Raw genomic sequence first — 144179 nt, 5'->3', positions numbered from 1 at the left:
ATGAGCACGTCATGGAAACTTGTCTCCTCTCTATGGACTCTGTCTATTCTTTGCACTACCTCAGAAAAGCATGGTAACCTGCCTCAATAACTATCATCCAGTAGAATTTGCATCCATGGTGATGGAATGCTTCGAGATGTTGGTCATGAAGCATATCAACTCCTGCTGCACCTGCTCCAATTTGCCTACTAGCACAAAAGGTCAGGGGTAGATGCTATTTCATTGGGTCTTCACTCAGATCAGGAACACCTGGACAGTGAAGATGCAGACGTCAGGATGCTCTTTATTGACCACGGCTCAGGATTCAACACTATCATCCCCTCAAAGCTCACTAATAATCTCCAAGATCTAGGCCTTAGTATCTTCCTTTGCAACAGGATTCTTGATTTCCCCACTGGTAGCCCAGTTACTGGCAACAAGACCTCACACTTGCCATCAGCACAGATACATCACAAGAGTGCACGCTTAGTCCCCTGCCCCACTCACTTTATGTTTATACACTCACTTTTACAGCTCCAACACCATATTTAAGTTTGCTGATAACACCACTATTGTTGGTCGAATCAAATCAGGTAATGAATCAGAGTATAGGAGGGACATTGAAAATCTAATTAAGTGGTGCTACAACATCAGCAAAAACAAAGGGCTGGTTACAGGAGGAAGAATCTGGAGGCCCATGAGTCAGTCCTCATCAGGGGGTTGGAGATGGAGAGGGTCAGTAACTTTAATTCAACATATCAGAGGATCTGTCCTGGAACCACCACATACATGTCATCACAGAGAAGGCATGACTAGGCCTCTGTAATCATAGAAGTTTGGGTAGATTCAGCATGTCCACAAAATCTTCTATCGATGCACGATGCATCGCAGCCTGGGTATGGAAACACGAATGCCCAGGAATGGGAAAGTGTACAGAAGGCGGTGGATACAGCCCAGTCCATCACAGGCAAAGCACTTCCCACCAATGAGAATATTTATATAGAGCACTGTCAAAAGAAAACAGTATCTATCATCAGACCCCACCATCCAGGCCAGGCCTCTTCTCACTACTACCAGGAGGAAGAAGGTACAGAAACTTTAGGTCCCACATCACCATGTTCATGAACAGTTAATACTTGACAACCATCACGTGGGTAACCATCTACCACTATTCTGAGTAACCTTCACGAAATCTTTCGTCATACTCTTATTATTATTTTTATTTGTATAGATCAAACACTGACAAACACCAATTTTGTACATGTTTTTTTGTAAAATTCTAAATTATGCCTTTTTATTCCTGTAAGAAAATTGATCTCAAGGTATTATATGGTAACAAATATGTACTTAGATAATATATTTACTTTGAACTTTGAAATCTGAGAATAATCAAAGACCCTTCCCATTCCAGACCTTTTCCCTTCTCCACCCTCCCATTGGGCAGAAGATACAAGAGTCTGCAGGATAGGATGTATCATCAGGCTGCAGGTTAGCTTCTACTCTACTGTTATAAGACTATTGAATGGTTCCACAGTGCAATACAATGGATTCTTTGGATACCCAATCTACTGCACTATGACCTTGCATCTTATAGCCTACTTGTATTGACTTTCTTTATAGGAGTTGCCTGTTATTCTGCAGCCTGTTATTACTTACACCTGCCTCAATGCACAATTCAACCTGAGTGAACAGTAAGGCAAGAAAAGCTTTTCACCATACCTCAGCACATGTGACAATCGTAAACTAATTTTAATTCCAACAATTCAATAAAATACCTATTTCCAAGCATTCAATAATAAAAGCATCCAGGATCCTTGCAAGGGTACAGGCAAAATACAGGCAGCATTTAACAACAGCTTGAATGCTTCAAGTGGAACCCAAGAAGGAGGACAAATAGTTCTGGGCTTCCAGCCAAGCCCCTTAGCTCTTCCATTGTCACTATGGTGATGGACACTGAAACAACTTTCTGGGAAGTAAGCAAGTGATTCTGCTTTGCCTTAAGTTTAAAAGAAATCTTCCCCTTTTCTTTGATTGGGGCAAGCTTGACTGCTGCATAAAGTTGAGGCAACTAGTCTATCGGTTCCAAGGCATGAGAATAGCACACAATTTTAAACCACATTGTCTTATTCCTTCTGCTGCAATTTATTCATATTGCAAAGTTGCCGTTTGGAATTGAAGGCCGTGTGCTTGAGTCGGTTCTATCAGTTGACTGAGTGGCAGGGTGATCACATCAGACAGCCATTGCTACTGTGTTATGGGAACCTGCACCCAGTAAAGTTTAGTACAGTACCCCCACCCACCCTAATCCCTGCTGAAGATGACTCCTTAGTTGATAGGCTATTGAATTCCTCAATACGTGCAATGTTGCTTTTAGTTATGTTCTTTCAAGTAAAAATTGTCTTTAATTTATCTTTAACGTGTGCTTTCCTTGTCTAATGTTGCTTATATGATGCTATATGCAGGCGACGTTGCTGCAGTAAGCTTTTCATTGCACCGTGCATACATGTACTTGTGCATATGAAATTAAATCAGATTTTTTGAAATTTTTAACCGTGACATCATCTGTTCATTGGGTTGGGAAGCATCCTCGTTTGCAATCTATTCAATTCCTCTTTCGGTAAATAATCAGTTCCTTCAGTTTCTTTCATTATTGACTTAACCTGTCTTTCGTGAATCAAGCACCAGGACTCCCAGATCCCTCTGCATCTCTGAGCTCTGTAGTTCCCAAACACTTGGATAAAATGATTCCTTTTTTAAAATTTTTCCTACCACAATGACCACTTTCCCATATTTGCATAAGCCTTCTCTGTTTCAACTTGGCTGTCACATTTCCTCCAGCCAGTCAGCATAACTGGCATTTTTAAGGGTTAGTCATGTATTACTGACATTATAAGACCACAAGACATAGGAGCAGAATTAGGCCATTTGGCCCATTGAGTCTGCTCTGCCATTCAATCATAGCTGACCCTTCTTTTCCCCTTCTCAGCCCCACTCCCCGGCCGTAACCTTTGATGCTGTGTCCAATCAAGAACCTAAAATTTCTGTCTTAAATACACCCAATGACCTGGCCTCCACAACTGCCAATGGAAACAAATTCCACAAATTCACCGCCCTTTGGCTAAAGAAATTTCTCTACATTTCTGTTTTAAATGGCTGCCCCTCTATACTGAGGCTGTGCCCTCTTGTCCTAGACCATCCCTTCCCACCCATGGGAAACATCCTTTCCACATCTACTCTGTCTAGGCCTTTCAGCACTCAAAAGGTTTCAATGAGATCCCACAAGAATGGGGGTGTCTTGGCATTTTCTTAAGAAGTGGCCAATATTTCTGTGGGTTCTGATTCCCAAATGCATTGCATTCCACAATAAAACTCCATTTTTCTAATTGTCAATGTTCCTGATACAGTACTGGCAGTGCAGCTGGGTTAGCTCTGCTGAGTGAAAGTAAAATCTTGTTGCACTCACAATAGAGTAGGGTAGGTCATCAGTTTTATGACATGTGGAGTGATAGGTATTGAAATGTGTAGTTAGTATGTAGTATGGACTGCACTAGACATAGAGTCATAGATTCATACAGCATTGCCATAGGTACTTTGGCTCAACCAGTCCATGCTGACCAATATTCTCATCTAAGCTTTTAAATGCTGTAAGTGTACTTGACGGGCTGTTAGCTCAGCACACACACAATGTTGGAGGAGCTCAATGGCTCAGGCAGCGTCTACGGAGGAAAATAAAAAGTCAACACTTCGGGCCAAGATCCTTCCTCAGGTCTGGGAAGGAAGAAGGGCAGAAGCCCGAATAAAAGATGTGAAGGGGAAGAACAGGAGCCGGCAGTGGATTGGTCAATCCGGGGCGGGGGGGGGGGGGGAATATAGGTAGGAGGGGAAGGGAGCAGGGAAAAGAGAGTTATGTAAGTTGCTGGAAGGCAAATGGCTGAAGAAGATGAAGAATCTGATGCTGAGAGAACAGTAGACCATGGAATAAAGGGAAGGAGAAAGGGAACCAGAGGGTGGAAGATGAAGTTGAGGGAATAATCATGATTGGGGTTGGGAGGGAGGTGGTGAAAATAGAAAGGGTAATGGGTCAGAAGGATTAGGAACAGGGGTGGTGTGGGTGGGCTGGGGTAACCCGATGTTAGCAAAATTGATTTTTATACTGTTATGAATCCCGTAACTGGAGAACTTACCAGCAAAGATAGAGAGGTCCGTTGAAGTCTGATGTCACTATTTTCAAACGTTTTATTCGTAAAGGGACACAAAAGTAGGGTTAATACATACATTCAGATAGTGCACATTGTCAACATTCAATCTAAAGCGCGGGTATAGTAATAATCATCATTAAGAAGTGAGCTCTGCTGATGTCTAGGGGTTAATAGATTGTACGTTGGAAATATAAAAGTCACTCTGAAAGTCTGCAGGCCTCAGCCCTTTGAAAATCGCTGGGTTTTGCGTGGGGCGACCGAGAGAGAGAGATTGGGGGAGAAGAGAAAGAACTTGCCAAGTCTTGATGAATCTTCCGTGAAATCGGGGGAGCGTTGGTTCTCTCTCCCCGATGTTAGTTAAAAGCGGTTTTCTGTGATTCCAGCCACAAATTCCAATCCCGGAATCTAACGCACGTGGCTTCCTTCAGAATGGCTTCCCGCTGCTGCGGGATCACTCTCTCGTGTCTTCTGGGTGCGTCTGATGGGCTGTCCCCCTGAGACTCTCCTTTATACTTCCTCACGGGGTCGCAGGTGTCAATCAGGTTGGGATGATGCAATCTCTCTCTCAACCATCCCACCTTGCCCGAGGGCTTTTCATGTGGTCTCCATGAGACAATAGTTGCTGGCATCTTATTCTGTATCCCTGGTGGGACGTGCAATTTTTCACGTTTCTCTCTCTCCCACTTTCTGGGTCTACTGACCCCCCCCCCCCTCAATGGGTGCTCTTGCGATTCTCACAAAGGAGGGGGCTGGGATCATAACAATACCAACAGATTGGAGATCACCAAGATGGAAGGACAAGGAGAACCAAAGAGACAATAAAGTCAGATGTATCAGTATTATAGTGGAGTAAAGGGAATTACAGGGGCATGAGAAGAGTTGGCCAAGACTGATTGGAAAATAACACTGGCTGGGATGACAGAAGAGCGGCAATGGCTGGAATTTCTGGAAGCAATTTGGAAGGCACAGGGTATATATGAAGCATTCTAAAGGCAAGATGACACAACCGTGGCTAACAACAAAAGTCAAAGCCAACATAAAAGCCAAAGAGTGGGCATATAATAGAGCAAACATTAGTGGGAAGTTAGAGGATTGGGAAGCTTTTAAAAAACAACAGAAAGCAACTAAAAAGCCATTACGAAGGGAAAGTTGGAAGAAGAAAGTAAGCTAGCCAATAATATTAAACAGGATACCTGAAGTTTCTCCAGATACACAAAGTGTAAAAGAGAGGTGAGTGTGGATATCAGACCTGCTGGAAAAAGGTGCTGGAGAGGTAGAAATGGGAGAAAAGGGAATAGTGGATGAACTGAATAAGTATTTTACATTAGTCTTCACCGTGGACGACATGAGCAGTATGGTGGAAGCTCAAGAGTGACAGGGGTCAGAAGTGAATTAAGTTGCCATTACTAGGGAGAAGGTTATTGGGAAACTGAAAGGTCTGAAGCTAGTTAAGTCACCTGGAGCAGATGGTGTACACCACAGGGTTCTGAAAGAGGTGGCTGAAGAGATTGTGGAGGCATTAGTAATGATCTTCAAGAATCACTAGATTCTGGAATGGTTCCAGAAGACTGGAAAATTGCAAATGTCACTCCACTCTTTAAGAAGAGAGAGAGGCAGAAGAAAGGAAATTATAGGCCAGTTAGTCTGACGTCAGTGCTTGGGAAGGTGTTGGAGTCAATTGTTAAGGATGTGGTTTTGGGATATTTGGAGGCACATGATAAATTAGGCCAAATCCAGCACGGTTTCCTCAAGGGAAAATCTTACCTGACATAACTGTTGGAATTCTTTGAGGAAATAACAAAGGAGATAAACAAAGGAGTATTGATGGATGTTGTGTATGTGGATTTTCAGAAGGCCTTAACAAGTAAAGAGCCCATGGTGTAACAGGAAAGATACTAGTAAGGTTAAAGCAGTGGTTTATTGGTAGGAGGCAAAAACTGGGAATAAAGGGAGCCTTTTCTGGCTGGCTGTCAGTGATTAATGCTGTTCCACAAGGGTCTGTACTGGGACCATTTCTTTTACACAATATATGTTAATGACTTGGATGGTTGAATTGATGGCTTTGTTGAAAAATTTGCAGAAGGTATGAAGATAGGTGGAGGGGCAGGTAGTTTTGAGGAAGTAGAGAGGCTACAGAAGGACTTGGATGGATTAGGAGAATGGCAAAGAAGTGGCAGATGGAGAACAGTACCAGGAAGTGTATGGTCATGCACGTCAGTAGAAGAAAGGAAAGGGTTGACTGTTTTCTAAATGGAGAGAAAATTTAAAAATCTGAGATGCACAGGGACTGTGGAGTCCTTGTACAGGATTCCCTACAGGTTTATTTGCAGATTGAGTTGGTGGTGAGGAAGGCAAATGCAATGTTAGCATTCATTTCAAGAGGACTAGAATATAAAAGCAAGGAGACTTTATAAAGCACTGGTGAGGGCTTACTTGAAGTATTGTGAGCAGTTTTGGGCCCCTTATCATAGAAAGGATGTGTTAACACTGGAGAGGGTTCATGGAAATGATTCCAGGATTGAATGGCCTTTCATATGAAGAGAGTTTGTTGATTCTCAGCCTGTATTCACTGGAATTCAGAAAAATGAGGGGTGACCTAATTGAAACCTATGGAATGTTGAAAGGCCTTGATAGACCGGATGTGGAGAGGATGTTCCCTGTGGTGGGAGAGTCTAGGACCAGAGGACACAACCTCAGAATAGAGATGAAAAGGAACTTCTTTAGCCAGAGAGTAGTGGATCTGTGGAATTCACTGCCAGAGGCATCGTTGGAGGCCAAGTTTTCACAAATATTTAAGAGTGATTAACAGATTCTTGATTGGTCAGGGCATGAAAGAATTTGGGGAGAAGGCAGGAGATTGGGGCTGAGAGGAAAAATTGATCAGCCATGATGAAATGGTGGAGCAGAATTGATGGTCCAAATGGCCTAATTCTGCTCCTATATCATATGGTCATGGTTTTATGGAATATGAGGTGTTGCTCCTCCAATCTGCATCTGGCCTCATCATAGCGGTGGAGGAGGCCATGGACAATTATGTTAGTGTCGGAATGAGAAGTGAAATTAAAATGATTGTCGGTTGGAGATCTTGATTGTTGCAGCAGATGGAGCAAAGGTGCTCGTCGGAGTCATCCCCCGCCCCCCCCCCATTATGTAAGGTCTCACTGATGTAGAGCAAATTGCACCAGGAGCAACAGATACAAGGATAAAGATAAATACACTGATAAATGACACTGATGGGTTTGCATGTGAAGAGCTGCCTCACCTGGATGGACTGACTAGGGCCCTAAATGGTGTGAGGGAGGAAGTGTAGGGGCAGCGGGGCAGGTGTACAGTTGCAGGGATAAGTGCTGGAGGGGGGGTGGAGGGTGGGGGAGATGTGCCTGATGGCAGGATCCTGTTGAACATTGCAGAGAATGACGTGCTAGTGGGATGGTAGGTGATTTTAGCTTAGTACCTTTGCATCCGATAGAATAGGGTATGCACCTCCTAGTTATAGAGTGAGACAGCACAGACGCAGGATCCTTAGCCCTCCAGGTCTGCATTTCAAAGAGCCTTCCATAATTTTTATAAAGCAAAATATATGGACAGCCTCACTGATGTGCGGTGCGGACTGTCTGTTTACCATTCAATGCCCGGCAGATGGTTATTGGACAACTTCACTAATCAAATTTTCCATCCACACAGACAAAATTCCTGGACAACACCTTGCAGTGTATAATTGTCAGTGTCAGACAAAGAGCTGCTGTCTGATATAAAGGGGCGTTCCTCCATCTCACTGAGCTGGGAAAAATCAAACAAAAAAGATCACAGACTCCTTATCAGCTGTGGGGCTCATGCTGCCGTTAATCATCTACAAACAGCACCCTATGGTCATGCACTTCACAGGGTTGTGTTTTGCAGTGGAAGTTGACAATGCACTCATGTTTACAGTTTGTGCAGAAGATCCAAATTACTTCTGCTGATTCATGAACCTTGAGTGTTCTAAATCATAGAAACGTCGAAAACCTACAACACAATTCAGGCCCTTCAGCCCACAAAGCTGTGTTGATCATGTCCCTACCTTAGAAATTACTAGGCTTACTATAGTCCTCTACTTTTCTGAGCTCCATGTACCTATCTAAAAGTCTCTTAAAAGACCCCATTGTATCTGCCTCCACTACAGTTGCTAGCAGCCCATTCCATGCACTCACCACTCTCTGAGTAAAATACCTACCCCTGACATCTCCTCTGTACCTACTCCCCAGCACCTTAAACCTGTGTTCTCTTGTGGCAACCATTTCAGCCCTGGGAAAAAGCCTCTGACTATCCACATGATCAATGCCTCTCATCATCTTAAACACCTCTGTCAGGTCACCTCTCATCCTCCGTCACTCCAAGGAGAAAAGATTGAGTTCACTCAACCTATTCTCATAAGACATGCTCCCCAATCCAGGCAACATCCTTGTTGAAACCTGGCACACATCCTCTCTTTTGTCCAGTACCAGGCAGAATGCTGTTCATTGTTACATGACTGAAGGCGATTTTTTTTGTCACAGTGCTGTTGAAAAGAATCTTTAGCGCCCCTTACGCCAAGCCGGTGTTAACTTGTGGTTGTAAACAGTCCCCTTCCAGGAGGTGAATATTGAGAAAAGAGAATCACCAGAGACTGATATTACTTTATATTTCCGTGCCCTTCAGGGAAAACTTAGTAGAGTCTCAGAGAAAGATATGTCACATGGATAACTCTTGTAGTGTTCTTGATACTGTGGAATTCAGAGAAAAGGAGTTCTGTAATGCAGTTTAGATCTTTTCTCCTAACATCCAGTCATCTGGATCTGTGGAAACCAGCCTTTGAGTGCAAAGACTGCTTATTTCTGGAGATCATACTGGAGACAGACTATATAACCATCAGTCTGGACACTTACTGAGTGAGGATTGTATTTTATGGCTGACAGATAAGATCTGTGATTTTGATGAATGTATAGCTGTACCATCAATAATTTCCTGGCAAAATTCTGATTGGGGTGGACAGTAAGTACCATGACTGAAAGCTGGTGCAACAATTTTCAAGAGACAACCAAAATCATGGTGGTATTCTCAGACATGTACTTTTTTATGTCTATGAGGCAGCACAATTAAATGTCTCTTTTCAATGATGGAAAACAATTCTGTTTTCCTGGATTCATAGCTCAGTGTTTTGACCATGAAGGTTACCTTGCTTTTGTGAGTACTGGCAGCGTAGTGAAAACTTTAGCAACCAACTGGTGTTTGAGAATATCTTCAAAACTCTCACTGCTGCGGCCAGCAGGCTTCAAAAAGGAAACAATCTTACTGGTGGCCAAGAAGAGCAGGTGAGCTGCCTCACTGACTATCGCCTGGTTTCACTGCAGTCTACTGTGATGTCATGCTTTGAGAGGTTGGTCATGGCTAGAATTAACTCTTAACTAAGCAAGGATCTTGCCTATTACCCCAGACTCAATTTCACTGGCTCCCCACTGCGCTTTGGACCAGCTGGACTTCGGCAGTACTTCCATAAGGCTGCTATTTATTAATTACAGCTCGGCATTCGACACCTTCATCCCCTCAGTACCAATCAACAAGCTTCAAAATTCGGCCTCTGTACCTTTGTCTGCAACTGGATTCTTGACTTCCTTATTGGGTGATCATAGCTAGTATAGCTTGGTGATAACATCTCCTCCTCGCCAACAATCAACACAGGTGTAACTCAATGATACATGCTTAGCCCACTGCTCTACGCTCTCTATACTCATGACAATGTGGCCAGACAGAGCTCAAGTACAAAATCACTGATGACACCACTGTTGTTGGCAGAATCTGAGATGGCAACAAGGGAGCATACAGAAGCGAAATAGATCAGCTAGTTGAGTGGTGTCACAGCAACGTCTTTGCACTCAGTGTCATCAAGGCCAAGGAACTGGCTGTGGATTTTGGGATGGGGAAGTCAGGAGAACACACTCCAATCCTCACTGAGGGGTCAGCAGTGGAAAGCTTGAGCAGTTTCAAGTTCATGGGCATCAGCATCTGGTCACTCTTGTCACCTTTGGATCTTATTGTCTAAGAATCTAGGCATGAAGATTTGTGCTCACTTAATGATCATGGAGACAGGATAGTGAGGGATGGAGCAGGAGGTAAACAATATATCTTTGTTTGATATTAACAACTGTGTGTATACTTTAGCAGTAAAGGATCATGTAAAAATGGTCTACGGATGAGAGGTCAGGGGAAGGAGATAATCAAACGCACCACTGACCTCGGACATTCTACTACGCAGAAGGTACGAAGGACTGAAGGCAGGCACCACCAGGCTCAAGCTCAGGCTATGTCCACACTAGACCGGATAAATCCGTAACTTTTTTTTCTTTGTTTTGATTCTCTGTCCACACTGAAATGGCGTTTTCCTCCCACTGAAAACGAGTTTTTCTAAAACGCTTTCCTGAGTGTTTAAATCTGAAAACGCTGATTGGCTGGTGTAGTGTGTACGGGGTAACTGGAGCATTTTAAAAACACTGTCATGACGTGTCAGAACAGATGGTGACAGCAGCGTGGAACTTCATTGTTTTCTTGAACGCAACCTCCAACACCACAACAACAATGGCGGACGGCTTCAGGAGACTGTCCCTGAGCAGAATGTTACTGCAGCTTTGCAGTATAACAAAGAAATTTCAACCCCCCACACAACCTAACAATTTCAGAACAGACGGCAACAAGACTGAAGCCAGAAGAGTTAGAAATGTACTCACCAAATACTTCGACCCATAACTTACTGAATAAATAAGTATATTCATTTTGCCCTGTTTTCTGTCCTTGCTCGTATGAAGGTGGTTTACCTATTTATGCAAGTACTTCTCTGACAATAGATGTGTAACAGCCTAATGTAACATTGTATGGAAATACAAGGTAACATTGATGCAGACATGTTTTATACAGTTAACAAGGTGCTTTATTAATGTATTGCTTGTGCAAACATTCAATAGATGCAATTGTCACTACTTCCGAAATGTCATTTTCAAGTAGTAGCTTATGTTTGGCATAGATGTGAAAGTGTTAAGGCCAAAAAAAGGAAAATTGTAAGTTTTGCCCAGTAATTTGTTTTATTGCACATGTTAAATACAGCAAAATAAAACAGAAAGACATTGCAAAAGTAAAGGCAAACAAATGAGGTAACAGCAATTTTCACTTTTGCCCAGTAACAAGCCTTATTTGCATTTAGTTGTAGCTGTCGTCCCTTTCATCGGTGAAGAGACTATGGCTGTAGGAAATATTTCCAATATTGCCCGTGAACTCCCTGTCGGTTGCCTCCATATGCTCCAGTTATTTTTAGTTTTAAGTCCTCCTGCATGAGAGCCAACAGCTGTCCATTGTTTGGCAATTTCCTTTTAAGTTTTTCTAGTCTGTAACTGGACAAACACACACCAAGTCTTTCATGGCGAGATTCGACTCCATATGTGTCGCTTGTTTTCTGTAGATGTGCCCAGTAGGAGGAGATTCACCCAAATACCCATTTTAATGTGGACGGAGGTATTGGTGTGGACGCCTATCATTTTTACGTGAAACCGGCATTTTCAAAATCATCCGGTCTAGTGTGGATGTAGCCTCGGTTTCTACCCCATTGTTATTAGACAATTAAATGGCTCCCTACTACAATAAGTTGAACTCTTGACCTCACAATCTACTTTGTTATGATCTTGTACCTGATTGGCTGCTTGCACTTATGATGACCGTGAAGTTCTAAACTCAAACTCCTTTTCCAGCCATTACATTAAAACTACAAAGAATTTTGATTTACGATGCACAGTGAAAGAAATTAGGAACTGCAAACTCAAAGCAGTGACAAAAATTGCAAAAATAATTCAAATTTATTTAAAGCTACAACAAATAAAATGATTTCTTTAATGATGGTAAAAATTATGTTTATCAACAATTTTAGAGCATACATTAGTAGTCCAAATATTCACACCTTGCTTTTTGACCTTTCAGTGAGATGGAAGGGATTGGTGCAGTGATATCAGCTTCTCAACATCAGGCCAAATGTTATTCGGAAGGAGTCTCAGATCCCCAAGTTCACAAATTTGCAGTCTGTTCTGTTGCTTTGAAAAATGTTGGGTGACTGCTCTGAAACTGTGCTCCACTAAATATGATATTGGAAAGGAAATACAGAACATTCCGACCTTTTTCCGCACTTCAGGATAGCATTCAGATATTTCTTTCTGTAACCAAAAGTCTTGATATTATTTTTTGAACCTCAGCTTCAGCTCAAAGTCATTTTGTAGTGAGATCATTTCTTCCTCCATCTTTCCTGTTAGTTCCTCATTACAAGGGTTCAGAAATGGATTTATTGCCCAATCTGGAATTTACATTGAGTGAAGATCCTGAAATTTCTCTGACATTTCTTTATGCAGCTCACCCAGGTGGGTACAGTACACTTGAAGATAATAATCTGGTGTTCTTTCTTTCTCTTCCAGCTCAGAGAGACTCAGAAATTGGAAAAGGTCACAATGACCAATGTTAAACTTGGAAAGAAATGTGGAGACAACTGAATTGATTACACATCATTTCCTTGCATTTGAAGATTGATTTCATTAAACATTGCAAATCATACTGAAGAAATGAGTAACGTCAAGCCTAATATTCTTGAGTTCATTACTGAATGAAACATCCAAATGTTCAAAAAATCTTATCACTGTTTCTAAAAGCACTTAGAAGTATCTCAGGCATTTTCCTTTAGAGAGCCGCCTGACTCTTGTGTGCAACAGCAAGCATTCAAACTATTCATCATTCTCAATACAAACCTCTCAAAATAGACAAGAATTGAGAGCATGACACTTGATTTTATTTACCTCTGATAACAAAATTGAATGATTTGTGCAACTGATCGCTTAGGTTTTTTTGTGTCAAGATGTTGCCTGTGAATTAGACAATGGTGTCCTTCATTGATGGTGTCCCATCTACTGCGCAAGCAAGAATGTTGGTGAGCGGAATATCCTACTGTTTGAAAAATTGGTCAAGAATCCAAAATATTGACTCCCCTTTCATATCTGTTTCTACTCCTCTTGCAAATAACAACTCTTGAACCATACTTTCATCTTTTATGAAGCAAACATAACCAAGAAGCAAAGATTTGTTACTAAGCGAAGCTGACTCATCCAACTGCAAAAAAAATTCCGTTGTCCTATGTATGTTGTACAATTTATCTTCCACACTTTCAGACATTTCATCTATTCGTCTTTGATCAGCGTCATCGCTGAGCAAAATTGCTTTATTAATTTGTTCTGGTGACTCATGCAAAAATTGTACTCAGAACCTTCCTTACTGCTGGCAGAATCAGTTCCACTCCAATTCTATAGCGCTTTCCAGATTTAACAATAAGCAATGAAATGCAAACCATTGCTGTTTTGTTGTGAAGTGCCGGCAAGCATGTTTTGAATTGTTTTCTGTTTCTGAAAGTTTTCGAAAAGTGACTGAATATAAACCAAGTTCTTGCTTACTTTATCAGAGTGTATTCTCTTCAAATGGATGGTTTCATTGTCACATTTGAAAAAAAAAAGCATTTTTACACAACAGACACATTGGCTGCTGTTGGTGCTGGTATAAATCCAGATTTCAGATACCCCTCACTATAGTTCTACTCTTTTTTTGTTTTGGCCTGCTTCTGCCAGTTTTGTTATGGATTAACAACCATAGTCCATTGCTTATTGTTTAAGTTCAACCTCAAGTGCTCTAATCAATAAAGAGGAGAGTTATGATATCATAATAATTCAGGCAAAATCTGACTCTCTGCCTGAAGGTACATAGAGTGGGGCAGTGATACCTCAGCTGGGTCATGGGTTAGAGAAATGCTGTCAAGTCTATTTGAAATGGTAGATTCTGAAGTTTACTCCATTGCTTGCTATACACTAATTCACAGGAATCGCATCACTACACGATTAGAGTACAGGAATCGTACTAGCTAACACTGAACTACAATAATAAATGGCAATAATGCATGGGCTGGGCCTAGGAAAAACAGGATTTCTTCAATCCATATTTCTCATGATATGCCAGATACAGATGTGTCACATTGCTTTTTTGCAAATGTAATGCATTTCGAGCCAACTCTAAGAGAAGGGTGGGTTAGCAAGAGATTGTGTGATTATGTGATTACATGATCATTGTAATCAATTGTGAGGCACTGAGGATCAAATGTTTACAATAAGTAATTCATTTCTTAAATTAAGTCCGTAATCCCTCAGGTGTCCCCCCCCCCACCCCCACCCCGATATTGAGCATTCTCCACCTCCCTCTTTATCTTTATCGCCCCTTAGAAATTCCCACCACCCCTGGGGGAGGGGGAAGAGGGGTGATACTGCTAACTTTGGGAACTACTGCTGTTATAGTGGAAGGGGTCTGCCCAAAGATAGTTACAAGTACCCTCACTAAAGGGAGGTTATATTGTTACTACCAAATTTTCAAAGACTAGTTCTGATGCACCATCAATAACTCACACTGAGACGTAAGGCGAGATATCGGCTTTTATTGACTGGAAGAAGGAACCAGGAGTGAGTGTCTATCATACAATGTCTTGGAGACTGAGGCCGAGCGTCAGGCCGCAGATCTCCTTTATACAGGGGCCTGTGGGAGGAGCCACAGGAGCAGTCAGCAGGGGCGTGTCCCGACAGGCACATAGTTCACCACAAGTTCACTTCCTTGTTTATCTGCCACAGTGAAGTTCACTGCCAGTACCTACTACTTGAGTGGTGGGTCCCTTGTCTCCACCAAGGAGGAGATACCTTCAGCTAATAAAGTAGTTTAAAATACAGTTCATTCATTTTTAGTTTAAATCCAAACAACATTCTGAAAACACACTTAAAACTCACAAAGGATTTCTATCTTATAAAAGGTTGCTAAATTACAAACAATGTCTAAGACATAAAGGTTTGCCAAAACTTAGGTATAATTTCTACAAGTTTAAAAGGTGTAACGACCTGGGAAAGGTTTCCCTGCTAATGTAATGGTTTCTCCGTAATGCAGTAGCTGAGTTACAACTTGAGATAATAGGGGCTTTGGAATGTGTGCTGGCCAATGAGGGAGATGCTTTTCTTTCTTGTGTGCCTGCCCATTTACAGTAGTCAGGCTGAAAGTGGTCTTGTTCTTTAATAAGATCCATTCTCTGGACACTGTGGACATCAAACAATGGTCTCGTGGCAAGCCAGAACCCTGGGCTGGAAGTTTTGGTCCTAAGGCTTTGCCTAGGAAGAAGAATGATTAAGTAGTCTTATTCATTGATGATGACTCCCCTCTTCCCCTTCTTTCTTTTTCCATTCCCCATACTGGTTCCCTTCTCACTCCTTCTGTCACCTCACCCAGCCACTTTTTCCATTGGTTCCTTTCCTTCCCTTTTTCTCTATGGTCCACTATCCTCTCCAATGTGATTCTTTTGTTTTGCCCTTTACCTTTTCTATCACCTTTCAGCTTCTTACTTCCCCCACCCATGCACGTTCCCTCTCACCTGGTGTCACCCATCACCTACCAGCTTGTACTCTTCCTCCCATTCCGCACCCCCTTCCCCCGCCATCTTCTTATTCTGGCTTCAATACCCTACTTTTCCAGTTATGATGAAGGGACTTGGTCTGAAACATTCATTTATTCCCCTCCACAGATGATGCCTGACTTGCTGAGTACCTCCAACAATTAAAAAAAGCATTTATCCTACTTGTGGCCTCAGAATGTAAAAGGCATTTCTTTTCCTGTTGACCATTTTTCCATGCTATTATTTAGTCCCTAGCCTATCATAGGTCTTTCATTTTTTTTTCATTTGCTGTACTATTTCCCCCCTTTCTCTGAATGTGCCAAAAATCTGTTGTGTCCATGATTGGAGACATGGGAGACTGCAGATGCTGGAACCTGGAGCAACACATAAAGTGCTGGAAGAACTCAACATGTCTGGCAGCATCAGCCAAGGGAAATGGACAGTCAGCATTTCAGGTTGAGACCTTGCACCTGGACTTTTTTGTTGCAGAGCGGTGTCAGGGTAGATCTGGATCCTGGACTGCTCTACTTAGCCAAAGAAAAGTTAGGCATAGTTGGGGTCCATGTGAGTGTCTATGGTTATACCTTTGATTTGGAGGGAGTAGGAGGAGCCAAAAGGGCAAGGTTGAGGGAAAACAGAAGCACTGCCAGATGGAGAAGGGATTTAGTGGAGGAGAACTGGTAGAACTGATTTTCCCAAAATAAATGAAAACCCTGGGGCCTTGCTATATCTTATTGTCTGGAAGTGGTGCCAAGTTTGGGTCTTATAAACCAGTCCAGATGAAGGATTTCACCCTAAAATTTCAACAGCCCATTTCCCTCCAATGATGCTGCCTGACCCACTGAGTTCCACCAGCACTTTGTGTTGCGTGTGTCATTTTGAAAGAATTGCATAAATCTGCAATGACAACTCTGCCAATTTGTGCAAAGCAGCCTGACCTGCTAAGAGTGCTCTGTTTGTATCTCAGCCTAAGTAAATTACTTTTCAAATAAGTTTCCCTGACGGTGTGATGCATAGCTCTACTACAAAGTGCTGCACTGAATTGGAAGGCCCTTCCTTGGCTTGAACTGCACTGAGTTAGTGAGTCCACTGTGAAAGTTCCCTATGATTATGTGAACATCAGAAGAACTGCACATAAGGTATAGGAGCAGAAGTAGGCCATTCAGCCCATCAAGTCTGCTCCACCATTCAATCACGGGCTGATCCAATTCTTCCAGTCATCCCCACTCCTCTGTCTTCTCCCTATACCCTTTGATGACCAGATACTTAGAAATATGAAATGAAAATAGTAAGTGTTGGAAACACTCAACAGCTCAGATAGGCTCTGTGGAAAGAGAGGCCTGGGCCCTTCTTCAGAATTGGTATCCAAACATTTAACTATTTCTCTTTCTACTATTGAGCGTTTCTAATTTTTTCTGTGTTTATCTTGGTAGCTGTGACCTGAGATATGGTGAACCAAGTGTCCAGTACTTGAATACCAACTGGTATCTTTGGGTAGGAACTGCTACAAGCACAGCTGCCACACTGGACTCTGCTGCAATGCCTTGAATGTTGCCGTATACACCTACTTACAAAATGAGGGAGATACTGGACTCTTGAGCAACAGATGGAGGAACTAGTGGGTCAGAGAGCATCACTGGACTGAAATGGACACTTAATGCACCACACACAAAATGCTGGAGGAACTCAGCAGATCAGCCAGCATCTATGGAAAGTTGACGTTTCAAGCCAAGACCCTTCAGCAAGACTGGAGATAAAAAAAGATGAGGATTTGGAGTTAGAAGGTAGGGGTAGGGGAGAGAGAAACACAGGGTGATAGGTGAAAGCGGGAGGGAGAGAGATGAAATAAAGAGCTGGGAAGTTGATTGGCGAAAGAGATACAGGGCTGGAGAAGGGGGAACCTAATAGAAGAGGACAGAAGGCCATTGGAGAAAGAAAAAGGGAGAGGAGCATCTGAGGGAGGCGAAGGACAGGCAAGGAGATAAGGTGAGGGAGGGAAAAGGGGACTGGAACAGAGAGGGTTGGGGGGATATTACTGGCAGTTTGAGAAATCGATGTTGATGCTATCAGGCTGGAGATTACCCAGATGTTGTACCTCCAACCTGGTGTGGCCTCATTGTGACAGTAGAGGAGGCCATGGGTGGAGGTGTTGGAATGATAATGGGAAGAGGAATTAAAATGGGTGGCCACTGGGAGATCCCGTTTTTTTCTGGTGTACAGGGCATTGGTGCTTGGTGAAGTGGTCTCCTGGTCTACACTGGGTCTCACTGATATGCAAGAGGCTGCACTGGGAGCACCGGATACAATAGATGACCCCAACAGACTCAGAGGTGACGTGTCGACTCACCTGGAAAGACTGTAAGGGGTGCTGAATGTCAGTGAAGGAGGAGGTGTAGGGACTGGTGTAACACTTGTTCAGCTTGCAAGGATAAGTGCCAGGAGGGTGATCAGTGGGGAGGGATGAAAGGGGTTCCAGGGGATCCCTATGGAAAGCAGAGAGTGGTGGGAGGGAAGGGAAGCATGTGGTGGTGGGATCCCGTTGGAGATGGCGGAAGTTACAGAGAACTATGTGCTGGGCCCGGGGGCTGATGTGGTGGTAGGTGAGGACAAGAGGAACCCTATCCCTGGTAGGGTGGTGGGAGGGTGGGGTGAGGGCAGGCATACTCGAACTGGAAGAGACGCGGTTGAGGGCAGCATTGACGGTGGAGGAAGCGAAGCCCCTTTCTTTGAAGAAGGAGGACAACTTCATTCTGGAATGCCCTTGGACAGTCAATGTTTCAGATTGAGATCCTTCACCCGATTCTAGTTCAGGCGAATGGTCTAAACCTGAAAGGTCAACTGTCCATTTCTCTCCATAGGTGCTGCCTGACAGGGAGTTCCATCTGCTTTTTGCTTGCTACATAAGGAATAACTAATTGGGCCCATAAAATCACAGCACACAGGAGGATCACGGAAGGAAAGCAATGCACAAAAATTGAAATCAGGAGATCAGACAGAACCATGGCTTCTATTGTGTTTTGAAATCATCCTGACTGGGATATACACCGCCAACTCCACATTGTCACTGGGTCTAAATCTCAGAACCTCTTCCCCAACAATCCTGTGGAAGCACCTTCATCGGAAAGGCGGCAGCAGTTCACCACCGGCTTCTCAAAAGTGGTTAGTGAAGAGCATTAAATGCTGGCCTTGCCTCCTTAAAACCAAATCAAGCACATATGTACAATATATCATATATGGCAAATCCTGCTGGAGACGGAAGAACTGAGATTTGCAACCACTGTGACAAATTAACCTGAGTTTAACTAAGAAATTACGAAGGTTAAAGCTGTGTTAATGACTCATTGTCAAGCCACAGAGCTCATCCTACGTCCTTCACTACGTACACAGAGGAACTGGAAATGAAACAAAGAATTGCGCATGGGGGAGGTTTCTTTTGAGAAAGGAAAATTCCACAGCTCTACAAAATGGAGCTTATTTCTCTTCACTGAAGTTAGCTGCTATAAACATAGTCCAACAAAGAATCTTATTATTGTGTTACTCTACTCTGCGTCAGCAGCTCATTTGAGTCTGTCCCACTCCAGGGCTGGATATATAACCCATGGAGAATGGGACACTGCTCTCTTTTGGATGAGATACTACACATCTCACAATTCAGGTAAAGCAGTCACTGGAAATATTCAGGGAAGTGAAGGGGAGATTCCCAGTATTCTACCCATCACCTCTCCCTCAATTTATGCCCCGTATAAACAGATGAACTCACTGGCAACTCTGTGTTATTCACAGGTTTAAAGACACAATCAAACTAAGAGTAGCTGGCAGAGGATCAGCCTGTAAGAGAACACATAAAGAGATAAGCATGAATTTTCACCTTCAAAGAGCTGTACTATGACAGGTATTGTGCCACAAGCCATACCTAATCCTTTCTTTCGAAAGCCTTCCACCAAGTTTCCATTGACTCTGAGGGACGATGTTATAGCAGTATCGACAATCACATTGGGTGTAGATGGGGTGAATGCACACAGCCTTTTTCCCAGGGTTGGGGAACCAAGAACCTGAGAACATGGGTTTAATGTAGAAAGATTTAATAGGAACCCGAGGGGCAACTGTTTCACAACAGGGATGCCATGTTCGAAATGAGCTGCTAGAAGAAATGGTTGAGGTAGGCTCATTAACAATACTTAAAAGGCATTTGGACTTGTAAGTGGATAGGAAAGGTTCAAAAGGATATGGGCCAAAGACAGCCTAGTCAGCATAGATCAGTTGGGCTGATGGGCCTGTTTCAGTGCTCTTTGACTCCACGAGACACAGATATACCTCCACAAATATAAAGAACTGACATCATCCATCACAGCCAATGCCTCTTGATATAAGGTCATGGGCGTAAAGTGAGGCATGCAAGGAGGCTTCCCTGGGGGACAAACACTGGCATAAGCCATTTGGACAGGCCTCCTTGTTCTCTGATGCAACTTGACAGAGCTGCTGAACATAGAAAAATATAACTACCAGTTTACATTCTATAAGGCCAGAAAATCTGCATTTCATCATAGAATCCCAGAGCGAGGAAACAGACCAGTTGGTTCTTCATGTCCATGCTAACCAATCCATATTAACCCCATCTCCCAGCATTTGGTCTATAGCCTTCTATGCCTTTGTGATTCAAATGCTCATCTAGACACTTCTTAAGTGCTGTCAGTGACTGCTTCTACCCATCTCTCTAGCAGCATAATTCATCTACTCACCACTCTTAATCTCTTAGCTCTTAGCCTAAATCTGTGTCCTCTAGTTTTAGTCATGACTGATAAGGGGAAACGTTTTCTTCAGTTTATCCACCTATACCCCTCAAAATTTTATAAACTGTGGTCATGTCCTCACTTGATTTCCTGTACTCTAGGGGAAACAGGTGCAGTGTCTCCTAACTGAAACACTCCCTTCCTTTCAGACACCATCCTGTTGAATCTTTTTTGCACCCTCTTTAGCACTTATACATCTTACGACAATATAGTGACCCGAACTGCATGTAGTACTTGTGGTGAACTACATATACCTGTCTGGACACGTGCCCCCCCCCCCACCCCGCTGACTGCTGCCGTGGCTCCTCCCACAGACCCCGGTATAAAGGCGATTGGGGCCTGAGCCCTGTCTCTCAGTCTCCAGGGTGTAGTATGGTGGTCAATTGCTGCTTGTTCTTTCTTCCAGTCAATAAAAGCCAATTTCTTGCCTCACGTCTCAGAGAGTTGTTGATGGTGCATCAGTACTCCAGTTAAGGTTGATGTTTTATAAATTTGGAACATAACCTCTCCACCCTTGTATTCAATGTTCTGACAGTGAATGTCAGTATCTCTCTCATAAGCCTTCTTAGCCACATTATCTAACTCTGCTACTTCCTTCAGGAATCTTTGGTCTTCCTCACCTTTTCTACAATGTCTCTGAGACTGTATCAACCACACTGTATGCCCTAACTTCACTGCATTATTAAGGACCTCCAGCACCAGGGTATGCCCTTTTCTCATTGTTACCATCAAGTAAGACATACAGAAGCCTGAAGGCACACACTCTGCAATTCAGGAACAGCTTCTACTCCTCTGCCATCCGATTCCTAAATGGACATTGTGCCTGTGAACACTTCCTCACTTTTAAAATATGTATTATTTCTGCTTTTTACACAATTTAAAATCTATTCAATATACACATACTGTAATTGATTTACTTATTTATTTAAATATTTTTTTTCCTTCTTCTGTATTACGTATTGCATTGAACTGCTGCTGCTAAGTTAACAAATTTCACTTACATGCTGGTGATAATAAACCTGATTCTGGTATACTCTCACATGTATCTGGATTAAATGCATTCTGTGAGCACTAGGCTTCACACTCTCAACAACTCCACCAGCCGTGTCAACACACACAAAACACTGGAGGAACTCAGCAAGTCAGGCAGCATCTATGGAAGTGAATAAATAGTCGGTGTTCCAGGCCGAGACCCTTCATTAGGACCGGAATGGAAGGGCCCAGAACCCAGAATAAGGAGCTGGGGGAGGGGGAAGGAGAACAAGCTGGCTGGTGATAGGTCAGATAGCAAAAGGGGAAGGTTGGTGGGTGGGGGGGGGGGGAAGATCGGGGCGGAAACATAAGAAGGTGGGAGGGGATAAGTGGAAGAGGTAAGGGGCTGAAGGAAGTCAATGGACCATGGAATAAAGGGAAGGAGGTGGGGAACCAGAGCAAAGCAATTGGCAGGCGAGGAGAAAAGGGTTGAGAGGGTAGCCAGAAGAGGGAATGAATAAGGAGAGAAGGAGGGAGGCGGGAGAAATTACTGGAAATTGGAGAAATTGTTGTTCATGCTGTCAGGTTGGAGGCTACCCAGACAGAATATGAAGTGTTGCTCCTTTAACCTGTGTTTGGTCTCGTTGTGGCAGTTGTGGAGGATGGACAGATATGCTGGTGTGGAAATGGCAAGAGGAATTGAAATGGCTAGTCACTGTGACATCCTGGCTTCTGTGGTGAATAGAGCAAAGGTCCTCAATGAAGTGGTCTCCCAGTCTGCATCAGGCCTCAGTGATAAAGAGGAGGCCACACTGGGAGCACCTGATACAATAGGTAAACCTTAGGGTCACAAGTGAAGTATTGCCTCACCTGGAAGGACTATTTGGGACCTTGACTGGTGGTGAAGGAGGAGTTGTATAAGGCAGATGCAACAGTTGTCTTGCTTACCAAGAGTAAGTGTCAAGAGGGAGATCAGTGGGGAGGGATGAGTTATGTGGAAAGTGATCCTATAGAGAGCAGAGATTGGGGAGATACTGATGACAGGTGATAGGATCCTGTTGGAGATGGCGGAAGTTACAGAGAATGTGCAGGATATGGAGGCTGAGCGGGTGGTAGGTAAGGTCAAGCAGAACTCTATCCTTGTTATGGCACGACGATAGGGTGAGGGCAGGTGTGTGGGAAATGGAGGAGATGCAGGCGATAGCAGTATTGATGGTGATGGAAGGAAACCCAGATTTTTGATAAAAAAGGGACATCTCAGATATTCTAGAGTGGAAAGCTTCATTCTAAGAACAGATACAGCAGAGACAGAAGGATTGAGGGAAGGCAATAGCATCTTAATAAGTGACAGGGTTAGAAGAGGTATATTACAAATAGCAAGGATCCTAGCAACAAGTTATGTGGAACATCACTAGTCACAGGCTTCTAATCACAAAAAGTGCCCTCTACCTTCACCTTCTGGCTTCTATTGCCAAACCAAATTTGAATCCAATTTGGCAACTGCTTCTCATGAGCCCTAACCTTTTGGATCAATCTCCCATGTGGGGTTTTGTTGAAGGCCTTGCAGAAATCCATGCAAAACACATCAACTGCATTACTGTCATCAAAACACTTCATTACCTCTTCAAAAGATTCCATCCAATTAGCCATTCAAGATTTGCTCCTGACACAGCCATGCCTGGCCAGCTTAAGTCAATTCCTGTCCCTCAGAATGTTTTCCAATAACTTCCCTGCCACTGGTGCTAGACTCACACACCCTTCTTGAAAGGGAGAAAACCACATTTTCTGTTCTCTGGTCTTCTCTCTATCTCTCTATTTACTTACTTAGTCCTATAGCAAGGAGTAGGCCCCTCTGACTCTTCAAGCCATTTCACTTCAGCAACCCCACATCCCTGATTAACCCTAACCTAATCACGGGATAATTTATAATGATCAGTTAATCTACCCGATATGTCTTTGGATTGTGGGAGGAAATCAGAGCAGCTGAGGAACACCTACGTTTCCATGGGGACGATATACAGAGACTCCTTACAGAACGGCAGCAGAATTGAACTCTAATCTCCGGAATGCCCCTAGCTGTAATAGTGTCACACTAACTGCTACGCTGCTGTGGCTCACTTGCAGCCAGTAAAGTTTAAAAAATCTCAGCCAGAAGCCCAAGAATCTCTTGCCTTGCCTCCCAGAACAACCTGATATAAATGTCATTTGGCCATAAGGATTTATTTATATTTAAACCTGTTACAGCATTGACTTTGTCTATGGTGATTAATACTTGGAATTTCACTTTGTCCTTTACTGAGTTCTACAACTACAAAGTCCTTGTCCTTTATGTAACACCCTGGTTAAGATTGAACTGCTCAAGTTGAAGGGTATTTCACTTAATGTTTTTCTGTAGACTCAGTGTGTTCTGCTGGTAGTGCTTGTGTTACCATTAAAGATAAGGGGTTGCAATGTTCAGCTTAGGAATGTTGTGTCATCCAATCAGGATACAGAATTAGCAGAAGGTTCTAGAGAACATTGGGCGGAGAGGTTCTTGTGATGGACACTGGGGTGGGTCAAGGTCTTTTCGATGGGAGACGGAGAGAGGAGAAACTTGAGAGAATCGACCATAGGATTCAATCCAACAGGAATGCGCAATTTGATAGAGTCCTAGAGGGGAAATTCTACTGGAGATCGGTGAATAGGAGTTGGTGCCATGAGTACATTGGATACAGCAGCTTTTGGAACCTTGTGCACATCTGACTGTTTTAATTATGATGGGCTCTTTAATTTTTTTTCTTTCTTCTTTAATAATGGCTTTGTTAAGTTAACATTCATAAATATACTTTCCTTATAATTGTATGCAGTATATGATCTGTTACTTCTTGCTGATGGCAAATTGCATGAGGCAGTAGTTACACAGTATTCACACAGATCAGAGTTTGGGTGGTCAAGACATTCCAACTTCTTGGTTTTGGTGGGACCCAAGACATACTGCCACTAGATATACAGAGTCTGAGTAAGGTGGTTTTCTCATCGCTGAGTCCAGTGGCTGTCAGTGAGGGATAAACGAGCTGCATCTCTAGAGATGCCCAGTAAAAAGAGGTTTCATTTATAACTATCGATGAAAAGTATTCACCTATATCTTCTGGCTCCATGCACAGATTGCCCATGTCCATATTGGGCCCTACTCCTTCCCGAGCTGTTCTTTTGTTCTTAATATACTTATCTTGTCTGTGAGTGGTTTTGTGACCTTTCTTTGTCTCCTTTAAGCATCTACCTACATTTTTTACAGTCTTTGCCCATCTTTAGTTCCTTTGACTTGCTATAAGCATCTATCATCTCTTTATTCATTATTTGACATACATCAAGATCAAGGCTTCCTGAAATTGTTACCTTGACTTTAACTCTTACAGGAACATATTGGCCTAGAACTCTTGCTATTACACCTTTGAACATTTACCTGCATGTGGATGCTCTGAGTTTACCTTTGCCAGGTCTTGCCTTACTGTAATGAAATTAGCCTTCCCTCAATTTAAGACCTTGATGGAAGCCCAACTTTTTCCTTAATCACTTTGAAATATGCAGGTATGGTGACTTTCTCCAAAATATTTCCCACTGAAACTCCCTCCGTCTGACTAGTAATATTCCAAATGCAAACTAGTCATAGAGCACTACAGTACAAAAACAGACCCTTTGACCCATCTGGTCTGTGCCTAGTCTCATCAACTTGCAACTGGACTGTAGCCCTCCATACTCCTCCCTTCCTTGTAATTATCCAAATTTCTCTTAAAGGTTGAAGTTGAATCTGTTTTCACTCTTCCACTGATAGTTCCATTCTCGCACCATCCTCTGAGTGATAAAGATCCCTCTCAGTTTCTCCTTAAATATTTCACCTTTCATCCTTTATCTGTGACATGTAGTTCTAGTCTCACACAACCTCAGTGAGAAGAGCCTGTTTGCATTTACCCTATCAACACCCCCTCATAATTTTGTAATCTATCAAATATCCCCTTATTCTCTTAAACTCCAGGGAATAAAGTCCTAATATTCAACCTTTCTCTATCCCTATCCTTGTAAAATTTCCCTGTATCCTTTCAATCTTATTGATATCTTTCCTGTAAGTAGGTGACCAGAACTGGACACAATAATCCAGATCAGGCATCACCAATATCATATATAACTTCAACATAACATCCCAACTCCTGTACTCTGATTTATGAAGGCCAATGTGCTAAAGGCTCTCCTTACAACCCTATCTACCCATTATGTCTCTTCCAAGGAATTATGGATTTGCATTCACTGATCCCTCTGTTCTACTCACTCCCCAGTATCCTACCATTCACTGTGTAAGCACTACTCTGGTTCGACCTCACAAAGTGCCCTGCCTCACATTTTTCTGCAATGAATTCCATCTGCCATTTTACAGTCAATTTTTCCTGGTCCTCCAGATACTGCTGCAAGCTTTGATAGATTTTCCCACTGTCCAATATGCCCCCAGTCTTGGTGACATCCACAAATTTATAGATCCACTTTACCACATTAGTTCATTGAATATAGATGACAAACAACAACAAGCCCAACACTGACCCTTGTGGCACACCACTTGTCATAGGCCTCCAGTCAGAGGAGCAAGCATCTCCTATGACCCTCTGGCTTCTTTTGCAAATCCAATGTTGAATCTAATTTACACCCTTATCCTGATTGCCAGGCAACAGGAAGTTTTTGACAGGGTTCCCCTGCAGGACCTTGTCAAAGACCTAGCAGAACATTCCATCATATTTCACATGGGTAAACTACAATGCCATCTGTCTGACCACTGAATTTTCCAGTTTCAGGTAACCCACATCAAACGTTCCCTCTAACTTGTAATTATTAGTGTACGCAAAAAACCTGTGCTGTGCATTTTTTTGTCCTGTGACAACAATGTGTGCACTGAACAATTCCTTCAATAAAAACAGTATGAATAAGCCAGTTCTACAATCTACAGACAAATCATTGCCAACTCCATGTTGTGAACACCATCCGTATTGGAAACCGGGAAAGGAAGTGTGATTGTGTACGATCAGAAAAATAAAGGGTTATGCGGTAGGGAAATTCTAGGCAGTTTCTAGAGTAGGTTACATGGTCGGCACAACATTTTGGGCCTGTAATGTGCTGTAGATTTCTATGATTGTGTAATATATTTAACAAGCCAATGAGTTACAGGTTGACAACCTTCTGTGTGCAGTTTAAATTCCTTTGTGCTCTAGTAGCAAAAGATGTGTGCACACAGATTGCTTAGAGTGAGCATTATCCACGCCTTTGATTTCCTTTCTGACCTCTAGCATTTCACCTAGGTTCTCTCTACCTTTACTCACCTTCTCCTTTCCCAGCATCACACGAACACCCTACCCATTACTTAAATCCATTACCATGTCCTGCTTGGCTCCATCTACCCACTATCCACAATCTCACCTAGTTGCACCATTTATCAGCCCCTGTCTCATTCCTCCCCCCTTCACTACTTTTTGCTGGCTACCTTTGCTTTATGATGTGGAAGCTTGACTTGAAATGTCAACTATCTCTTCGCTGAATTGACGATTTTCTAGCATCACTGGTGATTTGCCATGGTATGCATCCCTGGGTGCAACTATAGACTTGAGAATCCTTTATTATGCAGTTGCTTGGGTGAATTCCCACAGAGGCAGGGGATGGTCTCATCTTCACAACCGATGTCCTGATGACAGTAAGGGCTGGGAATGAGATTCTAACCAATCCTTCCTGTGAGGTTGGTCTTCGTGTACAATGAGATGTCCAGAAGGGAATGCTGCAGACTAGCACAGCCCTGGCTGCAGGAGGAGGTGCTGAGGCTCACGCCAAAGCTCTACGGGGCAAGAGTTTCATCTGCCATTGGGTATTGAGGGACTGATCCATGTGTAGAAACCACTGAGACAACTGGCAGTGTGTATCATCCCAGGATGTCATACTGCTAGCAATTGATGCTCTGTACTCAGAGTGCCTCTGTGGGCACGGACAGATGGTCCGAAGGGCCTGTTCCACGCTCCATGACTCTAGTGTGTTAACTACCAATGCACAGAGTCGATACACTGTGAATGTGCAGCCACTCAACCACCTCAGAGGCGTGCACGCGGTTACTTTTGTGTTTCTCGCTTAGGTTTTCGCGGAGAACATTGGTGGATTTTAAAAGTCCCAGTCGCTGCTGGGCTCAGCTGGGACAGTGGGACCACGCAGCGGCTGGCGGTTCGCTGCGATCTTTCGGTCGGCGAGGGATTTTGGGGGAAGCGGGGCCGGGAGATCTCACTCCGCCCCCGGAATGTGCGAGGAGGAGGCGGAAGTCGGAGCGAGTCGAGTGGGCACGGGCTGAGCGGCAGTACGGCCGCTGACAATGGACTGGCTCCTCGCCTTCTTCTGGAGCGTCACCCTGCCGGTGAGTGGGGGCGAGGGGCATCAGGGAAGGGGGGTGGGGTCGGAAGCTTTAAACTCGCCGTCCCGGTTCGATCCATCTCCCTCCCGCCACCCAGCCGTTGAAAGGGCCTCCGTTTACGGGAGGAGGAATCAAACTGATTTGGTGGGATTTGTCGGGAATTAGCCCGCTTTCACTTTCGATTCTCAGCCCCCCGCGTCCATTACCGTGAGCCACACAGCCGGCCACAGATCGCCAGCCGCCTTTCCCCGTGCCTCCCCACTTGACAACACCCCCCCGTAGACGTCCTGGCTGTTGTCCCGTTTACAATGTACAGTTCTACCGCTGTAAAAGTCGAATTTTCTTGGCATGTATACCTTGAGACAATAATCTTGAACTTCGGCCCCTGCTCAATTCAACCTATCACTCGTCATGTTGCGCTCCCCACTACCCTTTGCTGCCTTCTCCTCACCCCTCTACACTGGCTACCTCCCCTCAACACTTCCAATGCAGATGAGGGTCCTCGATTAAGATGTCCATAGATCCTGCCTAATCTGAGTCGCTTTGATTATTTGTTGCTTCCTCTGCCAGTATAGGTAGACTTTTATGTCTCCAGTCAGGGTGACAGGGGTCATCCGGTTGGAACCCATGCTCGTCCTCTCTAGGCCTTACTTGTCCTCCCAAGTATGTCCTGGGGCTATTTCAATGATACTTACTATCCATTAAATATCCTTCAATGAAAGGCTGGATATTTATTTATTGTAACTTCAAGTGATCTTAAAATGCCTTTCAAAACTGTTACAAAACCCACACATTTCACAACGTGAGAGTGATGATAAATTTCATTCTGGTATCTGATCATAAATATCCTTCAATCAGAATCAGGTTTTTTTAATCACTGATACACAGTATGTTCTGAAACGCGTTGTTTTGGTGCAACAGTGCAGTGCAAGACAAAAATTACTGTAAGATGCAAAAATTAAATAAATACTGAGGTAGTGTTCATGGATTCTTGGGTTGCATAGAAATGTGGTGGCAGAGAGTAAGATGTTCGTAAAACATTAAGTGGGTCTTCAGGCTCCTCCGTACCTGTTTGGAAAGCAAAGAGGGCGAGCCCCGAAAGAAAAGGGTCTTTAATGACGGTCGTTGCCTTCTTGAGGCAGTCGCCCATTTCTTGTATCAGTGCTGCAACTCTGCTGACAAGTAATTCCTCACAGATTGTCCTCTGAAGAGACCTTGCCAAAAAGAAGGTAGCATTTATGCCCTTTACATATACCTGCAAGGGAGAGGGGTCTGGGGTTTATTTAGTGTGTCAGCTGCAGGTTAACACTTCCGACAGTGCAGCACTCCCTCAGTGCCGAGGAATGATCTGTATGGAGGTGGATAGCTTTAAATGTGGCAGAAACTTGTCAAAGTCAGAGACTTCTCACATTCAACCTCTCTAGAGAAGTCTGAGGGGGGAAGTGCACACTTGGCATGAACAATTAAACCGAGCTTACCTTGAAATGGTGAAGAATTATGTTTAGGCTATACTTGGTTGTCCTTTGGTCCTACTGTGATACCACAATAATATGGAGGGTGGATGTGTGATGGACTGTCTACCCACGTGTGTGATAAGACATACAATCATCAGCATCCACAACTGTATACAAATAAAAGCCCATTAACTTTCTGACAGACTATGACTCATTTTGTAAGCTCATGTTCACATTTATTGAAGGAAAAGGTTAAATGTACCAGATTTTCAGAAAACTTGCAGCCTCATTTACAATATAATAAAATATTCTTTGTTGAATCATAACCTTTGGTTCAAAGTAAATGTGTAAGACTTGTACAGGAAATCAAACATTTTCTGAGGCAGCAGTGGAGAAAGCACAGAATTGCTCAGAATTTTAACTTGCTTTAAGGCAGGGGTTCCCAACCTTTTTTGCACTATGAACTGCTAGCATTAACCAAGGGGTTCATGGACACAGGTTGGAAATCCCTGCTTTAAGGTCTGAATTGTCACAGAAGTAAAATCAGCACCCTTTTTTTAGAAACAAAGCTACTGATCACAAAAGACCTGAGTAGCAGATAACAAGCCCCAAAATGTTTTCCTACCTGAAAGAGCACACCCATGAAAGAAAATAATTGTGAAACAATACTTGAATATGATAGGATCACTAGTTGCATTTTATCAAAGCACCTGAAAGTTATTTGGTCGCAAGGACAGTTTGAATGATCTTGGTTATCTAATAGGCTTACAAATTAATTTTTTGCCATTTCAGGCAAAATTCAATGTAGCTCGCTCTCCTTCGGTAATGACACTTGTGTGAGTTCTTTTTTTCTATGGAAGTAAATCTCCGCTTTGGGTATAAAAAAGTCTCTCTGAAACATTACCAGGCTATACCACACACATTGTTTTAAGAAAGGAAGTGAGTGTGGGCTGAAACAGCATCTGCTGGCAAGTGCTTTGTCCAAATGTTTAAATGATTGTTTTGAGTTAATTAAAATACCTGCTGAATGAGTTTACAGGAAATTATTGATAATTGTTGCTGAGGCAATTCCAGCATGAAGAGAAAAGAAAGCAGACAGAAGAGATTGTGGCTAAATAGTGACATGTCATTGCTCTCGTTATAAAAATACCATTTAATGTACAGTGAAGCCTGCTGTCTCCCTGTGAGTATGTAGACTCCTATGAAATTAAAACATTTCGAGAATCCCCAAAATATGAGTGAGGGGTAAAGAACCGATGCCCACCCTTTGCTTCAGCTGAAGCACATTACTCTGCAAAGTCAGAAATCCAGGTTCTTATAGAATTCGTTGAACCCCAAACTCATAGTGAAGAACAGATTCTGTGCCAAGATGAAGCCACCCCTCGGGGTGGAGGAGCAACACTGTAGATTCCATCTGGGTAGCCTCCAACCCGATGGCATGAACGTTGATTTCTCCTCCCAGTAATTTTTCTCCCTCCTCTCCCCTCTTCTTCTATTCCCTACTCTGGCCTTCTACCTCTTCTCACCTGGTCTCCTGTTCTTTCACTTCCTCCTGGGTCCCCTCCTCTTCCCCTTTCTCCAATGGTCCACTCTCCTCTCCTATCAGATTCCTTCTTCTCGAGTCTACCTTCCCCACCCACCTGACTTTACCTATCATCTGCTTCCCCTCCCCCCCACCTTTTTACTTAGATGTCTTCCCCCCCCTTCCTCTTCAGTCCTGAAGAAGGGGCTCTGCCCAAAACTTTGACTGTTTATTATTTCCACAAATGCTGCCAGACACGCTGAGTTCCTCCAGCATTTTGTGTGTGTTGCTGCAGATGCTGGAGCAACTCACAGAAGTTTCACCAGAGAAACTTGGCAGGTCAGGCATCATCTACGGAGGGAAATGGATAGACGAGGTTTCCTCCAGAGATGTTGCCTGACTTAAGTTCCTCCAATGTTTTGAATGTTGCTAGAAACTATTTGAAAGCATCTCCTTAAATAAATAATAGAATATTTGGTGAAGTGGATAGTTGTGATTTACATATTTTACTTAAGCTGACTGTGATCAAATGAAAGAAACACTGGGATTTACTTGGCCACTTCCATGGGCCTATCAATTATTTCAATGTGCTGTAAAGTCAGCAGGGTCTCAGCCTGAAATGTCAACTGTACTTTTTTTGCAGAGATGCTGCCTGGCCTGCTCAGTTCCTCCAGCATTTTGTGTGATTGTGTGTTATTAGTCAGTATAAATACTGCTGGACCTGTACAAGAGGGACAGGTTGCATGTGAACCAGAGAAGGACCAGTACATTTGTAGGGCAATTTGGTAACGTTAAATGGGAGTCTATGAACTAAATTGGGAAGGGGTGGAACTGAGCAGGAGCAAGTCATCGTAAGTAAGTTTGGTAATCTGGATAGCCAGGGGCACAGTAAAGACAGGGAAAGGAATATCTAGTAGCACTGCATGTATTTCAATGTATGATGTTTAACAAATAAGGCGGAAGAACTCAGAGCGTGGATTGGCTGCAGAGGATAGGGATTTTATAGGCATAACAGAAACATGGCTGAGAGAAGGGCAGAACTGGCAGCTTCATAGTCCAGGATACTGATGCTACGGGCAGATACAGGCTAGCGAGGAGATGTTACCTGTTTGAGGAGGAAGGGCACAGCAGTGGTGCTCAGAGATGCCATTCTTTGAGGAGCATCCAGTGAGGCCATATGGGTGGAACTTGGAAACAAGAAGGAGAGGTTTTCTCTAGTAGGGCTGTATTATAAACCTCCCCAGTAGTCAGAGGGAATGTAGAGAAATTGCTCATAGTATTAAAAATAATAGTGTTGGGTTAGTGGGAGATTTTAATTTGCCTGGTATTGACTGGACACCCCGGAATGTTAAGGGCCTGGATGAGATGGAATTTGTGAAATGTGTGCAGGAAAGTTTCCTGAGTCAATATATAGAGGGCCCTGCTTGGAAGGGTGCAATATGGGATTTTCTCTTGGGGAACAAAGGAGATTAAGGAACCAAAGTGGCAAAAAGTGAGCACATCAGTTCTAGTGACTGTGATTCTGTTAAGGTAGTGATGGAAAATGATAGGACACATTCACAGGTTGGGGTCCTAAGGTGGAGCATGGCTGGGGTAGTTAGGTAGGTTCTAGGCGAGGTTGATTGGCTGAACCTGTTTGAAGGGAAAGGAATGAATAGCAAGTGGGAGGCTTCATGAGTTTAGCAGCAGCATGTTCCTGTGAGGGTGAAGGGTAAGCCTGGCAAGCTGAGGGAATCTTGGCTGATGAGCGATATTAAGGTTTTGGTCAAGAACAAAAAGGAAGCATACATCGAATTTAAGAGGTCATGGACAAGTGATGGCTATGATGGTATAAAAAGATTGAGAATACTTTTAAGAGGAATTAGGAGGGTAAAGAGAGGGTAGGAAATGAATCTGGCAGATAAGGTTAAGGAAATTCTCAGGAGGTTCTATAGATATATTAAGAGTAAAAGGGTGACTATAGAGAGAGTAGGGCCTCTTGGAGATCACCGTGGCTCCCAATGCCTTGAGCTGCAGGAGGAGGGTGGGATTTTTAATAAATATTTCTCTTTTGTGCTTTGGAGTACAGTTGTACTATTACAGAGGAGGTGTTTGCAACCTTGCAGCATGTTAAAGTGGATAAATCCCCTGTGCATCCTTGGACTTTGTGCAAGGCTAGAGAGGAAATCGTGGAGGCCCTTATAGAGATATTTACTTCATTGTTACTCACGGATGAAGTTCTTGAAGGCAGAAAGCTGGCCAGGATCTACCAGCATTTGGATAGACTGAGTCTGTTTAGGAGTCAGTGTGGCATTGTACATGAGGTTATGCTTGACCAACCTTCTAGAATCTTCTGAAGAGATGACAAAAAATGTCGATAGAGTTGGGCATTGTCGAAAGCCTTGCTAAAACCCAAATCGACAAGGTTCCACGTGGCAGGCTGGTCTGGAAGGTTTGATCCCATGGAATTCAGACAGAGCTCGTTAAGTGGATTCAACATTATCTGGGAGGTGGGAAGCAGAAGATGGTGGTTGAGATTCATTTCTCAGTTTAGAGGCCAGTGTGCTGCAGGGATAGGTGTTGGGACCTTAGTTATTTGTTATTTATGTAAGCGACTTGGATTCAAACACACAAGACTTGATCAGTAAATTGGAGGATGACATCAAATTAGGCGGTGGTATTGATAATGAAGTAAGTTGTCGATTATATGGGGTTATTGTTGAGTTGGGGAAGTAGGCCGTGGAGTGGAAAATGTATTTCAATACAAATAAGTGTGAAGTGATGTAATTTGGAAAGTTAAACCAAACTAATATAGTACAAATGTTCGAGCATTAGGAATTGTAGTGTTACATAGGGACAAGGAGTACAAATGCATAGTTCATTGAAAGCAGCATAACAGATGAACAGCTTGGCTCGTTTAGCATGCTGGCCTTCAGTCAGGACACTGAACGTAGGAATTGGGACATTATAGTTGTATCAGTTGTTGGTGAGGCTGCACTATGAGAAATGTGTACAGTTTTGGTCAGCTTGTTATAGGAGAGATGTGGTTAAACTGGAAAGGGTGCAGAAAAGACTCACAAGGATGTTGGCAGGACTGGAGGGCCCAAGTTTTGGGGAGGTTGCCCGTAGAACATACGATAATGTGGAGCATAGATAAAATGGATGTTAGCAGTCTTTACCCCAGGGTAGGGGAGTCCAAAGCTGGGGGGCATAGATTTAGGGTGAGAGGGGAATAGATGAAGAGGGAGGAAGTTGGTGAAGCAGTTACAGTAGTATAATCAAAGAACCATGTGGATAGGTACACGGAGGAGTGGGCCTTTGTGGGGTGTGTGCTGAATGCAGGAGATTGGGATAGCTGGCTGGGCATGGTGGTCAGCATGGACTAGTTTGGCCATAGGGCCTGTATTCATACTGTGTTGCACTATGACATCATGACTGTATGAGCACTCTCATATCAGGGTTAAATGAAGATCTTTCTTATGCCTCATGCTAGTTCACCATCATGGTGGACTATTTGATAACAGATGAGCTGAGTTATGATCCTGCCTGTGTAAGTTCTAGGCAGACTGCTTGGCCAGGATTTCATGTAAAGTAGGACCAACACACTAATAAGATACATGTTGGATATCTTGATGGAAAGCGAGAGTAGGATGAGGGGAGCGCTCACTTGTTGTACCCTCATCAGCAAACTTCTGCAGCTGTGGCTGGAAATATTCCTGGCCCTGGCTCTGGATTGAGCTCTCTATTCTAGTTGTTGTACACTGCCAGGTTCTTCAACAGGCAATGTTTCTCCACAGTTACACAGCAGAATAAATAAAAACATTTTTTAAATGGGTCTATAACTTCTTCTCTGTAATTCACCACAGAAGTTAGGAGGTTATTTATTATCTAGGAAATTCTGAGACAATCCCACAAGGTTTGTGTTTACCTCAACAAGCTCAGGGTTCATTAACCCCAATTCCCCTGAGAAGCTTGTGATGAACAACCTTCAATCTCAGACATGGGTTAAGAAACATCTTGTTCTCAAAATATGCATTTATATTAACAATTTGGTGGTTTCTTGGACACATACGTATCACCTCTCTTTTTAAAAATGATGGCATATTAACTATTAACTGTCTAATTTCTGTAGCTGTGATGGGGAGATTTCAATTCAAGTCTTTAGATGATTATTTTGGGCCTCAGACCTGTTAGTCCACTGTGCAGCTTTTTTTAAACCTTGTTGTGACTGATCTAAAAGCACTGTGTCTTCGGCAAGCACAGTTTTGAGTTTGTTCATGGAGGAGTTTAGCTTGGCCAGAGATGGAGAATAGTAAATAAATCAAGTTGACCATTGTAAAATTAAGCAGAGTGCAGCAACTGAAGTTGTCCATTGTCATATAGAGTGTAGTGTAGCTGGAGCTAGAGGGTGATGCCTAAGCCGAATGGATTTATTGACATCCAGTGAGGAGGCCCCTAATGGCCCTTTGAGTCAGTGATCCCTGATTTAACCCTAGCCTAATCATGGGCAATTTACAATGACCAATTAACCTACCAACTGGTACATTTTTGGACTGTGGGAGGAAATGAGAGCACCAAGAAGCACCATGTGGTCACTGGCCTGACAGAAATTGAATCCAGGTTGCTGGTATTGTGTAGTGCAGAGCTAACCACTACACTCCCGTGCCACAGATGTTAGATTAGGGTGTGGAATCGTACTTTCCTTGTTTAATTTTCCAATGCTTGCTTGTATTTTTATATAATTGCCTATATACATGTAATTGTTCGGTGAATTTGCCTGCAATTACAGAATAGCTTCTTTATGTATTTTTCTAGAAGTTTCTTTGTTTCTGTAGCATGTGTGAGACAACTTGAATTTGGAAATTTTATCAGCTAATAGTTATCACAGGAGTTCTGCTATTTCTAGCCTGAGTATGAAATGACCATGATTGTTTTTTTGTTTATCTTTTCCTTGTTCCCTGGGCTCTTTTTTTTTGTTTGTATTCCGCTCTTGAAATGCTTAATGAAGTGGCCTTAAGCAATAAGTTTTGTGTCTCATTCTTGACTTCCAAAGAAGTTTTGGACCACAAAAGCATCAGGATCCATCACCAGACTGAAGCTGATGATTATAATTTAAAGCAGAGTGCCACAAGGTGGATGGTATGGCATTGGCAGTTTTTTTGGATGCCTCCCTGGTCTCAGCTGTGCTACAAGGAAGGGATGAGCAACAGCAACTTGAGGGAATGGGCAGGCATTCACTGGTCTTTGTTAATCATGACAACCATTAGAATGCTTTTGCTGAAATCAACCAGGCTGGCTGGGCTTCCATGATCTATATTTAGAGTTAGAATTATTTATTATTTTTGGTTTCGCTTGGGTCCATTTTTTTGGTTTGGCCACTAACATTGTGTGGCAAAAGTAAATTTTGTTTGGTTAAATGTGACAATGCTTCTTGGTGGGACAATGATGCAGTGAATACCACACAATTGCACCTGCTATTCCCATCTCAGTGGCCAGCGGGTCTGGCCGTGTTCCATCCGGAGCTCATGGAGGCATGGAAGTTCACTACCAAGTAAGAGTAAATGGGATTAGTATAAATGGGTCATCTCCCCTATCAACCAAGAATCTGTTAATCTTTGCTTTAAATACACTCACTGGCCTCCTTATTAGGTACCTCCCCTCTACCTAATAAAGTGGCCACAGCGTGTATGTTCATGGCCGCCCTTAGCTGTAGCCCACTCGCCTCAAGGTTCAACGTGTTGTGTGTTCAGAGATGTCTTTCTGCACACCACCATTGGAGCACACGGTTATTTGAGTCACTGCCGCCTTCCTGTCAGCTTGAGGCAGCCTGGCGATTCTCCGTGTCTCATTAACAAGGTGTTTTCTCCCGCAGAACTGTCACTGGATGTCTTTCTTTCTTGCACCATTTTCCGCAGGCTCCAGAGACTGTTGTGCATGAAAATCCCAAGCGATCGGAAGTTTCTGAGATGTTCCAGCCACCCCATCCGACTCCAGCAATCATTCCATGCTCAAAGTCACTTGGTTCTCATTTCATGTCCATTCTGATGTTTGGTCTAAACAACAACTGATTCTTGTTCATGCTTGCAGCATGCTTTTATGCACTGAGTTGCTGCCATATGATTGGCTGATTAGATTTCTGCATTAACAAGATCTAATCAGCCAATCATATGGTAGCAACTCAGTGCACCGAATAAAGTGATCACTGAGTGTATACCTTCTATGGTTAACCAAGGGGTCCATGGACCCCAGGTTGGGAACCCCTCATACCGACTGACTTGACCTCCACAGCTCTCTGTAGCAATGAATTCTACAGTTTCACCACTATCTGAGTGAAGAGATTACTCTTCATCTCAGTTCTAAAGGGACGTCTGAAACTGTGCCTGAGACGGAAACATCCTCTCCATATTCACTCAATCCAGGCTTTTCAGTATTCAGTAGATTCAATGAGTTATCTCCACCTCCCAACCCCCCCCCCCCCCCCCTCCAGCCACCATACATCTGAACTCAAATGAGTGCAGGTTCAGATTATCAAACACTTATCGTAGGTTAAGCCTCTCATTCCTGGTATTATTCTTGTGAACTTCCTCTGGACCCTCTCCAAGACCAGCGCATCTTTGCTTGGATGTGAGGTCACAACATTTCACGCATTATTCTCAGTGTGGATTCATCAATAGCTTGTAAAACCTTAGCAGTATGTCCTAGTTTTTTTATTTTCCAGTTCTTTCAAAACGAATGTCTTCTTTATTAGCAGATTTGGTCACAGTTGAGTTTGGGCCAATGGATACAGGGAAAGAAAAATCAAAGAACACATAACAGATGTGAAATAGGGATGAAAGGGAATGGCTTGGAAGAAAGGCAAGGACAAGCAAATGGAGGGATAAATCCAAAAGAAAGAATTGCAAAATTTCTTCCAAATGTTAAGTAAGATTACCGTTGAGATGGGGGTGATGTGAGATAATGTTATCGAGGCAGTGATGCTTCCCAAAGTGTTCATCAGATGTTCTCTGTAATTTCCTCTTGAGTGTTGTGGTTTTGCAGGTGAGATGGTGTTAAAATGTGTGAGAAGTGATTGCACATTGACCTCCTGACTATAAAAGTCTGCTTTCTACCTTCACATGTAGCATCTTTGAAGGTTCTGTTTAATTACAAATTCTATAATGAAACCAAGTTTCTCTAAACGTTTGCAGTCCACCATGGGATGGGCTTGACCTTGCCCTGTACTGTCAGATCAAGTATGAAAACAAGTCTCTGCTGCTCTCTCGAATGTTCCAGGGATGACCTTGCTTGCATCTCATACTTATCCCTCAACTGACTGCAGTAGAGCAGATTAGCTTAATGGCATTGCTGGATCATGCCGTGTCCACTTCAGCTACAATGAAGTACCAGTGTTTGGAAAATATATTATGGAGTATAAAGCACTGTGAGTTGTCCTGGACAAAGTAATGAATTTTAAAGTTATTTAGTTATTAGTTTACTCAAGTATCCTGAAATTGGGAGGGATAGCTTTGAAAAATATTGGGAGGCTGGGTAGTGAGGTCTTTCACCATTTCAGCATGTACCACAGATTTCCCTCTTTTGGCATCCATCACAACAATCTCCAGATGAGTATGTTACAAGTTTTAATGCTCAATAATTTTGGCCAAAAAGTGTAGCTAGTGCTCAGTATCTGGAATAGAAAGGAATGCTAAGCTTGAATCTGCAGATGTCTCTCTGCTCTGCCCATGTTAATATCCAAAGAATTATGTGTTGTGAAAACATACTTTTTGGCCTAATTCCTCCACGTCAACCAAAATGGCTTTCTGAGCTAGTCCTATGTGCCCGTGTTTTGTCCATATCCCTTTAAACCTTACAATCTATCAACCTGCCCAAATATATTTTAAACATTGTAATTTTACCCACCTCTACCCTTTCCTCTGGCAGTTCATTCTATATGCTCATCAACTTCTGTGCGGGGAAAAAACTTATCCCTCAGGTTCAGTTTAAATATTGTCTCTCTCACCATAAACCTTTGTTGTCTAGTTTTAGATTGCCCCACCCTGAGGAAAAGAATGTGACTATCCACATTTAATATATTTTACTTTAAATTAAAGAATGTCAGTGTTTTAATTTTAATTTTATTATTTAATATTAAAATTAAAATAATGCTGACACTGTTGGACCAGTTACTTCACCATTCTGCACATTTTAATTTGGTGAAAGTGGTTGGAAACAGAGAGAAGTAAGGTCGGCCCTCCTTATCCGCAGGGGATTGGTTCTGGGACCCCCTGCGGATACCAAAAAACACGGATGCTCAAGTCCCTTATTTAACCTTTCTCAGTGTAGTGGACTTTAAGGCCTGGCGGAGCTCTGAATGCGCAATGTTTCTGTTCACGAAAATAATCATGACCATGATTGAAAATAAAGTGGAAATAATAGTGATCGGAAAGAGATTAAACGACATTGGTCATTAGAAAAGCCTTAGGCTACAGTCGGTCAATGATCAGAACAATTTTAAAGGATAAAGGCCCTGCCCTGATGAAAGCTGCAATTATTACTAAGCAATGCAGTGGTTTAATTATTGAAATACATACATTGCTTAAGTTTTATATGCATAGAAAGGTAAAATATATATTAAGACAAAACGTTTGACAAACTGACACTAAATAATACTGGATGTACCTGTTCTGACTTACTTAGTAAGAGAACTTACAGTTTTTCTTCTGATCCCAATCCACGGTAACCTACGCACATCCTCCCGTATACTTTAAATCATCTCTAGATACTTATAATACCTAATACAATGTAAATGCTATGTAAAAGTTGTTATACTGCATTGTTTAGGGAATAATAACAAGAAAAAACAGTCTGTACATACTCAATTTAGTGCTGGAGAGAGAACTTCCGGGTTTTCCCGATCCGCTGTTGGTGAATCTGCGCGTGTGGAACCTGCGGATAAGGAGGGCCGACTGTATTAAAGAAGTTTTAATTTCTGCAAGATATTTGCCCCCTTCAACTATACATGCCTCATTGGGAAAAACAATGTTACTCAGTGGCTCATGTTCATTCAATATGTTAAATGTTTTACATCTATGATGTGTAAAACAGTTTGGATGGACTGCTTAAGGCAGCACCATCCAGGTGCAATGTGATATGCATTGTTTGGCTTAGCTTGGTAAGTGTACAAGTCTTTGAAAAGAAAGAACCATGGCACCAGAGTTCTCGGTGAAATCACAAGTTACTTGACCTTGGAAAGGATCGCCATAGGCAACTGAAGGTTGATTTCCATGCCGTGGGTGAGGGGAAAGGAAAAGTCAGTTTGAATTCTTCCTCTTGATAACTATTGGTGGTAGGTTCTCCCAATAAATACCTTGCAGCAATACTTTCACAAATGGATCCTGGCTATCAAAGATGACAAAGTCCAGCATGATTCAGCACGTGAAGGGAGGGTTTGCAGGAAATAACTTCCATTCTGCACAATAGTGTATATTTTTATGATACAACTCTGGTTAAATGGGTTATACAACTCTGATAGCAATCTAAGGCTGGGAATAATCAAAAGACCATAAATTAAAATCTCACCACTGCAGAAACGTTTAATTTTTTTTGTAAAATATTCATATCTCATACATAACTAGTCAGCATTTATTGTACACCCTCAATTCCTCTTGAGAGATGAGGTTTAGATTGGATCATGTTTGGACCAAGCCTGTGATTAGGTAAAGAACTGAGAGGTGCTGGCAGAACACAAACCTGGCACTGGTGACATCGTCATCGGTTGATAAGTGCCATTCGATTGCATTGATGATGACAGTTTTCACCACTTTGCAGCTTCAAGAGTGGATTGAATGGGGGGTATTTTGCCAGACTGGATTTGTCTGGCTTTTTGTGCAGTAGATACATATGAGGAATGTTCCCTGCTGTTTTGTTAGGTGCTTGTCTTGTTATCAGATGAACTCGACTCAGAATGTAGCTGGTTCTGGAGGGCACCTTCATAAAGACAGCATTCGTCATTAAGGACCCCCATCACCCGGACATGCCCTCTTCTCATTGCCACCTTCAAGGAGCTGGTACAGGAGCTTGAAGAGACACAGTCAATGTTTATGAGCAGCCCTCCACCATCAGATTTCTGAATGGACAATTAACTCATGGTCACTCCCCTCTTTTTTTACAGTACTTATTTATGTATATAGATATTGTAGTTTTTTATTATTGTGTATTGCAATGTACTGCTGCCACAACACAACAAATTTCACTTCATATGTGAGAGATAGTAAACCTGATTGTGGTTCTGAGTGCATGTGTCCATTGCTCTCAGCTGCTTCTTAATAATACACAGAGTGAACTGAATTGAATTGTCTAAAGAGTGGTTTATGATAATGGGGATCGCATGAGACAGATCATTCAGCTCTAGCTGAACCTGGTTTTGAACGATTCAGCGTTTCCTTTAGCACTTGCCGGGTCCCACTGTCACTGAAGCTGAGGATTGTCTTCAGAGCCTCCTCCCCCATTAGCAACTGCACAATAGAGGGTGTCCTGGCTGTGAAGATTGGACTTTGACTTAACAGGGTTTGGTGTGAGGGTCACTTCTACCAATGTGTCACCATTGGCAGGACGTGGTTGAGTAGGTTAGCCCTCGCAATGGCTCACTCACTACTTGCCATAGCTGCCAAACTCTGTCTAGGTCATAGCACAGTCATTCAGAATGATAGCTGGTCCTCTGGCACAGCAAGTCCATGCTTATCATGAGGCACCTATGTGTTTCCGGCCTTGGCCAGCTCAATTAGTAGTGGTCCCGCCAAAAGTCCTCACCCAGAGTCAACTCTGAACAATTGCTACTCCCAGTATTTCCTCCTAAGTATTGAATAACATGGAGGAGCCCTGATTTATCAGTTGATGGTGGTGATCATGCAGGGGTTCCCTTGCCCTGTTTTATCCGATGCCAGAATCAGGTTTATTATCACTGAAATATAGTATGTTGTAAAATTTATTGATTTGTGGCTGCAGTACAGTGCAAGGCATAAAAATAATAATTTATGGTAAAAATTATAAATAAGTAAGTGCAAAAGAGGAATAATGAGGGCCATTCAGTAATCTGATGGTAGAGGGGAATAAGACATTTTTGAAATGTTGAGTGTAGGTCTTCAGACTCCTGTATACCTCCTCCCTGAAAGAAGTAATGAAAAGAGGGCATGTCCCGGACAACTATCTAATGATGAGTGCTGCCTTTTTGAAGGTCCCTGAGGGACTGCCTTTTGAAGATGTGTGAGAAGGTGGGAGTGCTTGTAGTCATGATGGAACTGGCTGAGTTTACACCCCTCTGTGGTCTCTTTTAATAGACAATAGATGCAGGAGTAGGCCATTCAGCCCTTTGAGCCAGCACCACCATTCCATGTGATCATGGCTGATCATCCACAATCAGTACCCTGTCCTGCCTTCTCCCCATATCCCTTGACTCCGCTATCTTTAAGAGCTCTATTGAGAATTGGCCTCCACTGCCATCTGAGGCAGAGCATTCCATAGATCCACAACTCTCTGGGTGAAAAAGTTTTTCCTCAACTCTAATCTAAATGGCCTACCCTTTATTCTTAAACTGTGGCCTCTGGTTCTGGACTCCCCCAACATCGGGAACACATTTCCTGCCTCTAGCGTGTCCAATCCCTTAATAATCTTATATGTTTCAATCAGATCCTGTGATGAGGCTTCAATGACCTGAGGTAATGTTGAAAACTCTAAGGACTATTCTCTCTCACCTCTGCACCATTGTGCCGCCTCCTTTAGTGGATCCGCCCTGCCAGCAGAACAGGACGCGAGTCTGTTTCTTTCAGACCTTTGGACAACTCTTCTCTACTTACATACCAACCCCCACATTTGTGCGGAGGAATTTACCTTGCTTGATTTTGATGACTTTGATCACGAGTGAATTCACCATATCCGAACTTGATGCCAGATGGCCCATCTGTTTCTCTTTCTTCCTCTATATGTAGTATTTCTCGTATATGTGAATGGCTTACTAAGCCATTACAGAGACGACCACAGGGTGTGGGCCTTGACTCGCACATAGGCCAGATTGGGTCACGGTGGCAAATTTCATTTCCTGAAGGGCATTATGTCAACCAGTAATGTCGTAAGTATTAGGAATAGGACTGATTATGTGTGAGGGGTTTTCCACCAAGTTCCTGATTATAAATCTGATATTAAATTGTGCAACAGCCATTGTGGGATTTGAACTTTGGTCTGTGCTTTGGTTTATGCTCTCTTAATCCACTGTGCCACAGCCATGAGGAGTATTTGTATATATAATACCATTAATTGTCCTATGGGAAAGAAAGCTGATCTTATGGGAAGATCTTGAATTAGTGAGTAAATGGACTAAGGAGTATTCCACCCACTGCTATAAAGACACTGCTCTTTGTTATTGTTTCTTCTAGTGATCTGCATGTGGTTTCTTATCACTATTAATCAAGAAGGTTTATCTGGTTTTAGATTTTGTATCAGCTCCCTTTTTATGCTTATATATAGAACCTTCAGAAATATAATTAATATGACCATTTGAAGTCCCACCCAGATATTTTTAACTTATGAAACTGTTGGTTCTCCAAAATGGATGACCTATTTAATATAGCACAAAGCAGAACTGTCCAAATGTTCTGTTCATAGATTCACACTGTGTGAAGAGCTATTGCTCAGGAAGGCATTTTCTGGTGAGCGACAGATAAACAAGGGCTTGCAGGGCAGTAACTCAAGTTAGTAATCAGGAAATGCGTCAAAATGACCTTATTATTTCAGTCACTTGACTGAAACTCAGTCCTGCAGCCTCTTCAAATCACATCATCATTATACAACCTGCCGTTCAGGGTGTTGTGATAATGGAGCATACAGTAAAGAGTGTCATAAACTTTAAGCTTCAGTGTCACCGAACTCCCAGGATGAAATAGCTCATGAACAGCACTGACTTCCTCCTTCACAAGAAGCCTGGCAAAACCACGAGACAGATTTAAAAGCATGCACGCAGTTTTGAAAGATTGTACCCAAAAGCTCAAAGCCAGCTTTTATCAGGCTGTTATCAGACTCTTGAATGTACCTTCTGAATGATAAAAGGCAATCTCTAAATCTCCCAGTCTACCTCATCATGACCCTTGCATTTTATTTGTTCATCTGCACTGCACCATCAGCACTATATTCTGCATTTTTCTTTTTTCTTTTTACCACCTTGACATACTGATCTATCTGGATGGCATGTAGAACAAAAGCTTTTCACTGTATCTCAGTACATAATAAGCCAGCAATTTTATAATGCATTTCCCATACACCAGCTTCAGTCATTTTGAAAGTGTGCTTTCTATGGCGGTCTCCAAGACCCTGATGAAGGGCCTCAGCCCAAAATGTCTACTGTAGATTCGTGTTCATAGATGCTGCCTGACCTGCTGAGTTCCTCCAGCATTTTGTGTGTGTTTTTTTGGGGGCACCTCCATTGGATTCTTCACTGTCCAATGAAGAAATCTTAAAATATGACACTCTTCGGGCCTAATTGGAGAGTTCAGACTCTCCAGTACTGTATTCATTACTTGTTTGACTTGGACACATCTTGCTGTGAGTTCTTGGTAGTTCTGTGGGCACCACTGGAGCCCCTTGTGCCTCATTGTGGCCACTATCACACATGAGGTGTATATAAGCTGTACAAAATTATGAGGAGTATAGATAGGAGAAATACAAACAGAATAATAGTTTGCCATGGACTAGATGGGCCAAAGGGCCTGTTTTGTATACTGTAGTACTCTATGACTCTATGAGAGCTGTGTGGGTGCTTTGGTCCTTTGTGTGTGTCAAAGCTGAGTTGGAGAGTTGTTATGCATGTATTTTCTGGTAGCTTCTGCTGGACCTGAGTGAGATTTTTCTAGTGCTCTACTCAAGAGAGTTAAAGAGGGTCACCTTCTGCTGCTCACCCAGCTGAGAGAAGCTAATTTAACACAGACAGGAAGTTAACGCTATGAGCTGCTTGGTTGCATAATTCTCTGAAATGTGACTTTAAATCTTTGTGTAGCAAGCATCTGAGGGTTTGCTGCTGAGTACTAACTCAGATTTAGTGCTAGTTAAGGTATCTGTGTTAAAGAGGTCACTTTCTAAAGGTCTGAGTGCATGGACCAGAATGATATTCCAGTAAAGTGTAGGGAAGTTTTGTTCTGTTGAATCAGAACTTTATTCATTCAGTGGTGGAAAACAAAGAAAAAAAATCTGACAGCATATTTTGCAGAAGCATAGGATCCTGGTGTCCAGGTTAGTAGTTGTGAGACAATCGAGACAATATCAAGTTTATGGAACCTGGTGTGCCACATTCCTTTTGTTAATGCAAATGAAGACTAACCTTTGTGTAGTGTCTGGGAGTGACCATAGGATTTAGGAGTAGAATTAGGCAATGTAGTGCATCAGGTCTGCTGATTTTTTTAAAAAAATGCCTTTCACCTGCCATCTCCAGGTCACCCTTAACTCCCTTACCAGTGAAGCACCTATGAATCTCTGCCTTGTGTCATGGTCTCCACAGCCATCTGTGGCAAAAAATTCTGCAGATTCCCCACCCTCTTGCTGAAGCAGTTCTTCTATTTCACTTTTAAAGGGGAGTACCCTTTATTCTGAGCCCATGCCCTTGGACCCTAAATTCTCTTGACTAGAGTCATAGAGCAATACAGCATAGGTACAGGCTTTGCAGCCCAATTAGACCAGGGTGCAACTTAGCTAGTCCCAATTTCCTGAGTTCAGCCCATATTCCTCTAGGCCCCACAACCTCATGAATCTATCCAAATGTACCTTAGATGAGATTATTGTACCTGCCTCAACCCTGACCCCTGGCAGCTCGTTCCACATACTCACCATCATCTATGTGGAAAAGTTGCCCCTCAGGTCTCTTTTAAATCTTCACCCGTTATCCTGGCTTTGGATTCTCCTACCCTGGGGAAAGACTGTAACCAGCCACCTTATCTGTGTCTTTTGTAATTTTAAGCACTTCTGCAAGCTGCCCCACATTCCCTGTAATTCCAAGGAATCAAAACTGCTTTGCAAACCTCTGCCTGTAACTCAGCCCTCTAGTCCTGGCAACATTTTCTCTGACTTCCACTTCAGTTACTTGCCCTGCCTCCTTCACAAAGAGGTGGTCCAGTATTGCACCCTCCCAAATGAGACCCTCTGTGTATTGATTCAGTCAGCTTTCCGGGACCTACTTCACAAATACCCATGGAAACATCCTGTCCACATCCACTCTATCCTGGCCTTTCAATATTTGGTAGGTTTCAACAAGATGCCCCTTTTATCCTTCTGAGCACTTTACCACCATTGAAATATTTTTAAAAGAATAGTCACTATGAAAACGTGACTGCAATTTTCATTCAACTAAATCCCTCAGTTGGCTTTGGAATCTTTTCAGCAGCTCTCCTTATTTAGAAACATTGACTACGGAACAATTTTGAGGAACTCGATGGGATTACAGTCATGGGATCTTTTGTAACTTGTTTGTGTACACATGAATTGTCCAATGGGAAGACAAGTTGGTTATTCAAACAATGGCACTTCTGGCACTGATGTTATGATTGGAGACTTGCAGTGATTTCACTTCAGTGTGCTTCAGATGTTGTGAGGCATATCGTGACGTAATAGAAGCTGCCTGTTACTTTAAAAATATGCTCTGAGTGTCATTAACACTCCCAGGTTTAGAATTTGGAATCCTCTTTGAATCCCTGAGTCACTTGTAGAAGCATCTTTCCCCTTCTTTCTTGCCCAGTCCCTCACTTTGTGTCCTGCACACATCATGTCTTTCCTGTTCCCCGGCTCTAAACTGGGGAGTTCCTTGTTTTCCACGCGTGACAAAGTGCTTCCCCCTTACTTGTACCGTTGTGACGTAGAACGCCATCTGTAGCAGTACAGTGCTGTTTGTGGAACGCAAGCTTCTAGTCTCTCAACAGAGTGTTCTGAAATTCGTGTATTTCCTTGATCGGGATTAAAAGCAAATTGCCTCCCATTTAACACGGTATTTTACATGAAATCATCTCTTGTACCCCATATCAATATAGGGACTGCAGGACTGGAGCTTCTTGCGTCCTCTGTGTTAATAACAGGCCAGTGATTGAGTTACCCACAGGCTGTTACAATAATCGTGACCAGGAGCTGTTCAAGAGTATCAAAAGACCTTACTCAGTGGTGAAATTTTGAGCTGGAGAAGGTGGCAAAATGGTGCGGCTAGTGCAGGGTGAGCTGCTGCCTCACATTTCCAGTGACCTGGGTTCAATCCTGATATCTAGTGTTGTCTGTGTGCAGTTTTCATTCTGTTTCCTCCTGCTCCCAAAAGTCTGGCCGGTTGGTAAATTGACTCATAATGCAGAACTGAGGTGGGGGAAAATGGAGAATGGAGGGAAAGATGTGTTTGGTGGTAGGATCCCACTGAAGATGGTGGAAGTTGCAAAGAAAGATATGCTGGATGTGGATGCTCATGGGGTGGTAAGTAGCGACAAGAGAAACCCAATCCTTGTTAAGGTGGCGATAAAATGGGGTGAGGTGGGGAAATAAAATTTAAAAATGGGTTCTCTTTTGCTGATCCCAATAACCAATTAGACAATTCCTGCATCTCACCATTCCGAAAACTTCCTTGTGATGAAACTTTCTTTGATCCTGTCAGTCACAAGGTACAAGAAGAGAACTGGGTTACGGCCCTTTGAGTGTGCTGCATCATTCAATCATGGCTGACGTTTTTATAACCCCAGTCTCCTGCCTTCTTTCAGTAACCCTTACCACCTCACCAGTCAGAATCTCAGTTTCTGCTTTAAATACAGTCAATGATACACTGTTGAATACAGCCCCTCTTGGCAGTGAATTCCACTGATTCACTACCATCTGGCTGAAAAAAAATTCTTGCTCAGCTCAGTTTAAAAGGAGATTCCCTTCAGCAAGATATTTGATAAGGTACCCCATGCAAGGCTTATTGAGAATGTAAGGAGGCATGGGATCCAAGGGGACATTACTTTGAGGATCCAGAACTGGCTCGCCCACAGAAGGCAAAGAGTGGTTGTAGATGGGTCATATTCTGCATGGAGGTCGGTCACCAGTGGCGTGCCTCAGGGATCTGTTCTGGGACCCTTACTCTTCATGATTTTTATAAATGACCTGCATGAGGAAGTGGAAGGATAGGTTAGTAAATTTGCTGATGACACAAAGGTTGTGGATCGAGTGGAGGGCTGTCAGAGGTTACAGTGGGACATTGATAGGATGCAAAAATGGGCTGGGAAGTGGCAGATGGAGTTAAACCCAAATAAGTGTAAGGTGGTTCATTTTGGTAGGTCAAATATGATGGCAGAATATAGTATTAATGATAAGACTCTTGGCAGTGTGGAGGATTAGAGGGATCTTGGAGTCCATAGGACACTCAAAACTGCTACTCAGGGTGACTGTGGTTAAGAAGGCATACAGTGCATTGGCTTTCATCAATCGTGGGATTGAGTTTAGGAGCGAGAGGTAATGTTTCAGCTATATAGGACCCTGTCAGACCCCACTTGGAGTACTGTGCTCCGTTCTGGTCGCCTCACTATAGGAAGGATGTGGAAACCATAGAAAGGGTGCAGAGGAGATTTACAAGGATGTTGCCTGGATTGGGGAACATGCCTTATGAGAATAGGTTGAGTGAACTCAGCCTTTTTTCCTTGAAGCGATAGAGGATGAGAGGTGACCTGATAGAGGTGTATAAGATGATGAGAGGCATTGATCATGTGGATAGTCAGAGATTTTTTCCCCAGGGCTGAAATGGTCAACACCAGAGGGCACAGCTTTAAGGTGCTTGGAGGTAGGTACAGAGGAGATGTCAGGGGTAAGTTTTTTACTCAGAGTGGTGGGTGTGCGGAATGGACTGCCAGTGATGGTGGTGGAGGCGGATATGATAGGGTCTTTTAAGATACTCCTGGACAGGTATATGGAGCCCAGAAAAATAGAGGGCTATGGGTAACCCGAGATAATTTCTCAGGTAAGGACATGTTCGGCACAGCTTTGTGGGCTGAAGGGTCTGTATTGTGCTGTAGGTTTTTTATGTTTCTATGTTTAATCTGAGACCATGCCCTCAGATCCTAGACTTTCCTGCTAGTGGAAACACCCAGCCTTTGTCCAATTTATCCAGGCTTTTTAGATATTTGTTAGGTTTCAATAAGATCCACACTCATCCTTCCAAACTCACAATGAATACAGGTCCAACAACATCAAACAGTTGCATGTTGAGTTTTTCATTCCTGGATCATTCTGGGACAATCAAAAACTGCAGCAGGTCAGACAAGTTGCTCTCTTTTTGTGCTCTCTCTGTCTTTGTTGCTGTTCTTGTAAGATTATCGCTTGTACGTTTCACAAAGCCTTGGTTCTCTCAAAACACATCTGGATCCTGGTTCTAACTGTACAGCCTGTATATTCATCTGACCAGCCCCATTACAGAATGCTACAAATATGCATTGGCGTTAGCAAGACCTCAGTTTTATTGGCAACAGAAGGTGATAATTTTGTTGTCACAAATTCCATCAAGAAATTCTTTTAATGGATCAGTTGTTATTTCCTTGTTCCTTGATGCTGCCAGTTCTTTTCTGTTCCAGAGTCCAAAAGCTAGTAGGATACTGTGTATACCTGACATAGAGCAATGCATGTGCCTCTTCCCCTTGTCTCTCTTAAAGATGGCTGCTTTAAATGTTGCTTTTCCCTAATATGTGGTTCATAGTCAACTTTTGAATAATGATTATATTTTGGGACTTTTTAAAATCACATTAAAATTGCTCTCCAAAAATTGGTTTTTATAGCGTAAGAGACAGTATTACGTACTAAGTTTAGCTATCAAATTACTTAGAAATGTACAAAACAGGAACACAAGTTTAGACCTAACCTGCTGGTAATTATAAACCGCCTCCACTTTATTTCCTATGTCTCAATCTATATTTTTAAAATTTCTTCCTCACATATGTACCAACCTCTTCCTTCCCCTAGTTCAGATTGATTCAATTTCACCTCAATAGATGACTTCCATATTCTCTCTGTCATTAGTCGTACTCAGTTCCCTGAAACTGGATGACATTGAAGCATGGAAATTCCATTGTTATGTAATGACATAGTGACATTTACTGTGTGTAAATACAGTTCAATATAATTGAAACTGGTGGAACAAAACAGAAAACCGATAAAATATAGCTTGGATTTTTAGATTCATGAATAGAAACAGAGCACAAAGCAAACTAGTTATCCTGTACAAAAGCAAAGGAGTAATGATTATCCAGTGTTTATAAATCACCCTGGAAGCCTTTTTACAGTTTTGTGTCTACTTTAGGAAGGATTCCAAAGTCTGTCCATACGGCAATAGAAAGATACTAGAGGAACTCAGCAAGTCAGGCAGTAAATGTGGAAGGAAATGAGCAATTAATTGCTGAGTTCCTCCAGCAATGTGTTTGTTGCCCAGACTCCAATGGTTGCAGTCTCAATCCATCCTTGGCTCACTTAGACCAGGAACGAGGTGCTTCAATTACACAAACTGGGAAAACAAATAGGACTTTCTCCTTTGGACAGAGAAAGTTGGAAGAAGATTTAATCAGTGGGTTAAAATGACCTTTCCAGGGTAAATTTTGGAGATTGGCTTGCAGCTACTGGTGGCTGAAATAAGAGGACACCCTCTAGGATAGTTAGCCAAAGAACAAGGGCAAGGATATTTTTTTCTCTCTCTTAAATGCCAGAGTTTTCACAACTTGGAGTAAATCTCCTGAAAGGATTTCACAACAAAGCAATCCAGATTAATTATTGGAAAGTTGAAATCCTCTACTACTGTGGCCCTAAATCCTCAAACAGCTCTCTGTGAGTTGCATACATACCTTGTCCTCTATCTCCCACCGACTGCTGAGGCTTGCAAAATATTTCTTAGAAAGTGATGCCCATTATTTCTAATCTCTATCCAAATGTTCTGTGAAGAGTCTGCTGAGTCACCCGCCTCATTACTGCAGTGATTCTCTGCTAGGTCAGTAACACAGTGATTAAATGGCAGGGCAGATATGGTGGGTTGCAAGCCCCAATTTTTCTCCTGTGTCCAATGGTCCTCTTTAATACCCCCCTTTCATGCCTGAAGATTCAACACTCTGGAATACTGATTTGTCAATCCGGCTCTTCTTTCCACCATGTCTCTATGATTGCAGCAATATGATATTCCCACATGCTCGTCAATGCCCCCAGTTCATCTGCCTAACCATCCAGGCTCCTTGCATTAAGATGCGATTTACCCTTCTAAACCTGTAGGAGGTTTCAAAGGTACATTTAACGCCAGAGAAATGTATATACAAATATATCTTCTGAAATGCTTTTTCTTCACATCTATCCATGAAAACATGGCAGGTAAATGTTAGACCCTCAAATTTCCTCCCAGCTCCCCTCCTTACCGCGCATAAGCGGCAGCAAACAACGATTCACCCCCCCCCCCCACTGGGGAGGAGGACCTGCCACCGAGCACTCAAGCGTGAGCAAAGCAACAACAAAGACACAGACTTTCAGTACTCCAAAGACTACTTGTCCACCCAGTATTTGACGTACCACAGGCGCTCTCTCTCCCTACTAAGGGAGAGGGAGGTGTCTCTGGTTTCACAGCGAGAAGGGAGACATAACAAACAACTCGCTGATTTATGATGTTAAAAGTCCATTGTGTCGCTTTTCCTGAGCTCTGTGCCCAAAGATCTCGGGGCACATGGCCTTAGATTTTCCATCTCCCATGACGTACTGATCTCCTGCCTGGACACCGATCTTTGATCTGTCCACCTCCAGAGCCATGAGATCTTGGCCCTCCGAAAGCAAGCTGAGTTCTTAGACTGAGCCCTTGGCGAGCCAAATAACGGCTAGTCGTGAAACCCCGAGAGCAGGTCCCATTTCCTCAAAGAACCTTAGTCAGCGTGTAACTCCAGGTCAGGGTCTTCAAAAGAACCCTGAAAGGGAAAAATTGAGATAGTAAAGATGGAAATAGAGCTGCTTCTGAAGATACAAGCAAAGGAGTTGCAGTTAGGCACCATTAACCCTCCTAAAGGTGAGCAGTATGTTCCATTGCTGGGTTGATCTGGGTTCTGCAGGTCGGTTCAAGAACCGGTGGTAACCAGTCAATGACTCTATAACTGTACAGTGTCCAGTTTGGAACGAAGAGTGGAACCACGTGTATCTTGGGGAAAGTGTCTAAAATGGCTAACTGAGCGGAGACAGATAGTAAGTCATCATAACATGACAGAATAAAAACATAGGTACAGGAGAAGGCTGCATGGCTCTTGAGAATGGTCAGAAATCCAAATCTTGATCAAGTCCTCTCATGCTCCCAAATCTACTAATCTTGGTTTTGAATGCAGTCAATGATTTGGAACATGCGTTGTCCTCTGTTGTACAAAATTTACACCCTCTGAGAGCTGTCTCTAACTCTTTAGTTTGTAGTTCTTGTCTCTTTAGCCAAGGCAAATATTCTCCTACTTCTTCTTCTTTGTTAGGCTTTTGGGATCAAGAATGACTTGCTTCCACTCTGATTCAGTGGTGAATGCTGAGGGCAGTGTAGTAACTGCAGGCAATTCCAGAGGTGGGGTGGGTGGTGCCAGATTGGGAGGGTAGCTGTGTGCACTCGCTCTGCTGCTTATGCAAGGTTTCTGTCTGCTCGAGGTTCTCAATATGCGAAAAGCTTCACATAGAGTGGTCATTGGCCAGGCATTTTCAAGAGTCTGTGGGGGTATTGAGTTTAGTACATAAAACAGTCTGTGCTGAACATGATGTCAAATTAAACAAACGGCTTGTATATGTTCTCTATCCCTCCCTTCCGTGCAAGTACACGTACCTCTTTACAAAGCTCTTAAAATACATCTGTAGGATCTGCTTCCCCCACCACCCCAGGAATTGCATTCCAGGCGCCAACGACAGGTCCTGCACACCTTCTTTAAACATTTGTCGTTTTGCGTTAAAGCTCGGTTTGCTAGCATTTGACGTTTCCACCCTTGGTACAAGACTCTGACTATCTACACTATCTGCATCTCCCAGAATTTTATAGACTACGATCACATCTCCCATCAGGCTTCAACTCATCAGGGAAAGCAACCCGATTTTGTCCTGATGCAGGGCCTTGGCCCGAAATGTCGACTGTTTATTCTTTTGCTGCCTGGCCTGCTGAATTCCTCCAGCATTTTGTGTGTGTTGCTTGTCCAATCTCTTCTTGTAGCTCAAAGCCTCAAATCCAGGCAGCATTCTCGTGAACCTCCTCCGCACCCTTTCCACAGCCTGCACATCCTTTTGGGACAGCCAGAACTGCTCGCAATTCTCCAAGTGTTACTTCCTTCCACAAGCCACTGAGTGTATAGCGTGTCCAATCCCTTAATAATCTTACATGTTTCAATCAGGTCCCCTCTCATCCTTCTAAGTTCCAGTGTATACAAGCCCAGTCGCTCCAATTGAGACAAGGACAGTTTACCCACCAGCTTCTGAGGGATGAGTGTATTAAATGCCAAGTTGAAGTCAAAAATCAGCATCCTGGCATATGAGGTTCCATTTTCCAAATAGGACGGGACCGAGTGGATTGCAGAGGCTATGGGATCATTGGTGGACCCATTCGAGTGATAAGTGACCTGGAAAGGGTCCAATGTAGCAGGAAGACGGGATTTAATGGGATCCATAGCCAGCTGCTCAAAGCACTTCAGTATTGTTGAGGTCAGTGCCATCGGACAGCAGTCATTGAGGCAGGTTACTGTCACCCTCTTGGGCACCAGAGTGGTGGTGGCCACCTTGAAGTCTGAGGAGACAGTGGACTATTCCAGCAAGATGTTGAAGATGTTTGTCAACTGGACTGCACAGTCCCTCAGTACCGAACCAGGTATGTTATCAGGCCCTGTAGCCTTACCTGTGTTAACCCTAGCTGGAGTCTTCCTCAATTCAGCTGTAGCCAGGCAGGGTGCCTGCTCATCAGGGATAAGAGGGACCTTCCTTGCTGGCACATCGTTCTGTGCATCAAACCAAGCATAAAAGACATTAAGCCTATTAGGAAGAGAAGCGTTGCTGTCATTGACGCACAGGATGGTCTTGTAGTGCATTATGGTCTCAGTGCCCTGCCAGGTGCACCTGACATCTCTGGTGTCACAAGGATGGCTGTATATTTTCCTTGAATAATCCCGTTTTGCCTTATTGCTTGTGCAGGAAAGCGCAGCGCTGGCTGACCTGAGAACTTCTTATTCCCAAGAGAGCATTGGTAACTAGCCTAAACGATTACCGCCCAGTGGCACTGGCTTCAACAATCATGAAGTGCTTTGAGTGGCTGGTAATAAATTGTATAAAATCCCATCTTCCAGCTACGTTAGACTCTTTCTAGTTTGCCCATTGCTCAAATGGGTCCACAGATGACGTCATAGCCTTGGCCCTCCACTCTGGCCTGCCCCACCTAAAAGACGATGCTTCATACGCCAGAATGTTGTTCATTGACTTCAGCTTGGCATTTAACATGATCATCCGTCAGAGGGAGGTCAGTAAACTGTCCTCGTTGGGGACTTAACACCCCTCTCTGTAACTGGATCCTGGACTTCTTGATGGAAAAACCCTAGTCAGTCTGAGTTGGCAGCAATGTCTCAAGCTCCATCATGCTGAGCACTAGTGCCCCCCAGGGTTGAGTGTTCAGCCCAATGCTGCACTGCCTGATTCAGCTCAAATTGTATCATCAAGTCGGCCCTCATCAGCAACAACAGTGAGATGGCATACAGAGAGGAGGTAGAGAGTCTTCTAAAATGGTGTGAGAACAATAACCTTAGTCTCAATGTGGATAAGGCAAAAGAGGTGATTGTGGACTTCGGGAAGGCACAGATCAGTCAGCCTCCATTGCAAGTCAGTAGCTCTGCCATGGAAGAGTGCTGAGCACTAAGTTCCTTCGTGTGCACATAACAGATTACTCGCATAAAACAGGATCCTGAAGAAATACCAGATTACAGACGTTCCCCGCTTTACGAATGTTCGCTTTATGCCACTTCGTTTTACAAAAGACCTACATTAGTAACTTGTTTTTGCATTACAAAGAGGATTTTCACTTTTACAAAGATTTTTCCCATATAAATTAGTGGTTCTTCACTTTATGCCATTTCGGCTTAAGAAAGGTTTCATAGGAACGCTCTACCTTTGTAAAGGGGAGGGAAACACCTGTAATACCATCCACAATCTGTAAGGAAGCTCAAATCACAGCTTATGTGGGTTAAAGACTCAGGACAGCTGGAGTTTACAGGATTCCCTGTAAATGCAGGGCAGTGCATATTGGCCAGACAGGACACATGGTGGAAACCTGCATCAAAGAGCACAGAAGATGTATCTGTTTGGGTTACCCGGAGAAATCGGCAGTAGCAGAACATTGCATTTGTAATGGCCGTCGGATGACGTCAGCACAAAAAATTGCTGTGCTGTGCCAATGGCTTTTGGGACCACCTGAAATAAAACTAGAGGAAAATAATTTTAATAAGGAGGAAGGTATCGCTGTAAGTAAGAACTGGAGTTAGATTGTAAGCAAGATGGGACAGCTGAAACCTGATTGGATGAGGTCTAACCAATCAGGAAGGACAGAGGTTGGTGTAAATATCACTGGACTAGACACACCCAGGCATCATCCCTGATGAAGATGACAGAGTCTGTCATTGAAATGTTGTTTATAGTTGATATCTGTATGTGGCTGGAAGCCCAAGAATAATTTATCAGCAAGAAGCAGAGTTAATGCTTCAGATTGTCAGAAATGGGAAAGAAAGAAAATCTTGTTTTAAGATCAAGAGAAGATAAAGAAGATAACTTTATTAGGGGTAGATCAGAATTGGGACAGTTAGATAGTGACAAGGATGTGCAATGCTTCTAGCAAGTCAGGGTGGGAATAAAACAGGCCAATATATTCATATACTTCACTGATAGACTTGGTTAAATTCTTTAGAATAAAGGCAGATTGCATGAAAACTCTGCCCAGAGAGCAGCCTTCTTATTGCAGGAAACAGTCCAGTAAGTATATCCTTACTTCAGTAAGATGAAAAATGTAAACTCTACTCCAGATTTAGGGAAAAAAAGTCCGATGTTTTCTGATGTGTGTACTAATTAATTAATTAATGTGAGGAGACTTTCATTATGTTGGCTGCATTTCCAAGGCATGAGGAAGTGTTAGTTGAAGGGAGATGGTTTTTGTGATAAACTTACTGTGTTTACAGCTTTCTGAAACTCGTCCCACTCTGGGACAAAGCAGCGCCATGCCAAGCTGTGATACTGCCAGTGGCTTAGTATGACGCATCTGTAAAGTTTGGTGAAAGTCCTTGCTGACGTGTCAAATTTCCTGAAGACGTAGAGGCAATGGCATGTGCTTTTTTGGTTTTGGTGTCTATGTAGTTGAACCAGGAAAAATTACACTTAGGAATTTGAAGCTCTGAATCATATCCACCTCAGCACCATTAATACATACAGGGTTGTGTACTCCACCCTGGTTTCTGAAGTGAATGACCAGCTGTTTTGTTTTGCTGGCATTGAGGAAAAGGTTGTTTTGACGGCATGTCTTTGGGCTCTTTACCTCCTTCCTGTATTCCATCAATCATTGTTTGAGATCTGGCCCACTGTAGTGGTGTCATCTGTGAATTTGTAGATTGAAGTTCAAAGTAAATTTATTATTTAGTATGTACAGTGTACCATATACAACCTTGAGATTCATCTTCTTGCTGGCAGCCGCAACACAAAGAAACACAATAGAATCCACGAAAATCCCCACACAGCAAAGACTGACAGGCATCCAGTGTGTGAATGTAGAACAAATAGTGCAGAAAAAAGAGAAGGGTAAACAAACAACACAAAGAACATGAACTGCGGAGTCCCTGGAAGGAGCCAGTTCAGGACTGAGGTGAGTACGGCCGGTCCTGGAGACTGATGGCTGCAGTGTTCATTCAGTGCTGAGTCTAGTGTAGCTGGCGCAGGAGCCCAGTGGCTGGGGGGGGGGGGGGCAACAACCACCCCCAAACCTGGCGGTGTTGACCCAGAACCGCTGTACCACCCACCCAGTGGTATTAGTGAAAAGAGAGGGAGACAAGTGAAACCCAGGCAGATGGGACAAACTAAAGTGTGGGCTCTTGGCTGACGCAGAGAAGTGAGCTGATCTGTTTAATCTGGTTTGGCACTTAATTTGGCTTGTCTTTTGCTCTTGGGCCCCAATGCTTTAATCCGGCTTGAAGTCCACCCCAGAAATGGCTGCTGCAGGGATGGCCTTGTCTCACATTCTGAAGGTTCCAGTTTGCCGAAAGGAGTTTGAGCAAACTGCACTGAGGCGATAGTGTGAGCAGGGTGAATCATTGGATCTTCGAGCAGTAATGGTGACAATCTTGAGAGAAAGGATTTTGGTTAGACCTCAAACTGAACACATGGCATAGTCAATTTGTAACAGCAATTATAAGAAGCTTTGTTTACTGGCTCTGTTGGAGCTCTTCATAAACAAGAGAAAATCTGCAGATGCTAGAAATCAGAGCAACACACACAAAATTCTGGAGGTACTCAGCAGGCCAAGCAGCGTCTTTGGGGGATAAAAGCACAGTCGATGTTTCAGAACCCAGTCTTGCTGAAGGGCTTCAGCCTGAAAAGTCGACTGTACTTTTTTCACATAGGTGCTGCTTGGCCTGCTGAGTTCCTCCAGTATTTTGTGTCTGTTGGAGCTCTTGTTCCCTTATGTTGATGGGTTTCAGCTGCAGAGTGGTGAGGTCAGCCAAATAGTAAAGGAAGTTCTGAAGAATTGAATGTTCAAGTGATTTTCAGACCTCTGCACGAAAGATTGCTTGGCTGATTTGTTACTGAAGTATGGAACTTTGCCACAGGCCATGAAGCTTCATTGAAATCAAGATTAGAAATACTCAGCCATTTTTTCACTAAATCTTGGCTTAGTTGGGGAAATTTGGTTAACGTTAGTGACAAAACTGGTGAAAATCTGGCTGTGTGGTGCCATACAACAGCTTCTCACTCAATGTCAGCATGACCAAGGAACTGATATTTGACTTCCAAGAGGAGGAAGCTAGAGGTCCAGGAGCCCGTGCTCATTAGGGGAGCAAAGGTGGAGAGGTTAGCAACTTTAAATTCTTTAATGTTATCATTTTGGAGGATCTGTCCTGGCTCCAGCATATACCATAAGTGCTATTATGAAGAAAGAAAGGCAGTACCTCTGCTCTCTTATATGTTCGCGATGATTCAGCATGTAATCTAAAACTTCTGACAAGCTTCTATATATGTGTAGTGGAGAGTATTTTGATTGGTTGCATCATGCCCTGGTATGGAAACACCAACACCCTTGAATGTAAAAGCCTGCAAGAAGGAGTGGATACTTTCCAGACCATCATGGGTAAAGCCCTCCCCATCACTGAGTACACGGAGCACTGTCGCTGGAAAGCAGCATCCATCATCAAGGACCCCCTACCATCTGGGTGATGCTCTTTTCTCACTGCTGCCATTAGGAAGATGTACAGGAGCCTCAGGACCCACACCGTCAGGTTCAGGAACCATCAGCCATCAGGCTGTTGAACCAGAAGGGATAACTTCACTCAACATCACTCGCCCATCACTGAACTGTTCCCACAACCGATGGACTCACTTTCAAGGATTCTTCATCTTCATCTCCTGTTCTTGATATCTATTGCTTATTTACTTTTTATTATTTTGTTTTGTATTTGCAATTTTTTGTCTTTTGCACATTGCTTGTTTATCCATCCTGGTGAGTGTCTTTCATTGATTCTAACGTGTTTCTTGTATTTACTGTGAATGCCTGCAAGAAAATGAATCTCTGGGTTGTATATAGTGATGTATATGTACTTCGATAATAAACTTAATTTGAGCTTTGAAAACTGTTGGAGATTAATCTTATGTCTGAGTTGGACCCAGTACTAACATTGGGGAATAGGTCCCAAAGAAAGTCTGAGGGGGAAAAAGAAACTGAACTTGGACTTGAGTTCATCCAAAACTGAATAGTCCCGAGAGGTAAAGAGATTAGACTCCAAGAACTGCTCTGCAGGTTTCTCATGTCATTGTTGTAAAACGTCTGATAATGCATTGGAGGCTCCATACCAGGAGATGATTCAACTTGTCGGAATGATCTCCACAATACATCATTGTTAGTCTTTGGTGATATATCAAATCTTGTCCAACTCATAATAAGGTATAGCCAGTGGTGTGCCTTCTTCATGGTTGCATCAATATGTCAGGCCCAGGACAGATTCTCTCGGATGATGATGCCCAGAAACATGCATATGCTTACCCTTTCCACAGCTAACTCCTCAAGGAGCAGTGATCTGTCTTCTCCTGGTTTCATCTTCCTGAAGTCAAGCAATTCCTTGGTCTTGTGGAAGTTGAGTGCAAAGTTGTAACTCCACACAATGGCTGAACTGTCTTGGGCCTGAAATGTTATTCTTTCTCTTTCAACAGATGCTGTCTGACCTGATGAGAATCTCAGGCCTTATCTGCTTCAGATTTCTAGCATCTGCAGTTTCTTTCAAGATACTCATTTTTACTTTCTGAGCTATTTTGAGGGCACTGGTCCCAAGCTTAAAAAATAACTGAACAAGGCCTCATTTCCCATGCTCCTTTGAAACACATCACTAGGAAACTATTTCCCATAATTGAGAAAATCTGCTGATACTGGAAATCCAAAGCAACAAACACAAAATGCTGGAGGAACTCAGCTGGTCAGGCAGCATCTGTGGAAAAGAGTAAATAGTTGACTCAGTCCTGAAGAAGGGCCTCAGCCCGAAATGTCAACTTTTTAACTCCAGCATTAACTCCAGTTGAGTTCCTCCAGCATTTTGTGTGTGTTACAACTAGCTCCATGACCCTTTTAAACTCACTGATGTCTCATTTTCCATGAGCCTTTTAAACTAATCAACAACTATTCCCACTCTCCCTTTAAACATCATCCAGGTCTGTTCCAACACTTAAAATCACTGGGGTTTACTTTGTTTCCCATGCTTCATTGAAAGTCACTGGGTTTGCTGAAAAGATGTTGTACTATTATATGAAATCTGTTTAAAAAAAAGTTAATGGAAGTCTGGAAAATCAGCTGGTCTGGCACACCACTGTCCCGAGAGTGCCAGATTAGTGGAGGAAGCACTAGCTCGCTGTTGAATATAATGGTTTCCAGTTAATTGGGATACATTAGGGTCAGTACATTTTAGCCCAATTAAGTGGCTGCCCCAAATAGCTGAAGTCTTAAGCAAATAGTTAAAAAGGTATATTTAAAAAAAACAAGCTACCATTTAACTGAGTAACGAATTATGTATTTAAATGAAGTACAGAAAAAAAATTAGAACATTACCAATACTGCTGCAGTACTATAAAACTCATAGTTATTGATGGAGGAATTCATCCAGAGCACTCTTGTGTTCTTTTGATTGACTGTAAACAAAGACACCTGGTGCAGATAATGGATTGACTTCATACAATGCTTTCAAAGATTGCATCTTCTATGTCTTCATTTTCATTGTAACATTCAAAATGATTGTTGATACCTCCAAATTCTTCGTAGACCCTAACTTGTTGAAGTTATGAAATAGTTCTGTTTTTGCTCCTGGCTACTTTTGGCATCACCAAGTGTCATAGCTTGAAGTTGCAGTGAGCAAAATGGCTCTGAATTGCCGTAGTGCCTATTTCTCGCTAACTATCTGTGACAGAAGCCATTGCTTTTTGAGCACAAACACAAGCAACTGATGCTATTTAAAAACTGTTCACTCTATGTTTAGTGTAGTGTCTAACTGCCATGCAAGTTCACACGACTGACACTAATTAGAAATTGTCCATCAACTCTCTCCTGCCCCAATGAAGTGGCAGAGTCTCAAATAGACAAAGGGAATCCCAGCTGTTTTCTCAATTAGTTTTTTTCATCCTTAAAAGTTGTCCCAAATAAGTGGCTGCCCCCATTAACTGATGGTCCAATTAACCTTGATCTACTGTAGTGCATTAATATCGCTCTTGAAACACTAAAATCTTTACCATTGACCCTGAGATGGGGGTGGCAGGGATCCGCACAATGGTGCGAGAGCCTCAATGATGAGGCAATAAAGCGAGCCCTTATGATGATCCCAGCCTGATGGATCAGTTGTCCTGAAAGTTAGTAAGTCGCTCTTGTGAAAACGTGGTCCGGTTTTCTGGCTGTGCGTGAGGGTGATGCAGTTGCTGTGTTCCTGGTCTGACTGTGCAAGTGGGACTCCCACTGGAAAATGCAGCAATGAATTTCTGAACAATGTCAAGTGGCCCAGACAGGGTGATTATCACTTCCACAATAAGTGTATTTTCGATTACGTAGCTGAAATAAACTAAACCCTCTGGTGTAACTTCTAGTGTGTGCTCTGTTGGAATATCTTATTTGATTACTAATAAAACTTCGTAGATACTGCGTTTCAAGCCCTTTCAACTAAGAACATCTCCTCCTTGTTTTAGACCGTTTGGTGGGCCAACTACATAAGTCAAAGTCAGAGTAAAATTTGTTATCAGAGCACATACATGTCACCACATACAACCCTGAGTTTCTTTTTCCTGCAGGCATACTTAGCAAATCTATAGAACAGTAACTGTAAACAGGATCAATGGACAACAAACTGTGCAAATGCAGATATAAATAAATAACAATAAAGAACAAGAACGAAATAACAAGATAAAAGAAGTCCTTAAATGAGTGTAGATATTGCATTTTGTTCAAGAGCCTGATATTTGAGGGGTAGTAACTGTTCTTGAACCTGGTGGTGTGACTCCTGAGGCACCTGTACCTTTTACCTGATGGCAGAAGTGAGAAAAGAGCATGGCCTGGTTGGTGAGGATCATTGATGACAGATGCTGTTTTTCAACGGCAATGTTTCATGTAGATGTGCACAATGGTTGGTGGGGGGAGTTCACCTGTGATGTACTGGGCTGAATACAGTACCTTTTGTAAGATTTTCTGCTCAAAGGCATTGGTGTTCCCATACCAGGTGGTAATGCAACCAGTCAGCACACTTTCCGCCACACATCAATAGAAGTTTGCCAAGGTTTTTGATTCTGAGTCTCCACAGACTCCCGAGGAAGTAGATGCACTGTCGTGCTTTCTTCACAATTATATTTATAAGATGGGTCCAGGACAGGTCCTCTGAGATAGTGACACTCAGGAATTTAAAGTTACTGACCCTCTCCACCTCTGACCTTCGGATGATTATAGGCTCATGGACCTCTGGTTTCACTCTCCTGAAGTCTGCAATCAGTTCCTTGGCCTTGCTGACATTGAGTGAGAGGTTGTTGTCATTACACCACTCAGTCAAGTTTCCAGTCTTCCTCCTGTATGCTGATTCGTCACTAACTTTGATACGGCCCACAACAGTGGTGTAATCAGCAAACTTGTGACAGACAAACAGACATACTTTATTGATCCCAAGGGAAGTTAGGTTTCGTTACAGTCGCACCAACCAAGAACAGTGTAGAAATACAGCAATATAAAACCATAAATAATTAAATAATAATAAGTAACATGCCAAGTGGAAACCAGTCCAGGACCAGCCTATTGGCTCAAGGTGTTTGACACTCCGAGGGAGGAGTTGTAAAGTTTGATGGCCACAGGCAGGAATGACTTCCTATGACGCTCAGTGTTACATCTCGGTGGAATGAGTCTCTGGCTGAACGTACTCCTGTGCCCAACCAGCACATTATGGAGCGGATGGGAGACATTGTCCAAGATGACCTGCAACTTGGGCAGCATCCTCTTTTCAGACACCACCGTCAGAGAGTCCAGTTCCACCCCCACAACATCACTGGCCTTACGAATGAGTTTGTTGATTCTGTTGGTGTCTGCTACCCTCAGCCTGCTGCCCCAGCACACAACAGCAAACATGATAGCACTGGCCACCACAGACTCGTAGAACATCCTCAGAATTGTCCGGCAGATGTTAAAGGACCTTAGTCTCCTCAGGAAATAGAGACGGCTCTGACCCTTCTTGTACACAGCCTCAGTGTTCTTTGACCAGTCCAGTTTATTGTCAATTCGTATCCCCAGGTATTTGTAATCCTCCAGCATATCCACACTGACCCCTTAGATGGAAACAGGGGTCACCGGTGCCACATGGTCACCGGGTCACATGGTATTAGAGCTATACTCAGCCGCACAGTCATGGGTGTAAAGCAAGTAGAGCAGGGGGCTAAGCACATGGCCCCATGGTGCATCTGCAGATGGAGATTGGAGATTGTGGAGGAGATATTTTTGCCATTCTGGACTGACTGGGGTCTGCAAGTGAGGGAATCCAGGATCCAATTGCACAAGGGGGTATTGAGGCTCAGGTCTTGGAGTGTTTAAGGAGAAGCAAAAAAATACCATTTACTACAGTGTCATCTTTTGAATAAAGTTCTACTTGCAGGTATGGAAATGTAACAAAAGCGTAGGGGGATAAAGGTGAAATGTGGCAAAGTAATGTGAAACTTGTGTAGAACCATGGTTAAACCAGAGCTGAAGTTCTGTTCTGCTTTCCACGTTATAGGGGAACTAGAAACGGGTGCAAAATAATTAGTGTAAGGACATCAAAGCCAAGAGAATACACTCCTCTGGAAAGATTGAACAAGCTTGGGCTTTTCTTCTGAAAGTAGACTGAGGGGTGACCGATAGAGTCTGTTTAACTGCACAATATTAAATCCATTTGCCAGTGTTCAGCAAATACAACAGGCCGTGCCTGCATGACCCAGACAACTGCCACGCATAGCGCTTTAAAAAAAAGTATATCCTTGCCTGTAAAATCTTTTCAAAGTGTCATTTAGAAGATGCTGTAAAGATGTTGAAGAAGGACTTGTGGTCTGATGCAGCTAAAGTGGAATTTTTTAGTCTCGGCACTAAGCAGTACACGTGGAGTAAATCTAATACTGCACATCAGCCAGGTAACACCATCCCTACTGTAAAGGATGGTAGCATCATGCTATAAGGATGGTTTTCAGCAGCAAAAATTGAAACCTGGTCAGCGTTGATGGGAAGATGAATGCTGCTAAATACAGAGAGAATCCTGCACAAAAACCTGGTAGCCTCTACCAGAAAGCTTAAAGCAGGGAGGAAGTTCATCTTTCAGCAGGACAACAACATAAAGCACACTGCCAGAGCAACCATGGAGTGATTTCAAATAAAGAAAACTGATTGCCTTGAGTGGTCTAATCAGAGTCCTGACCTTAACCTGATCAGACATCTGTGACAAGACCTCAAGATTGCTGTCACCTAGCACAGCTTTAGTAATTTTGCAAGGAGGAATGAGCAAATCTTGCTCCATTACATTGTGCAAAGCTTTCAGAGACTTGTCAAAAAGGACTGCTGGCTGTAATAGCTGTGAGAGGTGGTTCAACTAAGTACTGAGTAAAGGGGGATCAATAGTTTTGAACTGCAGACATTTCTAGTTTCTCATACTTCACAGTTTTGTTTTATTTAAGGGGGAGGCTCAACTGTGGAGAGAAAAATAAAGAGCATGTGATTCACAAATAAAAATTCTCAGTTAAATTGATCATAACCCATGGTTGTAATACTCATTTATGAGAACACAGGGTTGGGGTCTAAGTACCTTTAAAAGGGATTTTCCTTTCATATGCTTGAAAGGAATAACTTGAGCAGCTATGAGCCTGTGATTAATTTCAAGGCCCATTCAGAAGTTGAATTTTATTCAGTGATGGGCTTTCACTGTGTCAAAGGCGCAGACATTCATTAAGAAGTAGGAGCACGATGAAGGCCAACTGCATGTATAATCATTTTGTGCCCGTGTTTTATTTTCAGTTTTGCATTTCTGCTCCCTCCATCAACTGCGACAGTGAGACCCAGTACCTAAAGGATGACCGGTGTTGCTTCAAATGTGGTCCTGGTAAGTGCCGCTACCGTGGGTCTTAATCACAGTGAGACTGGAGGGGGAGGAGCAACAGGAGCAAAAACAAGATTTACTTAAGAACTGGTAGAAAGAAAAATAGATTCATATTTGGCACAAGAGTGACTTTGTGTAAAAACAGGAAATTCAGGGTTGTTCAGAATGCTAGTGGAGCGAGCGATAGGGTTAAATATTTCAGGTTGCTGACATTTCACCAGAACTATGAAGAGTTATAAACTAAACATGTTGAAGCTGCAGATGTGACTGGAAGTGACAATGACAAACTGAGTTTAAAGCACATCAGAAGCAGAAACAGGATGAGGCCATTTGACCCTTCATGTGGCTCCACCATTCAATAAGTTCATGGGTGACCTTAGCACCACATACTTGCATCAACCTCACTCCCCTAAATATCAAAACAATTTACTGATTTTTTTTCTCTTGAATATACACAGCAACAGAACCTCCAGGGGAGAGAATTCTGAAGTTTCAGTACTCCTGGGTTAAATTTCTTCTCATTTCAGATCTGAATGCCTATTCCCTTGTTTTTCCGAGATCATGATTACTGGCTCTATTCATCCCAGCAGAAGCCACATTGCTTCTAAACTATCAGGAGTTCTGTGACTTCAATGAGATCACCTCTTTGTCTTCTAAACACTATGCAACATATGCCCAATCTGCTTAATCCCCTCTCATCTCATCCCTCCTGCTTCAGGAACCCATCAGTTGATGGTTGTACTCCCTGTATCAGAGTGTATCTTTCCCTATCTAGGGAGACCAGACCATACGTAACATCCAGGTGTGGTCTCACTTGGACCATGTATAAATGGAGAATTGAAATCCTGCAGCAAGAAAAGCTAGTGTACCATTTGCTTTGCTAATATTTGCTGTGGATATCATTGTCACTGTGATTTGTGTACAAGGAGACTCGGAACCCCTTGAACCCTGTTAGACTTTATTCTTCATCATTTAAAAAAAACACAGCACTTTCCTAATTTTTCTGCCAATGCAATTTACCTTGCATCATATTCTATCCGTCATACCCTCTCCCCATCTGTCTGTATCCTGCATCCTGACGGCCCACTCTGCCACCCAAGTCTGGACATCTTAAATCACTGATTTCCAACAAATGAGTTGGACTTGGGTTTATTTATATTTATGTGTGCCGACTCTACACGGTCCTGTTATTGTTTTTTTTCAGGTTCTCCATTGCCACTGTGTAAATGATAGAGTCTAGTATTTATCCCTACCACTGTTCTTGGGTGATAAGTCTCTTGTTTTCATTTTCACTCTTCTGGCTCCTCTATGTCTGTAGTAGGGTGGAGTCCAAGAGAGACTGAACGGCATGTTCTGTGAGATGGCAGTGAAGTCCTGTTTATGACAGATAATCTCCCTGAAGGCGGGTGTATGGAAAGAGAACTGTTATCTCTGTTTCCCTCCTCACAGATGTCTGACTGTTGAGTACCTCTAGCATTCTCCATTTTAGCTTGTGTTTCCAGGCATTGCAATGCATAACTTTTTTATTTATTGTTAAAATAACACCTTTTTTTATTTGATAAAGGATCTAATTAAGTTGTCTTTCCTCAAAGGCTGATGGATTTCGTTATGGTTCTAGCATGTATTACTTTGGACCTCTAAGCACTTTGCTTGTGTGAATAGTTTATTAATTATTTTCATGTTAATGACGCCGTTGCAAGGTGCAGATGATTGATATTGAGGTCCTTTGGCCCTTAAAACCATTCTGCTGTGCAATTTAGAGTCTAGTCCTTCTGCATCTCAATTCCATTGATCCCATAATAATCTTACTTGGCTTGAAACGTTTGCATTTTGAAGCTTTTAATTGAACCTAGTTTCTGCCACCTTTTGAAGTGAATTCCACATTGTCACTACCCAGGAGAATTCACTTCTTGCCCTTTCCCAACATTTCCTGAATGGCTGAGGTGACATTTGAGGTGACTCTGTCACCTGGTTGAGTACTTTCCACCACAGGTCAGCACAGAAAAAAGTCCTCCAGCCCATTATGTCCATGCTGGCCATTACACTAATCCCATTTTCTCAAAGGTTCATTTTACTGTCAAAAGTATGTATGTACATTACAACTCTGATATTTGCCTGCTCCAGATGGCCATTCAATAGAGAAAGACCACGGGTATTGATGAAGGAAAAAACATCAACTACCCCCCCCCCCCCAACCGACTCGAAAAAGAACAGAAACAAAACTCGCAGATGTAAAAATCCCCGCAGCAAAAAACAGCCACAATAACAATCAACGATTCTCTACTCATACCAATCCCCGCACCCCTCACTGGCAGGAAAGAACAGCGATAGTAGCACCAAACCCCCAACCCCTCTTCTTACACAGAAAACAATTAACAGATCACTCACCTACCAATCGTCCACAAGAAAACACTGAAAAACTGGATACCAATATCCAGTCCAATAATCAGATAAATTTCAGTATATGGGAAATGTTTTTTTTTGCAGCATATGTGGAGAGCAGCTGCATGAACTTAGCCTTTTCGTAAAGAGTGACCTCTGACTCACGTCTGAATGGCGCCAACCCGGCTGCTGACCTTTTTTGCGCTGAGCCATTGCTGACCCCTTCTGCATTTCACCTCGATGTTTCAGTCTTCCTTGCCGCTTTGAGATAGAGTCACTCTTGACCCCGCGACTTGTCTCTGGTCTTTCCCACAGGTTAGCTTGCTTTCTCGGACCTTTCCCCCCACAACCATCTCTGACCACCATGAGGCATTTCATCTTCAGCCTTTTATGCCCCGGCTCTCACTCTACAAGCTCATATTCTCTAATCATTTTAAACATCTAGCCATTGAAGCATAAATCTCAAAGTAATAATGGAAAGACATGATTTTAAACTTTGACTCAGAGCACTCACTATAGACTGAAAACAGTAGTGTAGTTTATACCCAATATGACTGAGTATTCATTGAATCATGCAATGATATGTCAAAGCAAGAAGCTGCTCAAGCTATTGCCCTTTTTGCAGGCTCTGTTAGAGATGCCCCTTCTTGTGCGTAGTCCTGTGCTTGTTTCCCCTTAACTGTTATCCATTCTGTCTTGCCGTTTAGCACTGAACCTGCTTTCACCAGACAGTGCACTGAAGGTCATTTCTTGCCACATCCTTTTCGCTAAGTTTCTCTTCCTGAGTTATCAACCAGTCTGCTGATGCTAGATGTGGGCTTTATTTTATCAAAACAGTATATACAGTGGCATGCAGAAGTTTGGGCACCCCGGTCAAAATTTCTGTTACTGTGAATAGCTAAGCGAGTAAAAGATGACCTGATTTCCAAAAGGCATAAAGTTGAAGATGACACATTTCTTTAATATTTTAAGCAAGATTATTTTTTATTTCCATCTTTTACAGTTTCAAAATAACTAAAAAGGAAAAGGGCCCAAGCTGAAGTTTGGGCACCCTGCATGGTCAGTACTTAGTAACACCCCCTTTGGCAAGTATCACAGCTTGTAAATGCTTTCTGTAGCCAGCTAAGAGTCTTTCAATTCTTGTTTGGGGGATTTTTGCCCATTCTTCCTTGCAAAAGACTTCTAGTTTTGTGAGATTCTTGGCAGTCTTGCATGCACTGCTCTTTTGAGGTCTATCCACAGATTTTCAATGATGTTTAGGTCAGGGGGCTGTGAGGGCCATGGCAAAACCTTCAGCTTGCACCTCTTGAGGTAGTCCATTGTGGATTTTGAGATGTGTTTAGGATCATTATCCTGTTGTAGAAGCCATCCTCTTTTCATCTTCAGCTTTTTTACAGACAGTGTGACATTTGCTTCCAGAATTTGCTGGTATTTAATTGAATTCATTCTTCCCTCTACCAGTGAAATGTTTCTCATGCCACTGGCTGCAACACAAGCCCAAAGCATGATTGATCCACTACTGTGCTTAACAGTTGGAGAGGTGTTCTTTTCATGAAATTCTGCAACCTTTTTTCTCCAAACATACCTTTGCTCATTGCGGCCAGAAAGTTCTATTTTAACTTCAACAGTCCACAGGACTTGTTTCCAGAATGCATCAGGCTTTTTTAAATGTTCCTTTGCAAACTTCTGATGCTGAATTTTGTTGTGAGGACACTGGAAAGGTTTTCTTCTGATGACTGTTCTATGAAGGTCATATTTGTGCAGGTGTCGTTGCACAGTGGAACAGTGCACCACCACTCCAGAGTCTGCTAAATCTTCCTGAAGATTTTTTGCAGTCAAATGGGGGTTTTGATTTGCCTTTCCAGCAATCCTATGAGCAGTTCTCTTGGAATGTTTTCGTGATCTTCCAGACGTCAACTTGACCTCCACCATTCCTGTTAACTGCCAGTTCTTAATTACATTACGAACTAAGGAAACGGCTACCTGAAAACGTTTTGCTATCTTCTTATAACCTTCTCCTGCTTTGTGGGCATCATTTATTTTAATTTTCAGGGTGCTAGGCAGCTGCTTAGAGGAGCCCATGGCTGCTGATTGTTGGGACAAGGTTTGAGGAGTCAGGGTACTTATAAAGCTTTGAAATTTTCATCACCTGGCCTTTTCTAATAATGTCTGTGAACAAGCCATAGCCCTAACAAGCTAATTAAGGTCTGAGACCTTGGTAAAAGTTATCTGAGAGCTCAAATCTCTTGGGGTGCCCAAACTTCTGCATGGTGCTCCTTTCCTTTTTTCACTCTAACATTGTACAAAACAAAAATAATACACTAATCTTGCTTAAAATGTTGAAAATAATGTTTCATCTTTAACTTTATAACTTTTGGAGATCAGTTCATCTTCTACTCACGTAACTATTCACCTTCTACTCACTTAACTATTCACAGTGACGGAAATTTTGACCAGGGGTGCCCAAACTTTTGCATGCCACTGTATGATTTCAAATATACAACATGAGTGGCATCGATAACGCAGAGAGTAAGAAACTTGTTTTTTTGGTAGCAGGGGTGTATAAAACTAGAAGTATTGAACTCAAAATTCAGGAACTTACATATATCACAGCTTTGTAAAATTCTGGTTAGGCCACATCTGGAGAATTGCATTCAGTTCTGCTTGCCCCATTATAGAAGGGATGTGGAAACTTTGGAGAGAGTTCAGAGATGTTTACTAGGGTGCTGCCTGGATTAGAGGGCATGTGCTACAGGGAGGGGCTGGACAAGCCAGGATTGTTCTCTCAGGAGTGGCAGACACTGGGCGGAGGCATGATAGAAATTTATAAGATTATGAGAGGCATAGACAGAGTAGGCAGTTGGTCCCTTTTTTTTCCTGCACAGGGTCAAAATGTCCAATTCTAGAGGACATGCATTTAAGGTAAGAGGGGGATAAGATCAGAGGAGTTGTGTGGGGCAGGTATTTTACACAGAGTGGTGGGTGGGAGGAGTGGTGGCAGTGTTGATAGTGGAGTCAGTTATAATGGAGGCATTTAAAAGGGTCATAGATAGGCATGTGAATATGCAGAGAATAGAGTGGTGTAGACTTATGTAGGCTAGTGAAGGGACTAGTTTATTTAGGCTTTTAATGTCTAGTTTAATTAGTTTGGTACAACAATATGGGGCTTAAAGGCCTGTTCCTGTGCTGTACTCTTCTCTGTTCAAGCGAGAGGAGAAACAGATTTCAAGGGGATTGCAGAAGAATATTTTCCACCCATGTTGTGGTTGGAATTTACAAAGGGGTGGTGGAGGCTAGGACTCTCACAACTTTTAAGGAGTGCCTGGGTGAGGCTTTGGGCCAAGATGCTGGCTAGTGGAGATGGGTATGTGGTGATTGGCTTAGACGTGGTGGGCCAAAGGGTCTGTTTCTCTGTTGGATTGTGCTGAGACCTACTACTCCCTCTGTATCACACAATGTTGCTGTCTTCCTCATGTCCCCACCAAAGCTGGCACCATTCCAGTGAGCTTGTGTTACACTGTATGCTGTGCAAGGTCTGGATTTCTCTGAAGTATAGTAGTGCCTAGAATTAAATACAATAGCCTAGTTGAGACTTTCAAGTATATTTTATTAAGATTGACTATAACTTCTTTGCTGTTCACTGCTCTAATAATACAGCAGACTTCTAAACTAAGTCTATATATTGTGCTGAGGTGTATGCTTTTATCTGCATATGTAGCTTTTCATTATTCTGTCATTCCCTCTAAGTTGCTCCCATTTGCCACATCTTGCCTCTCTTCATTCTCTGGCTCACTGTCAAATAGGAATGACGTGCAAATGACCTATGCTAGTTGCACTTCCCAAATTTACGCCTCTTTCTCATGCACTGCACACTTTGGAGGATGAGGCCAGTGCTTGCGGGAGGCAGGGAGCACCGTCTGTTTGAGGAAGTGGGTGGCCACCATTGAAAATCAAACAAGTTGATGTATGGAACCTGAGCTGAGCTGGTCTTCAACCAGTTGCTGTGCTGATAGTGAATGCTGCTCTCTGTCCATGGTCAACACCAGGTGTTAAGCTAAAGGCCACTTTGTGGAAACTGTGGGGCAGCGTGACATTAAGCCTTTGGTGCAGTGGGTCAGGTGATTAAACCAGCATCTGGCCCTGTTGTGGTCTCAGGCCTCCCTCTTGGCTGCACCAAGGAAATTCATTCTCCCTCCTGGCAGCCTCTGTGATCTTTAGCCTCCCCCAGGATAATGTGTCCATTATCATTACTCAAGGACATCTTAAAAAGGTGGCACCCCAAGAGGGTAGCATCTATCATTAAGGGCCTTCATCTGGGACATGCTCTCTTAGAACCATAGAACATTACGGCACAGAAAACAGGCCATTTGGCCCTTTTAGTCTGTGCCAAAACTTTATTCCGCTAGTCCCATTGACCTGCACCCAGTCCATAACCCTCCAGACCTCTCCCATCCATGTATCTATCCAATTTATTCTTAAAACTTAAGAGCAAGCCTGCATTTACCATGTCAGATGGCAGCTCGTTCCACACTCACAGAACTCCCTGAGTGAAGAAGTTCCCCCTAATGTTCCCCTTAAACCTTTCCCCTTTCACCCTAAAGCCATGTCCTCTCATATTTATCTCTCCTAATCCAAGTGGAAAGAGCCTACTCACATTTACTCTGTCTATACCTCTCATAATTTTGTAAACCTCTATCAAATCTCCCCTGATTCTTCTTCGCTCCAAGGAATAAAGTCCTAACCTGTTCAGTATTTCCCTGTAATTCAACTCCTGAAGACCCAGCAACATCCTAGTAAATCTTCTCTGCAGTCTTTCAATTTCACTGATAAGTTAGGTGATAAGTTAGTTTTACTGATATAGTTAGGTGACCAGAACTGCACACAATACCTTCAGGGAGGAGGCACAGAAGACTGAAGACCCACACTCAAATTTTTAGGAACAGCTTCTTCATGTATGTAATAACTTGAAGTATTTTTTTATGTCTTATACGAGATTGCTGATACAAAACAATTTTCATATATCAGTGTTAATAAACCCGATTCTGATTATGAATCCGATGTGATGTCAAAAGCAAATACACATTGATGTTTCATCTCAGTATAGGGAATTGTGTTGCTTAAAAATGAAGCACATTTTGAATTTGAGGATGCTTTGCAAAGCGCTGATGTGGTGCTGGGTGACATAAGTGGATTCAGAAACACATTGCCATTGTAGGAGTCCCTCTGTCTGCTAAAACTCGTCATGAGGATTACCTACTCCATCAGGGTGTTTGATGCAGTCAAAAAAAGAAGTGACAGTGATGTTTTTGAGTTTAGTGAATTATTCATTGACATCATGATTAAATTTTAGAATAGGAATTGACAAGGTACACAGATACTGAAGCTATGGCATACACTGCACTGGAGAATCCAATGAAGTTCCAAAAGTAAGAGAAAATCTGCAGATGCTGGAGATTCCATCCTGGTGAAGGGTCTCTGCCGGAACCATCGACTTTTTACTCTTTTCCATAGTTCCCTGAGTTCCCTCAGCATTTTGTACGTGTTTAAAGTTTGAAAGGACTGCTTTGTGCACTTTTCTCTGTACTGAATAAAATGAGCATGTTGTCAGTTTGTTGACCCCCTTTGATAATGCATTAATTTTTCTCAAGCTGGAAGCTTCAATGAGAAGGAACGTTCCGAGCCTGCCCAGTTCGTAAGCTGTGTTTCGGCACTTCATTTGCAGAGAAACAACAGATCGATCCTAATAACATGGCTCTGTGTTCACCATCACATGTGACCAGATGGATTTTTGAGGCAATTATTTACCATGTTGAGCTTCCCAGAGATTTCAATTTCTTCAGCCAAAACCTCACCTAAGATTGAAATTAGAGACACGTTAGAAGAATTCCTCTTACCAAAAGTCACTTATCATTTCCTGTCAGAGTTGCCTGATATACAGATACTTATGCGCTTAATGTCACTTTATGTACATACCATCAGTCCATGTATATAAGCTAATCTTATATATTAACAGTTACATGTACATTGGTTTATAGGATTGTTTTTATGTTCATTGTGTTTTTATGTTAACAGTAACAATCATTTTATTTTCCTTTCCACTCATGCACTGAAGGATGGCAACAAGCAATCTTGAATCATTCATCTATAACATGATCCCAAACAGTCACATTTGGCAGTGTTTGGCCCATTTTGCTTTAAGTCTTTCCTACCATGTAACTGGCCAACTGTCTTTAAAGTGCTGTAATTATTGCCACCTCCACCACTTGTTACATATAGCCAGCGCCCTTTGTGTGGAAAAAGTTGCTCCTTGGGCCCCTTTTTTAATTGTTTCCTATTCTCACCTCAAACATACGCCTTCAGTTTTGGACTCCCCTACGCTGCGGAAAAGATTGTGGTTATTCTGTGCTCCTCATTATTTTGGACATCTCTATAAGGTCTCCCCTCAGCCTCTTGAGATAACATCTTGTGAATCCTTTCTGCACAATGCGCTGGTTGGTTAATTGGCTACTTTCCCTTCCTGTACGTTACAGGCAGAAGAATCAACGGAAAGTGAGTGCTCCAGTTAGAGAAATAATAAGTTGCAGGGGCATAGGAAAAGGGAATAGGCTGATGGGATTCTTTTGCATGAACTGGTATGTACCCAAAGGGCCAAATGGCCTGCTATGTTGTACTAAGTAAGTGCAAGTACAGAAATTTCAAGAATTGACTTTTGAGTAAAGTAAACCTTTAGATAAATGGTAAATTGAGTACTCTCAAAGATTGATACAAACAATCAGCCATTATTATGTCAGACTAATTGACTGCTACTTGGTTGTGAGTTCAAATCCCACTCCATATCCTGAACACTGACCGTGCAGTGAAAACTTAAAAGGGCTCGATAGAAGTGTATAATGTTGCAAGAAACATAGATAGAGTGGACGGCCAGCATTTTTTTCCCCCAAGGTGGCAATGGCTTATTCTGGTGTGTCTACATTTGAGACATTGAAGAGACCTATAGGTGGGAACATGGATAAAAAGGAGGTCATATGCTGAGTAGGAGGGAAGGTGAGATTGGTTGTGAAGTAGGTTAAAAGGTTGGCACAACATCGACTGAGGGTCCATACTGTGCTCTATTGTTCTGTGTTAAAGATGAAGAGATTTAAGAGATAAAGAGCTTTATTTGTCAGCAGAACATACAGTGAAATGTGCTATTTGCATCAAATCAAATTAGAGAGGATTGTGCTGTGCAGCCTGCAAGTGCTGCCATACTTCCAGCACAACATAGTATGCCAACAACTCACTAACCCTAATCGTTCGTCTTTGGAATGGGTGAGGAAACCGGAGAACCCAGAGGAACCCACGCAGTCACAGGGAGAGCATATGAATTCCTTACAGACAACTATGGGAATCGAGCCCTCTCTTACAGTTGATGTAGTAAAACAATTATGCTAACTGCTATGCTACCGGCCCACCCCTTGCTGAATTGGGCAAGATGTTAAACTGAGAGATTGTTGTTTAGCTTGCCTGGGTTAGTGGTCCCATGGTACATATCAAAGAGCAGAGTTCCCCATATCCTGACTAATCCAACACTTTAGCAGACTGATGAACTGACGTGATGTTTCTGTCTGATACTGCCACAAGATGTACACCTTTTTGTTTTATATATATGATTATGTGATGCTCCAGGAATTGTTTCTGGCAAAGAAAATGTCTTTATGTAATTGTTAGTTTTTGCCCACATAAATAAGTTTGTAATCAACAGTGTTTTGCAAATTTTGTTCCAAAACGGATCCCAATTTCCACAACATATTTGTAGTATGAGGTACAAGGGTTACTCCGATAGTGAGGGTGTTGGGGTGTTTTGATGGGTGAGAGCCTTGGGGTAAAATGTTGGGATGAGGTGGGTGGGATTGTCGGGGTGTGGTGTTGGGTGGGGGAGTGGGGTGTAGTGTTGGGTGGGATTGTTGGAGTGAGGAAGTTGGGTAAGGTGTTGTTCAAGTATATTGGTGAGACTTTGGTGTGCTCTGTTGGTAGGATCATTGGGGTATCACATTAGGTGAGGGTGTTGTGGGGGCGTTGGGGTGAGGTTTTGAGTATGGGTGTTGAGGTAAGATGTGTAGGAGTTTTTGGGTACTGCATTGGTTGTGGTACCATGTTGGTGGAACCATTGGGGTCGTGTGTTGGGATGTTGTGGTGGGGAGGTGTTGGGATGTTCTGGTTAAAGTGTTTTGAGTGCTGTGTTGGTGGAACCCTTGGGGTCGTGTGTTGGGATGTTCTGGTTAAGGTGTTTTGAGTGCTGTGTTGGTGGAACCATTGGGGTCGTGTGTTGGGATGTTGTGGTGGGGAGGTGTTGGGATGTTCTGGTTAAAGTGTTTTGAGTGCTGTGTTGGTGGAACCATTGGGGTCGTGTGTTGGGATGTTGTGGTGGGGAGGTGTTGGGATGTTCTGGTTAAAGTGTTTTGAGTGCTGTGTTGGTGGAACCATTGGGGTCGTGTGTTGGGATGTTGTGGTGCGGAGGTGTTGGGATGTTCTGGTTAAAGTGTTTTGAGTGCTGTGTTGGTGGAACCATTGGGGTCGTGTGTTGGGATGTTGTGGTGGGGAGGTGTTGGGATGTTCTGGTTAAAGTGTTTTGAGTGCTGTGTTGGTGGAACCCTTGGGGTCGTGTGTTGGGATGTTCTGGTTAAAGTGTTTTGAGTGCTGTGTTGGTGGAACCCTTGGGGTCGTGTGTTGGGATGTTCTGGTTAAAGTGTTTTGAGTGCTGTGTTGGTGGAGCCATTGGGGTCGTGTGTTGGGATGTTGTGGTGGGGAGGTGTTGGGATGTTCTGGTTAAAGTGTTTTGAGTGCTGTGTTGGTGGAACCCTTGGGGTCGTGTGTTGGGATGTTCTGGTTAAAGTGTTTTGAGTGCTGTGTTGGTGGAACCCTTGGGGTCGTGTGTTGGGATGTTCTGGTTAAGGTGTTTTGAGTGCTGTGTTGGTGGAACCATTGGGGTCGTGTGTTGGGATGTTGTGGTGCGGAGGTGTTGGGATGTTCTGGTTAAAGTGTTTTGAGTGCTGTGTTGGTGGAACCATTGGGGTCGTGTGTTGGGATGTTGTGGTGGGGAGGTGTTGGGATGTTCTGGTTAAAGTCTTTTGAGTGCTGTGTTGGTGGAACCCTTGGGGTCGTGTGTTGGGATGTTCTGGTTAAGGTGTTTTGAGTACTGTGTTGGTGGAACCATTGGGGTCGTGTGTTGGGATGTTGTGGTGGGGAGGTGTTGGGATGTTCTGGTTAAAGTGTTTTGAGTGCTGTGTTGGTGGAACTCTTGGGGTTGTGTGTTGGGATGTTCTGGTTAAAGTGTTTTGAGTGCTGTGTTGGTGGAACCATTGGGGTTGTGTGTTGGGATGTTCTGGTTAAAGTGTTTTGAGTGCTGTGTTGGTGGAACCATTGGGGTCGTGTGTTGGGATGTTCTGGTTAAGGTGTTTTGAGTACTGTGTTGGTGGAACCATTGGGGTCGTGTGTTGGGATGTTGTGGTGGGGAGGTGTTGGGATGTTCTGGTTAAAGTGTTTTGAGTGCTGTGTTGGTGGAACTCTTGGGGTTGTGTGTTGGGATGTTCTGGTTAAAGTGTTTTGAGTGCTGTGTTGGAACCATTGGGGTTGTGTGTTGGGATGTTCTGGTTAAAGTGTTTTGAGTGCTGTGTTGGTGGAACCATTGGGGTCGTGTGTTGGGATGTTGTGGTGGGGAGGTGTTGGGATGTTCTGGTTAAAGTGTTTTGAGTGCTGTGTTGGTGGGGGTGTCGTTAATGTTCATTGCAACAGTACGCAGTGGTATATTGGGTAGTCATTTAGCATGTCACAGAGATGGAATTATCCGGAGAAAGGGTGATGTGTGCTCCATGGAGCCAGATCCCATGAGCCCCCAGGAGGGTGATGTCAGCTTTAAGAAGGAATCAGTGTGGAGCTATCTGCAGTTTTAGTTGAGCCCTGGCCTGCCATGGTAACCCTGTCACAGTCATGGTTACCATTTTCCTCTTGACATGGAGATAGGTTGTTACACTCTTCAAACAGTCCCATCACTCCTATCCCTGAACTTGTCTCCCGTTAACCTATTCTCTCTTCACATCCTATCAGATCTGCTACCGTTCACCCTGAACAGTGGCCAGTTAACCAACCAGCCGGATCTGTCCCTGAGAAGTGAGAGGATAATGAAGCCTGGGCATCCTCTCACTCTTCACACAGACAGCACCTGCAATCAGGATCAAACTTGGGTCTCTGGAGCTGTGAGCACTGGTGCTACCTGCCACACCACTGTGCCACTGATATTAAATTGCAGTTCAGTTCCCTAAGGTTGTTATAGCTGGGGGTGGTAGTGGGGATAAGCTCCCACTACTGATTAACTGCTCCTAATGGCGTGCGACTTAAGTAGCCTTTGACAACCAAGCCTTCCTGACAACCTGGCCTTCATGTGTGGTTTAGCTACTAGGCCTGGCGAAACAGTTTCTACTGATAGGAGAGGGGTCAGAGGCAGGTTACTGGCACCTTAAAACCGGTTACTTCGGGCAGGTGAGGCTCGTCAGCCATGGTTGGCAGCTTGTATAGGAGAAGGAAATCTCAAACCTCCGCTGCCTTGCGGCTATACCCACTCATGGGGAAGGTTCACCCTGACCAATGGAGGCCTCGGTCCAGTTGTGAGCCTTTGGTCTGTGTGTCAGTTTACTCCTGCCTGAGCATTGAGGTGAAGGGTTGTGGTCAGAAGCTGTGAGCTCTCGCTTTGCTGCTGACAGCAGGCCCGTGACTGCTGTTCAGTAAGCCTGGACCTCTGGGTCAGTAACGCGGTTGGCTGGCATGCCAGCATAGTCAACCCCTGTGTGTACGGCCTCAATGGCTGGCTGTGAGAGGCAATCACCCACGGCATTATTCTTTCCCTTTGATACGTTATATATTAGTTGTGAACTCGGTCACGTGTTGTTGCCGCCGTGCAGACCTTCTGATATTTTGGCCATCGCGTGCATGAGGGATTTGTGATCACCTAACGCTGTGTGGTGGTGGCCCTCTAGAAGAAAGCAAAAATGGCAGACAGCCAGATAGAGACCGAGAAGCTTCTCTAACACACTGTACTTCCTTTCGGGGGGTGGGTACGTCTACCATTGTGGTTTTGCAGAGCTTGATGTGCCTCGGGTCAGAGCAATTTCCAGAATTTCAGGCAGTCCTGGTACAGCTCCCCTTTAACAGGTTTCAAAGGTCCATTTAATGTTAGAGAAATGTATATGATATACATCCTGAAATTCTTTTCTTTGCAAACATCCAGAAAAACTGAGGAGTGCCCCAAAGAATGAATGACTGTTAAACGTTAGAACCCCACAGCTCCCCCTTACATTTGTAAGCAACAACAAAGACACAGACTTGTAGTGCCCCAAAGACTACTCATTCACCCAGAATTCGACCATACCACAGGCTCGCTCTCTCTCTCTCCCCTTAATAAGGGAGAAAGGGGTGACTCCGTTTCACAGTGAGAGGGGAGATATAACAAATAACTCGCTGATTTACGATATTAGAAGTCCATTGCGTCGCTTTTTTCCAACTCTGTGCCCAAAGATCTTGGGTCTCTGGGCACCCAGCCAGAGATCCTCCGTCTCCCGCAACACACTGATTTCCTGCCAGGACAGTCTGCCCTTCCCCAGAGCCTCGAGATCCCGGAACTCAGAAGGGGAGCTAATCTCATAAGTTGCATCCTTGGCATGTCGAACGACGGCCAGTCATGAAGTCCTGAGAGCGGGTCCCATTCCTGCAAAGAACTGAAGTCAGGGTGTAACTCCAGGTCAGGGTCTTCAAAAAAGCACTGAAAGGGAAACATTGAGATAGTAAAGATGGAAATAGAGCTGTTTCTGAAGATGCAAGCAAAGGAGTCACCGTTAGGTGCCATCGTCTCCTCTTAAGCTACTCCTTCTTCTGAAGGCTGGTTTTAAATTGTGCTGGGTTTCATTCTGATGAATGCAAACAGGTCAACAACCTGGTGTGCACTGGCTGCATGCAGCTGTCAGTGAAAAAGTAGTTTGTGTTGCCCTGAATTGCAGTCAATAGGTGTGGGTTAAAGGGAACCCCTATACTTCATTTTCTGAGATACTCACTTTAGCTTCTGATTCATGCAGCAATATAACCCTTCCCTCACTGTTGTAAGGTTATGAGGCTTCTATGTTCTGATGTAATTTGGGAAGCTCTAAGAAGGGTTTCTTTTTACAGGCTCGTACATGGCAACTGAGTGTGGCTTATCGCAGTACCCCAATTGTCATCCTTGTGAAAATGGCTCCTACCAGCAGCAGTGGAACAAGGACGCTCACTGCAAGAAGCACTCGTCTTGTGATTCTGGCAAGTGTCTTTTACTTTTAATAGTCACATTGTGTTTAATAATAATTTTCCATCCCTGTCATTGGCAAACACGAGGAAATCTGCAGATGCTGGAAGTCCGAGCAGCACACCCACAAAGTGCTGGGGGAACTCAACAGAGTGGGCAGCACTGATGGAAAGGAACAAAGAGTCAACATTTCGGGCCAAGTCTGTTTATCAGGACTGGAAAGAAAAGGGGAAGCAACCCCAATAGGAAGGTGGGGGGAGGGGAGGGAGTACAAGCTAGAAGGTGAGAGGTGAGGGGGAAGGTGGGTGGGGAAGCGGGAATGAAGTGTGAAGTTGGGAGGTGATAGGTGGCAAAGATCAAAGGGCTGGAGAAGAATGAATGAGAGGAGAGTGGACCATGGGAGGAAGGGAAGGAGGGGAGGTATCAGAGGGAGGTATTAGGTGATAGGCAGTTGAGAAGAGAAAGGGTGAGGGGGAGCCAAGAATGGGGAATGGAAGAAGAGAGGAGCAGGAAGGGGGAGAAATTATATGGAGTTAGGGAAATTGATGCGTGCCATCAGGTTGGATGCTACCCAGCGGATATGAGGTGTTGCTCCTCCAACTTGAGAGTGGCCTCATCGTGGCAGTAGACAAGGCCATGGACCAGACCGTCAGAATGGGAATTGGGATTGGAATTAAAATAGCTGGCTGCTGGGAAAATCCTCCATTTTGCTTGACGTAATGTCTGCCTGGCTTTGTCATCCACCTGGTCTGATCGATTGGACTTGCCCTAATGCCCTCTTTGCCTCCATCCTGTGTGTGATGTGCTATGGCTCAGCTGATGGCACCAGTGACTGAGTTATAAAGGTGGTGGGATCACAGACGTTAGCTTGTGATCTAGTCAGTCGCTCCATTACAATGCAGAGGAGGTACGGTGGGGCAACCTTGGCTTAACTGAGAGCGGGTGTTCAAGACCACATCTGTCTTCCTTCTCAAATGGCAGGAAACCGTCTCAGCAGAGGGAAGGAGGTCAGGGGACTGTCCTAGCATTCTGATGAATAATCACTCCTCATTCAACAATGCTGATGTAAATTATGGGGCTTTGCTATATTGAGATTCTGCCATGAGAATCCTGGTTGCTGCATTTTCACTTTAAAGTACTATCTACTGTTTCTGAGTACTTCCCGCAGGTTTACAGTAGTAGTGATTCAATTTATTGACTATAAGGCAATTGGGTATCTCCTGAGATTGTCATATAGTCATACACCCTTCACACCTCGCCTATATCAGTCATCAAATGCCCATCTCTGCTAATCCTATTTACGAGCATTGGTCGATGGTATTGCATGCCTTGGTAATCCATGTGCTTTATATGAAAGGTGCTAAATGAACTAATGTGTTTTTAAGCACTTTTTTTCCAGAATATTTTCAGTGTAACCTTGACCACTTCTTTCACCCTCAGATACTCAATGCATATAACTCGTCATGCTAAAGTTTTAAAGATTTGTCTCATTTTGATTCCCATTTAAATGTTCTTGACATATCACAGAGCAAAGCACAGAAAGTTTTAATAAACATGTTACTTTACCAATCAGTAATGCCTGATATGAGAAAACAAGGTATGGTAAATAAAAAGTGAAATCATTTTGATTTCTGCAGTTTGAATTTGTTGATGTATGCTGAGATTCAATGCTTCGAACCTCGCTCACCCCATGCCATCTACCAATCCTGTTGTGCAAATTACCCATTAGCCTGACTGGAAATGTGATGGATTAGAGTTGTGAGTACTCATTCTACTCTCCGTTTCTGATGTGGGTCAGCAAGGATTTTAGGGAGAGTCTGTTTTCCTAGTACAGGGAATCAATGTGAATATTGAGCAGGGAGTTGGGGTGGGATTAGTATTAACTCTAGCCCGGGCAACACTGGAAGCCATTGTTCAGGCAGTGATAACAGAAAACATGATTTGACAGAAATAACATGAAAGGGAAATCAAATTTATCAAACTTATTGTAGTTTTTTGAAGAGTTAGCTGATAAAAGGGAGCCAGTGGATATCAGTATTTTTGGATTTCTAAAAGACATTAGATAAGGTCCCACTTTAAAAAGTTACTATACAAGATAAGGGCTTGTGGTTTTGAAGGTTATAATTTAGCAAGGATAGACAATTGATTAGCAGGCAGGAGAAAAAGAGGGATAAATGGGTCACCTTTCAGGTTGAGCTGTACCTTGAGAGTGCTGCTGAAGTGAATGCTGGGATCTCAGCAGTTCACAGTCTACAATAAAGAGGTGAAGAGTCTGAGTGTAATGTAGGTGACAATAAAGATATAAGAAGGGAAGGAAGTTGTGGGGAGCTGCAGAAGAGATATAGGTAGGCCAAAACATTGAAGTATAATTTTGGCAAATATGAGGTCATTCTCTTCTGCAGAAAGAACAGAAAAGCAGAGCTTTATTTAAATGGGGTAACCCAGTAACTGTTAATATTCTTTTACACAAAACATCAACAGTTTAAATGCAGGTACATCAAGTAATTAAGTCAGAAAATAAGAGTGCAAAGGGAGTAAAATTAAGCAGGAGGAGGCCATTCAGCCCATTAAGTCTGATATTTATGACACTCAAGGCTGATCAAAGTTGGTATCCTATTGGAGATTTCTCCTCACATTTCTTTATCTCTTCAGCCATAAAGGACAGGATCTAACTCCATCATAAATGTATTAATATACTTGAATAACTTGGCCTCGGCTGCCTTCTGTGGTACAGAATTCCTCAGGTTCTATGAGTGAAGAAAGTTTTCCTCATCTCCGTCCTAATGGGGCTACCCCTTGTCCTTGGGCGGTGACTCCTGATGCTGGTCATTGAATGCCACAGTGGTGCAGCTGGTAGAGCTCAGGGAGTCTTTCTTCAATCGTGACCGCAGGTGCTGTCTGTGTGGAATTTGGCCATTCTCCCTGTGACTCCGGTTTCCTCTACATCCCGCAGACGTGCGCAGAGACGTACCTGCTGCCACCCAGCGCACACATACACCCTGTCGCAATGCTCAGTCGCACCCACTCCACAACCCACAGGCACACTGTCATCCTGCACCGGTCACTTCTCATCTTTTGCTGCTGCTGTTTCACATATTTATACAACGACTTGTCGTATTATAAAAGAGTGAGTAACATTAAACTGTCTTACATAGACATGCACCTTGCACTTTATGACAACCTGTCAATCTCCAGGCCATGCCACTCAGGGACGTGAGCTAATATTATTTTGTGCTGGTGTCTGACTATATCTACTGTGTTTTGCACCTTGGCCCAAGTGGAACAAACTTTTGTTTAGTTGTATACATGTGCATGGTTGAATGACAATAAACTTGAACTTGGTTGGTTAATTGGCCGCTGTAAAATTGGCCTTTGTATTTAGATAGGTAATACAGGTGGGGTGGGGTATGTTAATGGGAACGTAGAGAGAATGCAATGGAATTATGTGGGATTAATGTTAGTGGGTGCCTGATGGTAAACTCAGACTCAATGGGCCAAAGGGCCTAGTTCGATGCTGGATGAGTCGATAACTTACAGAAACATCCCTCTATGTCAAAGAAATTTACTATCACTGATTAGATTTAATCAAGACACAGATCTTGATCTTCGGTTTAATTACATGACCGTGGAGAGCTCACTAAGAGACTCTGCTGAAGCAAGAACAAGCATGGTCTTTTATATCTTAAAATACATGCAGTCCAGTAGTTTTCAGGGATCAAATGATCTTTGATGTTTAGACCTTATTGACAATTAGGCATAGGGTCCCCACATACACAATCAGTTCCCATTAATTTGAAGAAACCAAGCTATTCGTCCTGTAGCCTTGAAGGCTGAAGGAACCTTCCCATTAATTATAAGAAACCAAGCTGTTAATTTTGTAGTCTTGAGGGCTAGGGTTTTCTCCTTACAACATCCGTAAGACCATAAGACCACTGTAAGACATAGGAGAAGAATTAGGCTATTTGGCCCATCGAGTCTGCTCTGCCATTTAATTATGGCTGATCCTTTTTTTCTCCTCTTCACCCCCATTTCCTGGCTTTCTACCCTTAACCGTGTCCAGTCAAGAGCCTATTAATTTCTGCCTTAAGTACACTCAACAACCTGGCCTCCATAGCTGCAGGTGGCAACAAATTTCACAAATTCACCACCCTCTGGCTAAAGAAATTTCTCCGTATCTGTTTTGAATGAACGTCCTGCTATCCTGACGCTGTACCCTCTTGTCCTAGACTCTCCCACCATAGGAAAGATCCTTTCCACATCTACTCTGTCTAGTCCTTTCAATATTCGAAAGGTTTCAATGAGATCCCCCCTCATCCTTCTAAATTCCAGTGAGTACAGACCCAGAGCCATCAAAAGTTCCTTGTATGATAACCCTTTTATTCTGGGAATCATCCAATGCCAGCACATCTCTTCTAAGATGAGGATCCCAAAACTGTACACAGTACTCAAAGTGAGGCCTCACCAGTACCTTATGAAGCCTCAGCATCACCTCCCTGCTGTTATAATCTAGACCTCTTGAAATGAATGCTAAGATTGCATTTGCCTTCCTCACCTCTGTCTCAGCCTTCAAGTTAGGGTGTTCTGCACAAGGACTCCCAAGTCCCTTTGCATCTCAGATTTTTGGATTTTCTCCCCGTTTAGAAAATAGTCCGCACACTTATTTCTGCTACCGAAGTGCATGACTGCATTTACCAACATCGTATTTCATTTGCCACTTTCTTGCCCATTCTCCTAATTTGTCTGTCCTTCTGCATCCTATCTATTTCCTCAACGCTACCTTTGTATCATTTGAAAACTCAGCAATAAAGCCATCTATTTCATCATCTAAATCATTTATAAACAGCATAAAAAATGGTCCTAACACTGACCCCTGCAGAACACCACTAGTCACTGGCAACCAACTAGACAAGGATCCTTTTATTTCCACTCACTGCCTTTTTCCAATCAGCCAATGTTCTAACCATCTTAGTAACTTTCCTATAATATCATGGACTCTTAACTTGGTAAGCAGCCTCATGTGTGACACTTTGTGAAGGGCCTTCTGAAAGTTCAAATATACCACATCCACTGCATCCCCTTTATCTATCCTACTTGTAATTTCCTCAATGAATTCCAACAGGTTTGTCAGGCAAGATTTTCCCTTAAGGAAACCATGCTAACCTTGTACCATCTTGTCCTGTGTCACCAAGTACGCCATCACCTTGTTCTTAACAATTGACTCCAACAACTTCCCAACCACTGAAGTCGTTAATTGGTCTATAATTTCCTTTCTGCTGCCTTCCTCCTTTCTTAAAAAGTGGAGTGACATTTTTAATTTTCTAGTCCTTTGGCACCATGCTAAAGTCCAATGATATTTGAAAGATCACTTCTAATGCCACCACAATTCTGCCACTACCTTAGTACCCTAGGGTGTTGTTCATCTGATCCGGGTGGCTTATGTTCTTTTAGGTCTTTCAGTACCTTCTCATAAGCAACATCTGTGCTCATCAGTTCTTCATTTCTAACAGGACTTACTGCTTAGTGCAAGTAAACAGACAGACCTCATCTGCTTCTTACCTGGCTATCCTCATGATTTTGTTAACCCTTAAGTCTCATGCTTAATTTTCTTCCACATTCTGCAGTCTCCTTCCTGCATCTTATCAATCCAGTGTGTTTCAATGAGGTCCCCTCTTGTTCTTCTAAAATCTAGTGAATATGGGCCCAGTTGTTCCAATTTCCCTTCATTCTGTCATCCTAGGATCAGTCAAGTGAATCCTCAATACACTCCCTCCATAGCAAGAATATCCTTCCTCAGCTAAACAGACTAAAGCTGCACAATGTACTCAAGGAGTGGTCTTACAATTGCAGTGAGACATCTCTGCTCCTTTGTTCAAATGCTCTCTCCTGCATGTACCATTTGCCTTGTTAATTGCCCACTGCACAAGTATGCTCACTTTCAGTGATTTGGTGCACAAGAACACCCAGCTCGTGCTGTTTATCTTCATCGGACAATCCACGCCAAGGGTGTGTGAAAAGAGCTACTTTTTAATCACTGTGGAGTTTTGCGGTAGGCTTCTGGGTTGAGGAGCAACCGATCAGCAAGTGACAGTGTTAGAAGAGCTACCTTTCAGTCAGGTTGCTCTCAAGATTTAAAAAGATTTAAAAAGCAGAGCTTAATATCCAAGGATGCACATTGTATTGAAAGAATAGGCAGGAAGGGATGGCGTGGCTCGGTAGGTAAAAAATTAAATTAGCTCACTAGAAAGAGGTATTGAATCATTGTGGATGGAACTAGGGAACTGCAAGGGTGAAAGGACCCGGATGGGAGCTACATACAAACCCACAAATGGTATGTAGTAGGCCTCTGTTAGACTCGATAGACCATGGATTTGCACCTTGTGCAAGCCTGGGCAAGGTTTTTTTTATGCCCAAGCTGCAAGTCTCCCCTCTCCAGGCCACCAATGTTGTCCAAGGGAAGGGCATTGGCATGCAGACAGTTTGGCTCCGGTGTCGTCGAAGAGCAATGTGTGGTTAAGTGCCTTGTTCAAGGACACACACGCAGCCTCGGCCAAGGTTTGAACAAGTGACCTTCAGATAACTAGATGAATGCCTTAACCACTTGGCCACATGCCAACACTCTACAAATGGCAGTAAGGATGTGGTCTACAAGATATAACAAGAGAAAGAAAATGCCTGCCAAAAGGACAATGTTATATTAGCCACAGAGGATTTCATTATGTAGGTAGATTGGGAAAATCGGGTTGGTGCAGCTGCTCATTGCTGCCTTCTCTACTGCAATAGGGCTGTGCCACTAATCCTGACTTGCCAGTGATACTGAGATCAATTGAAAGGTATTTTGTGATGTATAAGTGCAAATTCAAACAGAGCGTTTTGTGCTGAGTTAGAGCGAGAAGGGTTATTGTGAAGTTCAGGGGCGAGATGTCAGAGATGGGCATGAGAAAGCTTTGGAAGTCAATGCAGGCTGTTGCAGGAGGGTCAGTGTTAAGTGTGAGGGGTGGGTGTCCTTTGGATATGCCGTGGGGTTAGGGTGAATTGCGGGTTGGCTGGTGGGGGTAGAGGGAGTTTACAGGCTTGGGTGTGGGGGATCAGTTCCCTGATACCTGCTCCTAGGTATGTGCTGCCAGGTACACCTTCTGGTACAGATTTTCAGACGCCTGGGCTGTTTGAGTAGGTAAGATCTGTGTATTACAAGTGTGGAACTAAGCAGGCATAGGGTGTGTGATTGGGGCTTGATTCATTAGGCTGATGTTGCTAGTACAGTATTAGACCTCCCTCGTTTTCACCAGCCGGAAATGTTCAGAAATGGTTACATTGGTCTAAAGTTCTGCCCAGATTAATTAAGAGATTCCTGACAAAATTATAACGCCAGCCCACTAATTACTGTTGGACTTTCCCTGCCATTTCACTATATCAACAGGGAGGTGTCCTTCTAACTCTGTCCAAATGTGGACTTTTGAATGAGGCATTTTGCATGTGTTGCTTTAACACAATGACAGTGAAGAACGTTTCCCAGCTGTTGCCCAGCTTGGAGCCTGAGCAGTTTTTGCATGCTGTAAAATGGTTCAGGTCAGAGATAAGCTCACTGAACCATGAGCAGCAACTTTGAATTCATGGCTCTTCCCAGAATCAGGTACTTTCCTGAGCTGGTACTCTGTCACCTTTGGGAAATCAATTTGCACAACTTGCTTGATAACCTCACTATTAAACTGAGTTGCTTAGCGAGGGACCGTTGTTTTTATCTCCCACTGTTGTTTGGTCTGTGGGAAATATCAACAAAAGTTAGACCTAGCCAAGTCTGAATAGGCAGGAGCTGCCAAACCACACACAGACCTCTCTGTCCACCATATGTCCTGCTGCATAACCTTGCTATTTATTCTCAGAACAGGCTCTTTGGCCCACGGCATCTTGCTAAGTTAACTTACTGATTGAATAAATTACTCACTGTATGATTGAAGCCAAAATTGCCTTTTTGCTTAAACATAAGAGATTCTACAGAAGCTAGAATTCTTGGTTCTTGATCTCGAGTCCTTATGAAGTATCCCGACCCGAAACGTTGACTGTTTATTGCTCTCCAAAGATGCTGCCTGACCTGCTGAGTTCCACCAGTATTTTGTGTGTCTTGATTTTTGCTTTTAGCTTCCTTCACAGAATCCAGTGGCTTCTTTCCAAGCAGAAAATACCAGGAATATTCGGCAGGTCTGGCAGCATCTGTGGAGAGAGACCAACCAATGTGATTGCCTCCAAACTTCCAAACATCTCTGAGGCAGCTAGGGATGGACAGTATATGTTGGCATTGTCAGTTGATGGCAACATGCAGTGAACAAATAAAAAGAAAAGGAAAATGGATTGATTCTGAGTCCCGTGCAGGCAAAGAGGCCTAGGTATTTTCGAGTAGAGTTGGTAGTTTGAAGGAGCTGTGCCCTAGTGTTTTCATTAGTCTCTGAGATACAGACGCAAGAACATTCTCTGTGATATATTGTCTAACCCAAGTCTCTATTTTTCAGGAGAATTTGAAGTTGTAAAAGCCGGTGACTCAATCAGCGATGTGGTGTGCTTGTGTAAAGAAGGGAAGCACTGTCCTAACAGTGACTGTGAGGTCTGCAGGGATGATGAAGTGTGCCCGCCGGGATCAGGAGTCAAAATCCGAGGTGAGCCTGAACTCTGAGGACAACAGCTGAACCCGTCCCAGAATGATCTCAGAAAGAGCATAAGAATCAAGTTTGTTGTCACTGACATATGTCATGAAATTTGTTTTTTTGTGGTAGTGGTACAGTGTAAGACATAAAAAGTTACTATAAGTTATGATGAAACATAGAATAAATAAATATTGCTAAAGATGAATAGCAAGGTTGCATTCATGGGTTTATTGACCGTTCAGACAGCTTGAATGACCAGGGTAATCTTTGATTTGTTTGGCTATATAGTAGTTCGTATTTTTATACAACATTGAAGGAGCCGACTCTTGGAGCAATCCCATCAAACCCATTCCCCCAATGTAACCTGAAATATCTCGTATTTCCTTTAACTCCACACCTTCCTTCCACCTGCCACTCAACTGTACTCAGTTTGTAGTGACTAGTTAATCCAATGACTGGTGTTTCTTTGGGATGTGGGTGAAAACAAGAGTGCCCAGGGAGGTGGGGTGGTGGTGGAAACTTGTGCAGTCAGATGGAGGATGCAAACGCCACACACAGACACCATTGAAGATCAGGATTGAACCCTGGGCTGGTGGAGCTATGAGGCAGCAGCACTAACTGTTGCAGTACTGCGCCACCCTCCAGTCTGTGGAGGGGAATGGGTTGTTTGCTTCCTGGTTAATGTTGGTACTACATGTGTCACTTTGTCAATCCCAATGTGACGGGGACTGAAGAACTCACATGCCTGCCTTCACTCATTGGATGGGAAATTGGAGAGCTCAGTCCTGACCTTGTGTGCTGTCTGTTTTTGCACATCCTCCTTGTGGTCATGTGAGTTTTTCTGGGATTCTCCTGGTTTCTTCCACATCCCTAAATGTGCTGGTGGAATAGCTGGATGCTGAAATGATCTCATTGGGTAAATGACACAAGGAATTAAATGGGAGTTGATAAGCACATATAGAAAGGGGGAGAGAGAGGAAATAAGTTAGAAAGCTATAGAGAAATAATGAATGGGAAATGATATTGATGGGTTTGTTGGAATAAATAAATAGATTTTATTAGTTAATTAGACTTGTCTGGTGGCACTGAGAGATTCTGTAAAAGGTTACTGAGGGATATTGCTTGTTTACGTATTAGCCAGTGGGATCCAGGGTGAGCACAGGTTAAAATCAACTGGGAATAGTATGAAGGATTGCCTCCCATTGTCCAGCATAATCCACCAATCAATATCTCCGACTTGAAAGTCTTCACCACTACATCCCAAAGGTAATGAGATTTCCAGATGGTTTGTTGCCTCCAGGGTGCCAGGGTCTGGGACATCTTGAATTGAGTCCTCAGCATTTTGAAGTGGGAGTGTGAACAGCCAGGGGTTGGGGTCCATGTAGGTACCAATGACTAATGTAGGAAGAGTGCTGAGGTTCTGCAAAGTGAGTTCAGGGAGTCAGGTGCTAAGTTAAAGGGCAGGACCTCCAAGGTTGTGGCCTTAGGATCGTTACCAATGGCACAGACTGACTAGTGAGGCCTGAAAGAGGAAAATTATACCATTTAACCTATGGCTAAGGAGTTGGTGTAGGAGGAAGGGCATAAGATTTTTGGATCATTGGGCTTTCTTCCAGGGAAGGTGGTACTTGTACAGAAGAGACAGTTTGCGCCTGAACTGGAAGGGACTAATGTCCACGTGGGAAGATTTGCTAGTGCTGTATTGGGGGGGCGGGGGGTGGATGTTTAAACTTGAGTTTCAAGGTGATGGGAACCAAAGTGACATAGTAGAATGCTTGTAGACAAATGTTAAAATATCAAAGTGAGGAATCAAAAGGTTCAGCATGGTACAACTGGTGTCCTGAGCTCTGTATATGTTAATGCAAAAAGTATTGTAGGAAAGGCAGAAGAGCTCAGGGCATGGATCAACACCTGGAATTACCATATTGTAGGTATTTTTGAGACTTGATTGCAGGAGGGGCAGGACTGTCACCTCAGTATTCCGGGGTACCTTTGCTTTAGATGCGACAGAGTGGGAGGGATTAAAGAGGGGTGGCGTTACTATTCAGGGAAAACGTCATGCTGGTGCTCAGTCAGGACAGATTGGAGAACTCGTCTAGGGAGGCGTTACGGGTGGAGCTGAGAAATAAATGTATGACCGTTAATGGGATTATATTACAGACCATCCATAGTTCAGAGGATTTAGAAGAATAAACTTGGAGAGATCTCAAACTGTTGCAAGAAGCATAAGTTTGTTATAGTAGGTGATTTTACTTTCCACGTATTGACTGAGATTCCCACACGATAAAAGGACTAGATGGGAAAGAGTTTGTCAAATGTGTTCAGGAAAGTTTCCTTAATCGGTATGTGGACGTCCCAATGAGAGAGTGATCTGCCATTAGGACAGGGCAGGTGACAGAAGTTTGTGTAGGTGAACACTTTGTATCTACCGATCACAGTACTGAACTACCCTCAAAGTAAATATGCAGATATCTTAAAACCAAAAGGATTGCAAGGGACATAATTGGTCCTCTGGAATATCAGAATGGCAATCTATGTATGTGTGGAGCCAAAAGAACTAGGGGAGATTTTAAATTATTTTTTTGCAACTATATTTACTCAGGAGACAGACTCAACGTCTATAGAACACAGAAATCTACAGCACATTACAGGCTCTTCGGCCCACAATGTTGTGCTAACCATGTAACCTCCTCTAAAAACTGCCTAGAATTTCCCTAGTGCATAGCCTTTATTTTTCTATGTTTCATCTATAGAAGTGGGGCAAAGCATCATCAAATTCATGAAGACGGGGCAACACGAGTGAATCTGCAGATGCTGGAAATAAATAAAATCACACAGTGCTGGCAGAACTCAGCAGGCCAGACAGCATCTATGGGAGGAGGTAGTGACGACGTTTCGGGCCGAAACCCTTCATCAGGAGTGAAGTATCATGGGATGTTCGGGGGGGGGGGTTAAGAAGTGCGGGGAGGGATGAAGTAGAGAGCTGGGAAGTGATAGGCTGGAGGGAACTTCATGAATCCCGTACAGATTATAAAGGAAGAGGTGTTTGTTCTCCTGAGGGAAATTAGAGTGGCTAAATTCTTACGGCCTGACAATGAGATCCCTCAAACCCTGCAGGAGGCAAGTGCAGAAATTACCAGGGTCCTAGCAGAGATATTTAAATCTCCCTTAGTGACTGGTGAGGTACCAACAGATTGGAGGATAGCTAGTGTTGTTCCGCTATTTAAGAAAGCCTTGAAAAGCCAGAAAATTATAGGCCGATGTGCTGGACATCAGTAGTGGGAAAGTTATGGGAAGGTATTCTAAGGGACCATATATATAAGCATTTGGACAGGCGTGAATGGAGTAAAAATAGTGTAGCGTTGTGCGTGGTAGGTCATGTATTACCGAATTTATAGAGTTTTTTGAGGAAGTTGCAAGGAAAGTGGCTGAAAGCAAGGCAGTGGATGTTGTCTACATGGACGTTAGCAAGGAACTTGCCAAGGTCCTGCATGGGAAGTTGGTCAAGAAGGTTCGGTTGCTCAGCATTCAAGAAGAGGTAGTAAATTGGATGAGACATTGGCCTTGCGGGAGAAGACAGAGTGGTAGTAGATGGTTTCCTCTCTGATTGGAAGCCTGTGTCTAGTTGAGTGCTGCAGGGATTGGTGCTGGGTCCTTTGTTGTTTGTCATCTATATCAACAATTGGATGATAATGTGGTGAACTGAATCAGGATGACTCTCAGGTTGGGGTGTAGTGGACAGTGAGGAAGGCTATCATGCCTTGCAAAGGCATCTGGACCAGCTGGAAAAATGGTCTAAAAATGGCAGATGGAATTTAATGTAGACAAATGTGAGGTGTTGCATTTTGGTAGGACCAGTCAGGATAGGTTTTATACAGTGATTGGTAGGGCACTGAGGAGTGTGGTAGGACAAAGGGATCTGGGAACACAGATCTATAATTTGTTGTCACATGGAGATAGGGCTGTAAAGTAAGCTTATGGCACATTGGCCTTCATGTATCAAAGTATTGAGTACAAGAGAAGGGATGTTACGTTGAAATTATGAGACACTAGTGAGACCTAGTTCAGAATATTGTATACAGTTTTGGTCACCTACCTACAGGAAAGATATAAGTAAGGTTGAAAGAGTACAGAGAAAGTTTACAAGGATGTTGCCAGGTCTGGAGGAGCTGAGTTCTAGTGATAGATTAGGACTTTATTCCTTGGATTGTAGAAGATTGAGAGGAGATCTGATAGATGTATACAAAATTATGAGGGGTATAGATAGGGTAAATGCAAACAAGCTTTCTCCACTGAGGTTGGGTGGGCTTATACAACCAGAGGTCACAGGTTAAAGTTGAAAGGTAAAAAGTTCAAAGGGAACATGATGAATAACTTCTTCGCTCAGAAGGTTGTGAGGTTGTGGAACAAGCTGCCAGCATAAGTGGTGTGTGCGAGCTCCATTTCAAAATTTAAGAAAAGTTTTGGTAGGTACAATGATGGTAGGGGTTTGGAAGGCTATGGTCCTGGTGCAGGTGAATGGGAGTAGGCAGTTTGGCATGGACTAAATGGGCTGAATGGCCAGGACTCTCTGACTCCATAAAAATCATGAGACTGCTGAGGCTAGAATCTGGAGCAAGCAATAATCTGCTGGAGAAACTCAGTGGGTCAGACAAGGTCCATGGCGGCAAAGGGATGTTTGACATTTCAGGCCAGCACACTGCATCAGGGTTGAGAGCATAGAGGGAAGGAAGCCCCTTGGACAGAAGGCTATAAGATAAGGCTGGAAGGTGATCCATGGAATCTGATGAGGTGGTGGTGATGGACAGTTAAATCCAGTTGGGGGACAAGGAGTGTTAACAGGTGATAGGTGAGAACATGAGGGAAAAAAATTAGAGACTGTTAGGTTGATGGTTCCAAGTAGGGGAGGAAAGGGAAAGCAGGTGGAGACAGAGGCTGGTAGATAACAGATAGAGGCAGATAAGAGAGGGATGGTGGGTGGGTGGAAACAGAGGAGGGCCAAGGGGTTAATTGGTGATAGGTTGGAACATTAGTAAAGGAAAACGGGAATTTAGGGTTGAGGGAATCAGATGGGGGAGGGGACCAAGAGCAGGAAGAGACAGAGGCTGGTAGGTGACAGGTGACACCAGATAAGAGAGGGATGGTGGGCAGATGGAGCCAGGTAGTGGAGGGGTTGTGAAAGGGAGAGGAAACCTGGTAGGTAGGGTTGTAGGTGATGGGCAGATAGAACCCAGTGATGAGTGAAGGTAATGACGGAGGGAGGGGATGATAAGGTGCACAGAGGGAGAGAGATCCTGGGTGGACTGGTGAGAGGAACGTGGGGGAGTGGGTTACTTGAAAACTGGGAATTTGGTATTATTGTTTGGGTTGTCAACTACTCATATCAGAATCAGTATCAGGTTTAATGTCACCAGTATTTCTCATGAATTTTGTTAACTTTGAGGCAGGAGTACAACACAATACATAACAATAGAGAAAATCTGTGTGAATATGTATGTATTTTTTCACAGTTTTTTTCTCTATGTATTTAAAATATATATTCAAGAATATATTTGTGTTAAAAAAGTAATGAAAAAAGAAATAAAAAGTAGTGAGGTAGTGTTTAATGTCCATTTAAAAATCGGATGGCAGGGGAGGAGAATCTGTTCCTAAGCTGTTGAGTGTGTGTCTTCAGGCTTCTGCATCTCCTTCCTGATGGTAGCAATGTGAAGAGGACATGTCCTTGGTAGCTCCTTACTGATGGACGCTGCCTTTATGAGGCATCGCTCCTTATCCATGGATACTACGGATGCTAGTGCCCATGATGGAGCTGACTAAGTTTACAACTCCCTGCAGCTTACTTTGATCCTGAGCAGTGGATCCACCCTCCCATACCAGATTGCCATGCAGCCAGTTAGAATCTGTAGAAACTTGTGAGTGTTTTTGGTGACGTTCCAAATCTCCTCAAGCTCTGAATGGAATGTAGCCACTGCCTTGTCTTCTTTGTAGCTGCATCGATATGCTGGATCTAAGTTAGGTCCTCAGAGATATTGATGCACAGGAACTTGAAATTGTTCACTCTCCCTCTTCTGATTACTGTATGAGGACTGAATTCTGTTTCCTTGTCTTACCCTTTTTGAAGTCTACAATCATTTCTTTGGTCTTACAGACATAGAGTGCAAGGTTGTTGCTGTGACACCACTCAACTTACCTGTATATTTTGCTCGAGTAAGCCCTCTTGTTACCATCTGGAATTCTACCAGCAATGGTTGTATCGTAAGCAAATTTATAGATGGCATTTGACCTATGCCTAGCCACACAATCATGGGTGTAGAGAGAGTAGAGCAGTGGGCTATAAGCACACATCTCTGTGGTGTGCCGGAGTTGATTGTCAGTAAGGTGGAGATGTTATTTCCAATCTGCACAGATCGTGCTCTTCCGGTTAGTAAGTCGAGGATCCAGTAGCAGAGGGAGGGACAGAGGCCCAGGTTCTGGAGCTTTTCGATCAGACCTGTATGAATGATGGTGTTAAATGCTGAGTTTGAAGTACTAATAATTTGCATTTGGCTTTACTGTGGCAGTGGAGAAGGCAGGCTCATCTAAGTATGGTTTCACCGATGCATAGGAGACCACTTCATGAGCACTGGATACAGTAGATCAGCTTGGAGGAGGTGTCTCAGCTGGAAATGTCGTGCAGTTCCCTGGATGGTGTTGAGGGAGGAGGTGTTAGACCTCCTACTGTTAGAGGTGAAGGTGGGAATGGTCCAGAGGATGGAAAGGGTTTCGTGGACTCGTGGGTTCTCCTTAATAGGGTGAGGAACATGGCTGGCGGGGATGAGAAAGGAAGGTGTGGCTGGTGGTGGGTTCCTGCTGGATGATGAAAATGGAATGCAGTTGCACTCAACCTGTGGGTGTGCCCACACCTCAGGGACTGCAGCAGTTCAGGAAGGCAGCTCATTACCACCTTCTCAAGGGCAACTAGGGCTGGGCTTAGCTGGCAACACCCACATCCCGTAAATGAATACGTAAATAAAAAAAAAATGAGATCTAGGAATCATTGTGTTTTTTTTATGGCATTACGGTTTAGCAGATGTTTGAAATGTATTCATTCATAGGATGTGTATCGGTGATTATGTTGGCCAATCACACTCATTGTCAGTTGATGGTAAATTGTCAGTCAGAGAGTGTCTGATCTCTTCGTATTCTGAGTGCTCCCCTAAACCTCACTCTAGCTTAGGTCCCCCCATATCCCCTGAGGCCCTTGGGGGCCTTGGTTCACATATGCTGCCAAGACTCACAAGGGCCCTCTGCTCCCTTTTGAAACAATGTACTGAGTGATGAAATGTGAGCTTAGGATTTGGGAAGTTAAATCGCGTATGTGGAGCATGTCCGTTCATCCTCTTCTTGGGTGTTAGTGTTTCCGTACCAGGCATGATGCAACCAGTCCCAACCCAGCACAGCCTGCTTGTCAAAGCCCAGGTTCCCTGGGAGGCATTGCATTCTGAGATCCATATCTGCTATCAATCAGAATTTTAATGGAATTTCTAACTTACAAATCAGAAACGCTCTGACATAAAAGAAAATTTTCTGCTCCATTTTGAGATAATTATCAAGCATGAGATTTGCAAGTTTATTTTGGGCTCCTAAGGAGCAAGCAAATGCTTGTTCCACCAGCATTTGGCAACAAGATGGTAGATGTTTAAGATTAGTGGTCGCCAACCCGTTGATCGCGATCGACTGGTTGATCTTTGAGACTTTGCCAGTGGATCCTGAAAAAAAAAGAAAAATAAATACACAAATACTGTTGAGAAATTGTTTCCGGGTTGCGGGGTTTTAGTTCCGTTCTTTCTGCCCAGTGTGCATGCGTGTAACTAATTGATCTGGGGTCGATCTTGCCTTTTACTAAGGCTGAGGTAGGGGCTGGTGACCACTATTATCACAAGAGCTCATGAAAGATGAGGAAATCATTTTCTTCTATTAAGTAACATGTTTTTTTCATGAATGCAGTGTTTAAATGGTTAAGTAGATAAAATATCAGTAATCTGGCATGTTCAGGATTTGGGATTATTAGGGCCATTAGCTTTGATTGACATGTTAAAAAAGCTTGTTTTTGATGATGCCTCACTGTATGAATTAAATTTGGTGAGTTCTGGAGGGAGTGTAGGAACTGGCATTCATAGGCACTGGGACTTCAGTGAGTTGTAGGGAAGATTAGGTACTGGGGTTGTGGTAAGACGAGTACGTAGACTGGAGACCAGGGAGTCTCATGGGAGTATGGGAAATGGGACACAAGTGAGACATGGGGAATAGGGGTCTGAGTCTCTGGTGCGTCTTGAAGGAAGGCGGGGAAATGAGGTGCTGGTGGATCTAAGGGGAGGGTGGGGAACATTACCTGGTGAACCAGATGCTGAAACAATGGGATTTCTGAAAGGTCAGATAGCGAATTATTGGAATTTGGACGGGTATAGAATAAATGCTGGAAAGAAATTAAAAAGACTCATTTTCAGGGTATGGGGCCGAGCTGGAGATGACTTTTGTGGAAAAGCAAGCCCGCCTGCCACTTGGTCTGACCTTATTTAAAATTTGATGTGTTGTAATAATGGATCAACAGGCTTGTTCTGACAACAGCTGTTGATGAAATGTAATGACAATATCTTCTTTAATCTCTTGGCCAGGTGATCGGAAATTCCAGGGCACAGTGTGTGAAGATTGCAAAGAAGGATTCTATTCAAATGTGACATCCTCTATCGAGCCCTGCAGGGAATGGATGAAGTAAGTCAAGAGGGAAGTAGACAGTGGTGAAGGCAGCATTTGGCACACTGATCGATCAGTCAGGGCATTCATAGTGCGGTTGTGCAGGACACTGGGGAAGCCACACTTGGAGGGTTGTGTTAAGTTTAGGTCACGCTGCTATAGGGAGATGTTATCTAACTGGAAAGAGAGCTGAAAAGATGTACAAGCATGTTGCCGTGACTTGAGCGACTGAATCAGAGGGAGTGTTTGGACAGGCTGGGACTCGTTGTTCTTTAAAGCATAGGAGAATGAGGAGTGAGCTACAGAGGTGTGTACAGATAGGGGAATCAAGGACTGTAGAGCATAGGTTTAAGGTGAGAGGAGAAAGATTTAATGGGAACCTGAGGGGCAGCTCTTTTATACAAAGGGTGTCATGTGTGTGGAATGCACTGCCGAAGGAAATGATTGAGATTGACACAATTGAAAGACACTTGGACAGGTACATGGGATGGGAACGTTTAAAGGATTATGGGCTAAATGCTGGTAAATGGGACTAGCTTGGTTTGGGGCATCTTGGTTGGCATGTGCCCATTGGGCTGAAAGGCCTGTTTCTGCTTTTACAACTCTTTGTCTCTATAACTCTGATTAGCCAGGTTCAGAGACACATCCTCACAACCCTGGCAACATAGCTGACTCTTTGCTGCCTCACGTTCCATCACCAAGTCTGTGCGTACCTGGTTACACATGTGACCTTCAACGTGCTTCTGCGTTTTGGTTCACGGAGGCCAAATCTAGTCAGGCATATTTCTGTAAGTTTCCACCATGATCTTTGCCAGAAGGTTCCTAATGAAGACCATAGAATGAGGACTGGAGTTCGCCATTTGTGATTCTGGGTGACAGTTTTTCTCCCTGCCTCAGTTCCAAATGGAGTGCCTCATATTCTGTGATCCCTGATTCTGGACTCAGCTGAGGAAACACATCGCCTGCGTCTACCTTCTGAGCCCAGTAAGAGCTACACTCCAAAGAATAATAGGCCCTACTTGCTCAGTCCTTCATTGTGTGGCAAACCCACCATTCCTGGTGCCAGTCTGGTGAATCTTCTCTGCAGTCCCTGTCAGATACATGGATTGTAATCCTTGTAAGTTGCATACTTTGTCTTGTGAATAGATCCGAGCTATACACCATACACCTGGTGTGTTGCACCAAGACCTGATATAATTGCAGTGAGACTGCCTTACTCATGAATTCAAATCTGTTTATGATAAAGGCTAAAGTACCGCTTGGCTTCCATACTACGCTTGCTTGTTGGCTTTCAGTAAGGTGTGTGCAAGGACACCCAAGTCCCTTTTGTATATCAATATTTTCCTGTCTGAAAGATACCCTGCTTTTCTGTTTTGTGCACAGATATTTTTCTATGATTTCATAATTGTTAAATAGCCTTTCAAAGATAAAATAGAAAATTCTGGAATTCTGGAAAAGTCTCCAGGAAGAAGTTAATATCTCAAATCAAACGGAGGAAACATTGCAATAAAAAATGTAGGTTTTGATGTTACAGGGAGGTTCAATCAAGAGGAAAAGTTAGGGGATTGTCGGATTTATGATCTGAAAAGCTTTGAAGTTGATTCTGGAAGTCTTTTTGGGTGCTGTTCCTTAAGTTTATACTGAGTTTAAATTGAACAGTGAAAGAGTCAGTTGTATGGTGAATTTGATTAAAGAGGTTCAAATTTCAAAGTGAATCTAATTTGATTTCAGATGATCTGAAGCTCAGGGTCATGTTTGGCAGTGAGGTGTTCAGCTATCTGACTTCAATCTACCTGATGTCAGAGAGATGTCAGAGAATTATGAATGTAGATGTTAGATGCTGTTTGCCATCTCTGATTAGGGCAGGGACCAACGTGGGGTAGAGTATGATTCATAAATATCTAGCCTCCCTTAGTTAAAATCATAGGGTGAAATCTGTTGTTTTGTGGCTGCAGCACAGTTAAAGACACAAAAAATACGAAAAAGTCACATTAAAAATAAATCGTGCAGAAGAAGAATATTTAGGTTGTGACATGGGTTCATCGACCGTTCAGAAATCTGATGGCAGAGGAGATGTTGCTATTCCTAAAGCATTGAGTGTGCGTCTTCAGGCTTCTGTACCTCCTCTCTGATGATACTAATGAGAAGAGGGCTCTAATGGTGAGTTTCCTTAATGATGGTGTCCTTGATGGTGGGAATGGTTGTGCCTTTGATGGAGCTGGCTGAAATCTACAAACCTCTTCAGCACCTTTAAATCCTGTGCATTGGAGACTTCATACCAGGTGGTGAAGTGAGCAGGGGAAAGAACCGAGAGAAAACGTCTGGCCTGGACGGTGTACCTGGCCGAGGACTGAAGATTTGTGCTAAACAACAGGCTGGAGTGTTCACTGACATCTTTCACCTCACACTTCGGCAGTCTGAGGTACGTTTAAGCAGGCTTCAATTATATTGGTGCCCAAGAAGAGTGTGATAACAAGCCTCAATGACTCTCGTCCAGTTGCACTTACATTTACTGTGATGAAGTGTTTTGAGAGGCTGGTCATGAAGCACTTCTACAGATGTACTGTGGGGAGCATTCTGATTCTTTCCTCTACCAGGTCTGGTAGGGAGGGGCCACTGTGCTGAAAGAGCTAAAGTTGTAAACCCAGCCAGCTCCACCAGCCTCCCCAGCATTGAGGACTCCTTCGAAAGGTGGTGCTTCAAAAAGGGCACATCTATCATTACGGACTCCAATCACCTGGGACATGCCATCTTCTCAATCAAGGAGGAGGTACAGGAGCCTGAAGCCACACGCTCAATGTTTTTGGAACAGCTTCTATCCTTCCACCATCCAGATTTCTGAATGAACAATAAACCCTGCCTCATTTTTTCCCCTTTTTTTGCACTACTCTAATTTTTATACAGTATATGCAGCACATATTATAATTTATATCATTTATTATTATACATATATTGCAATATTCTGCTGCCACGAAACAACAAATTTGACGACATATGCCAGTGATATTCAACCTGATTCTAAGTTTGTCTTCTTTTGTGCAGATTGTCAGTCTTTGCGTGTAGTTTTTAATTAATTCTGTTGTATTTCTTTGTTCTACTTGGGATGCTTGCAAGAAAATGAATCTCAAGGTCCGTGAAATTTTCTGTGAACTTTACCACAGGGCAGAAAAATCACCTGCATTTTCGAGAGCGCCTAGTTTTTATGGCTGAGTTTTGCTGCCACCATGCGGCCAATGGTAGTATTGCTCACACTTTTCCCAGCAAGGAGAAACAGATCATCTGTTCAGCAGAACTGTCCCCCTGAGCTATCCTCAACCACCCCAAACTAATCAGAGCTTGTTCATGTATGGAATGATCTGCCTGGATGGTACGCAAAACAGTTTTTGATGATAACATATGACAATAATAACCCAATTACTAGTTACACATTTCACTGTATACTTTGATGTACACGTGATAATTAAATGAACCAGAATGTGAATACTTGAACTCATTCCTGCAGGCTGTGTCTGACAAGATGCCCCCATCCCTAACACAGTGATCTGAGCAGAGGCTAGGGCTACCAACTCCACACTGTGGGTTTGGAGTTTGGGAGTGGTCACAATTTGTCTCAATGTTATTTGTTTTTTTTCAGTTGTGCATCACTTGGACTGGTTGAAGTTCAACCTGGCACCTCACAGAACGACGTTGTCTGCAGTGAGTACCCTCACCAGTGGAAGGGGCCTTCTCTTCTGAATAATCGGGACCCGAGTAAAGAAGCGAGTATTTAAAAAAAACTACAGACACCGTTTATTTTAAATAACAACAGAAGATGCACGGGATGTTCAGCAGGTCGGGCAGCATCTGTGAAGTGAGACCCAGGGGTAACGCTTCAGGTTAAGCACCTTTCATCAAAACGGAGAAGTGAGGCAAGTTGCAGAGAGGGCTGGGAGAAAGGAGGGACGATCTGTTGCAGAGCGTGGAGTAGGTGATACAGATGTTTTTTGTTGTGTAGGAGAGGGAAATGACACTTGGTACCGTACTGCGGGAGTGCTGGATTACTGGAGAGGGAAGTGACAGTCGATGTAGTACTGCAGGAGTGTGTGTTACTGGAGAGGGAAATGAATGAATGATTTTGAATGGCAGCTCATCTGTCTGGTGAGGCAGTGGAGATGGAAAAGAATCAGGAGATTCAGAACATGATGCCTGCAAGAAATCTGACATAAATGAGATTGCTGGAAACAATCAGTGGTTCAGCAGCACCTGTGGAAGGAGAGAAGCTGTATTACTGTTACTGGGCAGTTCGCTGTAATCAAGAAAGGACTGTCAAATACACTGTGAGTTTCCAGAGCAAGTCAGAGGAGGGAGTGACTCTGAGCTTTGTTGAGAAGGTGTAGGAAGTGAAGATGGTGTAGGAACAGAATGATGATAGGGAGTTAAAAGTGATGGGGGACTGGCAGCTCTAGGTCACTCTAATGATTACATGGAGAAGTTCTGCGAAGTGGTTGCCCTGTCTGCAGTGTAGAGGAGACCACGTGAGGAGAACCAAGTGCCGTTTGCTTGATTGAAAGAGCTACAAGTGAATCTCTGTGTCACCCGGAACAATTGTTTGGGTAAATGGATGGTGGGGAGAGGTCAGCTGTTGCATATCCTGCCATTGCAGGAGAAACCACCACGAGGCAGAGAGGGGGACCAGGAGGTTGCAGAGTGAACAGCATTTCGAGATGCTGATGTGGTGGAAATTCTTGGGTGATGATGAATTGCATGTGGAGGCTGGTGTGGTAGAAGTTGAGGATTGATGGTTCCCAATTGCTGTGAGGAGAGGGAATGAGAGTGGAAGTGTTGAAAATAGAGAACACTTGATTGGGACCACTCTCAACAATGGTAGAGGAAAAAGGAAGGCAACTTAAAGATACTGCTTTGAAAAGCCTCATCATTGGAACAGGTATGATGGGCTGATGAAATGGGCAGGATGTGTACAGAGAGTAGCTGTGAGAATTGGTGGGATTATAATGGATATTGGTTATTGATCAATGAGCTGGGGAAGAAAGAAGTCAGGAAAGGGCAGGAAAGTGTCAGATGTGGAACATGTGGAAATTGGTAGTGGAACGTTTGAGTTCTGACCAAGTGTAGAGAGCAGCACCAATGAAACAAACAAGAGAAAATCTGCAGACACTGGAAATCCGAGCAACACGCAAATCCAGTCATCAATGTGCTGAAAAAAGAGGTGAGGCAGTGGGACTGAAACCCGTTCTGCCCCACTGTCCCGCTGAGAAACAGGCTTAGCCTCAGCCCAGGTTAGTTCCACCTTGGACTGGGAGAGAAGAAATTGTTCAGAAACAATTTCTTACGTTACGACGACTGCATGGGCGCTGCTTCCTGCACGCATGCTGAGCTCGTCGACTTCATTAATTTCTCCTCCAACTTTCACCCCGCCCTCAAATTCACCTGGTCTATTTCCGACACCTCCCTCCCCTTTCTAGATCTTTCTGTTTCTCTCTGGAGACAGCCTATCCACCGATGTCTACTACAAACCTACTAATTCCCACAGCTACCTAGACTATTCCTCCTCCCACCCTGTCTCCTGCAAAAATCTGTCCCTTTCCCTCAATTCCTCCGCCTCCGCCGCATCTGCTCTCAGGATGAGGCTTTTCATTCTAGGACAAAGGAGATGTCTTCCTTTTTTAAAGAAAGGGGCTTCCCTTCATCCACTATCAACTCTGCCCTCCATCACATCTCCTGTATTTCACGCACCTCTGCCCTCAGCCCATCCCCCCGCCAGCCCACCAGGGATAGTCCCCCTGTCCTCACCTATCACCCTACCAGCCTATAGATCCAATGTATAATCCTCCGTAACTTCCGCCACCTCCTACGGGATCCCACCACCAGCCACATCTTCCCCTCCCCCCCACCACTCTCGGCTTTCTGCAGGGATTGCTCCCTACGTGACTCCCTTGTCCACTCATCCCTCCCATCCCTCCCCACGGACCTCCCTCCGGGCACTCATCCCTACAAACGGAAGAAGTGCTTCACCTGCCCCAACACTTCTTCCCTCACCACCATCCCAGGCCCCAGACAGTCCTTTCAGGTGAGGCACCACTTCACCTGCGAGTCAACTGGGGTGATATACTGTATCCGGTACTCCCGATGTGGCCATTTACACATTGGGGAGACCCGCTGCAGACTGAGAGACCGTTTCGCCAAACACCAATGCTCAGTCCTCCAGCAGTGGCGGGATCTCCCTGTGGCCACACACTTTAATTCCACAGACCACGCCCACTCCAACATGTCTGTCCATGGCTTCCTCTACCGTCAAGATGAGGCCACACGCAGGTTGATGGAGCAATACCTTATCTCCCGCCTCGGTAGCCTCCTACCTGCTGGCATGAACATTCAACTCACAGACCTCCGTTGATACCCCTGCCCCCCCCCCCCCTTAGCCCATCCCTATCTATAAATTTAGTCTGGTTCTCTTTTTCTCTCTCTTTTTCCCCCCTCACTATAATCTCCCCCCAGCCCTACCTTTCTTTCTCTTTTATTTCCCATAATTTTCCACCTTCCCCCTAGCCCATTTCCCTTCAGCCTATCACTTCCCAGCTCTCTACTTCATCCCTCTCCACACTTCTTATCCCCCCTTGACCATCCCATGTTACTTCACTCCTGATGAAGGGTTTCGGCAGGAAACGTTGTCACTACTTCCTCCTACAGATGCTGTCTGGCCTGCTGCGTTCTGCCAGCATTTTGTGTTTTTATTTTGTTCAGAAACAAGCAAGGATTGGACAGGAGGGAAATGGATGGAAAAGTGTAGAAAAATCACTGTTGCTGGGGAAGCGCAGAGTGAGATAATGGGTCTCCCTGATCTCGGGGAGAGACAGAGGGGGATTGTACAAACCGAGGACCATTTGGCTGCAGCTTATAAAGGGAAGATCTTCTGAGAATCTGGAGACAATGTGCTGATGTTCCTGTCGGTGTCTTGGGTCCAGAAACTGGTGTGAGGAAGTACATGAATGCTAATGTACAGCCTTTCTCCATAAGCAACGTAAGTTTGATGAAGATGCTGTGGTTAGTCGTTATTATGTGGAGTGTTACAGGTTCAGAGTGGACGGGGAGGTTAGAGGTTCAGAGTGGACCCCGACATTGAAATATTGCCATTCCATAATTGTTAGAATCCCGGGAAGGCTCCCACCACAGCACCTTCACCCCATGGACTGCAGGTGTTCAAACCAAAGGCTTCATAACTATTGGGAATGGGTAGAGCCCGTCCTCCAAGCCCACAGTGCAGGCAGTGATCTCATAGGTGCTTCTGCCTGCTGAGAGGAACTTTGACAGGTTTTAAGGTAAACTTCAAGACCAGGTTAATCGAGGTTGGCTTTTTATTTCAGGTGTTCCATTACCAAGCAAAGGGTGTTGCAAAGGAGCAGTTATTCCCTTGGCTCTGATTATTGTCGTCCTTATAATTCTGTTTGTCTGCGACCGGTTGGGTGAGTCATCTGCTTTGAGAATTACCCTGACTCTTGTGCTAGTTTATAACACTGTTTAATCTCACAGTGTAACCAAAGCAAATCAGAAGGCAGCAGTTGCTGCATATTGCAGAGCAAACGCACAAAATTCTGGCAACATTAAGCAGGTCAGAGTGTTTATGGGGAGAGAGGGACTGTTTTCTACCCATGGATACTGATGAATATGTCCAGCAATTTTCTTTTTGTTACTGCAGTAGTGGATGTTTTGTATCCAGTCACCGTTAAGTAGCCAAACGTTCAGCTGAGCTTTACCATTTTCTGGATTAGACAGCTTCAAATGAAGTTGAATGTCAAGCCACAGCACTTCATCTCATAATATTTTATGAGTTTTAGATATCACTATCAGCACCAAACTTGGTTAATAGAATCAACCCTTACCAGTTGGCAAGTCCTTAAAATGCCTTTTGTGTTGTTTGTGTCACATGATAAATTTCCAAATAAGTGTTGCATATGTTGATCACCTTATCATAAGACGTAGGTGTTGAATTAGGCCATTCAGCCCATTATGTCTGTGCCAGCATTTGATCATTGCTGATTTATTTTGCCTCTCAACCCCATTCTTTTGCCTTCTCCCATAGCATTTGACACCCTTGTTAATCAAGAACCTATCAACCTTTGGTTTAAAAACACCGAATGACTCAGCCTCCACAGCTGTATGTGGCAATGAATTCCACAGAATCACCACCCTCTGGCTAAGGAAATTCTTCCTCTGTTCTAAAAGGATGTGCTCTGAAGTTGTGTCCTCTGGTCCCAGATTCTTCCATTAATGGAACATCTCCATGTCCACTCCATCTAGGTCTTTCAGTGAAATCTCCCTTCATTCTTCTAAACTCCAGAGCCATCCAACAATCCCGATACATTAACCGTTTCATTCCCAGGATTATTCTCATCAACTTCTTCTGGACCTTCTCCAATGTCAGCACATCCTTTCTTGGATATGGGACCCAAAACTCCAAATGCTGTTTGAAAGATGTGTTATAAAAACTTAACATTACATCCTTGATTTTATATTCTAGGACTCTGCTAACATTGCATTTGCCTTTCTTACCACTGAGACAACCTGCCAGTTACCCTCTAGGAAATCCTGTATGAGTACTCCCATATTTCTGATTTCCACCTCTGATTTCTGAATTTACTCCCTGTGCAGAAAATTGTCTAAAACTTTATATTCCTGCTACCAAAGTGCATAACCATACACCTCCCTACCTTGTACTCCCATCCGCTATTTCTTTGCCCATTCTCCTAATTTGTTCAAGCCCTTCTGCAGACTCCCTGCATCCTCAACACTACCTGACCCTCCACCTAACAAACATGGTCAAAACTCCATCAATTGTATCATCTAGATCATTAACATATGACGTGATAACAGACCCAACATCAACCCCTGTGGAACACCACTAGTTGCATGCAGCCAACCAGGAACAGGGCTCCTTTATTCCTATTCTTTGCCTTCTGCCAATCAGCCAATCTTCTGTCCATGCCAGTGTCTTTTCTGTATTGTCATGAGCTCATATCTTGTTTAGCAGTCTCATGCACGACACCTTGTCAAAAACCTTCTGAACATTCAAGGAAACAACATCTGTTGATTCACCTTTGTCTATCTTACCTGTTTTTTCCTCAAAGAATTCCAACAGACTTGTCAGGCAAAAGTTCCTTGTAAGGGAACCATGCTGAATTCAACCTGTTGTATCTTGTGCCTCCAGTACTCCGAATCCTTATTCTTGATAATGGACTCTTAACATCTTGCCAACAAGTGAAGTTAGGGTATTCGTCTGTAATTTCCTATCTTTTGCCTCCCTCGCTTCATAAAGATTGGAGTACATTTGCAATTTTCCAGTCCTCTGGAACCATTCTAAAATCTAACGATTCTTGAAAGAACACTACTAATGCCTCCAAAATCTCTTCAGCTACCTCTTTCAGAACTTTGGTGTGCAGTCCATCTGGTCCAGGTGATTTATCTACCTTTAGGCTGTTCAGCTTCTCAAGCATCTTCTCAGTAACAGTGGCTACACTCACTTCCGTCCCCTGACACTCTTGAATTTCTGGTATACTGTTGGTGTCTTCCACAGTGAAGACTGATGCAAAACACTCATTGAGTTCATCTGCCCTTTCTTTGTACCTCATTTCTACCTCTCCAGCAATATTTTCCAGCCACTCTTTTACACTTTATTTTTCTGCAAACAATTTTGGTATTCTTTATTATATTATTGGTTAGCTTACCTTCATATTTCTCTCCTTTGCTTTTTTAATGGCCTTCTGTTGGTTCTTAAAAGCTTCCCAATCCTGTAACTTCCCACTAACTTTTGCTATGCTATATGCCTCTCTTTTGCTTCTGATTTTCCTTTGTTAGCCATGGTTGCCTCATTCTCTCTTTAGAATGGCTCTTCTTCTTTGGGATGAACCAATTTTGCTCTTCGAATTAACAAGGGACTCCAACCATTGCTGCTCTACTGGCCTGCCCGTCAATGTCCCCTTCCTATCAACTTCAGCCATCTCCTCTTTCATGCCTCTGTAGTTCCCTTTCGTCTTCTGTAATACTGATACATCTGACTTTACTTCTTCCTCTCAAACTGCAGAGTGAATTCATATCATTATGATCACTGCCTCTTAAGGGCTCCTGTACCTTATACTCTCAAATCAAATCTGATTCATTAAACACCAACCAATCCAGAATTGCCTTTTCCCTAGTGGGCTCAACCACAAGATGTTCTTAAAAAAGCCATCTCATAGGCATTCTAGAAATTTCTTGTCTTGAAATCCAGCATGAACCTAATTTTCCCTATCTATCCGAACACTGAAATCCCCCATGACAATCATAACACTTAGCTTTTCACATGCCGTTTCTATCTCCCATTCTAATTTATATCCCCACATCCTGGCTTCTGTCCTTAGGCCAGTATATACAGAGGCATTTGGGAAGTTTGGGAACACCTGGTCAAAATTTCTGTTGCATGAATAGAAGATGAACGGATCTCCAAAAGTCATAATGTTAAATATGAAACATTCTTTTCAACATTTTAAGCAAGATTAGTGTATTATTTTTGTTTTGTACAATTTTGGAGTGAAAAAAAGGAAAGGAGCGCCATGAAAAAGCTTGGGCACCCCAAGAGATTTGAGCTCTCAGATAACTTTTACCAAGATCTCAGACATTAGCTTGTTAGGGTTATGGCTTGTTCACAGTTATCATTAGGAAAGGCCAGTAATGCAAATTACAAAGCTTTATAAATACCCTGACTCCTCAAACCTTGTCCCAACAATCAGTAGCCATGGGCTCCTCTAAGCAGCTGCCTAGCACTCTGAAAATTAAAATAAATGATGCCCACAAAGCAGGAGAAGACTATAAGAAGATAGCAAAGCATTTTCAGGTAGCTGTTTCCTCAGTTCGTAATGTAATTAAGAAATGGCAGTTAACAGGAATGGTGGAGGTCAAGTTGAGGTCTGGAAGACCACGAAAACATTCCAAGAGAACTGCTCATAGGATTGTTAGAAAGGCAAATCAAAACCCCCATTTGACTGCAAAAGACCTTCAGGAAGATTTAGCAGACTCTGGCGTGGTGGTGCACTGTTCTACTGTGCAGCGACACCTGCACAAATATGACCTTCATGGAAGAGTCATCAGAAGAAAACCTTTCATGTGTTCTCACCACAAAATTCAGCATCAGAAGTTTGCAAAGGAACATCTAAACAAGTCTGGTGCATTTTGGAAACAAGTCCTGTGGACTGATGAAGTTAAAATAGAACTTTTTGGCCGCAATGAGCAAAGGTATGTTTGGAGAAAAAAGGGTGCAGAATTTCATGAAGAGAATACCTCTCCAACTGTTAAGCACAGTAGTGGATCGATCATGCTTTGGGCTTGTGTTGCAGCCAGTGGCACGGGGAACATTTCACTGGTAGAGGGAAGAATGAATTCAATTAAATACCATCAAATTCTGGAAGCAAACATCACACCGTCTGTAAAAAAGCTGAAGATGAAAAGAGGATGGCTTCTACAACAGGATAATGATCCTAAACACACCTCAAAATCCACATTGTACTACCTCAAGAGGTGCAAGCTGAAGGTTTTGCCAAGGCCCTCACAGTCCCCTGACCTAAACATCATCGAAAATCTGTGGATAGACCTCAAAAAAAGCAGTGCATGCAAGACGGCCCAAGAATCTCACAGAACAAGAAGCCTTTTGCAAGGAAGAATGGGTGAAAATCCCCCAAACAAGAATTAAAAGACTCTTAGCTGGCTACAGAAAGTGTTTACAAGCTGTGATACTTGCCAAAGGGGGTGCTACCAAGTACTGGCCATACTGCGTGCCCAAACTCTTGCTTTGGGCCCTTTTCCTTTTTTGTTATTTTGAAACTGTAAAAGCTGGAAATAAAAAAAAGTAATCTTGCTTAAAATATTAAAGAAATGTGTCATCTTTTACTTTATGCCTTTTGGAAATCAGGTCATCTTTTACTTGTTTAGCTACTCGCAGTAACAGAAATTTTGACCAGGGGTGTCCAAACTTTTGCATGCCTCTGTAACTCTCATGAGGATCTTTTTACCCTTGCAGTTTCTTAACTCTACCCACAAAGTTTCTATAGCACCTGCTTTTATGTCACTTTCTATGGATATGATTTTTTTTTTTACCAATGAAGTACCCCCAACCCCTCTGCCCACCTCCCTGTCCTTTCGAGACTTGGCTTGTTCTTCACCTTTTTCCACAACAAGATGTCCTAATTAAGTTATTCAGTTTCCCAGTGGCTTGAGTTTCAGTTGGACAAGTTTTACAAAAAACTCAGAAACGTTACTTTATTTATAAAGATGATTAGTACTGATGTGATGTAATAAGTGCCAGCCACATGACAAAAATTAAATGTAATTAACAGTAAACAATTGAATGGTTCCCTAGTATGATAGGATGGGCTCTTGATATCACAATCTACTTTGTTCTGACCGTGCACCTTATTATCTGCTCTGCACTTTCTCTTTAGCTGTTCCACCTGATTCTGCACTCTCTCATTGACCTACAGTATTCTACCTCAATGAACTGTGTAATGATTTGATCTGTAATAATGGTATGCTTGTCACTATGCCTCAGTATGTGTCACAACACAAAACAGAAACCTAAAAATAAAATCGTCTCTGCTATCAACCAGAAATAGTGATTAAAACCTTTAGTCAGTTGGGAGTGGAAGGAGCTTGTCTGCAGCAAAAGGACAAAGAAACCCACTTTCTAGTAACAGGCAGCTTGTCTTCCTCTGCAGGTTATCTGAATGCTGCCAAGGACGCCATAAGAAGGCGGGTGAGTGTTATCCTAATAATAGCTAACTGCTCTGAGCTCCTCAGCCTGTAATGTTTTCACAGTTCCTGGAAGCTGGTAAAACTATATTAATTTAGCACTGGGTAGTCCACTTACCTGTTCCAGTGACCTGAGCTGGTCTGAGACTGTCCTAGACTTGAAGAGATCCAGCAATACCAAGTGCTCAGAATAGCTCTCGCTGTTGGAATCTCAGCTTGCCTAGGAACATCCACAGCATTAAGGTCCAGAGTTCCCACTGTTGGAGGGCGTTCCGATACGCCATGCCTCTCAAAGTTATTCCAGACATCCAGTGGCCCCAGCTTGTTCAGGACTCTTCTACTTCAGGCCTTGCACTCTGTCCACACCTGAGTAAACCCCCAGATCGAGCCCCAGCTGGTCAGCATAAGGGCCACGGTCCCAGCTTTCTCAGGCCTCCCCCCAGCCGGCAGATTCTCGCAACTGGAGGTGGTGTGTCCATTGTAGCAGATGAAGATCTCCCAGCTCAGTACTGCTTCCCGGAATCTAGCTCTGTTCAGGAACATGGCTCACCACCTTTCAGGGGCAGATAAATATGAGCTGGCCCTTAAGTACTCCTGCAAGTACTTCCTGTATGTCTCCACCACTCTTTCAGGTAAAGGACCCTGAAGGCCTGTCACCTCAGATGAAATATATTTTAATGAATTCCCATCTAACCCTGTCCCTGAGCTGACGTGTATATTGTTAACCCTTCTGATGAACTTCCATTCCACTCCATCTCCTGTGGATTGATGAACTGGGGGTTTGTACGAGGGGATCAGCTGGCATTGGTGACACGCCTGATATAGAACAATATACAAAGAATGGGCCCTTCAGCCCACAATGTTTTGCCAGCCTTTTAACCTACTCCAGATTGATCTAACCCTTTCCTCCCACATTGCCTATACCCTTGATTTTCTTTTTCTTTCATCCATCCACGTGCCTATTTAAAAGCATCTTAAATGTCCCCAGTGTATCAGCCTGCACCACCACCTCCAGAACTCATCACTCTTCTGGGTAAAAAATAGAAATTCCCTGTGATGTCCTCCCCACTTCCCCGGCCGACACTTACCTCCACTCACCTTAAAACAATGGCCTCTGGTATTAGCCATTGCTTCCCCTGGAAGGAATGTTGTGCTGCAGAAGGCAGGTTGTGAAACGCCTTGCAGTCCATATGATGAGATGTGTCTCACGTGGCTTCTCTGTCTTTCAGATGACGAGAGGAAAGGAAGAGGAGGACGTCAAGGGTGTGGCTTGCGCAGACAGGCTGTTAGATGGCATACCGACACCGGAGAGTGGACTGCACGCAGGGATCCAGGAAGAGGGCAAGGACAGCCACCCCTCTGAGGAGGAACAGAACCACATTGCCACTTCGATCGGGAGGGAAGACTTCATTTGTGGACAAGATGCTAATGGAAGTACGGGAAGACAGTGGGTGGACAGAGACATCGCATTGCCATGAATCCGTGGCTGAAGCAACATTCCATGGACTTCAACAGGTTTCCCTTGAAATATTGTGGCTTTTATTTTAATCCAGAGCATTTTATTTTGCCTTCAACACATTATTTCTATAACGCTGCACCCAAGGAACCCTGTGAAGTTTAATCACCGGTAATGTTTCTCATTGGATCAGTGTACTAAGGGATTCCTGTTCTGATGGAAGCATTGAACTGACAAAGTGGTCACTCTCAGTGCAGGTGGGTTCAAGGACATTGATTGTCCTGATCTGAAGTTCTTTGTGCTGCAACCATCCATGGCAAATCTCATAGGTTGGGTGTTTGAGGTTGGTGCAGAGATTTGCTCATTGCTGCTTGGGAGTGGGTTCGATGGGGGTCGGACCAAACCCTGTTATCAATCTCTACCAGACATAACGTGTGTGTTGCGAGAAAGAGGTTTGGGCTCATCATTGCCTCATGATTTCTCAACATCTACGGCTTTGGATAGAGATATGGAATGAACTCTCAGTGGGTGAGATTTCAGAGAAGCTGCCCCTGGTCACGGCCAGTTGGCCAGTGTGAGATGGTCACTGCTGGTCACTCTCCAGTGACTCTAGATACATCAGGAGAGGAGGAGGGTGGAAAACAGCTAGAACAATGACAAGAACATAACCTCCAAAACTGCTGAAAGAGAAGCCATTTGAACTTCATCATTGGTCATTTCATTGAAACCACTTGTAAGCTCGTACCTTTGTGATTTCATTAGTCGATTCGGTAAAAATTTCACATTAATGGCAATCTTCTTTTACTTACCTCACTGAGGATTTTTTCAGCTGCTTTGATAATGAAGGTGATGACATTAATTATTCTGAATTTACTACAACTATAAATAGCCTGATTTTGCTTTATTTTGTTGGGGAGCCTCATAGGAATATCGATCAAAAGCTCTTACTGAGGGAGGTTGTGAACTTGGGACAGAGGAGCTGTGTGGTGTTATGTCTTTAGTGCATTGTGATCTGTTTAAGCTTCAGCTGTTAAAGTGGGAATCTAAAACTGATACTTCATTAATTTAACTTATAAACTTTAATTAGTTAAAAGAGCAAGTGAATTTATTAAATAAGCAATTAATCATCAATTGAATATCCAAGCAAGGTTAGATGGGGATTATTCGGAAGGAGGTGGGCTCCACTTTTCCGGTGTGGCTACTCACAGAAAGCAGGGTCCCAGATAGCCAAATCTGTGGCACTCATATTTTGAGGAGCTTGTTCTTGGCAAAGCCAAACTTACATGCAAGACATTGTAATGTTTCAGGGACAGTGGGGCATAGCACGGACACTTCAACCCAAGAGTCAGTGCCACAGTTTAGTTTTGGTTCCCAATCTGTGGCAGGGGCTTATGATGTCCTGGGCTGGCCAGTGAGGCGGAAGCAGTGGTGGAAGAGCTTCCAGCTATTGCCCTTGTTTGACATCTGTGAGAAACTTGCTTAATCTGGACAAGAACAAGGAATGCTAAGAAATGGACAAGCCATGACTTTAATGAATGAAGGAGCAAACTCAGGAAGTTGATTGCCAACTCCTGCTTTGCTACTTTTGATTTTGTGACTGTAAAGATTGTGATATAATACAATCAGTAGCATGTGAGAGGAGAAAAAGAGGAATGTAGTTGAATATAATGTTTAGAGTGATAGATACCACTCTTGGCATCCATGGACTACAGTCAGTTGGAACTGTGACTGCAGACAAAGCATCCACTTGTCATTCATGTTGGAATTAGTATGCAGGCTGAGCTAGAATTCAGGTTCTGCTGAGGGAATTTGAGGAGCTTTATTATAAATTCAAATGCAAAACCACAAAGGTAATAACTCTCCATATTGCTACCAATGCCATGTACACATTGACAATGGCACAGAGTAGACATGTAAATATAAAGGTAGAATGGGACAGGGCATTTTATTTTCTGGGGCACTGGGGAACGATTGACTTGCCATTTTGGGACAGACTCCCCTTAGACTGAACTCAGCCCGATCTCCTGCAAAATTGTATAATTCATGTTGGAGAGAGGGCTCAAAATCTAAGACTCAAGAGGTTCTGCAGGTGCTGGAAATCCAGAGTAGCACATACAAAATGCTGGAGGAACTCAGCAAGTCAGGCAGCATCTATGGAAATGAATGAACAGTTGATGTCTTGGGCCAAGATCCTTTATCAGGACTGTCTCCATAGATGCTGCCTAACCTGCTGAATTCCACCGGCATTTTGCGTGCGTTGCTCTAAACCAAAAGAAGCTGGAGGGTGAGTAGGGGGAGAAGTAGACATCCGAAGAACGGAATCAAGTCTGTAGAGTGAAATAAAGTCAAGTAAGTTAGAAAAGGCAAAGAGTTTAACAGCATTAACGACAGAGATCACATGCAAAGATAGTAAAATTGGAAGCACTCTGTCTAAAAGTTTATAACATTACAGTCAAATCTGCAGTGGGTCTCTGCAACACAAGTTACTTTCACAGAGACTGCTGAACTTGAGTCTGAAGTGCAATTCTTGCAATGTGCCCAACATGAGGATATTTAGATCTAAAATATACAGTAAATGCCACTACCAGAGTTAAATGACTTTAAGTTGTCTTTTCTGATATCTGGTTGTAGAGTGACCAGGTGTGACTTCTAGAAAACATAAACAAACAGTAAAGAGCACCTTGATAATAATGGATAACATCAAAAGATTGTGTGGATAGGATAGTTGAAAAATTAAGTTGTTGCCAGTTAAGAGAAAAAAGGTAGAAATTACTATAGGAATTGTTGATAAACACACTAATCCAAGTTTTAGACAAATAAATCTGGAAATTGGAGGGGCATATTGGTAATAATCTTGAGAAGTTTTAAACTTCACAAAGTTTAGACAAACCAAACTGGCAAAATGGGGAAGTGCAGGGATTTTGAAGGCAGTTCCCTAGATCAACCAGCCAAGGAACATGCTAGTTTATATGTTGACTGGGGCTAGTTAAAAACCTTCAGATCAAGAATTATCCTGGGATCCTAATATGGCAGGACCTCATGTAAAATTTGATTGATAGTATTAAGCCAGAAATTAAACTCTTAACTTGAAAAAAGGCAATAATGAAGAAGTGGAGATTGCCAGAGGTAGACTGGTGTAATGTACATTTTGCCATGCAGTTCTTTTGCACGCCAATATGTGTGTTCATACTGTGGTCTTGATGGGATAGGACATCCTTGGTGCTCTCTGCTTTACAACAATGTAATATTATTTGAAATTTTCAGTTTGCACCCCGTCTTAAAGACTCGATGTGTGATTAATGTGTCTTTTTATGCAGCTTTGTGAATAAATCTTTACATCTTCTGTGTTCATAGACATCCCGTGTCTGAATGCATTTCTGGAGAAAGTACCGTTGAGAAATACAGTTAAAAGATATGATAGACAATTAACAAAGCAAGCATTAAAGAAATAAAATGCATTTCAAATGGAAGTATGATCTGATGGCCCTTACTAGATACTGATAGCTAGATATGATTACTGATAGCTCATCAGGCTCTTTGTCTGCCTTACCATTCAGCTGATCTGCCCAGGCCTCAACTCCCCTTCTGTTCCAGTTCCCTATAACTCTCAATTCTGTGATCTTTCTAAAATATAACTTCCTGCTTTTCAAATATACCAGTGGAATAATTCCAGAGTTTCAGTGCCCTCTGGGAGAAGATATTCCTTCACACCTCAGTTTTAAATAATCACCCCCTTATCTTGTATCTATGTGTCCTTATTCAAGATTCTCCCATTCGTGGGAACATCTCAATATTGTCGGACTGCTTAAAGGGCTGCTTAAAGAAGTGGTGAAGGCAGATAATTCCACAACCTAAAAGAAGCATCTAGATAAGTACTGAAAGGCATAGAAGGCTACAAAGTTAATGCAAAAAGTTAATTTACAAAGTTGAGGCTAGAAAGTTAATGCCATATTCAAGTTTGTTGTCATAAGCCGAATCAAAGGTGGTGATGAGGCAGCATACAGGAGGAAATCTGGCTGAGTGGTGCCACAACAACCTCTTACTCAACGTTGGCAAGACCAAGGAGGTGATTATTGACTTCAGAAGAAGGAAACCAGATGTCCATGAGCCAGTCTTTATCGAGGGATCAGAGATGGAGAGCATTAGCAACTTTAAATTCATCGGTGTTATTATTTTGGAGGACCTGTCCCAGGCCCAGCACTTAAGTACAATTACCAAGAAAGCACAGCAGCACCTCTACTTCCTGAGGAATTTGTGAAAATTTGGCATGACATCTAAAACTTCGACAAACTTCTGTAGATGTGTTGTGAAGAGTGCAATGTCTGGCAGCATCACAGCCTGGTATGGAAACTCCAATGCCCTCAAATGGAAAATCCTACAAAAAATAGTGGATACAGTCCAGTCAAGCACAGGTAAAGCTCTCCCCACCATTGGGTACATGTACATGAAATGCTGTTGCAGGAAAGCAGCATCCATTAACAGGGACCCCCACCACACAGGGCCTGCTCACTTCTCACTGCTGCCATTGGAAAGAAGGTACAGGAGCCTCAGGACTCACACTACCAGGTTCAAGAACAGATATTACCCTTCAACCATCATGCTCTTGAAACAAAGAGGATAACTTCACAGCATCACTTTCCCAATGATTGAAATGTTCCCACAACCTATAAACCCACTTTTGAGGACTCTTACTCATGTTCTTGACATTTAATTTGTTATTTTTCTTTCTTTTTGTATTTGCACAGTTTGTTGTGTTTTGTACACTGGTTGAACACCCAGACTTTCATATGGTTATTATAGCTTTATTGAGTATGCCCACAAGAAAATGAATGTTAAGGGTGTATATGATGACATGTATACTTTGATAATAAATTTATTTTGAACTTTGATTAAATAGGTGTAATGTAGATAGGTACAATGGACATCATGGACATGGGGGCAAAGAGCCTCTTTCTCTGCTGTGTGGCTCTGCGAGAAATGGTTACAATGTTTTGTCATTGATTCACACTTGTGGAAGCTTGCTGTGAATAATGTGTGCAGCGGTAATTTCTAAAATACAGGAATGGCTATGCTTCAAAAATAATTAATTTGTTGTGAAGCACATAGGGCATACTGTGGGCTTGGGAGGTGATATAGAAATGCAGACCTTCACAAAGCATCAGGGTCACAATGGCAGAATCATGCTCGTTGTTCATGTCTAATACAATGCAGTGGAAATCAATAACCTGCAGATGCTGGAAATCTGAAATCAAAACAAAAAATACCAGAATTACCCAGCAAGCCAGGCAGTACCCAGAGAAAAAGAAACTATTGTTTCAGATCAAAGATTCAAAAGTAAGCTTTTTCCCTCCACAAAGTGGTGGCTCAATACCTGCTGGAAGTGGTGACAGCGTCTTACTATTTGGAGAGTATCAAATCTAGGAACTTCACACAAAACATCTGGCAGGGATAGACTCGGATCTTAGTGGGTTTTACTTGGGTTAGCAAGCAGACTGATGTGTGTAAGAACCCAACCTGCCTGCTTCAACAACTTCAAAGTGCTGTTACAATAGATGTTTAATAGCTTATCTGATTATTAGGTGGGGTAAAGTCCTCAAACTTACTCTGAAGGATTGGAAACAAATCAGTTGTACATTTCCTGGAAGGTATACCATTTAGACACATGGATTTTAAGGAGATGATTGCTGGGAGGATCAAATTGGAAGCAAATTTATTTCTTTAGCGTTTTACTAAAAATGTATCTCAGTTCTGCTCATCGACTAAACCGGCTCCCCCACCAGGCTTGCTTGCTGAGGAGGGGGCTGGACACCCTGCAGGATGAAAAACAAGACCTGTGAAAGGGCGGATGAACGCTCTCTTTGGGTCAACGGCTATCGCACAAACACGTGCCGGGAAGCGCAGAAAGGGCATCCGTTATGTTGAAGCTCGTCTGGGCATTCACTGCAGCGGAATATCCCCCAGCTGTCTTGGGCCTCACTCTGCCGCTGGATCTGGGAGGGGACACTGAGACCTGTGCAACCCCGTATTCACCTAAAATCCATTCACAGACATGCTGTTCCTTTCTGAGGAGTGGGGTATGACTCCACTGACTGACCGAAAGGAACCGTTATCATCCTATGGGATGGATAGCCAGAGAGAGAGAGAAAAATGTCAGAAGTTCCCCCAAGCCTGCTCCGTGACTGGCAGACAGTGGAAGGTAGTGCAGGTAGTAAAGTTAATGCGATGTTATTAAACTTTTCCTCAGAAGTTTAAATGTGGAAGGCACAATATATCTTCAGAACCAGTTTGTAATCACTTTATTAGATACAGGAGTGGAGCCTGGTGTTATTTTCTGTTGCTGTAACCCATCCACTTCAAAGTTTAACACATTATGTGTTCAGAGATAAGGAACTCTATCTACAGCAGTGGGAGATTCAAGACTGAACACTCCGGCCAGTTGGTTAGCACAGGTTTTCAGTGCCCTACCAGGTACACTGTCAGGGCCTGACACCTTGCAAACATACACACTCTTGAAAAATGTTCTGACGTCAGCCTCTGCAAACCTTGAAGAGATTCTTCAAATGTATCCTTTCATTGAGAACTGCTGTGAATTTGCTGCACATTGGGTCTACCATTCACTTATCTATTCACATCATTGATAAACCTTCGGCAGTTTGGGTATTGATCTTTGGTCAGTCTGGCTTTCATTCTGCTGCCTTCCAAGAGAGCAACTTTATTGCCAGGGTCAGTGGAGTTCTGGTTCCACACGGATTTTGCTGAGTTGCAGAACATGGGTCTCAGGGATTCTACACCGGCAGCCTACCAAAGAAGGCTCCCTTTATTCCCACTCTCTGCCTCCTGCCGATCAGCCACTGCTTTACGCATGCTGGAATCTTCCCTGTTGCACCGTGGGCTCGTAGCTTGTTAAGCAGCCTCATGGGTGACACCTTGTCAAAGGCATTCTGAAAATCCATGTACACATCAACTAATTTTCCTTTGTCTATCCTGCTTGTTATTTCTTCAAAGAATTCCAACAGATTTGTCAGACAAGCTTTCCCGTTAAGGAAGCCATGCTGATTACAGGCTATTTTATCATGTGTCTCCAAGTACTCCAAAACTACATCCTTAACAATCGACTCCAACATCTTCCCAAAAACTGGGGTCAGGCTAACTAGCCTATAATTTCCTTTCTTCTATCTCCCTCTTCTTAAAGAGTGGAGTGACATCTGAAAATTTTCAGTCCTTTGGAACTATTTCAGAATCCAGTGATTCTTGAAAGATTATTACTAATGCCTCCATGATCTCTTCAATCATGTCTTTCAGATGTATGCTATCTGTTCCAGGTGACCTACCTACATTCAGACGTTTTAGTTTCCTAAGAACCTTCTCTCTAGTTATGGTAGTTTCACGCATTTCAAGACCCCTGACACCTAGAACTTCCACCATATTGTCTATTGTCTTCCACTGTGAACACTGATGCAAAATACTTAGTCAGTTCTTCTGCCATTTCCTTGCTCCCCCATTACCACCTCTCCAGCATTGTTTTCCTGTGGTCTGATTTAAAACTCTTTCCTCTCTTTTACACTTTATGTATCTGAAGAAACTTTTGGTATCTTAATGACTTTAGTTGCTTCCTGTTGGTTTTTAAAAGCTTCCCAATCTTCTAACTTCCCACTAATTTTTGTTCTATTGTATGCCCTCTCTGCTTTTTATGTTGGCTTTAACTTCTCTTCTGGGGTGCCAAGATCACAGACGACCCCAACGGCAGCTCTCATTGAAAATGATGGGAAACATCAAGTATTCTCGTTCTAGCCAGCTACGGCTGAGAACCATAACTGCACCTATGATGTGTACAGTCAGTGATAAAGTACTAATGAGATTGAAGGATGTATCACTTCATAAAACCAACGGAAGTAGTCCGGATTGCGGCTGGCATACTGCCCTTTTAAGAAGCTGTCGGCAAAAGAGGGGTCGATGTGCTGGCCCAATGGTGTATTTTATAAAAAATGAGGTTTTTGGCTCCCAATACCAACTATCTTGCTGGCAAACATGCAGTCTCTGGGAAATAAAATTGATGATCTCAGAACTAGACTGCTGCTTCAGAGGGATGTTAGGGGGGGTGTGTGCCCATTGCTTTACAAAATCTTGGTTAGCCCCTTTCCGTGCCGGATGCAGTGATTTGAATAGACGGGTTCACAAGACATAGCCAAGCAGAAGTGGAGGTGTATGCCTCATGATCAACTGCTCATGCTGTACTACGATGTTGGTGACGTCCCAATATGGCCCACCAGACCCGGAATAGCTCGTTATCCTTGCAGCAGTAGTGGCATACGTTCCACCTCAGGTTAATGTCAAACAGTCTCCTGACGATCTGAGCGATGTAATCAACAGGCATGAAACAGCACATCCTGATGCCTTCCTCATCATTTTGGGGGATTTTAGCCAGGCTTTAGTGATAAAGTCATTACATAAGTATAATCAACAGATCACCTTTGGCACCAGAGGAGAAACACTCTGGGTCACTATTACACAAAGTTCAAGAATGCCTACCATGCTATTCCATGCCCCACTTTGTTAAGTCTGATCTTGTGGCTGTACTTCTACTCCCTGAGAAGCAGAAGACCACAATCTCTGCAGATTGGAAGTAACATCTCCACCTTGCCGACTGTTAACACTGGCACCCCACAGGGGTGTGTGCTTAGACCACTCTCTACTCTCTCTACACTCATGGCTGTGTGGCTCGGCATAGCCCAAACAGCATCTATAAATTTGTTGATAGTACACCACTTCTGGCAGAATTTCAGATGGTGGTGAAGGGATGCACAGGAGTGAGAGATGCCAGTTAGTTGAGTAGTGTTGCAGTGAGACCAAAGAGCTGATTGTGAAATTAAGAAAGGGTAAGACAAGGGAACACAATCCAATCCTCAAAGAAGGATCAGAGGTGGCAAGAGTGAGCAATTTCAAGTTACTGGGTGTCAATATCTCAGAGGACTTAATCTGAATGCAACTGATTGATGCAGATATAAAGAAGGCAAGAGAGCAGCTATATTTCATTAGGAGTTTTAGGAGATTTGGTTTGTCAACAAAAACACTTGCTCAGTTCTGGTCACCTCACTACAGGAAGGATGTGGAAACCATAGAAAGGGTGCAGAGGAGATGTACAAGGATGTTGCCTGGATTGGGGAGCGTGCCTTGAGAAGAGGTTAAGTGAACTCGGCCTTTATCCCTTGGAGCGACAGAGGATGAGAGGTGACCTGATAGAGGTGTGTAAGATGATGAGAGGCATTGCTCATGCGGATAGTCAGAGGCTTTTTCCCAGGGCTGAAATGGCTAGCACGAGAGGGCACAGTTTTAAGGTGCTTAGAAGTAGGTACAGAGGAGATGTTGGGGTAAGTTGTTTTTTTTTATATATAAACGCAGAGTGGTGAGTGCATGGAATGGGTTGTCAGCGGTGGTGGTGGAGGCGGATACAATAGGGTCTTTTAAGAGACTCCTGGATGGCTACACGGAGCTTAGAAAAATAGAGGGCTATGGGTTAAGCCTAGGTAGTTTTAAGGTAGGGACATGTTCGGTACAGATTTTTGGGCCGAAGGGCCTGTATTGTGCTGTAAGTTTTCTATGTTTCTGAAACTTCTTGAAGTGTACGACGGAGAGCATTGTGACTGACTGCATCGCCGTCTGGTGTGGTGGGGTGGGTGGGAGAGGGGGGCTACTGAACATGATCAAAATAAGTTGCAGAAACTTGTAAAATTAGTCAGCTCCATCATGGGCACCTGCCTCTGTAGTATCCAAGACATCTTCAGTGAGTAGTGCCTTCGAAGGCAGAGTCCATCATTAATGAACGCCACTAGCCAGGACACGCTCCTCACTCTGTCACCGTAGGGAACGAGATAACCAGGACACGCTCTTCACTCTGTTACCGTCGGGAAGGAGATATCCGGGACACGCTCTCCTCACTCTGTTACCGTCGGGAAGGAGATATCCGGGACACGCTCTCCTCACTCTGTTACCGTCGGGAAGGAGATATCCAGGGCACGCTCTCCTCACTCTGTTACCGTCGGGAAGGAGATATCCGGGGCACGCTCTCCTCACTCTGTTACCGTCGGGAAGGAGATATCCGGGGCACGCTCTCCTCACTCTGTTACCGTCGGGAAGGAGATATCCGGGACACGCTCTCCTCACTCTGTTACCGTCGGGAAGGAGATATCCGGGACACGCTCTCCTCACTCTGTTACCGTCGGGAAGGAGATATCCGGGACACGCTCTCCTCACTCTGTTACCGTCGGGAAGGAGATATCCGGGACACGCTCTCCTCACTCTGTTACCGTCGGGAAGGAGATATCCGGGACACGCTCTCCTCACTCTGTTACCGTCGGGAAGGAGATATCCGGGACACGCTCTCCTCACTCTGTTACCGTCGGGAAGGAGATATCCGGGACACGCTCTCCTCACTCTGTTACCGTCGGGAAGGAGATATCCGGGACACGCTCTGCTCACTCTGTTACCGTCGGGAAGGAGATATCCGGGACACGCTCTCCTCACTCTGTTACCAACAGGAAGGAGATATCCGGGACACGCTCTCCTCACTCTGTTACCAACAGGAAGGAGATATCCGGGACACTCTCTTCACTCTGTTACCGTCGGGAAGGAGATATCCAGGACACGCTCTCCTCACTCTGTTACCGTCGGGAAGGAGATATCCAGGACACGCTCTCCTCACTCTGTTACCAACAGGAAGGAGATATCCGGGACACTCTCTCCTCACTCTGTTACCGTCGGGAAGGAGATATCCGGGACACGCTCTCCTCACTCTGTTACCGTCGGGAAGGAGATATCCGGGACACGCTCTCCTCACTCTGTTACCGTCGGGAAGGAGATATCCGGGACACGCTCTCCTCACTCTGTTACCGTCGGGAAGGAGATATCCGGGACACGCTCTCCTCACTCTGTTACCGTCGGGAAGGAGATATCCGGGACACGCTCTCCTCACTCTGTTACCGTCGGGAAGGAGATATCCGGGGCACGCTCTCCTCACTCTGTTACCGTCGGGAAGGAGATATCCGGGGCACGCTCTCCTCACTCTGTTACCGTCGGGAAGGAGATATCCGGGGCACGCTCTCCTCACTCTGTTACCGTCGGGAAGGAGATATCCGGGACACGCTCTCCTCACTCTGTTACCGTCGGGAAGGAGATATCCGGGACACGCTCTCCTCACTCTGTTACCGTCGGGAAGGAGATATCCGGGACACGCTCTCCTCACCCTGTTACCGTCGGGAAGGAGATATCCGGGACACGCTCTCCTCACCCTGTTACCGTCGGGAAGGAGATATCCGGGACACGCACTCCTCACTCTGTTACCGTCGGGAAGGAGATATCCGGGACACGCTCTCCTCACTCTGTTACCGTCGGGAAGGAGATATCCGGGACACGCTCTCCTCACTCTGTTACCGTCGGGAAGGAGATATCCGGGACAGGCTCTCCTCACTCTGTTACCGTCGGGAAGGAGATATCCGGGACACGCACTCCTCACTCTGTTACCGTCGGGAAGGAGATATCCGGGACACGCTCTCCTCACTCTGTTACCGTCGGGAAGGAGATATCCGGGACACGCTCTCCTCACTCTGTTACCGTCGGGAAGGAGATATCCGGGGCACGCTCTCCTCACTCTGTTACCGTCGGGAAGGAGATATCCGGGGCACGCTCTCCTCACTCTGTTACCGTCGGGAAGGAGATATCCGGGACAGGCTCTCCTCACTCTGTTACCGTCGGGAAGGAGATATCCGGGACACGCTCTCCTCACTCTGTTACCAACAGGAAGGAGATATCCAGGACACGCTCTCCTCACTCTGTTACCAACAGGAAGGAGATATCCAGGACACGCTCTCCTCACTCTGTTACCAACAGGAAGGAGATATCCGGGACACGCTCTTCACTCTGTTACCGTCGGGAAGGAGATATCCGGGACACGCTCTTCACTCTGTTACCGTCGGGAAGGAGATATCCGGGACACGCTCTCCTCACTCTGTTACCGTCGGGAAGGAGATATCCGGGGCACGCTCTCCTCACTCTGTTACCGTCGGGAAGGAGATATCCGGGGCACGCTCTCCTCACTCTGTTACCGTCGGGAAGGAGATATCCGGGGCACGCTCTCCTCACTCTGTTACCGTCGGGAAGGAGATATCCGGGACACGCTCTCCTCACTCTGTTACCGTCGGGAAGGAGATATCCGGGGCACGCTCTCCTCACTCTGTTACCGTCGGGAAGGAGATATCCGGGACACGCTCTCCTCACTCTGTTACCGTCGGGAAGGAGATATCCGGGACACGCTCTCCTCACTCTGTTACCGTCGGGAAGGAGATATCCGGGACACGCTCTCCTCACTCTGTTACCGTCGGGAAGGAGATATCCGGGACACGCTCTCCTCACTCTGTTACCGTCGGGAAGGAGATATCCGGGACACGCTCTTCACTCTGTTACCGTCGGGAAGGAGATATCCGGGACACGCTCTCCTCACTCTGTTACCGTCGGGAAGGAGATATCCGGGACACGCTCTCCTCACTCTGTTACCGTCGGGAAGGAGATATCCGGGACACGCTCTCCTCACTCTGTTACCGTCGGGAAGGAGATATCCGGGACACGCTCTCCTCACTCTGTTACAGTCGGGAAGGAGATATCCGGGACACGCTCTTCACTCTGTTACCGTCGGGAAGGAGATATCCGGGACACGCTCTTCACTCTGTTACCGTCGGGAAGGAGATATCCGGGACACGCTCTTCACTCTGTTACCGTCGGGAAGGAGATATCCGGGACATGCTCTTCACTCTGTTACCGTCGGGAAGGAGATATCCGGGACACTCTCTCCTCACTCTGTTACCGTCGGGAAGGAGATATCCGGGACACGCTCTTCACTCTGTTACCGTCGGGAAGGAGATATCCGGGACACTCTCTCCTCACTCTGTTACCGTCGGGAAGGAGATATCCGGGACACGCTCTTCACTCTGTTACCGTCGGGAAGGAGATATCCGGGACACGCTCTCCTCACTCTGTTACCAACAGGAAGGAGATATCCGGGACACTCTCTCCTCACTCTGTTACCGTCGGGAAGGAGATATCCGGGACACGCTCTTCACTCTGTTACCGTCGGGAAGGAGATATCCGGGACACGCTCTCCTCACTCTGTTACCCTCGGGAAGGAGATATCCGGGACACGCTCTCCTCACTCTGTTACCGTCGGGAAGGAGATATCCGGGACACGCTCTCCTCACTCTGTTACCGTCGGGAAGGAGATATCCGGGACACGCTCTCCTCACTCTGTTACCGTCGGGAAGGAGATATCCGGGACACGCTCTCCTCACTCTGTTACCGTCGGGAAGGAGATATCCGGGACACGCTCTCCTCACTCTGTTACCGTCGGGAAGGAGATATCCGGGACACGCTCTCCTCACTCTGTTACCGTCGGGAAGGAGATATCCGGGACACGCTCTCCTCACTCTGTTACCGTCGGGAAGGAGATATCCGGGACACGCTCTCCTCACTCTGTTACCGTCGGGAAGGAGATATCCGGGACACGCTCTCCTCACTCTGTTACCGTCGGGAAGGAGATATCCGGGACACGCTCTCCTCACTCTGTTACCGTCGGGAAGGAGATATCCGGGACACGCTCTCCTCACTCTGTTACCGTCGGGAAGGAGATATCCGGGACACGCTCTCCTCACTCTGTTACCGACGGGAAGGAGATATCCGGGACACGCTCTCCTCACTCTGTTACCAACAGGAAGGAAATATCCAGGGCACGCTCTCCTCACTCTGTTACCGTCGGGAAGGAGATATCCAGGGCACGCTCTCCTCACTCTGTTACCGTCGGGAAGGAGATATCCGGGACACGCTCGCCTCACTCTGTTACCGTCGGGAAGGAGATATCCAGGGCACGCTCTCCTCACTCTGTTACCGTCGGGAAGGAGATATCCGGGACACGCTCGCCTCACTCTGTTACCGTCGGGAAGGAGATATCCGGGACACGCTCTCCTCACTCTGTTACCGTCGGGAAGGAGATATCCGGGACACGCTCTCCTCACTCTGTTACCGTCGGGAAGGAGATATCCAGGACACGCTCTCCTCACTCTGTTACCGTCGGGAAGGAGATATCCGGGGCACGCTCTCCTCACTCTGTTACCGTCGGGAAGGAGATATCCGGGACACGCTCTCCTCACTCTGTTACCGTCGGGAAGGAGATATCCGGGACACGCTCTCCTCACTCTGTTACCGTCGGGAAGGAGATATCCGGGACACGCTCTCCTCACTCTGTTACCGTCGGGAAGGAGATATCCGGGACACGCTCTCCTCACTCTGTTACCGTCGGGAAGGAGATATCCGGGACACGCTCTCCTCACTCTGTTACCGTCGGGAAGGAGATATCCGGGACACGCTCTCCTCACTCTGTTACCGTCGGGAAGGAGATATCCGGGACACGCTCTCCTCACTCTGTTACCGTCGGGAAGGAGATATCCGGGGCACGCTCTCCTCACTCTGTTACCGTCGGGAAGGAGATATCCGGGGCACGCTCTCCTCACTCTGTTACCGTCGGGAAGGAGATATCCGGGGCACGCTCTCCTCACTCTGTTACCGTCGGGAAGGAGATATCCGGGACACGCTCTCCTCACTCTGTTACCGTCGGGAAGGAGATATCCGGGACACGCTCTCCTCACTCTGTTACCGTCGGGAAGGAGATATCCGGGACACGCTCTCCTCACTCTGTTACCGTCGGGAAGGAGATATCCGGGACACGCACTCCTCACTCTGTTACCGTCGGGAAGGAGATATCCGGGACACGCTCTCCTCACTCTGTTACCGTCGGGAAGGAGATATCCGGGACACGCTCTCCTCACTCTGTTACCGTCGGGAAGGAGATATCCGGGACACGCTCTCCTCACTCTGTTACCGTCGGGAAGGAGATATCCGGGACACGCTCTCCTCACTCTGTTACCGTCGGGAAGGAGATATCCGGGACACGCACTCCTCACTCTGTTACCGTCGGGAAGGAGATATCCAGGACACGCTCTCCTCACTCTGTTACCGTCGGGAAGGAGATATCCGGGGCACGCTCTCCTCACTCTGTTACCGTCGGGAAGGAGATATCCGGGACACGCTCTCCTCACTCTGTTACCGTCGGGAAGGAGATATCCGGGACACGCTCTCCTCACTCTGTTACCGTCGGGAAGGAGATATCCGGGGCACGCTCTCCTCACTCTGTTACCGTCGGGAAGGAGATATCCGGGGCACGCTCTCCTCACTCTGTTACCGTCGGGAAGGAGATATCCGGGACAGGCTCTCCTCACTCTGTTACCGTCGGGAAGGAGATATCCGGGACACTCTCTCCTCACTCTGTTACCAACAGGAAGGAGATATCCAGGACACGCTCTCCTCACTCTGTTACCAACAGGAAGGAGACATCCGGGACACGCTCTTCACTCTGTTACCGTCGGGAAGGAGATATCCGGGACACGCTCTTCACTCTGTTACCGTCGGGAAGGAGATATCCGGGACACGCTCTTCACTCTGTTACCGTCGGGAAGGAGATATCCGGGACACGCTCTCCTCACTCTGTTACCGTCGGGAAGGAGATATCCGGGGCACGCTCTCCTCACTCTGTTACCGTCGGGAAGGAGATATCCGGGACACGCTCTCCTCACTCTGTTACCGTCGGGAAGGAGATATCCGGGGCACGCTCTCCTCACTCTGTTACCGTCGGGAAGGAGATATCCGGGACACGCTCTCCTCACTCTGTTACCGTCGGGAAGGAGATATCCGGGACACGCTCTCCTCACTCTGTTACCGTCGGGAAGGAGATATCCGGGACACGCTCTCCTCACTCTGTTACCGTCGGGAAGGAGATATCCGGGACACGCTCTCCTCACTCTGTTACCGTCGGGAAGGAGATATCCGGGACACGCTCTTCACTCTGTTACCGTCGGGAAGGAGATATCCGGGACACGCTCTCCTCACTCTGTTACCGTCGGGAAGGAGATATCCGGGACACGCTCTCCTCACTCTGTTACCGTCGGGAAGGAGATATCCGGGACACGCTCTCCTCACTCTGTTACCGTCGGGAAGGAGATATCCGGGACACGCTCTCCTCACTCTGTTACCGTCGGGAAGGAGATATCCGGGACACGCTCTTCACTCTGTTACCGTCGGGAAGGAGATATCCGGGACACGCTCTTCACTCTGTTACCGTCGGGAAGGAGATATCCGGGACATGCTCTTCACTCTGTTACCGTCGGGAAGGAGATATCCGGGACACTCTCTCCTCACTCTGTTACCGTCGGGAAGGAGATATCCGGGACACGCTCTTCACTCTGTTACCGTCGGGAAGGAGATATCCGGGACACTCTCTCCTCACTCTGTTACCGTCGGGAAGGAGATATCCGGGACACGCTCTCCTCACTCTGTTACCAACAGGAAGGAGATATCCGGGACACTCTCTCCTCACTCTGTTACCGTCGGGAAGGAGATATCCGGGACACGCTCTTCACTCTGTTACCGTCGGGAAGGAGATATCCGGGACACGCTCTCCTCACTCTGTTACCAACAGGAAGGAGATATCCGGGACACTCTCTCCTCACTCTGTTACCGTCGGGAAGGAGATATCCGGGACACGCTCTCCTCACTCTGTTACCGTCGGGAAGGAGATATCCGGGACACGCTCTCCTCACTCTGTTACCGTCGGGAAGGAGATATCCGGGACACGCTCTCCTCACTCTGTTACCGTCGGGAAGGAGATATCCGGGACACGCTCTCCTCACTCTGTTACCAACAGGAAGGAAATATCCAGGGCACGCTCTCCTCACTCTGTTACCGTCGAGAAGGAGATATCCAGGGCACGCTCTCCTCACTCTGTTACCGTCGGGAAGGAGATATCCGGGACACGCTCGCCTCACTCTGTTACCGTCGGGAAGGAGATATCCAGGGCACGCTCTCCTCACTCTGTTACCGTCGGGAAGGAGATATCCGGGACACGCTCGCCTCACTCTGTTACCGTCGGGAAGGAGATATCCGGGACACGCTCTCCTCACTCTGTTACCGTCGGGAAGGAGATATCCGGGACACGCTCTCCTCACTCTGTTACCGTCGGGAAGGAGATATCCGGGACACGCTCTCCTCACTCTGTTACCGTCGGGAAGGAGATATCCGGGACACGCTCTCCTCACTCTGTTACCGTCGGGAAGGAGATATCCGGGACACGCTCTCCTCACTCTGTTACCGTCGGGAAGGAGATATCCGGGACACGCTCTCCTCACTCTGTTACCGTCGGGAAGGAGATATCCGGGACACGCTCTCCTCACTCTGTTACCGTCGGGAAGGAGATATCCGGGACACGCTCTCCTCACTCTGTTACCGTCGGGAAGGAGATATCCGGGACACGCTCTCCTCACTCTGTTACCAACAGGAAGGAAATATCCAGGGCACGCTCTCCTCACTCTGTTACCGTCGAGAAGGAGATATCCAGGGCACGCTCTCCTCACTCTGTTACCGTCGGGAAGGAGATATCCGGGACACGCTCGCCTCACTCTGTTACCGTCGGGAAGGAGATATCCAGGGCACGCTCTCCTCACTCTGTTACCGTCGGGAAGGAGATATCCGGGACACGCTCGCCTCACTCTGTTACCGTCGGGAAGGAGATATCCGGGACACGCTCTCCTCACTCTGTTACCGTCGGGAAGGAGATATCCGGGACACGCTCTCCTCACTCTGTTACCGTCGGGAAGGAGATATCCAGGACACGCTCTCCTCACTCTGTTACCGTCGGGAAGGAGATATCCGGGACACGCTCTCCTCACTCTGTTACCGTCGGGAAGGAGATATCCGGGACACGCTCTCCTCACTCTGTTACCGTCGGGAAGGAGATATCCGGGACACGCTCGCCTCACTCTGTTACCGTCGGGAAGGAGATATCCAGGACACGCTCTCCTCACTCTGTTACCGTCGGGAAGGAGATATCCGGGACACGCTCTCCTCACTCTGTTACCAACAGGAAGGAGATATCCAGGGCACGCTCGCCTCACTCTGTTACCAACAGGAAGGAGATATCCAGGGCACGCTCGCCTCACTCTGTTACCAACAGGAAGGAAATATCCAGGGCACGCTCGCCTCACCCTGTTACCAACAGGAAGGAGGGACAGAAGCCTGAAGGCACACAGTCAGTGATTCAGGAACAGCTTCTGCTGAACAATTTCTGGAAGGACATTGAACCCATGAGCACTGCTTCACTTCTCTTTTATTTCTGTTATTTTTCAGTACTTATTTTAAATTAACTATTTAATTGACATATATTCAGATGACTCAGATTTTTTTCTCTATTTATCATGTATTTCATTGTACTGCTGCTGTAAAGTTAGAAACAGAGAAATCCTACAGCAAAATACAGGCCCTTCGGCCCACAAAGCTGTACTGAACATGTCCTTACCTAAGAAATGGCCCGGGGTTACCCATGGCCCTCTATATTTCTGAGCTCCATGTACTTATCCAGTAGTCTCTTTAAAGACCCTAGTGGGCTCAACCATGAGCTGCTCTAAAGAACCATCTCATAGAGATCTCCTTCCTGGAATCCAGCACCAAGCTGATTTTTCCAATCGACCTGATCCCCCGTGACTATTGTAACATTGCCCTTTTGGCATGCATTTTCCCTCTCGCATTGTAATTTGCAGGCCACATCCTTCCTACTATTTAGGGGACCGTGTACAACTCCCATTAGGGTCTTTTACCCTTGCCGTTCCTTCGCTCAGTTCACAATGATCCCACGCCTCCCAACCCTATGCCACCATTTTCTAATAATAGGATTTAATTTTCTATCAACAGAGCTACATCACCCCCTCTGCCTTCTTGCCTGTCCTTTCAATACAATGTGCATCCTTGGCATTAAGCTTCCAGATATAATCCTCTTTCAGCCGTGATTCGGTGATGCCGACAACATCATATCTGCCAATCTGCAGCTGTGCTCCAAGTTTGTTTACCTTATTCTGAATACTGTGTGCATTCAAATCTAACACCCTTTAGTCCTGTCTTCATCCTTTTCAATTTTGTCCACCTTTTGCAATGCAACTCATCCCGTTGGCTGCAATTTTGCCCTATCAACAGCCTCTCCTCACAACAGATGGTCTCTGTTTGTAAACCAGCTACCTCATCTGCCTTTCCTACGATACTCCTTGCATTGAAATATGGTTCAGGTGCAAACTGTCCCTTCTGTACAGGTCCCACATTCCCTGAAAGGGAGCCCAATGATCCAAAAATCTTATGCCTTCCCTCCTTAGCAATGTATTAAACTGTATAATCTTCCTACTTCCGGCCTCACTGGCATGTGGTGCAGGTAGCAGTCCTGAGATCACAACCCCAGAGGTTGTGCCCTTTAATTTAGCACCTAACTCCCTCTCTTTCTGCAGAACCTCGTCACTCGTCTGCAGGGCAGACCCTGGCACCTGGGAGGCAACATACCATCTGGGAACCTTATTCTCACTCACAGAACCTCCTGTCCATTCCCTTAACAAAAGAATTCCCTATCACCACAGTGTGCCTCTTCTCCCTGCTTCCTTTCTGAGTCACAGTGGCAGACTTAGTGACAGAGACCCAATCATTATGACTTTCTTCTGTTAGGTCATTCCATCCCCCCAACCGTACTCTGCACTGGTTTCTTAACCCCTTTCCCCTTCTTGACTGACACCTAGTTTCCTGTGTCCGGCACCTTGGGTGCAACTCCTTCTCTATATGTCCTTTCTATCATCACTTCAGCCTCCCAAAACCAGTGTTCATCTAGTTCCAGCTCTAAATAGAAACATAGAAAATAGGTGCAGGAGTAGGCCATTCGGCCCTTCGAGCCTGCACCACCATTCAGTATGATCATGGCTGATCATCCAACTCAGAACCCTGTACCTGCTTTCTCTCCTTACCCCCTGATCCCTTTTGCCATAAGGGCCATATCTAACTCCCTCTTAAATATAGCCAATGAACCGGCCTCAACTGTTTCCTGTGGCAGAGAATTCCACAGATTCACCACTCTCTGTGTGAAGAAGTTTTTCCTCATCTCGGTCCTAAAAGGCTTCCCCTTTATCCTTAAACTGTGACCCCTCATTCTGGACTTCCCCAACATCGGAAACAATCTTCCTGCATCTAGCCTGTCCAATCCCTTTCGAATTTTATACGTTTCAATAAGGTTCCCCTCAATCTTCTAAATTCCAGCAAGTATAAGCCTAGTTGATCCAGTCTTTCTTCATATGAAAGTCCTGCCATCCCAGGAATCAATCTGGTGAACCTTCTCTGTACTCCCTCTATGGCAAGAATGTCTTTCCTCAGATTAGGGGACCAAAACTGCACACAATACTCTTGGTGCAGTCTCACCAAGGCCTTGTACAACTGCAGTAGAACCTCCCTGCTCCTGTACTCGAACCCTTTTGCTATGAATGCCAACATACCATTTGCCTTTTTTTCCGCCTGCTGTACCTGCATGCCCACCTTCAATGACTGGTGTACAATGACACCCAGGTCTCGTTGCATCTCCCATTTTCCTAATCGGCCACCATTCAGATAATAATCTGTTTCCCTGTTCTTGCAACCAAAGTGGATAACCTCACATTTATCCGCATTAAATTGCATCTGCCATGAATTTGCCCACTCACCTAACCTATCCAAGTCACCCTGCATCCTCTTAGCATTCTCCTCACATCTAACACCGCCGCCCAGCTTCGTGTCATCCGCAAACTTGGAGATGCTGCATTTAATTCCCTCGTCTAAATCATTAATGTATATTGTAAACAACTGGGGTCCCAGCACTGAGCCTTGCGGTACCCCACTAGTCACTGCCTGCCATTCAGATAAGGTCCCGTTTACTCCCACTCTGCTTCCTGTCTGCCAACCAATTCTCTATCCACATCAATACCACACCCCCAATACCGTGTGCTTTAAGTTTGCACACTAATCTCCTGTGTGGGACCTTGTCAAAAGCCTTTTGAAAATCTAAATATACCACATCCACTGGCTCTCCCCTATCCACTCTACTAGTTACATCTGACGAATCTTATAGAATTTTTTGAAAATATGATTTTCCTTTCACAAATCCATGCTGACTTTGTCCGATGATTTCACCTCTTTCCAAATTTCACATCTTTGATAACCGACTAGCATTTTCCCCACCACCGATGTCAGCCTAACCCGGGGGTCGGCAACCCGCGGCTCCCGAGCCATTTGTGGCTCTTTCACCTCTGTGCTGCGGCTCCCTTGGCTTTGGGAAATAATTGGTCAGTATTTTATGTTAGTTTGTTAGCTTTTGAAATGTAATTCTAAATTTGAAGATTATGGTGATCTTGTACAATCTAAGTGTGGCGACACATTTCCTGGCACATCCGAAACAGCTCACAATTAGCCAGCATTCCGGCTAAGGGAGATAGCCTACGGGGGTTTGTGAGTACGCGTCTTTTGCAGCATCTGCGTCCATGGGGGCTGGGTTGAGGGAGGCTTAAAAGCAAGGCTGTTTAGTTCGAATAAAGTTATTCGACTGCAGTTTACTGACTGCGTGAGCACACCGCTACAACGTGTTTTTATCGCTGGCTGTCCAGAGGGGAGGTGCTGAAATGCTTTGTCGCGTGTTTGGAAGAAGTGAAAACTTTCCTGGGCAGCAAAGGGCTCACCTTTCCTGAGCTGGAACAGCCAGAGTGGCTGGAAAAGCTACACTTCATGGTAGACATGACAGCGCACCTGAACACACTGAAAACAGCTCTTCAGGGGTAAGGACTTACAGCCCTACACATGTTGGAGGATGTTTTGGCATTCGAGCGCAAGTTGACAGTGCTTGCCAGAGATTTACAGAAAGGCACATTGTCTCACTTCCCCAATTTGAGAGAGTTCAAACAAGGTCACGACATGATAAATTCGGAGTATTTACATTCTGCAATCATCGCAATGCAAACATCGTTTGGGAAACGCTTCTGTGAGTTCAGAGAGGAACAAAACACATTATCCTTCCCGGTCACTCCCCTAAGCATCGATCCACCCCTACCGAATACGACTGCATTGTCAGGTGTGAGTCAACCTGACCAAGTATGATAAATATTTTAATTGCCTATTATTTTACGTATATTCATATGTTTTCATTGTTCAGTGAAATAGTCCTTTTATTTTTCAGGTTGACAGCTGGCTGACGTTATTTTTGGTTTGCTGCTGGCGGCAAATTTAAGTTTAGCGTTTTTCATAAACACAAGAAGGACTCAAATAGACGTTGAGTATTTTACTTAAAAGTAACCTTCAACCCAACATCTTATTTTCGGAGTTCAAAATGTTTTTGTTGCATGCAGAAATGTAATTTCGTTTTCTCTGCAGGAGCTCATCAATTTCATAAATGCAACACATTATAGTTTGTTTATACATAGCATAAAGGCAAAACAAAACGTTGTATGCAGTGTTATTTCATTTTAAATGTCAAACGGGTTTTGCAGCTCCCAGTGTTTTCTTTTCTGTGGGAAACGGGTCCAAGTGGCTCTTTCAGTGGTAAAGGTTGCTGACCCCTGGCCTAACCGGTCTATAATTCCCCAGTTTCTCTCTCCCTCCTTTTTTTAAAAAGTGGGGTTACATTAGCCACCCTCCAATCCTCAGGAACTAATCCAGAATCTAAGGGGTTTTGAAAAATTATCACTAATGCATCCACTATTTCTTGGGCTACTTCCTTAAGCACTCTGGGATGCAGACCATCTGGCCTGGGGATTTATCTGCCTTTAATCCCTTCAATTTACCTAACACCACTTCCCTTCTAACATGTATTTCCCTCAGTTCCTCCATCTCACTAGACCCTCGGTCCCTTACTATTTCCGGAAGATTATTTATGTCCTCTTTAGTGAAGGCAGAACCAAAGTAGTTATTCAATTGGTCTGCCATGTCTTAGTTCCCTATGATCAATTCACCTGTTTCTGACTGTAAAGGACCTACGTTTGTCTTGACCAATCTTTTTCTTTTCACGTATCTATAAAAGCTTTTACAGTCAGTTTTTATGTTCCCTGCCAGCTTTCTCTCAATCTTTTTTCCCTTTCCTAATTAAGCCCTAATTAAGTCCTCTGCTGGTTTCTGAATTTCTCCCAGTCTTCAGTTCTGCCGCATTTTTTTTTGCTAATTTATATGTTTCTTCTTTGGACTTGATACTATCTCTAATTTCCCTTGTCAGCCACGGGTGCACTACCTTCCCTGGTTTATTCTTTTGCCAAGAGATGCGCCAAATACCTCATTCCACCGTGATGCAAAATAATGCGACATTGACCATTGTCTCATGAAGACCACGTGCAAGCCCTCGGGCAAAGTGGGCTGGTTGAGAGAGAGATTGCCTCATCCCAACCTGATTGACATCTGAGGCCCCATGAGGAAGTATAAAAGAGGGTCTGGGGGAACACCCCCTTCAGACGCACCAGAAGAAACGCTAACGATCCCGTAGTAGCGGGAAGCCAGTTGAAGGAAGCCACGTGCGTTGGATTCCGTGCCTGGAGTCTGTGGCTGGAATCACGGAAAACCGCTTTTAGCTAACAACGGGGAAGTCCGCTCCCCTGATTCGACGGATTTGCTTCATAAAGACCCGGGCAAGTTTTCCTTTCTCACCAATCTCTCTCTCTCTCCAACAAGTGAAAACCCATCGACCCCCCCCCTCACCCGAAAGCCAGAAGCCTGCAGGAATTTGAATGACTTTTATATTTCCATCGGACAATATATTATCCCCTAGACAAATGATCGAGCTGTTTCTTATTAATGGTTATTATTAGACCCGCGCTTTTAGATTGAGTAGTGACTACGTATATTATCTGAATGTTTGTATTAATCTTATTTTTGTGCCCCTTTCATAAATAAAGACTTTTAAAAATAGTACCATCAGACTTCAACGGACCTCTCTATCTTTGCTGGTAAGTGATCCAGTTACGGGATTTCGTAACAGTTGGGGTTCTCGTCTCAGGATTTGACACCAAATTGGAGGGCCAGTGAATCGGGCTTGTAGGTCCAAAACTTGGATCTGGTTACGCGGGTAGCCAGACGGGAAACCAGCAAAGATGGACGTGGGGGAACTTATAGAAAACCCGACTCTGGAGGCGTTGGAGGTGGCCTCCAAATCAGACTTGATAAAATTGGCGAAGGAGTTAAACCTCACAGGGGTGAGGTTGTCGATGAAAAAGCGGGAGGTGCGAAGGGCCATAACTCAGTATTATATTGGGAAGAATGTGTTTACCACTGAGGTATTGGAAAATATCCCTGAAAAGGTACCAGCTAGTGCAGCAGCTCAGTTAGAATTGGAAAAATTAAGGTGAGAATATGAAATTAAGTTAAAAGAGCTGGAAGCAGCTGAGAAGGAGAGGAAACATGACTTGGAGATGGAGAAGTTAAGGCAAGAGCAACGAAGTCAGGGGTCGGACCGAGAGGAGCGGTTTGATGTCAGTCGGGCGTTGAGGTTAGTACCCCTGTTCGAGGAGACGGATGTTGATAGTTATTTCTTCCTTTTGAAAAGGTGGCAGTGAATCAGAAGTGGCCCTGAGAGCAGTGGGTGGCGTTGTTACAGTGTGTTAAGAGGGAAGGCCCAGCGGGCATATGCGGCGTTGCCCACGGAGGGGGAAGGGGAAGAGAAATATGACCGTAAAGGCGGCCATTCTCCGGGGTTACGAGCTAGTAGCTGAAGCATATAGACAAAAGTTCAGAAGTTTACGAAAAGGGTGGAATCAGACGTATACCGAGTTTGCCTATGAGACGGGTGTGCTCTTGGACCGTTGGTGCACCGCGGAAAAAGTGGACGAGGATTATGGGCGTCTCAGGGAGTTACTTTTGATTGAGGAATTTAAAGGTTGTGTTTCGGAGGACATCCGGATGTATTTGAATGAGAAGCCGAATAAGTCCATTTCAGAATTTGCTAGGTTCGCGGATTAATATGCCCTAACCCACAAGACAAAGTTTTCCTCGAATAAAAGTTCCCAGAGAGACCGTGGGAACAATCGAGGAGGTCTGATGAGTGAGGCAGAGGTCCCACCGGGAGCTAGCGGTAAGGTTGAGGGGGAAAGGAAAGACGGCCAGAAGTTTCCGGGCTTGACCTGTCTTAATTGTGGACAGGGAGGGCATATTGCATCTCGATGCTTTGCTCCGAGGAAAGAGATAGGAAAAGGGGAAGCCGCAGTCCCTATTGGGTGGGCCGTGGTAATCAGTAAATCGACCAGAGAGCCCCGGGTAGACAGAGTACGAGAAGGCTCTGAGACTTGTCTGTCACACGGAACAGTGGCTGTAAGGGAGGGAGACACACCAGTTCCCGTACGAATCTGGAGAGACACGGAGGCTGAGCTGTCGTTGATCAGCAGTAAGATACTAGAGTTTGGTCGCAAGACGAGGATGGTAGCTGTGAAGGGAATAAGTAAAGGAACAGAAATGGTTCACTTACATAAGGTCATTATGGATTGTGAGCTGGTGTCTGGACCAGTTGAAATAGGGGTGCGATCAGAATTCCCGAGAACTGACGCGGACGTTCTTCTCGGTAACGATTTAGCAGGTGGTAAGGTTTGGTTGGCAAAGCTGCCGACCCGCCGACCTGCGAGTGCGGTGGCCCCGCCCCGAGATTCCCAGATCTATCCTGCATGCGCGGTAACACACAGCCTGCCAAGAGAGGCAGCTGAGAATGAGAGCAGTTTAAATCCGGCCAGTTTTGATTTGGCCGAGACGTTTCTAACAACCCTGTACCACGAGGGATTAGAGAGTGGTAAAACGAAGAGTAGTAAAGTGAAAGAGGGTAAGGGAGCAGAGGTAGATCTGCCTTTAGCGAGGAGAAAGGTCCTAGAGGCAGAAAATAAAGATGAGGAAAGAGCGGTTAAGAGGTCCAGAGTTGGACATGGATGATCTGTCTGGGTTGGCAGAACTGTTTGAAGAAGTTGAAAATTCTAAAGGTGTTCCCAATAATGAAATGAGGGCAGTCCTAGATGAAAAGGGTGCCCTTACCTCGAAGAAGTCTGCTGGGTTGGCAGATGAGGTTGTTTCAGCCCCCGGGGTTGAGTTTACTCCGGAAGGGAGTTGCCCAGAGAGTAGCTGGGAGAAACGGGGGAACTTAGAATTTGAACAGGGTACGGGTATTGAAAGCCTGGAAGAGGCCAATGTCCCGTTTGAGTGTGTCCGAGATGGGGATGCACGAGGTGCTGAACCTAGTAATGGAGCCCAGAAGAAGTCTAAGGTATCTGATCCAGTGGAACGGGGCGGCCGTCCTTGTGGGTCAGATAGACTTGGTTCAGTGGAAAAAGGGTTAACCTTGGTAACCGTGGGAAGTGTGAGTTCCCCGGTGTTTGTATTCGAAGGGGGGTTCAGAGTTAATGCAGAATTTAAGAATGGGGGGATGAGGATTATTATTGAAGGAAATGGAAAGTCTGTAGTTCCAAAATCGAAGGAAGAAATCTTAAACCTGGCAGATCGCTCACAGAGTGAGCCGGGAGATAGCGGGGCCCCCCACTCTAGTGTTATGCCAGGATGGGGTGTGAATGTGAAGAGGCCGCCTTCGAAATGCTACTTGAACAAAGAGTTCGAATTAAAAACCAATAGCCTGAAGGGTCCTGACAAAAGGGCTAGCCACCTGGGTAAAATTAAAGAATTGGGTGGAAATGAAGTTTGGGACATGGTGTTGATAAAATAACCCCTATGAACGAGGCGGGCGGGAGTTTACCGCGCCAAATTACTCAAGTTCCCCACGGGGGGGGGGACTCACCGGAAAAGAGGCGACGGTTAATGGGGATGCCATTTTAAACAGCAAAGTAGGTTGTACGGGATTGCGCCAAAGCCTGTAAATAATAAAGACAGCCCCTTGGAGACCTGCCGGTTAAGTAAAACGACCGAAACGATTAGTATTCGCATAAACTTTTGTAGATGCACATAAGCTAAGATCACACCTCCTTAGTTTTGTTGCTGAAGGAAAGAAATAAAAAAAAGGTGGTTATTAAACTGAAGTCTGATGCTACTAGACTTTAGTACCGTACGCGATGTTAAGATATTAAAGAAAGTGACACTGTAATCGTTAACTATTTAGATACTGACTTGAATGTATAACTGTATTACTCTGTAAAAAAAAACTTTTGTATTGTGTTAGATTCTAAAACCCTGTAAGACTCTGTACTACTTCGTTTCACTGCTGGTGAAAACGCTTTGAAGAAAGGGGGTGTTATGAATGCACCACTGCTCTGAGGGGCCGAAGGGGCGGGGGAGCCCCCTCCTTTGTGAAAATCGCAAGAGCACTAGATGGGGGGGTCAGTAGACCCAGGAAATGGGGGAGAGAGAGAGAGAGAGAGAGAGAGAGACGTGCCAAATGCTTCGTTCCCCAGCGATGCAAAATAATGCGACATTGACCATTGTCTCATGAAGACCACGTGCAAGCCCTCGGGCAAAGTGGGCTGGTTGAGAGAGAGATTGCATCATCCCAACCTGATTGACATCTGAGACCCCATGAGGAAGTATAAAAGAGGGTCTGGGGGAACAACCCCTTCAGACGCACCAGAAGAAACGCTAACGATCCCGTAGTAGCGGGAAGCCAGTTGAAGGAAGCCACGTGCGTTGGATTCCGTGCCTGGAGTCTGTGGCTGGAATCACGGAAAACCGCTTTTAGCTAACAACGGGGAAGTCCGCTCGGGGAAGTTCCCCAGCGCCCCCCCCCCCCCCCCGAAAGCCAGAAGCCTGCAGGAATTTGAGTGACTTTTATATTTGATGGGTCGATGGGTTTTCACTTGTTAGAGAGAGAGAGATTGGTGAGAAAGGAAAACTTGCCCGGGTCTTTATGAAGCAAATCCGTCGAATCAGGGGAGCGGACTTCCCCGTTGTTAGCTAAAAGCGGTTTTCCGTGATTCCAGCCACAGACTCCAGGCACGGAATCCAACGCACGTGGCTTCCTTCAACTGGCTTCCCGCTACTACGGGATCGTTAGCGTTTCTTCTGGTGCGTCTGAAGGGGGTGTTCCCCCAGACCCTCTTTTATACTTCCTCATGGGGCCTCAGATGTCAATCAGGTTGGGATGAGGCAATCTCTCTCTCAACCAGCCCACTTTGCCCGAGGGCTTGCACGTGGTCTTCATGAGACAATGGTCAATGTCGCATTATTTTGCATCACGGTGGAATGAGGTATTTGGCGCATCTCTTGGCAAAAGAATAAACCAGGGAAGGTAGTGCACCCGTGGCTGACAAGGGAAATTAGAGATACTATCAAGTCCAAAGAAGAAACATATAAATTAGCAAAAAAAAATGCGGCAGAACTGAAGACTGGGAGAAATTCAGAAACCAGCAGAGGACTTAATTAGGGCTTAATTAGGAAAGGGAAAAAAGATTGAGAGAAAGCTGGCAGGGAACATAAAAACTGACTGTAAAAGCTTTTATAGATACGTGAAAAGAAAAAGATTGGTCAAGACAAACGTAGGTCCTTTACAGTCAGAAACAGGTGAATTGATCATAGGGAACTAAGACATGGCAGACCAATTGAATAACTACTTTGGTTCTGCCTTCACTAAAGAGGACATAAATAATCTTCCGGAAATAGTAAGGGACCGAGGGTCTAGTGAGATGGAGGAACTGAGGGAAATACATGTTAGAAGGGAAGTGGTGTTAGGTAAATTGAAGGGATTAAAGGCAGATAAATCCCCAGGCCAGATGGTCTGCATCCCAGAGTGCTTAAGGAAGTAGCCCAAGAAATAGTGGATGCATTAGTGATAATTTTTCAAAACCCCTTAGATTCTGGATTAGTTCCTGAGGATTGGAGGGTGGCTAATGTAACCCCACTTTTTAAAAAAAGGAGGGAGAGAGAAACTGGGGAATTATAGACCGGTTAGGCCAGGGGTCAGCAACCTTTACCACTGAAAGAGCCACTTGGACCCGTTTCCCACAGAAAAGAAAACACTGGGAGCCGCAAAACCCGTTTGACATTTAAAATGAAATAACACTGCATACAACGTTTTTTTTGCCTTTATGCTATGTATAAACAAACTATAATGTGTTGCATTTATGAAATTGATGAACTCCTGCAGAGAAAACGAAATTACATTTCTGCATGCAACAAAAACATTTTGAACTCCGAAAAAAAGACGTTGGGTTGAAAGTTACTTTTAAGTAAAATATTCAATGTCTATTTGAGTCCTTCTTGTATTTATGAAAAACGCCGAACTTAAATTTTCCGCCAGCAGCAAACCAAAAATAACGTCAGCCAGCTGTCATCCTGAAAAATGAAAGGACTATTTCACTGAACAATGAAAAAATATGAATATAAGTAAAATAATAGGCAATTAAAATATTTATCATACTTGGTTAATGGGATTTCTGCTCCTGGACCTCAGCGCACAGCGTCTGCACATCAGGGCTGTATGATGTCACCTTCATCTTTACACAGGATCGCAAGCTGTCATCTGTGAGGTTTTCAATATCACTCCATTTGTGTTTCTGAGCAAGAACGGCCTTCTGACGGGCAACATCTTCAAGGTCTGCTGTCAAGCGTCTAAACTTGGACACCCATATGTCTTTGTCGGCTATGTCGGCCAGTTCCATCTCAAGATCAGGTTGACTCACACCTGCCAATGCAGTCGTATTCAGTAGGGAAGGATCGATGCTTAAGGGAGTGACCGGGAAGGATAATGTGTTTTTTTCCTCTCTGAACTCACAGAAGCGTTTCCCAAACGATGTTTGCATTGCGATGATTGCAGAATGTAAATACTCCGAAATTATCATGTCGTGACCTTGTTTGAACTCTCTCAAATTGGGGAAGTGAGACAAAGTGCCTTTCTGTAAATCTCTGCCAAGCACTGTCAACTTGCGCTCGAATGCCAAAACATCCTCCAACATGTGCAGGGCTGTACGTCCTTTCCCCTGAAGAGCTGTGTTCAGCGTGTTCAGGTGCGCTGTCATGTCTACCATGAAGTGTAGCTTTTCCAGCCACTCTGGCTGTTCCAGCTCAGGAAAGGTGAGCCCTTTGCTGCCCAGGAAAGTTTTCACTTCTTCCAGACACGCGACAAAGCGTTTCAGCACCTTCCGTCTGGACAGCCAGCGATAAAAACACGTTGTAGCGGTGTCAGTAAACTGCAGTCAAAGATAGCTTTATTCGAACTAAACAGCCTTGCTTTTCAGCTTCCCTCAACCCAGCCCCCATGGACGCAGATGCTGCAAAAGACGCGTACTCACAAACCCCCGTAGGCTATCTCCCTTAGCCGGAATGCTGGCTAATTGTGAGCCGTTTTATGATGTGGCAGGAAATGTGTCGCTACACTTAGGTTGTACAAGATCACCATAGTTACATTTCAAAAGCTAACAAACTAACATAAAATACATTTTAATTAAATACTGACCAATTATTTCCCAAAGCCACAGGGAGCCGCAGCACAGAGGTGAAAGAGCCACAAATGGCTCGGGAGCCGCAGGTTGCCGACCCCCGCCCTAGACAAACAATCGAGCTGTTTCTTATTGATGGTTATTATTAGACCCGCGCTTTTAGATTGAGTACTGACTACATATATTATCTGAATGTTTGTATTAATCTTATTTTTGTGCCCTTTTCATAAATAAAGACTTTTAAAAATAGTACCATCAGACTTCAACGGACCTCTCTATCTTTGCTGGTAAGTGATCCAGTTACGGGATTTCGTAACAATATGTTTCTTCTTTGGACTTGATACTATCTCTAATTTCCCTTGTCAACCACTGGTGCACTACCTTCCCTGGTTTATTCTTTTGCCAAACTGGGATGAACAATTGTTGTAGTTCATCCATGCGATCTTTAAATGCTTGCCATTGCATATCCACTGTCAACCCTTTAAGTATCATTTGCCAGTCTGTCTTAGCTAGTTCATGTCTCATACCTTCAAAGTTACCCTTCTTTAAGTTCAAAACCTTTGTTTCTGAATTAACTATGTCACTCTCCATCATAATAAAGAATTCCACCATATTATGGTCACTCTTACCCAAGGGGCCTCGCACGACAAGATTGCTAACTAACACTTCCTCATTGCTCAGTACCAAATCTAGAATGGTCTGCTCTCTAGTTGGTTCCTCGACATGTTGATTCAGAAAACCATCCCGCATACATTCCAAGAAATCCTCTTTCTCAGCACCCTTACCAATTTGGTTCACCCAATCTATATGTAGATTGAAGTCACCCATTATAACTACTGTTCCTTTTTTGCATGCATTTCTAATTTCCTGTTTATTGCCATCCCCAACCTCACTACTACTGTTAAGTGGCCTGTACAGAACTCCCACCAGTGTTTTCTGCCCCTTAGTGTTATGCAGTTCTACCCATATCGATTCCACATCCTCCAGGCTAAAGTCCTTCCTTTCTATTGCATTAATCTCCTCTCTAACCAGCAATGCTACCCCACCTCCTTTTCTTTCCTGTCTATCCCTCCTGAATATTGAATATCCCTGGATGTTGAGCTCTCATTCTTGGTCACCCTGGAGCCATGTCTCTGTGATCCTAACTATATCATATCCATTAATAACTATCTGCACATTCAATTCATCCACCTTGTTACGAATGCTCCTCTCATTGACACACAAAGCCTTCAGGCTTGTTTTTACAACACTCTTAGCCCTTATACAATTATGTTGAAAAGTGGCCCTTTTTGCTTTTTGCCCTGGATTTGCCTGCCTGCCAGTTTTACTTTTCACTTTACTACTTTTTGCTTCTACTCTCATTTTACACCCCTCTGTCTCTCTGCACTTGTTCCCATCCCCCTGCCACATTAGTTTAAAGTCTCCTGAACAGCAGTAGCAAACGCTCCCCCTAGGATGTTGGTTCCAGTCCAGCCCACGTGCAGACTGTCCTGTTTATACTGGTCCCACCTCCCCCAGAACTGGTTCCAATGCCCCAGAAATTTGAATCCCTCCCCTTTGCACCATTTTTCAAGCCACATATTCATCTGAAATATCCTCCTATTTCTACTCTGACTAACACGTGGCACTGGTAATAATCCAGAGATTATTACCTTTGTGGTCCTACTTTTTAGTTTATCTCCTAACTCCCTAAATTCACCTTGTAGGACCTCATCCCGTTTTTTACCTATATAGTTGGTACCTATGTGCACCACGACCACTGGCTGTTCACCCTCCCATTCCAGAATGTCCTGCAGCCGCTCAAAGACATCCTTGACCCTTGCACCAGGGAGGTAACATACCATCCTGGAGTCTCGTTTGCGGTTGCAGAAATGCCTATCTATTCCTGTTACAATCAAATCCTCTATCACTATAGCTCTCCCACTCCTTTTCCTTCCCTCCTGTGCCGCAGAGCCACCCATGGTGCAATGAACTCGACTGCTGCTGCCTTCCCCTGTTGAGACATCTCCCCCAACAGTATCCAAAACAGTATATCTGTTTAGGAGGGAGATGACCCCAGGGGACTCCTGCACTACCTGCCTACTGCTACACTGTCTAGTGGCCACCCCTTCCCTTTCTGCCTGTGTAGCCTTTACCTGTGGTGTGGCCAACTCACTGAACATGCTATTCACAACTTTCTCAGTATCGCAGATTCTCCAGTATGAATCCATTCGCAGCTCCAGATGCTCAATGCGGTCTGCCAGAAGCTGCAGTCGGACACACTTCCTGCACACATAGTCGTCAGGGACACTGGAAGTATCCCTGATTTCCCACATGCTGCAGGATGAACAAACCACGGGACATATCTCAGCTGCCATGACCTACCCAATACTTGCCTCAACTTTTGAAACTTTCTCCTTTGAAAGGAAATTACCCGGCCTTACCTCACTTGGAGTGAAGCTCATCCTCAGCCTCTTCTCGTCAAAGCCTCTGGAGTCAAAGCCTCTAATCTCCCCTCCTTCACTGGCCGCTTTCCACAGGCCGCTCCGCTTGAGGTAACCCTCTATTTGTTTGAGCTTTTCAAACTGCTTGGTCACCTGACCTCGATTGCCCAATCAGCTGCTTTCTGCTGAGTCTGAGCTATTCAAATCTTGATTGTCTAATCACATCCCTAACAAGGTTTGTTAAAAGCTGCAGCTGGATGCACTCCTCACAGTTGTAGTCATCAGGGACACCGGAGATCTCCCTGTCTTCCCATATCCCACAAGAGAAGCATTCAACCATCCAGCCTAGCATCTCTACTATCCTAGCTGAGCAGATATAAAGAAGGGAAAGAAAAAAATCTTAACCTTGAACTTTACCTTCTCTGACCGAAGCCAGTCTTCGCAGAAACTTCAAAGAGCTGAAGCCTCAAGATCACCACTCTGACTCAGTGCACTCAGATGATGGCTGCTGTGGTTGCTGCTGCCTTCCTTTAAT

The 144179-nt window shown here is 44.3% G+C and overlaps 1 protein-coding gene across 1 annotated transcript; it reads left to right on the top strand.

The window, feature by feature from the left end:
• The first annotated feature begins 27316 nt into the window (after positions 1-27316).
• LOC132399674 (tumor necrosis factor receptor superfamily member 5-like) lies at positions 27317-114274 on the top strand. The gene is made up of 9 exons (XM_059980321.1): positions 27317-27855; positions 64556-64640; positions 79212-79337; positions 87828-87971; positions 96614-96710; positions 100327-100388; positions 104054-104152; positions 109430-109467; positions 110693-114274. The coding sequence occupies exons 1-9, from the start codon at positions 27814-27816 to the stop codon at positions 110939-110941; spliced, it is 942 nt and encodes a 313-aa protein (XP_059836304.1). The 5' UTR covers positions 27317-27813; the 3' UTR covers positions 110942-114274.
• Positions 114275-144179: the final 29905 nt, after the last annotated feature.

Source organism: Hypanus sabinus, chromosome 9 (assembly GCF_030144855.1).
Source record: "Hypanus sabinus isolate sHypSab1 chromosome 9, sHypSab1.hap1, whole genome shotgun sequence".
NCBI lineage: Eukaryota > Metazoa > Chordata > Chondrichthyes > Myliobatiformes > Dasyatidae > Hypanus > Hypanus sabinus.
The sequence above is the reverse complement of the archived record's forward strand: the minus strand, read 5'-3'. Positions and strand labels throughout refer to the sequence as shown.

Bases quoted from the DNA above. Each gene is read 5' to 3' on its own strand.
- LOC132399674 (XM_059980321.1), top strand. From the start codon at position 27,814: ATGGACTGGCTCCTCGCCTTCTTCTGGAGCGTCACCCTGCCG. The intron at 96,711-100,326 runs GTAAGTCAAGAG...GTTTTTTTTCAG, and splicing joins CCCTGCAGGGAATGGATGAA to TTGTGCATCACTTGGACTGG. The intron at 109,468-110,692 runs GTGAGTGTTATC...TCTGTCTTTCAG, and splicing joins AGGACGCCATAAGAAGGCGG to ATGACGAGAGGAAAGGAAGA.